General features: G+C 58.9%; 11 protein-coding genes across 16 annotated transcripts; 5 read left to right on the top strand and 6 right to left on the bottom strand.

The window, feature by feature from the left end:
• The first annotated feature begins 24,333 nt into the window (after positions 1–24,333).
• Positions 24,334–27,617, top strand: ARID5A (AT-rich interaction domain 5A). Its single transcript, XM_065747584.1, has 6 exons — positions 24,334–24,576; positions 25,258–25,402; positions 25,502–25,554; positions 25,643–25,740; positions 25,827–25,977; positions 26,177–27,617. The coding sequence occupies exons 1-6, from the start codon at positions 24,514–24,516 to the stop codon at positions 27,458–27,460; spliced, it is 1,794 nt and encodes a 597-aa protein (XP_065603656.1). The 5' UTR covers positions 24,334–24,513; the 3' UTR covers positions 27,461–27,617.
• Positions 27,618–31,265: 3,648 nt separating this feature from the next.
• Positions 31,266–52,658, bottom strand: KANSL3 (KAT8 regulatory NSL complex subunit 3). Of its 2 annotated transcripts, XM_065747593.1 has the most exons (22): positions 52,419–52,658; positions 50,648–50,818; positions 50,040–50,130; positions 49,548–49,733; positions 49,239–49,370; positions 48,638–48,754; positions 47,995–48,096; positions 47,841–47,912; positions 47,458–47,532; positions 46,995–47,152; positions 46,135–46,198; positions 45,452–45,652; positions 45,036–45,192; positions 43,883–43,960; positions 41,484–41,675; positions 39,950–40,034; positions 38,937–39,088; positions 38,490–38,602; positions 37,652–37,871; positions 37,302–37,435; positions 33,482–33,626; positions 31,266–31,603 (listed from the first exon to the last, which is right to left on the bottom strand). In XM_065747593.1, exons 1-22 carry the CDS (start codon positions 52,655–52,657, stop codon positions 31,278–31,280), a joined length of 3,210 nt encoding a protein of 1,069 aa, XP_065603665.1. In that variant the 5' UTR covers position 52,658; the 3' UTR covers positions 31,266–31,277. The 2 variants fall into 2 exon arrangements, with proteins under 2 accessions (XP_065603665.1, XP_065603666.1); XM_065747594.1 differs by lacking the exon at positions 33,482–33,626 and having other exon boundaries at positions 31,518–31,603.
• Positions 52,659–56,141: 3,483 nt separating this feature from the next.
• On the top strand, positions 56,142–68,890 carry FER1L5 (fer-1 like family member 5). Its single transcript, XM_065747591.1, has 35 exons — positions 56,142–56,195; positions 56,297–56,340; positions 56,408–56,475; positions 56,547–56,632; positions 56,727–56,840; positions 56,932–57,112; positions 57,184–57,308; positions 57,829–57,920; positions 58,572–58,761; positions 58,841–58,996; positions 59,758–59,871; positions 59,966–60,129; positions 60,200–60,725; positions 61,107–61,277; positions 61,642–61,729; positions 61,827–61,904; positions 61,976–62,157; positions 62,245–62,403; positions 63,065–63,226; positions 63,304–63,384; positions 64,047–64,280; positions 64,780–64,905; positions 64,988–65,143; positions 65,217–65,308; positions 65,918–66,088; positions 66,607–66,755; positions 66,825–66,964; positions 67,390–67,478; positions 67,544–67,639; positions 67,732–67,873; positions 67,968–68,067; positions 68,136–68,329; positions 68,414–68,523; positions 68,594–68,741; positions 68,819–68,890. The coding sequence occupies exons 1-35, from the start codon at positions 56,142–56,144 to the stop codon at positions 68,888–68,890; spliced, it is 4,854 nt and encodes a 1,617-aa protein (XP_065603663.1).
• Positions 68,891–70,021: 1,131 nt separating this feature from the next.
• On the bottom strand, positions 70,022–75,291 carry LMAN2L (lectin, mannose binding 2 like). Of its 4 annotated transcripts, none has more exons than XM_065747587.1 (9): positions 75,163–75,291; positions 74,962–75,080; positions 73,918–74,035; positions 73,675–73,757; positions 72,339–72,371; positions 71,791–71,952; positions 71,602–71,716; positions 70,450–70,569; positions 70,022–70,303 (listed from the first exon to the last, which is right to left on the bottom strand). In XM_065747587.1, the coding sequence occupies exons 1-9, from the start codon at positions 75,287–75,289 to the stop codon at positions 70,161–70,163; spliced, it is 1,020 nt and encodes a 339-aa protein (XP_065603659.1). In that variant the 5' UTR covers positions 75,290–75,291; the 3' UTR covers positions 70,022–70,160. The 4 variants fall into 4 exon arrangements, with proteins under 4 accessions (XP_065603659.1, XP_065603660.1, XP_065603662.1 ...); XM_065747589.1 differs by lacking the exon at positions 70,022–70,303 and adding an exon at positions 70,858–70,955 and having other exon boundaries at positions 70,481–70,569; XM_065747588.1 differs by lacking the exon at positions 72,339–72,371.
• Positions 75,292–76,147: 856 nt separating this feature from the next.
• On the top strand, positions 76,148–81,805 carry CNNM4 (cyclin and CBS domain divalent metal cation transport mediator 4). 2 transcript variants are annotated; one of them, XM_065747597.1, is made up of 7 exons: positions 76,148–77,585; positions 79,331–79,474; positions 79,554–79,697; positions 80,249–80,418; positions 80,553–80,652; positions 81,305–81,480; positions 81,564–81,805. In XM_065747597.1, exons 1-7 carry the CDS (start codon positions 76,163–76,165, stop codon positions 81,756–81,758), a joined length of 2,352 nt encoding a protein of 783 aa, XP_065603669.1. In that variant the 5' UTR covers positions 76,148–76,162; the 3' UTR covers positions 81,759–81,805. The 2 variants fall into 2 exon arrangements, with proteins under 2 accessions (XP_065603669.1, XP_065603670.1); XM_065747598.1 differs by having other exon boundaries at positions 79,557–79,697.
• A 1,805-nt stretch (positions 81,806–83,610) lies between these two features.
• Positions 83,611–84,784, bottom strand: ANKRD39 (ankyrin repeat domain 39). Its single transcript, XM_065747600.1, has 4 exons — positions 84,337–84,784; positions 84,159–84,262; positions 83,876–84,079; positions 83,611–83,778 (listed from the first exon to the last, which is right to left on the bottom strand). The coding sequence occupies exons 1-4, from the start codon at positions 84,737–84,739 to the stop codon at positions 83,641–83,643; spliced, it is 849 nt and encodes a 282-aa protein (XP_065603672.1). The 5' UTR covers positions 84,740–84,784; the 3' UTR covers positions 83,611–83,640.
• A 1,181-nt stretch (positions 84,785–85,965) lies between these two features.
• SEMA4C (semaphorin 4C) lies at positions 85,966–91,953 on the bottom strand. The gene is made up of 14 exons (XM_065747595.1): positions 91,848–91,953; positions 90,819–90,967; positions 90,661–90,723; positions 90,463–90,561; positions 89,821–89,917; positions 89,423–89,539; positions 89,180–89,331; positions 88,320–88,495; positions 88,103–88,247; positions 87,652–87,874; positions 87,466–87,581; positions 87,237–87,394; positions 87,095–87,165; positions 85,966–86,833 (listed from the first exon to the last, which is right to left on the bottom strand). Exons 1-14 carry the CDS (start codon positions 91,951–91,953, stop codon positions 86,013–86,015), a joined length of 2,493 nt encoding a protein of 830 aa, XP_065603667.1. The 3' UTR covers positions 85,966–86,012.
• A 69-nt stretch (positions 91,954–92,022) lies between these two features.
• FAM178B (family with sequence similarity 178 member B) lies at positions 92,023–98,311 on the bottom strand. The gene is given in 21 exon segments (XM_065747592.1): positions 92,023–92,123; positions 93,693–93,793; positions 94,230–94,360; positions 94,429–94,533; positions 94,585–94,677; positions 94,750–94,840; positions 94,891–95,024; positions 95,229–95,405; positions 95,523–95,589; positions 95,591–95,608; positions 96,137–96,257; positions 96,341–96,410; positions 96,484–96,523; positions 96,525–96,581; positions 96,650–96,799; positions 96,868–96,978; positions 97,061–97,122; positions 97,212–97,368; positions 97,370–97,442; positions 98,073–98,251; positions 98,253–98,311. Coding segments are annotated over 21 exon segments (2,097 nt in total).
• A 383-nt stretch (positions 98,312–98,694) lies between these two features.
• Positions 98,695–116,467, top strand: SNRNP200 (small nuclear ribonucleoprotein U5 subunit 200). Its single transcript, XM_065747601.1, has 45 exons — positions 98,695–98,763; positions 99,103–99,266; positions 100,510–100,681; positions 100,800–100,992; positions 101,227–101,282; positions 101,895–101,993; positions 102,249–102,401; positions 102,843–102,942; positions 103,124–103,260; positions 104,103–104,186; positions 104,388–104,561; positions 105,077–105,214; positions 105,348–105,503; positions 105,764–105,934; positions 106,104–106,297; positions 106,670–106,793; positions 107,169–107,318; positions 107,472–107,582; positions 108,058–108,189; positions 108,502–108,690; positions 108,799–108,996; positions 109,256–109,408; positions 109,510–109,590; positions 109,751–109,834; positions 110,227–110,333; positions 110,450–110,568; positions 110,792–110,946; positions 111,107–111,296; positions 111,379–111,552; positions 112,014–112,174; positions 112,403–112,630; positions 112,855–113,046; positions 113,138–113,316; positions 113,491–113,642; positions 113,898–114,006; positions 114,130–114,238; positions 114,389–114,578; positions 114,689–114,853; positions 115,047–115,168; positions 115,252–115,395; positions 115,474–115,650; positions 115,727–115,887; positions 115,962–116,043; positions 116,158–116,250; positions 116,324–116,467. The coding sequence occupies exons 1-45, from the start codon at positions 98,719–98,721 to the stop codon at positions 116,465–116,467; spliced, it is 6,411 nt and encodes a 2,136-aa protein (XP_065603673.1). The 5' UTR covers positions 98,695–98,718.
• A 762-nt stretch (positions 116,468–117,229) lies between these two features.
• On the bottom strand, positions 117,230–119,217 carry CIAO1 (cytosolic iron-sulfur assembly component 1). The gene is made up of 7 exons (XM_065747599.1): positions 119,072–119,217; positions 118,569–118,717; positions 118,380–118,491; positions 118,203–118,291; positions 117,807–118,008; positions 117,643–117,730; positions 117,230–117,467 (listed from the first exon to the last, which is right to left on the bottom strand). Exons 1-7 carry the CDS (start codon positions 119,208–119,210, stop codon positions 117,230–117,232), a joined length of 1,017 nt encoding a protein of 338 aa, XP_065603671.1. The 5' UTR covers positions 119,211–119,217.
• Positions 119,218–119,317: 100 nt separating this feature from the next.
• Positions 119,318–121,518, top strand: TMEM127 (transmembrane protein 127). Its single transcript, XM_065747586.1, has 3 exons — positions 119,318–119,570; positions 120,272–120,436; positions 121,182–121,518. The coding sequence occupies exons 1-3, from the start codon at positions 119,318–119,320 to the stop codon at positions 121,487–121,489; spliced, it is 726 nt and encodes a 241-aa protein (XP_065603658.1). The 3' UTR covers positions 121,490–121,518.
• Positions 121,519–125,361: the final 3,843 nt, after the last annotated feature.

Genomic DNA, 125,361 nt, shown 5'->3' on the forward strand with positions numbered 1-125,361 from the left:
ACAAAGCCAACTCTGGAGGTGCTTAATTCCCTCCCAGAGGCCTGTGACCAGCAGGTTGCCATAGGGGTCTGGTTGTTCATTTGTCGATACATTACTGTTGCTCTAGTTTCCATATTAGGAGGGGTGGGGGGGAAATGATATATATAAATATTATGCAAAAAAAGTATAGTTTTCTTTAGATCAGAAACTGATATTTTTATGTCAGCCATATGTATGTTGTAAAGTAAAATAAAATAAAATAAATCAGAGTTCTGCATCTCAGCAGCTCCTGAATGCAATGGCAATTCCCAGAGAAGGGTGTATTGCCATCAGTGCCAGCCAGCTTCCTTTTTGCTGAGCAGCCATCTGAAGCATTTACTGTGCATACATCTTTTATGTAAAGTACTTTTTTCCTATTTAGTTTCAGTGATATACTGGCAGCAGATGACTATTGGGTTGAGTTATTGTGGACATTATAAAAACAAGAAACAATGTTTGGGGGAGATGGGCGCTCTGTTGGAGAGGCATGGTCAGCAGCGTGGACTGTGGGGACTCTGCAACGTGCCTTTGAAGAAGGGGAGATGTTCTTTTATGCACTGTTTGAACCGCCACGTGTGCCATTGCCGGACAGGAACTGAAGTCATACCCTGTGATCCATGTGAACTTGTCTTGGAATGCTTTGTTATTAAAACACTCTGAACGTTCTTTTGCATCCAGTTCTTAATGACAGTAGGGTCCCTGGTGGTGGTGGTGGTTTTCTGTGAAATAAATGGGTAGATTGGTACCAAAGATATTGCATCACATCCTGTGTGCAGTGCTGAACAGGCATTCTTAGGCGTTTGCATTCTGTGATGAGGTTTTATTTGATTTGTGCGGGGCTGTACTTAATTTTCAAAGGTTTTTGTGCAATAAGTTTTGAGGAGAATTTTTAAAGAAAAAAACTAAACTAGATTTTAGCATGGGCAGCCTCTGGCTTCCCCTTACCAAGTGGTGGATGGCCTGCGGTGCTCAGCCCCTCTAGAACCACTTCTTGCTGTGACAGGGCTTGAGGGCCTCATCCCAGCCCCAGGGAGTGCACCTTCGATGCCATAGGCTGCATGGCTGCAGGGACTGAGCACCTCCATGGCACATCCCTGCAGGTGAAGGATGCTTGTACTGCCAGCAGCTGCTGCTCACTGCTGTGCCCAGATGCCATGCAGTCATCGCCCCCTGGAGAACGGGAGGCAACGTGGTTTGTGGCATGCAGCTCTTCCTGTCCAGCACTTCTTTGCCGAGGCTGTCCCCTGCCTCTCTCATCCTCCTGCTCAGTGAAAAGAAAACCAGTTTTTGTTCGAAGAAGCCCATGGCTAAAACTGCCTTTAGTTTATTTCCGACCCCTAATTATATATATATTTATATATGTATGTGTGTGTGTATATATATATTTATATATATATACAGCGTTAAACCAACATTTGTGTGTGTACATATATATTTAACCAGTGCTTTCACAACAAAATTTTCATTTGAAGAGAGCACTCATAGCCGAGTTTCTTTCTTTTCCAGTAACTAGTATAATAAGCACTGGTATTTTTGTATAAAAACAGAAAAATACAAAACAAAAGACTGAATATTATGTAGTAGTATGCATGACATAAAAAAAAAAAAAAGTGGTTTCAAAGCAATATGTACCCTGGTGTGTTTGCCATACCCTAGAGTCCAGCTTAAAGTGCATCTGGTCTGTATTGCATTTTGATATTAATCTCTATGTACATTGTTTTGCATGTAATTTATATGGTTCTTGGGAGAAAAAACAAAGTTGTCAGTTGGCTTCAAATCAGAAATCTAAGAGGGGCTAAGGGGTAGTAAAGGGCATATGCAGGCAAAAGAATAAAGTGGGGTGAGGTGGGGAGAAGGATAATGGTTTTGAATCAATACAGCTTTGGCTGTTGAGCAGAAACAGTGCAAACGGAGAATAAAATGTGCCCACATGTAATCATGATGTCCTCGGTGTGTCTGCCAGCTCATGACATCCACTTTGCTGTCTCTCCTGGCACTGAAACAGTGGCTGTACTTCCCTGTGGAGACAGTGGAGTGACAAAGGATGGGAACTGAGGAGCAACCCCACTGCTATGGAGTCAGCATGGATTTTCACTATGTCTAAGCCTTCTTATCCAGAAGCAGGGAGGCGTAGCTGCTTCCATCTCATGACAAGATCCAGAACAGCTGTCTAATGCCATCCAAAGCCAATGCCTCCTGGGGCCCCAGAACAAAGCATCCCCATCCCCTTCCCTGGCACCCCTTGATGGACGAATTCTTTATTGAGCTCTGCTGTGATAGGACAGAGGGAAATGGTGTCCAACTGAAAGAGCTGGACCAGATGCCCTGATTTAGGCTGGTTTAGTGAAAGGGATCAATAGCTTAATGTAAAACATGTGAATGTGACTGGTGTCAAAAGACAGAGTGTCAAGGATGCTGATACAGTAACTGTAAACTAGCCTTAACCACAATCGGCAGAGAAAATTGCTTAAAGGAGTAAAATTTCCTTATAAGGCATGAAAGGATAAACTGAGAGCAGAACTCTATCTGCATGTCAAACCTTACAAGATGGAGATCTCGGAGTGCACATTCCTCAAACCAAGGGGTGCCAGAGATAAGCATCTCAAACACAGACCTTGCAAGAGCGAGCCTGGAGTGCACCAAGAGATGAATCAGAGGGCACTGAGGGAGACAAACAGACTTCATCTCAAAGACCACCTGCAGGAATGTGCAACCCCCTGGTGACTAGCCATGCAAGTGTAGAAGAAAAAAATGGCTAATCGAAAGGAGGAGGGGACTTCGGGGAATTTTAAATAAGATACTATATAAAGGAAAAGGTGTGGGAATACAAAAAGTATATTTAGAGCTGCAGCTGTGGAACAGGATAAACAGCATGAGAAAGGAAGGCTGAGAACCAAGGACACTTCCAGAAGAAGAGGAAAACAAGTTCAAGTAAGCTGCGTGAAGGCAGGCCCTAATTGGAGGAAGAGTGCATGGCTTGGGAAGATTCACAGCCCTGATTGGATCATCGCCTGTATGCGCCATTAAGGACTGTTTGGGGAAGTTACATTGTTGATATGTAAAGGCGGGTGGGAAAGTTACAAGAGAGAACTTGTGAAAGTATATAAGGGATGTTAAAACCTGTAATAAACGATTTGGATCGTTCACATCTGAGTCCGTGCCCGAGACACTGCAAAAAGGGAAACATCTTCTGGTGTGCGCCACTGGTGGAGCGGAGACTCCCCGGTACACCCAGCGCTGCTTGCTTCTTGCTTTTTGCCTTTTGATGGAAATAAAATATTCCAAAAACTCCAATTGGACTCTGAGCGTTTATGAGGCTTAAGCATCTATCTCTCTCTACATATAGATATATTTATATATATTGATGTGGTCTACCTAGACTTCAGCGTAGCCTTCAACACTGTCTCCCACTGTATTCTGCAGAAGCTGGCAGCCTGTGGCTTGGACAGGTACACTCTTGGCCACACCCAGAGAGTGGTGGTGAATGGAGTTAAATGCAGCTGGCGACCAGTCATGAGTGCTGTTCCCCAGGGGTCGATACTGGGGCCTGTCCTCTTCAATATCTTTACTAATGACCCGGATGAGGGCTGTGAGTGCACCCTCAGTCAATTTGCAGATGACACCAAGTTGGCTGGAAGTGTCAATCTGCCTGGAGGTAGTGAGGTCCCACAGAGGGATCTGCACAGGCTGGATAGCTGGGCTGAAGCCAATGGGATGAGGTTCAGCAAGACCAAGTGCTGGGTCCTGCACTTTGGCCACAACAACCCCAGGCAATGCTACAGGCTTGGGGTAGAGTGGCTGGAAGACTGTGTAGAGGAAATGAACCTGAGGGTACTGGTCTTTACTGGGTCTGAGGCTTCACTGAACATGAGCCAGCAGTGTGCCCAGGTGGCCTAGAAGGCCACTGGCATCCCGGCTTCTATCAGAAGTAGCATTGCCAGCAGAAGCAGGGAAGAAATTGTCCCTCAGTAGCCAGCACAGGTAGGCTGCACCTCAAGTACTGTGTTCAGTTTTGACCCCTCACTACTACAAAGACATTTGAGGCTCTGGAGCGTGTCCAGAGAAGGGCAACGAAGCTGTGAGGGATCTGGAGCACAGGACTATGAGGAGTGGCTGAGTGCTGGGATTGTTCAGCCTGGAGAAGAGGCTCAGGGGAGACCTCACTGCTGTCTATAACTACCTGAAGGGAGGTTGCAATTAGCTGGGGGTCGGCCTCTTCTCTTGTGTAACTATGATAGGACAAGAGAGTATGGTTTCAAGTTGCAGCAGGGAGATTCAGGCCGGATGTTAGGAAATACCTCTTTTCCAAAAGAGTGGTCAGGCACTGGAATGGGCTGCCCAGGTAGAGTCACTGAACCTGGAGATGTTCAAGGAACATTTAGATGTAGTGTTGAGGGACATGGTTTAGTGAGAACTATTGGTGGTAGGTGGATGGTTGAACTGGATGATTTGTAGGTCTTTTCCAACCTCGGTGATTCCATGATATTAGTCTGGGAAAGGATTGATATGTGCTAGTTAAGTGAAATTTTCATGTTTAGCTTTTGCTTGGTATGTACAGACCTAGATGGTGCACAGTCTTGCTTCTCCTAACCCACTGATGCCAACAGAGCACTTCTGATCTGTTTGGTATGTACTGGGAGCTTTGTATCTATCACGTGCCATTTTGCATTCTGATGGCTGTGCAAGCTCTGCACCTCAGCAGACATCTACATCCCTTTAAACTGTAATGAGGCAGAGTTCGGCTTTTACCCTCTTGTAATATTTAAATCATAGTAACTATTTTCTACTTTCTTTTCTTTTCAGTCTTCTATCCCCTACCCCATCCTCCCTGATTCCAGCTCCCATCACTGCACGGGCAGAGACCAACACAGATCTCCAACACTTCCACACCTGCTACTGAAAGAGGAGGTCAACAATACAGTTCCTCAGATGAAGAAACAGTGCTGATCCAACCAAGAGATGAAGAAAAAAGGTACAGATGAGGTAATGCTGAGGACCCAGTAGAAGACAGCTAAATGGGAGAAAAAATAGAGCAAGATCACACCTGCTCTCTGCTCCACCAGGTGCCAGATCCAATGGAATGAGAAGGAAAGCTCTTGTGTGCTACTGTTCATGGTTGGTTTGTGTGCAGTGCTGGGAATTCTCATCCACCTGCTGGTGTCTGGAAGAGGGCTTAGGGAAGGTTCCACATCTATCCAGAAAATCAGGCATGAGATCAAATCCAACTTTGGAGTGGAAAACACAATTGTCTTGACGCATCATACACCTGTTTTGCCCAAGAATTCACTCAGTGGCAGAGCTATGAGAAGGTGCCTTTGGGTAAAGCTCCAGGCTGGGGATGGGCAGTATTTATGCACCCGTGTGAGTGATGCGGTTTCCAGGTGCTGGATGATGGCCGCAAGCCACCCCCCTAGGGGGGCTGCTCCCACTTCCTGAAGGATGGTGGAGGGGAGTAGGAGGATGGTACCCAAAGGCACTGGGGGCTGCTGCGCTGGTGACTTGTCCTCCAGGCAGCAATTGTCCATCTCTTGGACAATTCCCCCAGAACAGTACCCTGGGAGGGCCACTCCCTTCCTCTGAGGGATGGTGGAGGGGAAGAGGGAGGGGGCAGTGGGGATGCCTGAGGGGGCTGGGGGGGGCCAGGCCTGTCATTGTCAGGGGGCATTCCCAGTCCTAGTGCTCAAGGATCGTGGAGGGGAGTGGGAGGGTGGTGACAGTGGCTGGGGAGACGACGGGGTGGGGGGGGAGGGGGGGGGCTGGCTGCGCCGGTCCCGCCTCCCCTGGGCAGTGGCTGTCTGTCTGGTGTGCAGGGGTCGCCTCCATCCCGTGATGGATGGTGGAGTGGGAGGGCAGAGGTGGTGCTGGGAGGGGGCTGGGGGCTGCCGGGCCTGTTGTTTTCCAGATGTTGGCCTCTGGGCAGCCTGGGCCAGGGACTCGCTGCCTCTGGGTGAGGAATTTCCTCTACATCTACCTCAATTTCTGCTCTTTGAGTTTAAAGGCGTTCCCACTCGTCCTATCACTGTCTGCCAATGCTACGTGAAATGCAAGGTCTGGCAGTGGGTCAGGCAGCAACAGTAGACAAAAGTACAATGTGGACAGCTGTGCTACCAATTGCTGTTTATTAGTAGAGCAGAGCCTGGAAAGCCCCGGTTGATGTCAGCAGCAGTTCTCTGGCTGTCAGATGATGTCCCCAGACCCGCACACCAGGGGTGCTCCCACCTCGTGACGGTTGCTGGAGAGGAGTGGGAGGGCAGAGGTGGTGCTGGGGGGGGTGGAGGGTGGCCAGGCCTGTTGTTCCGTGGGGGGCCTTCCCAGTCCCTGAAGGATCATGGATTGGAGTGGGAGGGTGGTGACAGTGGCTAGGGAGATGGGGGTTTGCCGGGCCGGTCCAGCTTCTCCTGGGCAGTGGTTGTCTGTCTTTTTTTCACTATTCCTAAGTCTATACTGCGCGGGGTTGCTTCCATCCCCCGATGGATGATGAAGAAAAGTGGGAGGGCAGAGGCGGTGCTGGTGGGGGCTGGGGGCTGCTGGGCCTCTCAAGCTTCCAGATGTCAGTGCTTTTCTGGGTACTACAGGATCCATCTGAGGTGTCACTCTGAGGGGACCAGTCATGTCCCCTAAGGGAATGTGGTGGGGGACAGGGGGGTGGTGTTGGTGCCCGGGGAGGCTGGGGGCTGCTGGGCTTGTCATACTTCCCTAAGGCAGTGGATATCCGAGTACAAGAGGATGTATCTGAGCTCACACTCTGAGGGGACCACTCCTGTCCCCTGAGGGAATGTGGAGGACTGAGGGACGGTGTAGATGCCTGGATCTGTTGGGGGTTGTTGGGCCTGTCGCGCATTCCCTGGGTACCCATTGCCTGCCTGCTGGATACTGCAGTCAAACCTACAGCCTGGGGGAGCCACTCCTGTACCATGATGGATGGTGGAGGGGGACGGGGGGGCGGTGTCTTTTTCCAGGGAGGCTGGGGGCTGCTGGGCCTGTCGCTCACGTGCGATGGAGGCACATGAGTGGCCCCCGATACACACAAGTCTTCGCCCTCGGCAGGTATTTCCTGCCTCCTGAAAGAGGGTGGAGGAGGACGTGGGGGTGGCGTTGACTTCCGGGGGCGCTGGGGGCTTCTGGGCCCCCCATGGGATGCGGAGCCTGGGCTGGTGGGGGGCGGGGGCCGAGGTGGGGGCAGCTGAGCCCGGTAGCTGTCTGGCCTGGCCGGTGCCGCTCTAGTGGTGCTCTGGTACTGGCGGGCAGGTTTTCCATGCACAAACTGTTGGCGCTGTATCTGTCTGTTCAAGTGTGAGGTCCGGCCTTCAGCATCGGAGTGGGCTCCGGCAGCTGCAGCAAGGTGCCTGCAGAGAGAGGAACCTACTGAGGGCACAGGAGAGGCCCCTGCTCTCCTTCCTCACAGCACCTGGCAAAGAGCTGCTCTCAGCCCCCAGCCTGTCTCAGGCCCAACAGTAAGAACGGGCTGCGGGAATGGTGAGGCCAATCAAAACATCTGGCAGTGTAAATCTCCAACAGTGTCAGCTAGCAGCTACCTGGCCTCTCTACACTGCTTTACTAGAAATACTGCCTGGCTCACAGCAGCCCTGTGGGAAAGAGGTGGAGGCAGGATGGGGGGTGGGGGTGAACAACAACTCACTGTCTTTTCTGCCTCCACTTCCGGATAAGCAAGCCACATATAATGATCCCTAGCAGTATGGGAACCAGGACAGCTGCAGCCATTCCCAGGCAGTAGCTCTTTGTATTTTTAACTTGTTTGGCACTTGCACGTCCTTCACCAGCCACACCTGTAGGAAACAATGCAGTCATTTCTTTGTCTTGTGCCCCACTGGCAATCTTACAGAAGATCTGACATTGCCATGAAATGTTCTTTTTCATTTTGCTGGCCTGCTGAAGCAAGTGAAAATCCCTGCACCGCAATGCTTCCCTGATTGCAGGGGAAGCAAAGGCAGCTCCCAAAGGCACTTCACATCAAGGCACTCTGGAGCCTCTGTTTTGCCTTCCAGCTTTGTTTATACTCTGGCACTGCCACGGTCCAGATCTTTCAGAACCATGGATTTGCTTCTCCGTCGTGCTCTAAGATTCCTTTTGCACTTGCCCAGCCTCGCCTTGTGAAGCTTGCTAGTGCTGCTGCAGGCAGGCACACTGTGACCCTTTGGGACACGTCTGACTAAACGAAATTCATTAGAGCAGAAGGAGAATGTGTGGACCAATTTCTGCTTTGAGTGACATGGACAAGAACCATTGCTGCATTGGACAGGGAGTGCTGCCTCAGCTCCCCCCCTCACTCAGAACCCACTCCTCCGGCCCTCTCGGCAGACACCTGAACCTGCCTCTCCCCTTTTGCCTTTCCCCTGGCACGGGCACAACATGCATGCTCCTAGTTTTCAGGACGTTTCTCCTGCTGATGAACTCCTGCCAGATTGCTACTCACTTGGATTCTCCAGAAAAGGATCATTGATCCTGTTGTGCTGGGCTTCCCTGGGCAGCACTGTGAAGAATCAGAGAAAGGCAAAGTCTCAGCATGGTGCAGGCACAGATGAGGCAGGAGGATGGGGAGGCTCCATCGATGCCATTCCCCATCCATGAGTCAGTGCATCCCTCTGGACCTCAGTTCACAGGAGGGATCCTGCTCCGGGCTGCCGTTGTGCCTGGTGCCTCATGTGAGGCACAGCAAGCTCTGGAATGCAAGGACTGTGAGAAGTATGTTGGAGGGTCATATTTCCTCTGATCATCTGCTGAATATGGCTCCGGTGGCCTTGTTCCCCAAAGGGCAAAGTTCCTAAGTCCCTAGGAACTGGGTGCAGTGAGAAGGGAGCAACCTCTAACATTGGCCACAGAGCTCTATGAGCGGCCTTTACCCGGAGCGCCAGTTGTGTGCATGGCCTGTGCTTCTTCCAGAGGTCTGCCTTGCTGAAATGCATCCTTACGCAGCTCTCTGTCTGTCTCTTTAGAAAGGAGGTAAGAGTGGGACTGTAAGTAACCGCTCCTTATCAGGGAGGTGGTATCTTCAGGAAGCTTCACTGGCTCTCAAGAGACATCAGTAAAGTACAGGAACAAAGCCTGGCCTCTTTGCAGTGCACCTCATTACTAGTCTGAACAGCATGTCATTCTGTGAGACAAACTTCCCAGTTTGTGAGCGCGGAACTGAGACCTGGCCTGCTGGGAGATGAGCAGGTTGCAGGCAAGCTTCCTGTTCACGGCACACCTTGTGCATTTTTGGCAAGTTGCAAGATGATGCTAAATTCCTTCCTTCAAAGAGAACAGCAAAGCTCTGCAATCCAGTTCAGACACAGGGGCATCGCCACCACAGCAAGGCTCTGATCCGTCCTTTCCTGCTGTGCCTATGTCTGGAATATTGCCCAACAGATATTTTAGTTCACTGGTCCCTTCTCTTGGCACCTATATCAGGAACCTAAAGGCCCCTGACGGAAGAATGATCTTGGGAAGGAACAAAGTATTCTGATAGTTTTAAGGAAACTGATATTTGCAGCTAGAAGCATTTTGTTTTGTAGAGAGAGCTGACCTTAGTGGCTTATTTTATTTTGCAAGCAGGTGTTCCGCTTGGGCTCTGTGGCACTGGCCACATAGATGCAGTGTACAAATGGAAAAAACTCTGCAGACCCTGAGAAGAGGTTGCAGGAGAGAGTTTGTGATGGGTGAGAGAGGAAAAGCACACTTTGAAGCAGGGGACACCCGCCCTGCTGGCGCTGCCAATCACATCCACTGCCAGCACATTCCTTCTCTCTCTCCGTTCAGTTTGCCATTTCTCAAGGGTCAATAGCTAATAATGCACTTGCTCAGGGAGCTTCTGCTTCCCACTTAGACTTATCTAAAATGGATGCCTGTGTGTGTGAGTGTGCGTATGCTGACTAAAACTCTAACCCAACTCTGTATTGCTCTGAGTGCATAGTTTGCTTGCCCCTGCTCCTGAGACATCCTGCCTCTCAGATGCAAACATACCCTGAAAGAGCACGGCTCAAGCTTCGACCACGCTCACCAAGTCAGGATGTTAGCTGGCAAAGGAAAGCAATACCACATGTGAAACAATCCTCAGAGTCAGCATGGAAGAACATTTGTCCCCTCAAGGTTTTCTCACTGTGGAGGTCTCTGATGTACAAAGACAAAGCCAACAGGACACTGGGAGCATGTGGCACCCGAGAAGCGGTGAATACCCAAGCTTCTCATGGAGAAGAAATCAGCCAGCAGTGAAAAGCTGAACCCTTACTGAGCTATCACAGCCAAATATGAAGAAAGATCGTGAGATGAAGACTGGTGACTTACCTCTGGCATCCACCTCAGGCTCAGGGACATGACTCCACTTCGGTAATTCACCAAGAAGGCCTGCAGGCACAAGGGTGATCAGACCTATTAGGTGAGGAGAGCTTCCACTGCAGGTTGGGGCCTGCGTTTTCTGCAGTGACCTGTGAGGACTGGTGGCAGGTCAGCAAATGACATGGCCCAAACAGCAAAGGTATAGGTTTTCTTGTCCAAAGAGTGGCAAAGGTTGCCTTCCCACTGAAATGGGACAGCTCTCCAAGTAAGGAAATACTCATGACTGATCTGTGTACAGCCTTCTAGGCAGAAAGAGACTTGAAAGACCTTCTTAAGTACCTGAATAAACTATCACAGCATTCATTTTTCTGCCTTTGAGGAAATAGACACAACTTACCTCTGGATTTCCCCCGAGGCACAAAAGCAATCTCCATCTGATCATCAGGAGCATTAATGTCATCATCTAGAATCAAGAAGAGAAGAGGAATGCTCCCATTGCATGTTGTGATCTTCTTCTCCTTTAGTGACTCAGGATGGGTCAGGTAATGGGATAGGAGACTCAGGCTGTGATTGCCAAAGCTACAGAGTGACCTGGGCGGGGTGACCTGTAGCCTTGCACTCGGCAGCTTTTCAATTGCTCCCTCCAGACCACGTGCAACAGCCCTCAGGGACCACATGGAAAAGTATACAGCCTGTCGGGGCTCTCTTACTGGGAGATCCCTGCTGTAGCTCACATTAAAGCACTGGAAGAAAACGACGCCTATTTCTTCCTCTGGGATCCAGCTGGGGGTCTCTGTTGGGAGCCAGGATTTGTCTATGGGGTATACCAGGAAGCTGGAGCCCCCCATAGCTGGGGGGAAGCACAAGCTCACGCTTTTCCCAGCACACATTTTCTGAGCTCTTCCCTAGGACACCTGCAAGGTGAAGACCGTTCTCCACTCAGACAGCAGCAGAGCCATGGCCCAGCACGGCTGGAGCCTGCCTGGGGAGCAATGCTTCCTCCCGATCTTGTCCAGCTCCTCCTGTGGGGCTGCCTGCCCCCCCACCCAACACCCACCCCATGGAAGGCAGCCCCAGGGTGGTGTGGCACAGGGCCATGGGAACAACAGCCTGGATTTCTTGCCTTTCGGTGCCTCTTGGTTTTGGCTTTGTCTCTCCCAAGCTCCTGGTGCTTGCCAAGTAGCAGCACAAATCTCCTGGGAACACATGGCCATCAGTAGGAGGAAGAAGGCAAGGTGGGCAGGGACTGCGGCCCCCCACACTCGTGCCATGCTGCCACCACCGCTGCAGCAGTCGCTGTGAGTGCTGCTGTCAGGGCAGGCACAGAGTGGTGCCTGGAAACACAGCTGAGCTTTGTGACCTCACAGCACTAAGCAGCAACATGGCAGGACATTGTGACCTCACATCCCCATGACGCTGGCTGGGGCTCCCCACGGGCCACTCCTCCCATGCAGCAGGGCTGCACGGAGCGGGTGCTGGGGGCACCCCTTAGAGGGTGCTTGGACAGAACCACAAGGAGCACGTCCTGTTGGGCAGAGCTGTCCTGTCACAAGTGCAAGGCTCCCCCTGGGCTTGCTGCGTGCACTGTCACAGTGGGTGAGGATTCCCAGTCACCGAGAGCAGCAGGAGAGCATGGCTGAGATTTTCACATTTACATGATGGAAATGCAGAGTCGTGGAATGGCTTGAGTGGGAAGGGACATTAAAGACCCAGAGATGCTGCCCAAAGATCAAGAAAATCACTTCAGAGTTGTTTTTACTGCTTCATACAAATCAAGAGGTGTAGTTTTGTCTTTTAATGGCACCAAAGAAGCCATTTCTTCAGAAACATTACATATGTCATCTCAGTCTCTAACAAAAAATGGCCAGCTGAGCAGTACCTGTAGCGTATCAATACTTTGGTCAATTGCCAGAGCGTGACATCTGAAATTAGCAGTTTTACTCTCCAAATTTCATTTGATAGGTTTTCCTGTTTCTTCAGTTTGCTTGGCTTGGTTTGCCGAGACAGAATGATTTTAAAAAAATCAGTTGTTTTTTTTTTTCAGGACAAATTATATCTGCGTGGCATTTGGGTCAAAATATGTAATTAACACCATTCTGTAGTGTGAAAAGGTCAAAATTTTGGCCAGCCTATATCTATAATCCCAATTTTGGAATGTGGGAACATCACAGTTTGGGACAAAATATGTCATTAACCCAATTTCAGGGAGTTAGAACGTCAGAATTTGGGTTAAAGTATGTAATAAGCCCAATTTTTGAGAGGTAGAACATCACAATCTGAGTAAAATTATGTCATAAACCCGATTTTTGAGTGTGCAAAGTCCACAGTTTGGTCGTAATATGTCATTAATCCTTTTATTTGTGTGTGCAAACATCAGTTTGGGTCAAAATATGTTTATAAACCCAATTTCCAAGAGTGAGAACTTCCAATTCTGGAGTGTGTGAAGGCCACAATTTGGATCGAACTATGTCTCTAAACCCAATTCCAGAGGGTGAGAATGTCACAGTTTGGGTCAAAATATGTGTATAAACACAATTTCTGAATGTGTGGAGGTCACCATTTGTTTCAAAATACGCATGTAAACCCAGTTTTGGAGTGTGTGAAAGCCACAGTTTTGATCAAGAGATGTCATAAGCCCAGTTCTGGAGTGTGAGAACGTTATAGTTTGGGTCAAAATGTTCCTCTGAGCCCAATTTCTGAGAGCGAGAACATCACAGTTCAGGTCAAAGTATGCCATAAACCTCATTTCTGAATGTGAGTGCCTGGTGAGTGGGGACTGGGCCCTGTGCCCTACAGCAGGTCCTGGGGGGTCTCTGCAGCACTGAGGGAGCAGTGGGACTGCAGCGGTGCTGCCAGGGCACTGGGGATGGGGTTGGGGTGTGGGTCATGTTCAGCAAATGGCACGGCAGAGCAGCCCAATCTCAGCCCTGGGGTGGGCAGACATCGCTGGGTAGCCCCTGTAGTGACAGAGGCTGGAACCCCCCCCAACCAAGCCCTGTTCCAGACAGGGAGCAGCATCAGATGGAGCTGGAGGCAGCCCACGTTCCTGGGGCTGCGCTGCCGGCAGTGCTGGAGGCACAACTGGTAAGGGGCAGAGTCCACTGTACCCGCACCCCATCTGATGTGGGTCTCTCTGGGGACTGGCTCTCTGCAGGCAGCACCAGCTCCAGGCCGGGGCTGCGCTGCTGTGCTCCTGTGCTCCCACTGTCCTGTATGAGTCCCGGCTGTCCAGAGAGACTTGACCAGTGTCCCTTTTCCGTGGGGCGCAGGGAGAGGGTCTCTCACCGTGGAAGAGGCCTCTCCAGTGCTCCTGCTGCCAGGGGCACACAGGCACGGCTGTAGGTCAGTGGTGGCAGGTGGCAGAGTACCATGCGGCCCCTCTCTCACTGCCCTGCTCAGCAGGATGGGGAAGGCACAATGAACAGCAGAGTGGGCTCTCATCTTCAGCTCTTCCCAGTTCAGTTGGAGCTGGACTCAGCTGTTCCCATGCTTCCACGATGGAGCACTTGAGTGCTGCACTGTCTGATGTGTCTGATGTCCATCACAGGAACACAGATATCCCAGTGCTGCGGTGTCCTTCAGATGGGTACCTCCCTGCAGTTTTCAGCAGGCACCATTGCTGCCAGCCCTGCACAGCCGAGGCCACGGTACACACGGAACAGATCTGCTGTCTGGCTTGTCTGGGCAGCACGTCATGTAGCTTGGGCTGCATATAAAATATAGAGTCCATGTAGAGAACAAAACTTCTATGTATACGTATACGTATACGTATATGTATATGTATATGATGTGGCGATACAGCAGAGCAAGTTTTTGAGAAAGGAGAGCAAATAATCCAAATTCTTCTGGGTGCTGGTTTTGCTATTAAACGGAACAAAGTGAAGGGACCTGCCCAAGAAATTCAGTTCCTGGGAGTAAAATGGCCAGATGGACGCCGTCACATCCCAGGAGATGTGGTCGACAACATCACCAGTATGTCTCCACCCACTAGCAAGAGAGAGACACAGTCTCTTCTGGGTGTAGTAGGTTTTTGAAGAACGCACATCCCAAACTACAGCCTCATTGTGAGACCCCTCTATCCCTCTATCAGGTGACGCGAAGAAGAATAATTTTGAGTGGGGCCCTGAGCAGCAGCAGGCTTTTGTGCAAATTGAGCAGGAGAGAGCCTGTGCCGTGGCCCTGGGGCCAGTGCGGATGGGACAGGATGTAAAGAACATCCTCTGCACTGCTGCTGGAGAGAAAGGTCCCACTTGGAGCCTGTGTGGAATTTTTATTATTTTTTTACAGTGACACACCAGTAGCCACAACGTGTTTCTTCTTTGCTGTGCATCTTCTGTGCATGAAAGTGATGCAGATACTTTTCAAGGTAAGCACTCATTATGTAGAAATAAACATCCATGTTTTCACGTAGTATTTTTAGGTATGACTGAAAGAAAAGACTGGGGGACAGTAGTACTTTTACCTCCAAACCTGGGGGAAGAATTAGGCAGAAGCATCTTTGTTACTGTTTTAAAGAAGAAGGGGGCTGTGACTGCTTTATTTTAGAGTTCTAGTCATACCTGCAAGTGTAGGCCAACTGAGAGGCACCACATCTGAGACCTTCTGCTATTCAACAGCTGTCTTGGGATGGGGAGATTTATGTTGTTTTTAACCATTCAAGATGTACTTATATTTCCTCTAGGTGCATGGCCCTTTCATTGTGGATTTGGAACTAGCAGTAATTAAAAATCACATCTTCCCTGCACTTCCCTCACTCCATTCGATCCACTCTCATCCCCACTAAGTGCCCCAAAATGGGCACCTCCAGCTGCACCTGAATTTTGTTCTATTCTTCTTAGTTACTTAACCAAATTAAAGGCGGTGATCTGAAATAAAAACTGCCCACTGTGTCCTAGATTTGGTAAATGCATTCTTTGGTATTCTCACTGCTGAAGAATCCCAGGACCAATTGGCACTGACATGGGGAGGCAAGCAGTGGACCACGCAGATCCTGCCAAAGGGGTACGTGCATTCCCCAACTTATTGTCACAACCTGGTGGCGAGCGACCTGGCAATCTGGGAAAAACTTTGCAGTGTTAACTGATATCATTCTCTTGATGATCTCGTGTGCATGTCTGACTCACTGGAGGCATTAGGACAGGCAGTAGATTCACTGACCGCCTACCTGCAGAGAAAAGGATGGGCTATAGACCCTCGGAAAGTGAAGGGTCCGGACCTAGCTGTGAAATTCCTGGGGGTAGTATGGTCAGGAATGACCAAAGTACTACCCAGTGCTATCACAGATGTGGTTCAGGCATTCCCAATCCCTGTGACACCAAAGCAGCTCCCAGAGTTCTTAGGTATATTGGGATAGTGGTGATCCTTTAGACCTCATTTAGTGCAGCTGCTGAGGCCGATATGTAGACTCACAAAAAAGGGGCAACTATGGGACCAGGAAAGATGAAGCACCAGGCTGTCCAACAGGTAAAGCTGGCTGTTAAAAAAACCCAGATGTTGGCTGGATTTGATCCTACCCTCCCAGCCGAATTGGATGCTCATGCCACTCCGGACGGCTTTTGGCTGGGGCCTGTGGCAACGCCATATTTCCGTTCAAACCCCGATTGGGTTTTGGTCACAGGTTTGGCAAGGAGCAGAAGAGAGATACAGTATGGTTGAGAACCAGCTCTTGGCTACCTATTGTGCTTTGCAGGTGGTAGAGCAAATAACTGAAACACACAGGATTACAGTAGAGAAAACGTTGCCACTTCAGGGGTGGGTTGAAGATCTGACCCACCTTCCTAAGAAAGGGGCGGCTTGAGCTCAGACTGTGGCACCTTGGGTCACCTATCAGCCAAAGAAGCTGTCTATCTTCATTATGGTTGAAGGAAGAACTTCAGAAGCTCCTTGGCCCAGTGACATATCGAAGTGACATGCCAGAAGAGACAATGTTCGCTCTGCCAGAAAAGAGTTACGTACAGGAAGGGAAATATCCCATGGCACAGTAACTGAGGCATGACAAGGGCTCCTACCCTTGCTGACGAGTTGGCAGAAAATGCAGTAGATCAGTATAAACTATCAGTATAAACTATCAGTAGAAACTGATATTTGCAGCTAGAAGCATTTTGTTTTGTAGAGAGAGCTGACCTTAGTGGTTTATATTATCTTGCAAGCAGGTGTTCCGCTTGGGCTCTGTGGGCATGAATCATTAATACCCAAATTACCATTTGGTTTTCTCAGCAGCCTCTCTTGGAGGGCACCACAGAGCAGCACCGACCTTCCAGCAACTTGTGGTTATCAGCAGGAACATGAGATGGACAGGTGCCACAGCTCCCCACACCTGTCCCACGCTGCCACCACCAAGTGCAGCTGATGGGGCAGGCACAGAGCACAGCACCACAGCTGGGCCTTGTAAGCTTGGAGTGCACCAACACACGAGGCACTGTCACCTCCTGGACCCGTGACACTGGCTGGGGGATCCCTGTGGGCTGCTCCTCCTGTGCTGAGCTGCATTGCACCAGGGCTGTGTGGGGCCACTGCTCGAGGCAACCCCTTCAAAGCGAGCGCTGCGATGCTTGAGCAGAACCAAGGGGAGCACATCCCACCGGGCAGCTCTGTACTGCTGTGAAGGCCAGGGTCCTCCTGGGCCGGGCACAGAGCTCTGCTCCTCACTGCTGGCACTGCGGATCAGGATTCCAAGTCACCTAGATCAGCAGAAAACCACAGCTCAGATTTTCACATCACAGGAGCGTGCAAAGATTTGGCTTGGAAGCAATGTTAAAGAGGTTAGAGCTCCAACCCCACTGCCACATGCAGGGATAGCACCCACGGGGTCAGACTGCCACCACCCTCCTCCCCACCCTTCAACGCCTCCAGGGATCCACACGTTCCCCAGGCAGCACTGAGACTGTCACAACAACCCTGCGAGGGAACTCTTTCCAGCTCTGTGGGCCCACAACATCTCGGGCCTTTGGGGAAGAGACACAACACGGAGCTGAGATGAAGGGCCCTGCTGCACAGATCATCCATGAATCTGAAACACATGCTGCCATTATGCAAGCAGAAAGGGAAGAGAAGAAGAACAGAAGGAAAAGCTCAGAGGAAAGGAAGGAAAAAAGAGAGGGGTGTGGGGGGGTTGGGTCCCAGACAGTCTTTCTTTGCTGTGATTTACCTCTGGATTCCAAGTGAGATATAAAAGCTGAGTCCAACCAAGCCCAGATCAGCACAACCAGCATCATCATCGAGAATCACAAACAGATGAGGAGCACCCAAGGAATACTGCGATCTCTTTGTGAAGAATGCAACGTGCTCTACACAGTTTTTTTGGTTTTTTTTGATAGCATGAGCTTGACTGACACAGCTGGTCGCAGCAGCGGCTGTCCAGCTGTGGGCCGTGGTCTCCAGACCCTACCCCAGCAGGACTGCTGCCGTCTCCTGTGGGATGGGAGCGATGACGGCGGCAGTGCCCAGCGGGGCTTGGGGCAGCTCGCACTCTGAGTGGCGTTGGAGGAGCAGGTGAGACTGCAGGACCCCGGGGACTCCTGATCTGGGCTGCACTCTGTACTGGGGGGGCTCGATGTCTCGGGGCTCTGCAGCCCACGGACAGGTTGTCCTGGCCTGTATGGTGGCTTATGGTAGTGCAGCAGCCCGCCCACCACTTTGTACGTGCCCGCCTTTGTGTGCGGGCGTGGTGAGCGCTGGCGGGCAGCACACCGGGCTTTGGTGGAAAGAACGAGGCATCTGCGGAGAGAGGAACTGCTGAGGGCACGGGACAGCCCCCCGCTCTCCTTCCTCCCGGCACCGCACACGGCAGCGCAGCGAGGAAGAGCGCGGTCGGATGGGCGGAGGGGGAGGGGGAGCAACTCACAGCTGTTTCAGCCTCGGTTCCACCACGCAAAAGCAGCCCAGAATTCTGAGCAGCAGCACGGGAACCATCACAGCCACGGCGTTTTGGAAGCACACCCTGAGGACGTCCTTCACACGGCCGCCACTCGTGGGCTCTTCGCCACGCGCACCTGAACGAACAATCGCGGTCACTGCTGCGCCTCGTGCCCAAGTGGCAATCTCATCAGAGCTCCGACACTGCTCTCTGCACGGCCTTTACCTGCAGCTCCAGCTGCTGGCACGGCCCCTGCGTCTGCACCACTGGTCCACGCAGTGCTGCTGCTGCCCTCCTCAGGGGCTGACTCGTGCACACGATCCGCATCCATCTCTGTAGAAAGAAAGGAGCAGAGTGCGACTGTAAATGTCTGCCCTGGTCAGGAAGATGACATCCTCCAGAGGCACTGCTCCTCAGCGAGAAGACGGCGGTACAGGACAGAGCAGCCCCCGTCACACGGGTATCCATCTCCTGATGGGAACAACGGGGCATTACTCCACAGCGCTCTTCTGTCCCTTCTACGTAGCAGCATCTCACAAACAGGTGCCGGGTGCCTGCAGCGGCCCCGTGCCAATACTACACAACAAAGCGCGTGTGGAAGCGTCTGGGGACGGGCAGGGGAAGAGAGAAGGGAGGAAAAGAGAGGGGGAGGGGAGCCCCAAAGGCTCTGTCCTTGCACTGACTTACCCATGGGATCCACCTGGGTAGCAGACTCTGAGTCCGACCACACAATTGCGTCAACAGATCTGCTGTGATGATCTGGAATCGCAAACAGACAAGAGAAGTTCCCGTGAGATGCTGGGATCTCTTTCTCCATCAGGGACCGCAGCTGGGTCAGGTAATGGGATGGGAGAAAGATCCAGGTCGTCAGTTGCACAGCTACAGAGTGGCAGGGCGACCCGCTGGCTGCCATTGGCAGGTTGCAAAGGATTCTCCCCAGGCCGTGTGCAGCACCATCACGGAGCAACGTTTGGGGCCGTGGGGGCACAGCCTGACTTCTAGCCCCCCGTGCCATTCGGTTTTCCCCACCCACCTGCTCGCAGTGCTTGCCACCGAGGACCATGCAATTCAAAGCAAGTTATGGCCACGAAGGCGTGGAGGAGGAGTATGAGATGGGCAGGAGCCATAGCTCCCCACACTGCAAGTGCCGCAGCCGAGGCAGGCACAGAGCAAGGCTGTGACACGGGACAGCGTCACAGAGCGGCATTGTGAGCTCAGAGGAGAGGGGCTGAGGTTCCGTTGGGCACGGAACTCCCAACTGCCACTCTCGTGCCACCACAGCAGGTAAGGCAGCAGGCTCCTCCTGCTCCTCGCACTGCGGCCCTTCAGGCGATCGCAGCGCCCCACATCTCAGCCCAGCGCCCATTTGGGCATTTTCCCCACAGAGAGAATGTCATCGCGGCGGCTGACAGTCAAATACGTGGGACCTCAGGCCTCTGCCTGGACTGAGGTCCCCAGGGTCTGGAGACAGGCAGCGCAGCTCCCACCTGGGGGGCTGCAGTACCCTGTGGTGCAGCTCCCACCTGGGGGGCCGCACCCAGCTATGTCTGCCCCCTCTGTCCCTGCCCACTGCTGGGGACAGCCCCTGGAGGCACAGACGCCGCAGCCCCAGCAGCCCCTGGTGCTCTCAGAGGACCGGGGGCACCCAGCGCCCACCGCCGTGTTGCCCCATCCCACCACGGCTCCGCTCGCCTGCAGCGCCGCGGCGCTGGAATCAGGTGGTGAGTCTGGGGGCTGCAGAGCAGCAGGGGGATGTCTGCACCGAGTTGGTGTTGGAAAGCTGACATTGCCCCGTGGGGATCTTCTTCCTTTTGTCAGAAGCAAAATCCAGCGCAGACGTCCCGGAGGACACCCTGGACAGCGACGATGTGCTCTCGTGGTTGAACGGTGGTGAGTTCATGGTCTGCAAAGCTGGCAGGGGGTGTTCCCACCCAGTGGGTGTTGGAAAGCTGGCATTGCCCTGTGGGGATCTTCTTCCTTTTGTCAGAAGCAAAATCCAGCGCAGACGTCCCGGAGGACACCCTGGACATCGACGATCTGCTCTCGTGGTTGAACGGTGGTGAGTTCATGGTCTGCAAAGCTGTTCCCACCCAGTGGGTGTTGGAAAGCTGGCATTGCCCTGTGGGGATTTTCTTCTTTTTTCCAGAGGTGAAATCCAGCACCAAAATCTGGGAGGAGATCCTGGCGAGTGACACCAGCAGTGGTGAGTCTGGGGGCAGCAGAGCTGGATGGCGGGGGGGTGTTCCCACCCAGTGGGTGTTGGAAAGCTGGCATTGCCCTGTGGGGATTTTCTTCCTTTCTCCAGATGTGACCACAAGCAGTGACACTGCTGACGTCACTGCTGACGTCCACGACGAATTGGACGATTTGCTCTCGTGGATCTGTGGTGAGTGTGTGGTGTGCAGAGCTGGCGGGCAGTTGTGCGCACCGAGTGGGTGTGGGAAGGTTGCCATCGTCATTTTGGGGGATGTTGTTGCTGTTTCAGAAGTGGGGAGTCCTCTGGAGGTGCCCCAGCAGAGCCGGGACCTGCCTGCTGCCAACAGAGAGGGGGTCAATGTCGAAGAGAGCGTGGAAGAGCCAGAGGTGCCCGTGCCGGCCCCCCCCGCTCCCCCCCACGCCTCCTTCGCCCCGCACTGCGCATCTGATGGAAGAGGTGCTGCGGAGGCAGCCCCGGGTGGTCCTCACCCGCCTGGCACCCACTGGCAGCGTCCCGCACAGAAAGAGGAAGCTACAGCAGTGCCGGGACGCTCCAGTCAAGAAATGCCGGCGCCGGGCGGACCTGGGCCGTGTCGGCAAGGCGGCCAGCAGGACCACTCGGTGACCATCGAGCCCAGCAGCAGCCCGAGCGGGAGCGGAGCAAGAAAGCGGCCCACGCGGTGCAGCAGGAGACACGGCCAGAGCCAACAGATACGGCCCCCGCGGTGCCCAGAGAGCAGTGGCAGCGTTCCAGGGCGCCACCAGCGGCCCCAGCCCTACCCCTCCCAAACTGGGCTGTCCAAAATGGCACCTTGGACCGGGGCGATGTGACTCCGCAGTGATGGACTGCAGAAGAGCTGGAGGGTCACAGGTAGGGAACAGTTGTTAGGACAGGATACAGTTGAAATATTACTGTTTGTTCTTTGTTTTGTCTGTTAAATTATTAAAGGTTTGCATTCACTTTGCTCACGGCTCAGCCTGCACTCCTTCACGCGCACCACAGCCGCCCCAGACCCCCGTGCCCACCTCTACAGATGTTTGGGTGGTTGCCTGCAGGTGTTGGATGGTGGCTTTCGAGGGCTTCATCTCCTCCAGGTCCTCCTCACCGAAGACCTCAGACCTCAGACGTGGCTGCCGTCACACTCTCTGTTGAAGTGTTTTGTTTCTGGGGAAGGAGATGGTCACGTGTTGAGCACTGCTGTGCTGAACGGGGCACCGGAGAGCACTGGGATGGCATTAGGGCCGCAGACAGCACTGCGGTGGCTTCAGGCAGCGCTGGGGATGCGCAGATGGGCACCAGTCGATCCTAGACAGCGCTGGGAGGCAATGCGAGGGCACTGCGGAGCTGCGAAGAGCACCAGGGGGCACTGGAGTGCTTTGGGCAGCACTCGCAGGGCTGGGGAGGGGGCGGTGTTCAGGCGGTGCCCAGGTGACCTATTTTAACTTCCCCACTTTCCTCTTCTCCAGCATCTCGCCCAAGGCATTAAACAATCCACTTTTTCCATAGGGGAGACCTTCCCCTTGGGGCTGCCCTCCTCGCCCCCCCATTCTGCTGCTCGGCTCTCCCCTGGGTGCAGTGCTCGATGCATTCCCACCCTAACGCTGTCACTCAGTGACACATTTGTCACCAATGGACTCACCGTGGGTCCCGATGAGGGGCGGGGGGGTGGCACCAATGTGCATCACACGAGGGGAAACTGAGGCACGGGCCGGGCCAAGCACTGCAGGGCAGAATTTTTGGCAGAGCATCACGGCGGGAGGGATGGCTTTCGCTCTGAGTGCTGCTGAGTCAAAGCTGAGCGTTCCCTTCCTGGAACGAGAGGGTTAATGTCACCCTCAAAGTGTCCTCGTTCCCCTGTCCCCCCATCCATCCCCCGCTTCTCCCTCTCCTTTCATCCCTCTGCTTTTTTTTGGTTGCAGGATCTCAATCTCCCACTTTCTCCCACCCTGAGACCTCAGCCCTATCAGTCCCAAATGGGGATAGGTCCCCATATCCCCGATGCCTTCCCCCCCCACCCCCCTCCCAAGCTTCTGCTTTTTTTGCCTTTTTGGCCCAAAATGAATCACTGGGGATTTTTTTTCAGGGCTCTTTCTCCGCTGAGTGGGTACGGGGTATTCTGATGGGATGTTGAGGAGCCGGGCACCCATGGGTGCTGCAGCAATGCTGTCCCCGCTGTTCCCTATTTACAAGTGGTTCCAGATGCGGGGGTCCCCAGCCGAGTTGGGGACAGGGGACAGATGCTAAAAAGTGGTCCCCATCAGCAGAGTGATACGGGGTACTCGAAATGATCCCCACATCTACGAGGGGGAGCTGTCCCTATTTGTCCCAAAGAATCACTTGGAATGGCATGGGACACCAGGGCCAAGGCACCAAAATAGGGATAAAGTCTAGGGATGATGTGGGAGAGGGAGGGGGCAAAGGGGCAGAGACCCACCAGCATCCAGGGCACGGGGACACCACGGCAATGACGTTCCCAAAACCCGGGAGGGGTTCCAGAAAACCCGGCACAGTCATTCAGCACCGCGCCCCAAAACTCCCGTGCGTTCTGGTAAGGAAAGAGTCAGTGCACGAGAGCAGAAAGACACACACACACACACACACACACACACACGCCACTTCCCCGAGTGTGGATGAGTCATCCTCAGCCTTCATCCCCGGCCCAGTAACACCGCACAGCACCGCGCTCTTCCTCCCGGCGCCTCCTGAAGCGGTGAGTTTGGGGACGGCGGGGTCGTGGGAATCGTGCCCGCATCCCGGTGCCATCCCAAGGGACGGGCTCGGGGTGCGGTCCCAGGGACGCTGCCCCCAAGTCCGGAGCGAATCAGCACCGCGCTCCTTTTGGGGTGGGCTGAACGGGGAGCGGCCCCGCGCGCCTCTTTTTGGGGTCTTTTTTGGGTCTTTTTTCTTGTTTGGGGGGGGGGTTGGGGCGATGTCAGGCGGTTGGAGCGCGGCGGATGACTTCACGCCTTACTCAGCGCGGGGCTGGCAGCGCTCCCGTGCTATTCCCGGCCGTGACGCGGACGGGGACGGGTGGGAATTCGGGAATGGGCGAATTGAGGAATTTTGGGGCCGAGCGGCGGAGACGCGGCTGCCGTCCGTGTGTAGCGGTACGGGACGGGGACGCGAGGTCGCGCAGCCCCGAGCAGTCACACTGCCGCCCGATTCGGTGCTCCGCCGCTTTCTCGCACCCCTTCGGTTGTTTGCCTCCAAAGCAACCGCTTTTTTGCCCCGAAAAGCCCCGCGCTGCGTGCTGGTTTCCTGCTATTTTCGCAGAAGGGGAGGAAATCGCGTCAGCGCCGCGGCTTGCACAGTGCCGGGAACTGAGCGCGAGCCGGGGAATCACGGCCGGGCCGCACACGCGCGTGTGCACGCACCCGGACACGCAAACGCATACAAACCCGCGTGCACGTGGATGTACACGCGTACACACGACCCACGAATGCACCTACACGTGTGAGCACGCACGATGCCATACACGCAGGGGGGTGCCCACGTGTCCCAAACACCTCACACTCCTGCACGCCCATGCACACGCGTGTTCCCGCGTGCACGCACACACGGCACCGATCAAGCGCACGCTGGACTACAGCACCCAGCACGCTTTGCGCTGGGGCGGGACGAGCGTTGCCATTGCCCAGTAGGAACAGGGGGCGTGACGGCTCCGGCCAATAGGCGGCGGGGGGCGTGGCGGCGAGTGCATTGAGGCGGTCACATGGCGCGGTGGCGGCAGCAGAGGGTGAGCGGCACCAGACACGGGGGGCAAAGGCGGGGGGGGGGGGGAGGGGGAGGTGCGGGGGGAAAGAAGGTGAGAAAGGAAAACGCGATCCCCAGCGCTTTTTCCCCTCTTTCTAGGCTTTTCGGAGAGGGACGGCTTTTTTAGTATTTGTTAAATGAGCCGCTTTTCCCCCAAATGCTGGAATGGGCTGGGAGGGGCAAGTCGGAAGGGGGGGGTGGGGGGGGGGGGGGAGAATCCTAAAATCTGTTTTCTTTTTGAGGGGGGGAGGGTACTAACGTATTACTGGGGTGGGTCTGCACAACAGGGACCAGCAGGGCTCCAACGACGACGATTTCTCCTTATTTGGAAGGAAAGAGACGATTTGGGGCAATCTCCCCTTTTTCTTTTTCCCACTCGTAGGGCCCGTCCTAAAGGCGTGGGGGGGGGACACGCATGGAGGACAGCCAGGAGCAGCACGGGGGGGCCGAGGAGCCCCCCACCAGTGCCGAGCCCACCGTGAGTGCCTGGGGGAGGAGGGTGGGGAACCTCATTTTGGGGCGGCATAGCCCCAGTTTGAGGGGAGCACCCCCAATTTGGGGGAGGGCCCTGATGGCAGGCACGAGCCTCCCCCCTCCTTTCCAAAAGGGGCAGAACGCCTTGCCAGAGCAAATTTCGGGTGCCCACGTGGCTGCTGACAGCACTTTTGGGTTTCACACACTGTGTCCCTCCGTCCGTTCCCCCGCTTTTATTTCAGAGCCTCAAAATAGTTGAGCCGTTAACGCAGCGCGGCCGTCAGACGCGGTCAGAAAGAATAGAAAGAAGAAAAAAGCAGCGGGGAGGGGAGCAGCTGCTTTGCCCAAAAATAGCAGCAAGTTTTATAACTCCGGAAAACGTAGAACAAACAAATGAGAAACATTTTTAGCTGAGAAAGGAGGCTGAGGGGGGGGGGGGGGCAGAGCAAGAATTTCTGCCCTTCTGTTTTCCTGGAAGCCGTTCCTCGTGTTCTCGCACGGCTCCGGAGCTTTGACCAACTTGGCCGCCTGCCCGGGCTGCTGAATAGCGAAGGGAGAGCAGCAGAAATGCCTCCAGGGAAGCTGGTGGGGGGTGGGGGAGGGGGGCTCCTATGCTGCCTCGTTTTCCCTCCTCTGGGTCCTTTCTGCCCCTGGTGATGGCTGCACCTCCCCACCCCTCACCCAGGAGTCACCGAGTCCCGAGGAGACAAAGCCAGCAAATGCCAGTGGGGAGAAAGAGGAGGAGGAGGCCTTCCTCATCAGCCTCTACAAATTCATGAAGGAGAGGCACACACCCATCGAGAGGATCCCACACCTCGGCTTCAAGCAGAGTATGTACCTGGGAAGGGCTTCTGGGACGGAGGATGTTTTGGGATGGAGAGCCAGTGTGTACTGCGTCCCGCTGACTCCTCCTCCTCTCGTCTTCCCAGTTAACCTGTGGAAGATTTACAAAGCGGTGGAGAAGCTGGGAGCCTACGAGCTGGTAAGCAGGCAGCGTCCCCCATCCCCTACAGCTCCATGCACCAGATTTGGGATTTGGGGAGGGTTAACCCATCTTTGCCCCGCCGCAGGTCACGGGGAGACGGCTGTGGAAGAATGTGTACGATGAGCTGGGCGGCAGCCCCGGCAGCACCAGCGCGGCCACGTGCACCCGGCGGCACTACGAGAGGTATGGGGGGGGAAGAGGGGGCACTCTGTGCCTCAGTTTCCCCCCTCCAAGGGGTTTAATGGGGCACTGTGACTCACACCCCACAGGCTGGTCCTCCCCTACGTGCGGCACCTGAAGGGTGAGGACGACAAGCCACTGCCTCCCAGCAAACCCCGCAAGCAGTACAAGGTCTCCAAGGGCACCGAGATGGGCGAGAAGAGCAGGAGGAGCAAGAAGGAGAAGAAGGGCCAGGAACAGGTATGCAGCCAGGGGGTGAAGCTTAGGCTGAGCAGGGTGTGGGGTTGTTCCCTTCTCCATCCCTCCCCTGTCTTGGGCATGTGGAGGTCTGGGGAGCAAGAGGAGTGGAGGGCTTAGTTTCTGGAGGAGGAGGCAGTGGGATGGGGTGGGTGCGTGACACAGCCTGGCACTCACACCCCAAATCCACTTCTGGTTGCAGGTAGCACCAGAGAAGGCAAAGCCTGAGGTGGCAGCCAGCACCGGAGCCAGCAAGGAGGACCCAACAGAGACCCAGGAGCAAGGCCAGCTGGCAGAGGGATGCACCAGCCCCATGGCCCCAGCCCCAAACCCCACTGCAGGGTGTCCTGGCACCTACCGAGCCCACGCTGAAGCCCACAAGCGCCTCTTCTCCAGCTTTTACTCCAAAGGCAACCACCCCATCATGTCTCCACTGGCCAAGAAGAAGCTGCTGGCCCAGGTGAGCAAGGCAGAGTCCTTGCACTGCCACAAACGCCACTGCCTAGAGGGCAGGGGAGTGGCAAGCAGCACTCACCCCAACCCAGAGCCTGGCCAGCCAGCAGCCAGCCCCCACCTCAAGGAGCAAAGGAGCCCAGAGACAAAAGGATTGAAGGACACACCCCGGGGAGGCTGGAGCAAGGCAGGACCTGTCCCCAGCACATCTCCTGGGAGGACAGACAGACAGCCTTACCCAAGAGCTGAGGATGGGGGCCCTGTGCCCGCTATCTTCACCGGCTTCTTTCACGCGTACCGCAATGAGGTGCTGAAACCCATCAGCTGCCACCCCTGCGGGGGGTACTTATCCACTTTGAAGGATTTCTTGGAACCACAACCTGAGGACACAGAGGCAGAAGTCCAGGAGCAGCCCCAGGACCTGCGCAGCAAAGCACTGAGCAGAGAGAGCCCGCAGCCAGCTGCCCTTGCTGCTGTCAAAGCCTGCTGGGTGCCCCCCGGGGCTGGCTTCACCCCACTGACACAGAGCCCCACACTGCCCACGGCCAAACGGAGCCAGGACGAGGAGGTTTTGGGCCCCAGCAGGAAGCTGTGGGCTGTTTCTCCCTTTATCCACGAAGCTGAGGGCAGGGACAAGGGTGCTGGCTCACCCAGGGGCCAGCGAGGATTGGCCAAACCCAAAGCCATCATTCCTGGACCCGGCTACGCCGCTCCACTCACCCCAGCACCTCAAGGCCCAGACGTTTACAAGGGAGCAATGCTGCGCTTCCCAGTGAACTTCAGCAACCCTCTGGAGCACCTCAAAAACCAGGCAGCCCCACCGACGCCGTCTCTGTCCATCAACCCTTTCATCATCCCCGCTTTCCCCAGCCCTGTGGTAGCCACCTCCGTGCAGCCCTCCGACCCCAGGCACTACTCAGTGTCCTATGAGGGCTCACCGCAGCACCAGCTGTACCCCACAGCGACATGGCACAGCCAGCACACCTGCAGCACCCCACACTCATCCGCTTTCCACCGCAACACCAAGCTGTAGGGCTGCTGTGCTGCTCTGCATCAGCCCCGGCCCCACAGAGAGGCAGGGAGCGGGATGCCACAGCACCTGGATGCTGTCAGAGCTGCTGCGTCCCATGGCAAAGACGAGCTGGACTGTGCCATTTTTACTCTTGGTCTTAGAGTTGTTTGTATCTGACATCGTAACTACCAGTATCACAAGGTCATATATATATATATATATATATATATATATATATATAAGATACAAGTATATATACAAGTATAAAATATATATATTTATATATATAAAAAGAAAAAAAGGGAGCAAAATGAGTTGCAGAGGTTTTCTTGCTACAGATGCTGTGCCCCCATGCAGTTTCACACAGCGAGGCAGTGGATGTTCCCTCTCACCACGCTGTGCCCAGGACGCCATGCAGCTCCCTTTCACACGGGCCCTGCTCCTTCCTGCAGAACAGTGCCATTTTAGTTTTGAAGTATGTTGCCTTATAGCAGGCGCTCCTGAGGTTGGAAGAGGCTCAGGACAGCAGTGAGCATCTGTGGGGAGCACACTGGCCTCTCCAAAATGGGTGCTGGAGGGTGGCACCTAAAATAAACCTCACTGGATGGTCCCTGATGGTGCCCTGTGGTGTTTGGGATGTGCTTGAGTTCTGGGATTAGGGCTAGGTTGTCAGGGAAAACCAACCTCGCCCTAGCAGGTGTTTCCTGACCTGGGAACAAGCTGAGACCTACCTCTGTTATTTTTCTGCATCATTTTTGGCACCTTTTTCCCAGCCTCAAGGGTTCACAGCTGTTTCCTGGAGCATCCACACGTCCAATTGTGGGTGCCACTGGCTGAGAGCACAGCGCAGCGATGGCATGGAGAGGCCTCCTGGCCCTGGCACCCACCACAGAGAGACAGACGGCACCTGGGATGTGATCTGTGGAAAGAAGAGGAACTCCTGGTGGCAGCCAGGCGAGCCAGGACAACTCCTGAGGAACTTGCAAACCAGCACAGACACGCAGAGCACGTCTCCAGCTGCTTTTTGCCTCTGCTAGCTCCCATTGAGCCACTGCAAATGATCTGGAGTCTTTGCTGCACCCTCAGGTGCACCCCACAACCGGAGGTTGTCCTGGGCGCCCTGCTGTGAGCTGTCAAATGGGAGGGGCAAAGAGATGCTCATCCCTAAAGGGGCACTTCTCATCCCCAAAGAGCATGAAGAAACAGAACAGCAGTGGTAAACCCGCTCTAAAAGGATCACTTCTCCCATTTCCACAGAAAAGAAAGGACTTGGGATAGAAAGCAGAAAAAAAAAAAGAGTTCTCTCCAGACAGCACCGGTCACTGCGGTGCTTTAAGGGTTTGACTTGTTGAGAAGAGCAATCACTGCTGCTGAAATGGGTCAGATCAGCTTTATAAAGCATTACAGACCCAGCCAGTTCTGGATCCCCCAGTGTGGGCATCAGAAAGGGATTAAATGCTCTGCACTGTCCCGACACATTGTGCCCCCAGAGCCTTGCCACCAAAATGCACAGAAGTGACACCAGTTTGTGAGGATGCGGTCACAGGGCTCAAATCTTCCCTCAGAGATCGTGAATGAGGGTGTGGGAGCAAAATGGGAGATACCATGACCCTAAGGGTATCTCAGCCTTACAGAGAAATTGTAACTACGAGCCTAGGAGATAAATATAAATTGTAACTGAGAGCCTAGGAGCCTAAGAGCTGGGCTGCTTAAGAAAGCTGACCATCGACAGCTGACCCTCACCTGTATGGATCAGACATACCCTTATGTCCACAGCTAACTCATGCCAGAGTAAAGCTGAAGTTCACTCGGGCTGTGTCTGTCCCTAATCTGCTCCCTTCTGCAGTACAGGTTGGCAGAGCTGGGCCCCTGGCCACCTCTTACCTCCTGAGCAAGTCACAGTGTCCCCCAGGTGTAGGGCAGGAAGGAAGCTGAGACGTGGTCAGTTCCTTGCTGCTCACTCCCATCAGAAAGGTCCCACATGCTCCTTGGGAAGCACAAAGCCATCTGGGGAAAATAGAAAGCAGGTGGGTGTAGCTATCGCCCAGCAGAAATCCAGATCCTCAAGTCTGTTATCTGCTCCTCTTTTTAGTCCAAATGTGGCCCAGAGGATGCAGAAATATCACTGGTTAGCAGCAGCACTCAGGGAAGGATCAATATAAATTAGGAGGAGGACAGCTGATCCCACAGCTCTGAGGTGGTTCAGCTCTCCAGCCCAGCAAAGGAGCAGAGCCACAGGGCTGCCAAGGGCTGCAGGATCACCATGCTGTCATCTGGGTTGTGAAGCTGACACCAGATGGATGGCCAAGTCAAATCTTGTTAACTTTTCCACAGAACCCCAGGGAAAAAGAGACAGGCTCTGGGCTCAGCAGGGCTTGGGATACTGGTCCAGGAAAAGGGCAGAGCTCAAAAGCATCCTCAAAAGACCACTACTCACCATAGGATGGTGTGAAGCCCAGTGCACGAGGCAGTGGCAAGACTTCGAGGTCACAAGTCCCCCAAAAGCCGGGCAGCATCTGGAGCTGGCACATGTTCAGTCCAGGAAGGGTGGGAAGGGACGGATGGCATCTCTCGATGAACAAACAGCCAAAGGGGGAAATGGTTATCCCCCTGCTCTGTTTTCCAGGCTCCCCGTAACAATCACATTTCCTCTGCTGTGGTGTTGGCAGAGCTGACAATAGGATCTTCTCACGAGCCAGCAGGATGAGGAAGCGAGCGGAGATTTCGGAAACGTGCCTGCTGTCAGGGTAGGGAGTGCCCCAGCACCACAGACCTCCATCCAGAGATCTGCGCTCCCAGAATGAATGTTGGACAGCAAACACCACTTTGTGCCCCACATCCCTCCGCAAAAGCGGGTGTGGAGGGCTCAGAGTACAGCAGAGCCACAGCCTGGGACAGCAACATGCAGGGCATCAAGATTAGCCCCAACAATCACAGAAAAAAAACAAAACCAAACCAACAGCAAATGACAACTCTAAACTCTGTCCTGTGAAAGCAATGCCAGTGACAGCCCTGGTCCTGAACAGACACCGATTGTGGGAAACCACCTTTAACGCTGCCAAAATCAGCTTCATCTCACCACCTGGGTCTCCATTTTGGGGCTCTGTGGAAGCTAACTGTTCCCCCTGTTTCAAGCTGGTGCTACCCAGTGCTCGCTGATGATGCTTCATGCTCATGCATACACACCTGTAAAGATTAAATCTCTGCACCCTCAGATTTCTTTCAACAAGTTCAAATATTCTCCAAAGTAGAAAACCAAAGGGACATCCCAGAGGAACAGTACTAGGAGGAGCTTCCCTCCCTGCTGCTCCCAGCACTCATTCTTCCCTGCCTGCACAATGCTTCTTTGTCTGTCCACATGTTCACGGCGAGAGAAATCTGACCAACAGCACTCAACAAAACAGGTCTCTTCCAAACAGAGCATCTAAGGAGCTCACAGTGCGGAAGTTAGTAAGGAAAAAATTAAAAATAAAATTAAAAAAAAAAAAAAAGATTTTATTAAACAGCAACAAAACCAGAAAACATTCCCTCAGTTAGCTAGAACCCAAATCAGCCCCATCAGACAGGGCTGCCCCACCCTTCCCACCCTGCAGCCATGCTGAGGGTCCCCGAGGTCCCTATGGCTTCGGGCTGAGCGCGGGCCCTGCCGTGGCAATGATGGAGGAGCTGCTCAGCGCCAGGAACGCAGCACCAGCCCCTGTGGGCAGCACGCGTTGGGGAACCAGGTGTCTGTCTGCCAGGGCCTTCCTGGAGTGGAAGAGAGTGCTTCTGTCACCCACCACAGAGGGGGAGGGTCCCCATCATCCCCAGAGTGTGGCCGGGGCTGAGGTGCTCCTGGTCAGACTGAGCTTGTCCCCCCTGTGTCTGAGGGGCCCGTCGCCCTTCGTCGTGGCCAGCGTTGAGGTGAGGATGACTGTTTTGGAAGCAGCCTGCAGGACGGGTCCCACTTTGGAGTGCAACAGGCTGCTGGGAGGACTGGGAGTGCCAGCCAGCGGGGAGCGAAGGTGACGGCGCCAGCAGGAGAGCTGGTGGAGGAGGAGGAAGGTTGGATGCCTGTCAGCTTCAGGGGGACTGAGGTAGCCTCACCCATCACAGACTTGGTCAGTGCAGACAGCTTGGCATCTGACATGATGTACAGCGTCTTCATGGGGCTGGCCGTGGTCACTGCAGAGAAGGGAAGAGTGTGCTCAGCAGTTGTGGGGATGGGGTGCCCATCCTGTGCTGCAGTCTTAGCAGCAGAGCTGGAGGGGTTCAAGCTGTGCCTTTGGAAACCCCTTTGCCTCATTTTGTCTTCAGAATGACTCCAAAATGAACCCTGGCACTGTCGCAGCCTGGACAGAGCACAGCAAGGGAACCCTAAAACCACCAGCTCTCCTCCTAGACCCCTCAGATCACCCAAAGAATCCCTTCAGTGTCTCACCCTTTCCCCAGGAAACTTGGACCTTCAGGCTCTTCCTTGGCCACATACCCTCCATCTCCCCCTCCGAGCTCTTGCACAGCTCAGGCATCTCCAGCTCTGTCCCACCAGCAGTGAAGGCTGATGCCTCTGCAGGTGCTCAGATGCTCATCACACTCCACCCCAACAGCAGCAAAAAGCATCAGACTGTGAAGCTAAGCCCTTCTGCTCCAAGGCAATAGATGAAACAGCCACCATGTGCAAGCTCTGCTGAGTCTGCTCCTCAGTCACATCTCCTGTAGCCACAGCCCAGGGGAAGGAGTCTTCACTGAAACCTAATCACGGGGGTTAGATGTGCTCAAGATATTGGGAAAAGCCTGCAGACCTGCTGATGATCAAAGATCCCAACCTGGAGCAGCCCACAGTTCACCCCAGCTGATATCAAAGATGTGTAACTATGCCCTTCACTCTCACCAGGGATGAGAGCATGTCATCACCAGCAGAGAGTCAGCCTCTCCAAAGAAAACACCAGGCTCAAACACAGAACGCAGAGCAAAGGATGAGGAGAAGCTTTCTAATAAAGGCAGGACACCCCACCATCCTGGAGGGGACAGAGTGGCCAGAAGAACAGCAGGAATAGCTGACAAAGCACTCCTAAACAAGCTGGGGAAGCGACACAGCGATGCTGGCAGGCATCTGAAAAAACCACGGAACAGAGAGCTTGGTAGAGCCTTCCACACTAACACCCCACTTCTCTAGCAGCTTTCCTACAAACTGGTCCTCCCACTGCGTGCAGAGCCAACCTGAACCTTAAGAAGTTCTCCGCAGATCTGACTTCATCCACTAGCTATCACAAATAGCAAGGACAAAAAGAGCAAAACACAGGAAAAGAATTAAGCCCAGTGCTTCTGTATCTCCCTGTTCAGTCCTGGGGGAAAAACTGCAGAGATGGGCGGTGGGGGTGGGTCAGTGCTGGGTCTAAGGCCTACAAGGAATGCCAGCAGCACAGTGAAGTATACCACACATCAACACAGCCCAGAGCTACCTTGTCTGCCTGCTGGGAAGCTGGCACAGCTCTACCCATCCTCATTGCACCAGACCCGGCCTGAGTGTCACAGACCTGCTCATCCTCCCAGCAGGGTGGCAAAGCAGTTGGGCAGAGGGAATCAGAAGCACTGGCTTGGCAGGAGGGGGATTTTATTTCATTTTTAAGTCTGAGGCTGCTAGCTGGGTAGTGGTCCTGCAGTATTTATTTAGGTGTAAATGGATGGCTCTGCTCTCCCTAAGGAAGGGATTGAAGTGTAGGCAGCAGGGAGAATGCATGAGGTGGGAGTCCTAAACACAGCAATAATCTCTTCCACGTTTGGGCTGACATTTCACACACTGCTTTGTCAACTGCCAAATCAGAACCCTGTGCACCTGTGCACAGAAGCCACGAGGGACCTAACTTAAAGGAGGGGAGGAAAAAAAGAAAAAAATTAAAAATTATTATTAAAAAAATAAAGAAGTCAACAGTCATAAAAAGAAGGATTCGGGCAGCTCTTCCCCAGGGTGACTCCACACATGCTGCCCTGTAGGCCTGGCTCTGAGCGGGCCCCTGGCCCCCAGGCCGGCTGCACACACCCCGCCGCAGCCGAGCACCTCACCTAGGGGTACTGCCACTGCGGGGTCAGTGGGAGCCATCTCTGCACCAGCTTGGGGTTTGCTGAGATCCATCTGAGACAGCAGACTGCCAGGAGAGGTGGCACTGGAAGCTGGGGCAGCCAAGTTCCCAACTGCACCGTCCGGAGCCTGGAAGGGTTGAAGTAACTGAGAGCTATTGGAGAGCCAGGACCCCGGAGGGAGTGGGTCACACCACCTCTGTGGGGCTGCAACCGTTCCTTGGGACCTGTGCTGTCTCTCACCTCAACATCAGAGCACTCTCTCCCTGCTTCTTGGCCTCACTTCCATCAGTCACTTTTTCCTAAGCAAAATCCACACTGAGAGAAAATGCGTAGCACCAGTACCTCGAAGTGTGATGGTGGCACTCACAGTACCAACACCACTGACAGAACAAACCCATTCCCTTCTTCTGGAGCAGAACGGGATGGCTCTGTCCCCATCACTGGAGCTGTCAGCCCTGCTCTCATCTTCTCGGCAGCAATGGCAAAGCAACAGCCTGGAGCTCAAAACTAGTCCCCACATCACCTGCTTGCAGGAACTAAGTGCTAGTACCACCAGCACCGCTGAAAGCTCAGCAAAAATGGGACAGAAACAGCTCCACGCTCCACTCCCTGAGTCACAAGAGCTCCCCATTTGGAGAGGAAGATTTAGGAGCCCCTCCAACATCAACGTCTGCAGAGGGACAATGGGGTGGGGTTGGCTTTGTGTCCTGAGGCAGCATGCTGACCTGCAGGGACTGACCTGCTCCAGCCAATTCGCCTGCTTTCCTCCACTGCTGACAAACAAATGCTCATCTCCAGCCTGAGCCTTCCTCCCTGACACTCCCACAAGTCACAACCTGCTTTCCATGCCTTATGCAGCAATTAACAGTGCTCCATTAGCTGTAATGAGTATTTCTGCCCCTGGGGGACAAAAGGGGCAGACCTTACATAAGGAAGGTGCTGCCTGCACGCCCACCACCAGCAGGGCTGGCTCTGGGAGCAGCATTTTGCTCTCCTCCTGCCACCTGGGGGTGATTCCTGCCCAATGCTCAAACCATCTCCTCAGCTTTACAAAGCTGCTATCGGGAAATAACTACAATGCAGAGAGGAACTCACTCAGAAAAGTGATGCCGAGAAATCCGACGTAGTAACTTGACACAGCAATGCAATGTCAAGCAGGTATTCCTTTCATGACAGCGCTGGGTGCATGGGGGACCTCTCCACCAAACATGCACACTGAAGAGAGAAATGACTACATATTTAAAGGCATAACACATTCATGTTCATCACATTCCAAAGATGGACAGAAATTCCAAAGCGAGTGACATCTCTGGTGGTAAATTTCCAGATGTTAAAGGGATTACATTATGTGGCCAGCAAATCTGCCTCATCTTCACAGACTCCCCCACTGAGCTGCAAACAGCAATTCCACTCATCTTCTCTGGACCCTCCATTGTGTTGTAAACAACCACCCTACCCACCATTGTGTGGTCCTTATCTTCATGGGACCACCCTCGTACTGAGTTGCAAACAGCCGCTCTCCTCAGCAATACCTGTATCTCTATGGTCCCTGAGTTTCCTCCTGAAGTTTCCTGTTTGCTCAAGCTATGACGCCTGGTTTAGATTCAGTCCAATTCAATTCCTTGATTCAAAAGCAACATTCAAACCACACTGGAGCAGCTCCTTGAAATGGAGGCCTGCTCACGTTTTCACCTCAATGCCACCCAAACACTTTTTCTTACTCCCATGAAGATTCCTCATCTTTCCCACCCTCACACACACACACTTTTATTGCCCACAGGGGAAGGAAAGGTTCCCCCCTCCCGCTGCATCTCAGCAGCCTCCAGCACCATCCCAGCCCCCAGTCTGCACAGCGTGGCTGCGTGGGCTTCATGCTTCCTGCACAGCCACACTGAAGCTGTCAGCTGGAATTTCAAAAGAAACCCAACCAACAATGGGGTTTTGGCTGCTGCTGAAAACACAAGAGCTTAAGCTCTGGCATAATCCCCCAGAGCCTTTTGTAAATTTGCTCTTTTACAGGAAGCCCCGCAGGATTACATAATCCTATGTGCTAAAGGTACACACAAGCTGATGTCAAGGGCTATAATTAGTCACAAAAACATACAGCTCACTCCGTTTCCTGTAAGAGCCCACTTTCAGTTTGCTTTTGAAGCAGCTCTCACAGCCAGCAGCACCATTGAGCCATTACCTTGAACACACAAACTCAGCATTGTAGCCACAAGTCACAGCCTGCCACCAAACGCTGAGCTTCACGAGCTGCTGCCTGAGAACACTGACACGAACATGAACCCTCTAATCCCAGAGCCCACGTGTGCAAAAACCTCATGGCACTGCGCCACTGCTCTTCTGCCAGGTGTACTGCGTGTTTCAGGTAGCAAAGGGCTTAAAGGAAAGCACTCCAGCCTCGACTGCCTACAGCCTGGATGAAGAGATTTGGAGGGAGCTGTGACGGTGTGACACCCCCTGCTCAGGTGGGGTCTGCTCAGTGGGTAACTAAGTGTCACTGCCTCTGTGTCACCGTAGCTGGGTACAGCCTGGCTCTACCAGCAATTGCAGACTCTGTCACGCTAGCAAAGTGACTGAAAGAAACACAGGAGTCAGGGGAGGAAGGATGTGGGTGCTCAGAAATCTCAGCTTTAACCAGAAGCAAACCAGGACTCTGCATGGAAGCTACTACATGGAACTGTGGCTGCAGCACCAGCCCCAGAACAGCACGGGACAAACAAAGGACTCACGGCTGCAGATGTCAGTACTTACCCAGTTTCCATCCAAAGGTTTGACCTGTAGGACAACAGTTCCCCACACACCCCAGGCCTTTGAGCAACCCCAAAGGGCAGCAAGGAGCAGGAGCCTCCTGCCTCCACAACACTGCCCACAGTGCAGTTCACACCAGTACCAGGCACCAGAACCACAGAGCTTCATGTGCCAAGGCAAAGATTGTTCTGCACCTCCTGCACCAGTTCACCCACCTGCGCTAGTGATAATAAGAGGAGGAAAGTCAGAAGCAAGAGAAAAGATCCTCACCCAATCTGCAGTGATCCCAGCATCTTCTGATCCCCTGAGCTTTTAGTGCAGCTTGCTGGGAACTGGAGCTTAACACCCCCCGCCCCCAGTGCTCCACGCTCATCCAACTGCCTAAGATGTAGCATTTAGTGTTCTGGGAGTTTGTCTGCTTGTTTTTTAAACTCCTCTCAAATCACTACAGTCAGTTTCTATAGGACAGTCAGTTTCATCCCTAAGTCTGGGTTGTCTGTGTGGAGCCAGGAGTTGGACTTGATCCTTGTGGGTCATTTCCAAGCTGGGATGATTCTGTGATTGTGAAGGCAGAACCAGGCACACCCCTCATCCCCAGGCAACCAGCAGCCCTTGTTCAGCCTCCTTCAGACCCCTAAGGCAGATCACAGCACTGCCTGCATCTCCCTACTCCCCACCATCCAGGAGAACACTTCTAGACACCTGAGTGCTGCACAGTACTGGAGCTGAGATCAGGAGGAAGCCAACTGGAATTGAGGACAGCACACCACAATCAGCACCAACCCAAGATCCCACCTAGGGATCAGAACTGATCTTCCTACCCTCACATTTACACATCCACCTCAAAGCTGCACTGGCTTAGGACGTAACACAAAAGCAAATCTACAGCAAATGCACCCCAGGTACTATAGTAAAGACATCAGCATTACAGCACTCAAGACCTTCACCACAACAACAAAACAACTCTCTCCAACACTTTCCCCAGGGCAGCTGCCTCTACCTTCACAGCAGCACTAGATGCTTTCTCTGCAAAGTTGTCAACGATTACCTGTGGTGCCTGGGTCTGCATCGGCTGCTCCTCCACCTGGGGCTGCACAGTCCCCATCGCAGCCTGGCTGAGCGTTGTCACACGGCTGGGCTGCCCACGCAGCGTCACAGTAATGGTCGTGGGGGCCTTCAGGCCTAGGAAAATATGCACACAACATCCCTGAGACACAGGAACTGCAGAGGCCATGTTCACCAGCTGGGGCTGCATCACAAGTCTCTTCCTGCTCACAGATCACTACCAAAAGCACCTTTCCACAGCTTCAGCTCCAAGAAGATGAAATAAGCTCTGGAAAGAGCAGTTCTGGGGGATGATGGGGTGATCCACACACCTGCAGCGTGTGCTGGACTCACCTGCTGCCTGGCTGGAGATCTGCGCCAAGCCAGGGAGACTGCTGGCCAGCTTTGCCAGTCCTCCATTCGTCAGCAGCTGATGAATGGCCGTGGGCTTCCCACTTGCTGCAGCTCCCACCGACAAAGAGGTGGCGACCGGGATGGTGCGGACTATCGTGCCAGTGCCTGTGGTGATGGCACTCAGGTTCTGGATGGGTGTGGGTGTCTTCACAGCTGAGGTCTGGAAGGAGAAGCAGAAGCTCTGAGCATCTGGAAGAAAAAGGGCTGCTGGGGTAGCACAGCCTCTCCCTCCCACAGTAGCGAGTGGACAGGTGGAAAGTTTCTTCGTGTCATCCCTGTGGCCAAAAGCAAATCTAAATACAAGAGAAGTCATCCCTTCCAGCCTGCACAGACTCACTGCAACTTGAAACGTGACTGGGAAAAACTGACTACACTTGTAACGAAACCTCCTGTCCTGAACAGGGCCTTCTCAGACCAAAAGGATGGGGAGCACAGCCTGACAGAACCACAGATATTTTCTTCTGAGAAAATTCACAAGAAATATTACTACTCTCCCTCAGTCCATTCTGCAAGCTCTTCTCAGTATTTCCTAGTAGATGCAAAGCCTGATTTTGAGTAAAATTTCCCACAGCCCTGTTTCCTAGAACCCACACCACTTACAGGAACCCTTGCCCCCAGCACACAGCCAAACCTCAGCCATTATTTCAGCTGCAGTTCACACCTAGCAATGCTCCTCTGGTCCTGGGACAAACATGACTTATTCAGATTCCCTCCAGCTTCTACCACTTTACCCTCCACACAGCTTCCCTCCAGAGAGTAACATGTGCAGGCTGCATACTTGCACTGGTGTCCCAGCTGCAGCCACACTGGCAGGAAGAGCAGTTGACTTTGTCCCGATGTCTTGCAGGCTGAAGCTCAGCCCTTGCAGCAGGCTGCTGGCAGATGCTGCTCCTTACAAAGAAGAAAATAAAAGGAAACAAAAAATAAAGAACAAAGATATCAGGTTTGGACAATTAAGCACCTTAAAATCCCAGGTCTACCAACAGTAGCAAAACTGTTCTTCAAAGGTTGGTGGGGATCATCGTAGCCACCCTACAAACAAACAGACCAACCCTGTTGGGAGCTAAACAGGTTATCTATGAAAAACAGGAGGTGAGATATTGCTCCTGTCTGGGAGGAGGGAGATTCTGGCATCTCAAAATCAAGGTGTCAAGAAATCAAGATATACCTTTTCAATTACAAAAAAAAATAAAAAAAAAAAAGGGGGACAGAGAGAGGCAGGTACCTTGGAGGGCAGCAGCTGGCTGGGCCTGCATGCAGTGGGTGCTGCTGGCCACCAGTCTACTCTGCAGGGTGTGGAAAGCACTGGGCGTTGTGCTGCTGGGAATGGTGGCAGATGGAACAGGACTCACAGAGCTTTCTGCTGCCGAGCTCAGCCTGCAAAACAAGCAGAAGATGTTTCTTGGTGATAAACTACACGTGGCAATGCAAGATAGCTTCATCAGCACGCTGTTACAATGCTCAGAGTAGGGAAGTGATGAGATAAAAAACCCAAAACAAGAGAAGCTCCCGTGTCCACCACAGCAGCTACAGCAAGGAGTGATAACATTGTGTATTTCCCAATCAGAAGTGATCCTGCTATGTGTGTGTGCCTGCCTAGTTGCTGCAAGGGCTGTGCCATCCTACACAGGAGCGATTTATCTTGAAGTGAAACATTTCCCATTTAAAACCTACTTTCTATTTGAGAACAGCTCTATCTTCCTCTCCGCTCCCAGATCAGTCAGGGTCCAGTTCTCCAAAGCATGGTTTGAATTAAAAGGGAATACAGTGATATGAGACTGTCAACACCAGATTCATTCCCCAAAATAAATCCTTGTGGCCAGTTACTTTCAAAGCCAATACTGAGAATTCTTTATCTTAGGAAAGAATCGTTTTACCATCAGAGAATGAAGGGAAAGAATAAAGAGAGCACTACATTCTTGTCGAAGACAACAATGCAGTCACATTCAAGAGACAAAAACAAGCAGTCTAAAGCAAACTTGGGTTTGGAAAACCATACAGCAATAGGGCCCAACAGGAGAAATACCTTCTGCATCTGCCTATTTCCACCACTTGTAGATTGGACCACCAGTCCACAAATAGTTTCCAGCAGCCTAAAAGTCCCCCATACTTTGGAAACATACAGTCAGTAAGCAAGGTGCTGGGAAGCTCCGCAGGCAGAAATCACCACATCGTGGTGCTCTGCATCAGCAGCCTGCCAAAGCAGCCCACAGCTCGCAGAATGAAAGAGGCACTCACTTGGAGGTGGCAAGCAGTCCGAAGGGCTCCTTCCCACCCGACGCAGACTGGCTGACAGCCATGGGGAACGGCTTTCCTGTGACAACTGCAAGAGAAAAAGAAAATACCTAACTCTCTCCTCTGTGAGCCTCAGGAGATTCCTCTTCTCTCACACTACCCGGAGAGAGCCCAGTGCTGTAGGCCACAGGCTCATCCTGCTCACAGAACTTCTTCTCAAAGAAACCTCTGCTGCAGCCATAAACACCCTCTGCACAACAAGATCAGGAGCATCAGAGAGCAGGGTTGCAAATAAAAACAAGAACACTGTCATTGCCCACGTGTTACAGCAGACAGGACCAAAGGGAGCAGTGGGCACTCAGGTACTGGCCAACAAATGCAGTTCTCTCTCCTGTCATCACTCATCCCCTCCTCACAGCCCTCACAGCACAGGTCTACCACCTCGACTGGTTAGCTATGGTCTGCCTGCTCCGTTCTCTAAGCACTCTTTGCAGATACTTTACAAAATACACAGGGATGCCAGGAGTCGCAATATTTGTTTATTGTGTCACAATGTTGGTTTATTGCGGCCTTTGGGATACAACTGCATGTGTCTGCTGCATTCCTCCTGCTCACACACGGTAAGAGGGAAATCTTGTTTGGTTCATGTTTACTTCTGCAATTCATTTCCTTTCTGTGAAAAGAAGTAAAGTTTGGAAAATTAAAAAATTAAAATTAAAATTAAAAAATAGCCAGAAACCAGAGATCTTCAAAGCTGCCAGAAGATGAACTGTAACCTTGAGAAAGGATGTGTATTTATTAGTTAATTCTCATTTGCCAAGAAACACTTCAAAAGGAGTAGGTTTGTTTCTCTGCTTTTAAAACATCATTTCCTAACGCTTGGAATGGAGATGCTGACCCCTCAAGTCCTGCACTGCACCAACCTAATGCTGATAACGAGCAACTGCTTCATGCAAAGAGCAGGGATTTGCTAACACTTTATTGTAGCAGACCTCAGACTGCAGCACTGCCTGAGCGGGGTCAGCAGAGAGGGGCACTCAGACGAATCGTGAAGCCTGAACACGCAAAGGTCTTCCAGAGGGAGGAACATTGCTACTCTCCATAAAGCAGGAGCACATTCCAGGGGAGAGCTTCGCTCAGGAGCCACAAGCAGACAGAAGTACCAGAGACCCGCAAGCCCTACATGGAGCACACGTTTGCCATGACCTGCTGCTTCAGAGAAGGTACGAAATTCATCTCACAGCTCGCAAGATTGCATCAAGCACGTCACTGAAACACCCAATCTGAACTGCTATGAGAAATGAAGGCACCTGCCAAGTGCTGGCTACACAATGCCAGCCCCCATGTGCCCCCAGCTATCCCCAATGGCACCATGTCACTTTGTGCCTTTGAGCCACTGTCTGTTTTCTGCAGCCACCTCCTCAAAAAGAAAAAGGAAAAGCACAGCTCCCCTCCCCTCCCCGTGCCCCAGAGGAGCCGGTGTGGGTACAGCCCCAGCAGCACTCTGCTAACAAGCAGCTATGTGATGGCAACTCACTTTCTGCCTGGGTGCTGAGGGGTGCTCCATTCCCCACGCCAGCAGCATCTCCGTGAGAGACAATGGTCACCTTGATTTTGGCTCGTTTGGAAGTTTTGCTGCACTGGGTCGGGCTGGGAGTCTGATGCCTCTTCAGCTGCACGCGCACATCATCTTTCTCAGCCCCTTCCGAGTGCTCTGAGGAGACTGGAACTAGGGGACACAGAAGGAGCTTTTTGAAATGGCCGATTCCTGGAGGGTGGTGCCACTCAGCTGTGGGCACCAAGGTGTGGAGAAGGGTCACATGCCCATGCATACATCTACAGCTCCTTTCATGCCAGCCTTGCCCATCTCCCATGCACCAGGAACCCACGCTTCTTTTCACCACCTATGATGACTTCTGCACGGCCTAAGATGCAGCCTTAGGACTGGTACTTCGCTTAAGCCACTCGAAGGCTAAGGTAAGACAGCAGAGGAAGTCTATCCTGACCTCTGCAGCAAAGAAAAAAAAAAGGGATGCCTACAGCAATAACATCTTTATAGAAACACTTTTCACATCCACGTACGGTATAACCAGCCCTGGCATCATCCCTGACTTCCCGATGAGAAGGAAGTTGGTGCAGAGACTTGCACAGCTGATGCAGGCGTGCTGGGATCAGAACTCAGCCTCTCTGCTCCCCCAACACACCTGCCAAGCTGTGTGCCCTCCTAGCCCTCTGAGAGACAGACAGAAGCACAGACACAGCCACAAGGCACTGAGGGAAGCAGGCAGGAGCACAAGAGGTGCTCCAATGAAGCCAAGCTCTGCACTGCTTGGTACTGAGGAGAAAAGCAGCAAGCTGAGATTTCTCTTCCACACCAACTGTTCGTTCTGCTGTTATAACCTTGACCCATCCGCTTCATTCTGCTTAGAGCATAAGCTTGCTGTGAAAAAGATTAACCAGGAAGAACAGAGAGCCCATGACAAGCACCTCTGGGCAGGACAGGGCCAAGATGCAGTCACAAAATGCCACACCCCATCCTTTGTGCATCCCACTGCTGATGGATGGTCATCTGCCTCCTGATGTGGTGCTGGCAGCAATCTGCAGCAAGAGGGGGAAAGCTCCAGAGAGCCCTCTCAATCCAGAGAGCTGCGACCCAGCTAATTGCCTGTTTGCAATTCCTGGGTAACACAGTCAACAGTCTGGAAACCAAAATACATTGTCCCTCACTCAACTGCAAACGTGCTTGGTCAGAACTGCCCTTTAAGACCTCACCAGGTGTGCACCAAAGGCCCCCAAGTGCCACCAGCCAAGCAGGAAAAGCCACATGCACAGGCCATCAGTTTCCCTTCCCAGCCGATGCTGATTCAGAGCAATCGCAACACTGCTTTCAAACAATGCTCAAGAGAGAAAGTAATCTGTAAGACAATCAGCTTGGTCCAATACTGGGCCTCAATTTTGCTTCTGAGGTTGTATGCAGTTTGGAAAGTAACCTACATGTGCTCACCACATCAAAAATACTACAGGTCATGCTGCACCCAGTCTTACAAAGTCAAAAGCACCCACATTTGGAACACTGCACCTTAGCAGCTGTCACCTATGTCAATGTTCTCAGCTTCCTGGGGTCACCTGAGCAGAGAACTGACACTTCTGACAGTGCAGCCTCCCAGATCCCTGGATTTCAACCTCACTTCCTCCCCTAATCCCAGAGCTGCACAGTCACTGCCATTTGCAACATCAAAATGCATCTTCAGACACACTGTGAATCTTGCTCCTCAGTCCCCAGCCCTCAGAAAGCCTTGCATGCCAACCTCCACCTCTGTGTGCTCCAGCACCCAACAGATGAGACCCCAAGACTAAACACTGCTCCCCTCTGCATGCCTCCTGGTCAGGACAGCCATGGAGCCAGCTCCCACCAATCACCCCATGGTTATCCATCTCCTTGCCTTCTTCGCTCTTCACTGATTTTCTGGCCGAGAAATTCTATCCATGAGTCCACAGCTGCTCCTCCTGAGTCACTGGGCAGCTCCTCATCTCCCCATTCACTGGCAGCCGCTTTGCTGTGCCACGCACTACCGATGCTCCACCAACGTGCAGACACTCAGCCCCCTGACCCCAGCACGGGAAGGAGTTCAACTCCTGATACAAGTCGCCCACTGTCCAGCAAAGCAGGACAGCTGCCAGTCCACACCAGTATTTACCTGCTGCAGCAGGAAAAGGGCAGAGCTCAGGAGGTGTTAATGCTCTCCGCTTGCACACAAGCCATTTGCTTCAGTTTCAAACGCAGCAATGAGAAAGCAAAAAGCAGGGGGACAAGGGGAAACGTTGGGAAGCACCCCAAACCAGAGCAAAGGAAAAGGAAGATGGCAAAAGGAGGAAGAAGAGAGAAAGAGAGAGGGAGGTGGAGGAAGAGACAGTAGGAAGTGAGGAGATACTCACCAAAGAGACATGAAGAGGTGCCAGGAGGAAGAGCTTTCCTCACCAGCATGTTTTGTTTCAGAAAAGCAGCAAACTGAGCTGAAATGAATCAGAGAGAATTACAGTATCACAGCCCGGCTCTGGAGGGGGCAGAAAGCTCCAGGGACACCACTGTGACCCAGACACCTTGGAGCAGGCAGGCAAACAGCTCTGGACATGGCCACCTCATCCCTGATCACCTACTACCAAGAAACACACACGAGAAGCCACACAGCAGCAGCTCCCAGCAAAACAAGGCAGCACTCTGCAAACCATCACCTGCTTCCCATGTGCTACCTACAAACTTCCTCAACTACAACACAACAAAGAAGCAGATTTCTTTAGCTCATCCCTTGAGAAATGAGAGATGCAAGCCTGACTTTCCCTCTCTGGAGCCTATCCTGACTTACTGGAAAACTTCAAGGTGCACAGCGTCACACGCTTGCAGCAGACAGCAAGCAGCCTGTTTAAAAGCCACCTCGAGCTATCAAACTAGCAAAGAAGGGAAGATGAAGAACTATTTCTCACCTTCTGCTGCTGTTTGCCAAAAATGATCACCCCGCCAGCAAAACCATTACCTACATTCACAGCTTTTACAGTCAGACTGAAGCTGGACAATAAGGTTTTAATCAGCATCCAACAGGACCAAACCTCACAGCTCAGGTGGTTCAGAGCAGGTTTTCCTCTTGTTTGATATGAGATGACTCCAGTTACCAGAACCCTGCTGCTTCAGTCAGAATTCAACATCCTCAATCACCACCTGAACACCTTTACTCGCCCTCCCAAGAAGCCTCGGGGATATAAGACACCAGTCAAAGGGCTCACAGACAAAGTGCATTAGAGCTTGGCTATGTGGTGGTTTTGTCAGCTGTAACAAGTGAAAATCTTTTCCACATCTGCTGTAACAGCAACAAGGCTCTGCAAGCTGCACAAGCACTGCTTCCAACCTAATTTCACCTCCCCACAAACTGCTGCATTCTGAAGGCAGTAACAGGGAACTGAGCCGCAGAGCAAGTTGCCACAGGAAGCCTGGGATTCAAGACAGGACTCAGAAGACAAAACCTAAAGAAATCAGGGAAAAGAGCAAAAATCCAGGTGCTGGAGCAAAGAAGGTAAGAAAGGCACCTGCTGTTACCTTGGGCCTGCTTGTGTGTCAGGATAGTGTCCATCCTCTGCACCTGCCTCTTGAGCAGCTGCGCAGTGCTGATCGGGGTGGGCTTCTGGATGGAGGACACAGCAGCCATTTTAGTCTTGGGGCTTGAAGTGGGGCTGCTGGAGACGCTGGATAAGTCCTGGATAAGACAAGGAACACCTCTTAACCCACATTTCCCTGAGGAGAGGCAGTCCTAATGCTAAGCATGCACAGAACACGTGTCCCTCTGCTGAAAAAGGCAAAACTCCCAATGCTAGTTCACCCAGTCATGAGTCATTCACTCTTTCACATCCTCTTGCCTTTCTTACAACACCTAGTGTCTCTCATCGCACGTTCCAGCAGCACAAAACCATCTCCTCACACAACTTCAGCCCTCCGTACCCTGCAGGAGGCCCTACCTCAGAGCCTGAGGGTGAGGCAGGCACTCTGGACACCGGTGAGGCAGGCCTGCTGGTTCTTTCTGGCAAATCAAATGACAGATCCCTCCTGGTCGAGTCCCGCGGCTTCTTCTTCTTCTCAGCATCCAGGTCACGGGGATCAGAGCCCGAGTGGCTCTCTGCTCTAGTGAGGATGCCAGTCAGGAAGTCAGCTATTTCATCCTAAACAAGATGAAGCAAATAGTCAGGCTGCACGGTGCAAAATTCTCTAAAGTTATTCAACTTCAAAGCTTTAAATTAAAAAAAAGAACTAAATGGTCCCAAAGTGCACTGACAGGGCTCTCTAGATTTCAAACTCCTAAAATCTCGCAGATAAACCTCAGCTTTCTCATCAAAACTCATACTCCACTGAATTCTGGCAAATGGAAGAGAAACACGATGGTTTCTTCCAGAGTACTGTTTGCTTCCCCGGGCAGATGTACTGGAAGACTCAGAGAACTGTACTTTGTTTAATGCAGCCAAGCAGGAAGCTTACTGCTCTTCTCCTGCAAGGGCACAGCCACTTCAAAGCACCTCTTAAGAGAGAGATTGCTTTGTTCAACCAGTACTGGCAGCAAGGTTATAACCTGTGATCACTAAGCCACTCCAGCACCTTTTTCTTTTTAAATAGGTACAAAGTGTAAAAGGAAGATCTCTGCCTTTACCTGGATGCACCTGTCCACCATACTCTGGGTAAGGCCTTCTGACTTCTTTTTGGCTTTGCTTATCCTATTGAACAAAATAAAATAAAAAAGGAAATTAGCAAACATTCGTTTTCCCCCCTTCTACTAGAAGCTCACTACATCATTCTTCACTTGAAAGCAAAATTCACGACAGCACGTTTACTCCCTTGCAGTTTGGTCCTGCAGAGTGAGGGATGAGCTAGCTCTGTCAGTGCTAACCTCAAGAGCACCATCTACTGGAAAGACAAGGTCTGTCCCTCAGAAGTGCTGAGACAGGCTTTGGTAACTCAAGCCCAGCAGGGCTGAGCTCGCGACCAAAGCTTTCTGCAAAGCAAATATGACATTTCCTTTCCTTTGGAGCTTCATCTGTGTCACAGTTTGACATTTCTAAGTAATCCCACTACAGATTTCTGACTTACACAATGCTCCAGAATCGTATTTGCATCAGGCTAACCTCGTTCTCAGACAGCACCAAAACGTGGAGCAGGTTATGTATTACATCAGACACATAGAGGTGTGACTGGCTCCAAAGCATACTGACACCTTACGTGCTTCCTACAGGGCTCTGACAGCCTCCATAAGCTGCATATTCCACAGCTAAGGTGGAAAAAAAACCAAGCAGCTGCTTGCTCTACTGTCATACCATACCATGGATCTTCTTATCACTGACAGAAACAAGGCAAATTTATCACAGAAAAATCAACCAAACAACTCTCTATTCAGCTCAGCTTTGGAACAAGAGTGCTGACCCTGAGAGTGTATGAGGACATTTTTGATAGGCATTTCTTTTGATCTGCAGCACGCGCGGATGGGAAGGAAGTGCCCATCTCAGAGCACAGCACCTGAGATTGTCATCTGCCCCTCCCACCACCACCATGCTGTTATCAGCTCGGATCTTCTCCCGGAAATCTTCCATCGCTTCGATGTTGCACTGCAGGGAGTTCTGACCAATGACGAAGAGGACAGGGGTCTTCATCTCCAGGAGGGGGTCATCAACATCCTGCAAGAGAACAGGAAACTGTGACTCAGAAGAGCTGTGCTGGGACACTGTCTTGAGTCAAACACACGAGCACAAGCAGCACACATGTAAGAACCCTGGGAGGAGCTGCAAAGCCTTATCACGAGGCAACGTGTGACATGCAACACCTCAGCCTCAGGGCACAGCTCCTCCAAATTAAAACATCTCAGACATTCCTCAAACTTTCCAGTTATTTCTAGACTTCCAAACCAGACTCTACAAAACAGCTGGAGGTTAAAAAAGAAAACACAGACATTTAAATGACTCCCTGCCCTGTCGGTCCTTACCCCTCTGGGGCCATCAACTGTTAAAAGAGGGAATCCAAGGCACACAACTGCAGTGACATACTCCATCACTGAAACCTAGGTTAAAAAAAAAAAGGAGCAAGAGTCAGCACCAGCATCCCAACAGTCCAACACACAAGTGCTGTGAAGGATGCTTCGCTGGGTTCAGAAGCACCTTATCTATTTAGATTTCCATTTGCTGAACAGATGGCTTTGGGGAAAAGAACAGGGGATATAAAATTCCTCATGTCCTCAGGATTAAAAAGAATGAGTCTGAGCAAGAGAACTGGGAGGAGAATCACCCACCAGAGCCTTAAATGCAACGGTTGTTTCTATCTAACCCTGAAGTGAAGCTGCGAAGGGGCCTCCCTGCAGCAGGTACTTACGTGACAGGCCACCAAGGCACCCGTGTTCCACCCGATTAGGATGATTGGCTTGTGAGAGAAGTGGTTGTGAATCTATGGGAGGAAAAAGGACATCAGCACAGAGGGACAGTCAGTGAGACGACGCCTTCGGGCAGCACAGCACAGCTGCTCTCACCTCTGCCACTTTGCTTCTCACTGCCCCAATCATGTGTTCCAGGCACTGCAACACTCCCACCCCGCTGCCATTGTTCAGCAGATGGGTGGCGATGGGGATCACCTGTGGGTGAAATGAAAGAGGAATGAACAACAAAGGCACAACTGCAGGTGTGGGCTGGAACTCATGAATGTGGGCTTTGTCTCCCCCAACCCCCAGGATTTGTCTCCCCCAACCCCCAGCTCCAAGCTACTCAATCCAGTTGAAATAGAGAATTCCTCGCACAGAATCTCTGTTACTTGCTTTGCTCTCATACACCCACTAAGCCTAACACATTTAGAGGGCTGTGAGCAGCATTGTATCTGAGGTGATCCATACCCTCTCTACTCCAGTCTCTTTCTACTGGAGGACTCATAAATCTGTAATATGTGACACAACCAACGCTGCTGAAAACAGCTCTGTTCAGGCCCAAATGCATCAGACTTGGGCAACTCCATCCCACTTTGTGCCCTAACTGCCAAACGCTGCAGGTAGCAGATGTTCTCAGCAGAACAGTGCTCTGGGGCACCAAAGGATTATAACAACGTGCTCAGCAGCTGCGCTCTGCCACAGCTGTTAAGGGAAACTTCCCCTCCCCCCCACCCTCTAAACCAACTATACAAACCTTTCCCAAGCAGGAAAGCTGTGACTGCCAGAATCGGTGCCGTCGAGAAGTGGGGAACATGGAGTTGGAGGGTCCAGAGGAAGCGATCAGGATGAGGGGGGAACCAGGCAATTTGCTCTACAAAGTTCAACAAGAGGTGCATAAGCAAAAGCAACCTCCCAGCCCAAAGCCCCACCACCTGCAGTTTTGGGAAAATGGCAGGGCTGCTCCTCCAAGGAGCCCCATCCAAACAGCCCTGGGCACAGGGGTGAGAAAAGCCACCCAGTAACACTCTCAGCACAACCCTGATAATCCACAGAAGAACTGAAATGGCTGTTTATAACCCAAAGTCCAGCCTGGAGCGTACTACAAAGCAGGAAGGATCTTGCATAGTTCATTAAATGTGCACACTCCCAGCAAAAAACTACCTCAAAATTGTATGGTGGAGAAATGACTCCAATAGGAAGAGTCTCCTTGCTGACTTCAGCAAGTCTAAAGCAAAAGGAAAAGAGCCCAGAAAGCCAGAAAGACATGGAATGAAGACAGCAGAAGAAAAACAAAGCCAATTTGAGTACATTAGGCAGTGAGAACGGCTTCTCAGTCCTTGCGAGGAGGCACTCACTGGTTTATTATGGGACAAGACTCCCACTGCAGGGTCCCAAGGTCTCTTCAGCAGCAGAGACAGAGCCTCAGCTCCTGCTGCCCCCGTCTTGGTGGTGGAGGACAGCAGCATCCTGTCGATCAGAGTGGGGATCTAGAACCAGAGGAGGAAAGGACTGAGAAAATGCACACAGGCTTCCCAAGGGGATTTTAAACATCATCAGTGCTTCAGCAAAAAAAAGCCAAAACCTCCACCAGTTTCCCTTTCATGAGCTTTATAAGAGAAGAACGTCATAAGAAACAATAAGATCTCTTTCACCGCTCTCATCACCTTTCCTTTGAGCGTTTGCAGAGCATCCAAGTAAGCAGCCAGCACTGGCAAACTGAGGGTTTCCACTAACGTCGTGTGAAGCCACTGGATCAGTTTGGTGTCCCAGTTCACGCTAGCCAGTGCCTGGCGGACTCTCCGAGCACATTTGTCCACTGCTATCCTTCTCAGGACTGGCTCATTGCAAGCCTGAGAACCAGGAAATTAAAGGGGAAAAAAAAGTTATGGGAAAAGTCAAGCGTGTCCTGTGCATCCCAAGCCACAGGAAAGTATCAGCCCCAAGTTCTCTGGCAGCAAGCAAGGGCCAACATCCCTCAGTGAGGACAAAATCATGCCTCAGGCATGTCCACAGTTCCCAGTTCCCTAAAGCCATGGAACCCAAAGGCCAAGACTTTCACCTTTACTTAATCACTTTGCTAGGGAAGACTGAATAAAAACACACATGCAGCAACTCAGCTGGAAGGTGAAAGAGCAGCAGGGAATAAGAAATCCTACCCCTTCATTGGCCAAGCGAGCCAGCCTGTCAGACTGCAGTGCTTTGTGAATCTTGTTAAATAGTTTGTTCTGGGCCATTGTCCAGCCCGTCCTGGAAAAAGAAAACCAAGGAGTAACATCGCTCAGAAATGTATACTGGTCCTCAGTCCCCCACAGGCAGAGGCAACAGAAACCACAGGTAAGACCAAAACAATCACTCTTTTTAGCATAGGTTATCTTCATACTTCTTCAAACCACCATTCCTCCTCATGTCAAGACTGCAGGTTGACTGACCACGCTCACAGGGAGGGTCTGCAATGCTGGAATTGACTCACTCTCTTCTTTTTAATTTTACAGCACTGCATTATGGTTGAGCTGGGACTCACTCTCCCAGGCAACTGCATATGAAGGATGCAGCAGCTGGGGCAGCCTCTGCCATCTCATCTAACAGCTTTCACAGCAGGCAAACAAGGAATCTGGACAATTCCTTCCCTTTGACCATTCCCTAGCTCATGCATGTCACTGTGTATCAAGTCACACATAGGAAAGCGCCGAAAAACCCCCACTACACAACGCTCAGCTCTTTGGTGCCACAGCTTTCCTCAGCCCACCCTGGCACCGTGCTTTACCTGTTCACGTGTTCCTCCCAGTCATCTGGGGGTGGAGGGGCATCTGCATCCGTGCGAGCAAACATCACGTGCCGCTCGCACTCGTTCATCACACTGCGCGCCTTCTGATTGTCATAGAGCGGCACCGGTGTGGGCGTCACCGTCTCGACGTCAATGGGGACATCTGCTTCACTGTAAGGAAAAGAAAAATCACACTTCAGTAACTTCTCATAAATCCTCACTCTGGTTGCAACCTTAAATCGTGAACGCAAACACTAAAACATCCGGACGTTAATGCTTAATGATGGAGCTATAGTTCCTGGCAGGTGTTGGTAATAACCCACCAGCCCCTGAGCCTCACCACCAGCCCCTTATGCCACTCCCAACCGAACCCAGGCAGCCCCTGAGCACTGCTGGGATCTCAGACCCTGACACTGAGCCTCTGTGCTGCAACCCCAGGTGCACGCCTTCACCTCAGCCCCAGCCCCTTGCTCCTGTTGCAGCCCTCTGCCCATCTCCACAGACCTCACAACCTGCTCCTGCGTGCCCCCAGCCCATATCCCTCACACAGCACCATGGCTGTGCCTCGCATTCAGACCCACAGGCACCGGACACCCAAATAGCCTCCAGATACAACCAGACCTTTCCCAGTCTCTCCCCTTGCAGCTCCCACAGGCACCCTATTCCTTACTCTCTCCTCACAAAACTCCCTCTCCTCTTCACAATCCCCAACCCCACACACCCCTCCAGAACCCAAATCCCATAGGACACCCCCCCAGGCCTCCAACCCCCATCATTTCCCTCTCCACAACCCTACACTTGCCTCAGAATCCCCCTGGACCCCCTTTCCAGACCCCTACAGCCCTTCAGCCCCCAAAACCCACCACCTCTCCCTTAGAAAACCCAACCAGGACCCTCCACACAGACCTTTATAGTCCCTCAGCACCCAAAATCCCTCACTTTCACCTCAGAACCCTCCTTACAGACCCCTACAGACCGACACAGACCCCCACATTCCCCCAAATCCCCCACTCACCATTCAGAAACAACCCCAGGACCCTCCTCAGGGTCTCTCAGCCACACGGACCCCAAGCTTTCCCCTCACAGACACACCCCCACGACCTCTCAGCCCCCAAACCCCACACTTCCCCCCCTCGAAGAAACCACCCCCAATTCACCCCACAGCGGCCTACAATCCCTCACAGACCACTCAGACCCCAAACCTTCCCCTCACAAACCACCCCAGACTCCAACCTCAGTCCCCTACCCTCCTCAGACCCCAAATTCCTCACTTCTCCCTTACAAACACCCCAAGGACCCTCCACACAGACTCTCACAGTCCCTCAGCACACAAAATCCCTTTCACTTCAGAATCAGCCCCAAATGCTCCTTGCAGACCCCCACATTCCTCCAAATCCCCCACACACCATTCAGAAACAATCCCAGAGGCTCTCAGCCCCACAGACCCCAAACTTTCCCCTCACAGACACACCCCCACGACCTCTCAGCTCTCAATCCCCACACCTCCCCCCACAGAAACCACCCCCAACTCACCCCACAGTCCTACGATCCCTCACAGAGCCCTCAGACCCCAAACTTTCTCCTCACAAACCACCCCAGACCCCGCCTCACAGACCCTTACAAGTCACCAGCCCGCGAACCCCACACTTTCCCCTCAGAAACGACCTCCCCCCCCTCCAGAGGCCTCTCAGCCCCCCCCCCCCCCGAATACAATGTTTCTCCTCACAAACCACTCCCAGACCCCCTCCCCACAGCCCCCTCAGCCCCTCACAGGGCGGTGCCGGGCTGCTGCTGCTGCTGCTGCTGCCGCCGCGGGGTGAGGAACAGCATTCGGGCGGGGCGGGCGGCGCTGGCGTCGGGGTGAGCGCTCCAGGGCTTGGCGTAGCTGTGGTCCAGGCACACCAGGTCGAGCTCCCGCTCGTGAGCCGACAGTTGCAGCAGCAGCGAGGTCCCCATCCTCCGCGCCGACCACTGCAGCTCCCGCTCGCGCTCCCCGCCGCGCTGCGCCATGACACCGCCGTCCCCCACCCGCCCTCCGCGCTGCGCGCAGGGCGCATGCGCCGCGTGCGGGGAAGGGGAGCGGCGGGAGGGGGGGCGCATGCGCGGGACACGCGGAGGGAAGAGGTGGAGAGTGTGGATTCCTGCGGAGCGGGGTGGGGGGAGCGAAGAGGAGGAAAGTGGAGCGGAGAGTGGGGACATAGGGATGTGGGGACATAGGGATGTGGGGACGTACGGATGTGGGGACGTACGGATGTGGGGAGGCAGTGGACTGGAGACATGGGGCACATGGACGTGGGAACATGGGAGCAAATGGACTTGGGGACATAGGACACAGAATGACGTGGAATGCGTGGACATGGGACACGTGGGGGCAAATGGATTTGGGGACACAAAGCACAGCGTGACACAGGACATGTGGACATGAGAATATGGGGGCAAATGGATTTGGGGACACGGGGCACAGAGTGACGTGGGACACGTGGACATGGAACATGGGGGCAAACTGATATGGGGACATGGGGCATGTGGGACACAGGGACCTGGGAACGCAGGTGCATGGGGAAGTAGTGACATGGAACAGAAGGATGTGGGGTTATAAGAACACAGTGACATAAGACACACGGACATGGGGACATGGGACACATGGATATGGGAACACGGGGACACGGCGATGTGGGGCACATGGACATGGGGACAAGTGGAATGGTTTGGATTGAAAAGAGACCTTAAAGGTGGGCCATAAGGATGCCCACATGGACAGGGGACACAGACATACAGTGACACAGCTACTGGATGACACGTGAACACCCGTCCCACGGCAGCAGCAGTGTCCCCGCCTGAGCTCCATGCCAACGGATTCAGGAACGCGGCAGCGCCATGGTGACCGCGCCATGGTAACACAGGGACACAGCCATGCTGCGGCTGCTGGTGGCCAGTGCCCACCTCCCGGAGGCCACTGGTGCAGGACCTGGTGTGCACGTGTATGCTCGCTTCAGAGGTACTGCTGGGGACAGGGGGCACTGCAGGAGCTGTCCCTGCAGTGACATCAGTGCGGTTGGCATCAGCCATCTCTTCGTGCCACTGCCACGGAGGCACTGAGCAACCCCATGGGATGGGATGCTGTTGGATGTCCTTATGGGATGGGGTGGTGGGCGGCCATGTGTGGTAATGGCACATGGGGACAGTGCCACCCGCACCAACATCCCTGACCCGGTGTGCTGCCACCTGTCCCTCCAGGTGTCCCCAGGAGCACCCGGGTGGTCCCAGCAGGATGCAGCCCCACATGGAACGAGGTGAGGTGGCCCAGAGGTGGCTGACAGCAGCACATGGGAACTTGGCCCCCCAGCCAACCTCTGTCACCTACCCCACAGACGTTGGTGTGGCCACTGACCATGCGTCCCCTGCACCCCATGGACAGCCTGGCCCTGCGCCTGCAGCTCTGGAGAGAGCCAGAACCGCACAGGTGAGTGTCACCCATGGGTGAGTGCTGCAGGGTGCCATCCCCACGGTGGCTACACTCACTGTCTCCATCCTTGCAGGCTCCTGGGTGCCACCACAGTGTCGCTGGGCTGCCTGGCAGAGGACCCCGAGCTGCTGCTCGATCTCAGCCAGCTCCCATTGCAGGACTCCCAGGGGAATCCCATGGGGGCCACCATCTCGCTGCGCTGCTCCTACGTCCCCCCAGGGAAGGGGGCAGCAGGGAACACTGGGTCCCAGCAGTCAAAACAAGTGGCACCATGCCTGTCCCCTCCACGTCCCACCCCAGTGGTGGGGACAACCGTGGGGGTGGCACCACACCGCCAGGCGAAACCTGCAGCAGGGAAGAAGGAGGATTTCCAGGTAGGGCACCCAAGGGTAAGGTGACCCTCAGTGTGGTGTCCCCTGTCACTGTACTCCCGAGTCCCATAGGTGCGGGTGAGGATCCTCGAGGGCCACCAGCTGCAGGGCAATGCCATCAAACCGGTGGTGACCGTCCTCATCGGCGAGCAGCGCTTCAGGAGCAGAATACGTGCTGGGAACAACCCCTACTACAACGAGGTGGCCCTGGGGACAGGGACACACTGCTGTCCCTTTGCCCATTGCCACCATGCTCATGGCTTTGCCCATTTTTAGGTATTTTCTCAGCATTTCCACCTGACACCCACACAGCTGGCAGCAGTGCCCATCCATATCCAGGTTGGGGCCGGTGGCACCGTGGGGATGGTGACAGCAGGCTGTCCACTGACACTGTCCCCAACCCCATAGGTGCTCAACTCCAGGGCCATCCGTGCCGACGCCATCATTGGTGCCTTCAAGGTGAGGCAAACAACGGGGAAATGGGGGGAAAAAACTCACATTGGCTCTTTTCCTCCACTGTAAACTCCCAACAGCTGGACGTCGGCACCGTCTACAGCGCACCCGGTAGGCAACCCCGTGGGATGCTGCATGCCCTGCAGGGTCACCACACCGCACGGAGGTGACACGGGTGTCCCCACAACCACTGCAGGGCACAGGCTGAGCGGGACGTGGCTGAGCCTGCAGCACCCCCGGCACCCCGATGCTGGATGCTGTGGGTACCTCCGCATCAGCATGGCCGTGCTGCGCGCCGGCGAGCCTGTGCCGGTGAGCACCTTGAGCATCATTGTGTTAATGAAAAATGAAATAAAAATGAATCCTTTTTTATATGCATCTATGTTTGTTTGTTTTTTAAAGGAGCAGGAGGAGGTAGCAGGGAGACGGGAGGTGGAAACCAACCTCCTGCAGCCCGCATTGCTCACCCCGTGCATGGCCACGCTCCAGCTCTGCATCTACCGTGCCGAGGAGCTGCCCCAGGGTACGTGATGGGGGCGAGGGGACACGGGTGCCACCGAGAGTCCCCTAACAGTAAAACTAGCCCAAACACTAGCCCTAACCTAGCCCCAACCCCAATTTTAACCCTAACCCTAGCCCTAACCTAGCATTCACCTAATCTTAACCTAACTTAACCCTAATGCTAACCCAACTCTAAACCAACCTTAACACCTAACTCTAACACTAACCAAATCCTAACCCAACCCTAACCTAACCCCAAACTTAACTCTAACTGAACAACTCTAACTGAACTCTAACCCAACCCTAACCTAACCCCAAACTTAACTCTAACTGAACTCTAACCCAACCCTAACCTAACCCTAACTCTAGCTTAATCCTATCCGAACCCTAACCTAACCCTAAACCTAACGCTAACCTAAGATAACCCTAACCTAACCCCAACCCTAACCTAACCCTAACCCTGACCTTACTCTAACCCTAACCTAACCCTAACCAAACCCTAAGCTAACCTAACCCACCTCAAACATTCCCTGGCACAGAGGAACCATCACGTCCACTCCTTGCTGGCACCAAGAGGAGAGTGGTGGCGGTGGCGGTGCGTGCCAGCTTTGCAGGCAGAACGGTGGGTGACAGGGGCACAGTGGGTGCTGCTGGCAGGTGACAAGGGGTGACAGTGTCCTCAACACAGCTCTGCACTCGAGCGATGCCCCCCAGTGCCAAGCCCACGTGGAATGAAATGTTCTTCTTCCCTCTGCGGGTGAGCTGTCCCCTGTGTGACCCCAAAGCGGGCACCCCAATAAACCCCTGATTTATAGCCCCTATTTACTTCCTACTCTACCTCAATTTTGCCCCCCCCAGCTGCCCCCACTCTGTGATGATATCGAGCTGGACATCCTCAGCAGGTAATTGGGCGTCCCTCAGTTTGGGGGTCCCCTGGTGTTGCCCCCACCCATTGCCCTTCGCCCTCAGGTCCAAGGTGCTGGGCACTGCCACACTCCACCTCTCCCACATCTCCTCTGCTGGCGCTGAGCTTGAAGGTGAGTGCAGTCCCGCATCGGGGGGACCCCAGCTCGCAGACCCCCTGTCTCAACCCCATGGTTTGCTCTAGGAGGGGTGCCAGGTTTCTCACCCTGCTTCGGACCCAGCTTCCTCCCCTTCTACGGTGCCAGAAGAGATGCTGCTGCCGTGCCCAGCGTGAGTGCAATATGTGAAAGCATGGAGCATCACACACAGTCAGGGGACACAGCCCCCCAGTACCCCTCCCTCACCCCTCCCCCTCATGTCCCAGGACACTGCAGTGGCATACAGGGGCCGGGTGCTGCTGGAGATCAGCACCCACATGGGGGACTCCAACAGGCACCAGCAGGACACCATCACCCCTGAGGACATCACCCGTGTGCAGGTGGGGACACAGTGACACCTGGTCACATTTTATCCCTGGGTGGGGTGAGGGTTATTTGTTTTTTTGGGGGGGGGATTTTCTCCTCTTCCAGCGCCTCCTACCCCGCCGCCATCGCTTGGGGCTCTGCGCGGTGTTCTACTCGGCCACCATGCTGTCCCCCGTGTCCGAACCACTGCGCTTTGAGCTCAGCATTGGCAACCATGGGGACACGGGGGACACTTCGTGCCACCCTGCTGCCTCTGCCACCCCTCAAGGCCACCCGATCTATGATGGTAAGTGTGCTGGGGGGGCATCCCTGCCCCCATGGGGACATTGCGGGGCACTCATCCCATCGTGCGTGCAGGGAACCGCTACTACTACATGCCTTGGCATGACACCAAGCCCGTGGTGGCTGTCACCTGCACCTGGGAGGATGCTGAGCAGCGGTGGGACGCACAGAACCTTCTGCACCTTGTGGGAGAGCGGCTGGTGAGCAGCCAGGGGTGGGGGGGGTGCGTGGATGTAGGGACAAGGGGACACAGTGACATGGGGCACATGGAGGTGGGGACATGTGGAGGTGGGAATGCAGGGATGTGGGGATACGTGGTTGTGGGGATATGGGGCACATGGGGTTGGGGTCATGTGGATGTGGGGACATTCAGACATGGTGACGTGGGGCACATGGGTGTTGGGAGACACAGATGTGGGAAAGTAGTGACCTGGGGACATGGGGACATGATGATGTGGGACACATGGATGTGAGCATGCAGGGACATGAAGACACATGGACCTGGGGACACATGGAAGGGTTTGGATTGAAAAGGACCTTAAAGATGGGCCACAAAGATGCCCACACGGATGTCGGGACACAAACACATATGGATGGGGGAATATGGTGACCTACAGACATGGGGACACAGGGATGGATGGATGGGGGACATGGGGACACATGGACATGGGGATGAGTGGCTGGGGTGGGCGGGGGGTTGGTCATTGGTGAGATGTACAGGAGAGGAATGTGGCAATGCTGCGGAACGCGAAGATGGATGCCTGTGAGGACATCGGGAGGAAGCTGCTGCGCGAGCTGGCACGGGACTGCAGGTCAGCATGAGGGGGGAGGGCTATGGCTGCTCCCAAATCATTGACTTCCCTGGAAGTGGGGTGGAGAAGGGAGCCCAGCACCTGTGAGGATGCAGTGGGGCATTTTGGGGCATTAGAGGGGAAACATGGGTCAACTGGGGACAAAAATGGGTCATTTTTGGGGGTGGAAATGGGACATCTTAGAGGGAAATTGGGCATTTCTAGAGGGTAATGTGAAATTGTGGGTGAATATTGGGCATAAATAGGGGAAAATGGGACATTTGGGGGGGGAATAGAGCATTTGTGGGGGAAATGGGGTATTTGAGGGAAAAAAATAGGACTTGGGGGGATAAAAATGGGCATTTGAGTGGGAAATATGTCACTGGAGGGAAAAAGTGATCAAATTGGAGAAAAAAAAACAGGCATTTGAGGGCCAAACGTGGAGCATTTTATAGGAAATGGGGCATTTTAGGAGGAAAAGGGGTATTTCTGGGGAGATATGTATCATTTTGCTTGAAAAATTGGCATAACGGAGAGAAACGGCATTTTGTGGGGACATGGGGTATGTCAGAGGGGAATGGGACACTACGGGGGAGATACGGAGCGTTCAGAGTCGAAACGGGGTCATTTCTGAATCAGAAATGGGTCATTTTGGATGGGTCCTCTCCCCAGGACCGCCCTGCCCATGCTGCAGGCCCAGCACCCCAGCACACGTCTGGACATGGAGCTGCGTGCCGCCCGCCTGCTCCTGCTGCAGAACCTCGCCTCGGCCGCCGCTGCTGGGCCCCCACGCCAGGCCTGGGCCGCGCTGCTCCCCGAGGCCGAAGCCTGGCTAGGCCGTGTGGCCGCCTTGCAGGCTGAGGTGCGGAGAAAGCCCAGTTTTGAGGGTTTTTTTGGCTCCTGGGTGTGCCCCCCTCCATCCTGTCCCGCTCTGTCCACAGCCGCAGGCCGGCATCCCCGATGTGCTGCTGTGGTTGAGGAGTGGGACGCGGCGCTTGGCCTGCGCTCGTGTCCCCGCGCACCGCCTCGCCTGCTCGTCCCACGGCCCCGCTGCCTGCGGGCGGCTCTGTGGACGGACGCACACCCTGATGCTGGGGGTAGGGCAGCACGCGGCCCCCAGACCCTCCATGTCCCCTCAGTGCCTCTTCTGCATCCCCTCCATATCCAGTCCGTGTCCCACCTATATCTCCTCCATGTCCCCTCCACGTCTTCTCCGTATCCCCTCTGTGTTCCTTCAGTGTCCCAGCTATGTCCCCTCCATAGTCCCCTCTACATCCTCTCCATAAACCCTCTGCGTCTCCACTGTGCCCCACCTATGCCACCTCCCCATCCCTTCCACATCCCTTCCATGTCCCATCTATGCCACCTTCATATCCTCTCCACAGTCCCTTCACGTCCCCTCATATACCCTCCCCTTTTCTATCCATTCCACGTTCAAACTATGTCACCTCTGTGTCCCCTCCCTATGCTCTTCACATCCTTTCCATATCTGTTCCATGCCTCCTCTGTGTCACGTCCATGTCCTCCCCATGCCCTATGTCTTCTCCATGCTCTCTCCCATCCTATATGCACTCCATGTCCCAACTACATCACCTCCATGCCCCCTGAATGTCCCATCCACATCCCTTCTACAAATACTCTCCATCCCACCATGTCCCCTCTGTGTTCCCTCCATTTTCCCTGAACATCCCTCCTGTCCCCTGCTCACCTCCCCATGTCCCCTCTGTATCTCACATCCCCTTCCACATCTCCTCAATGTCCCTCCTCTCCCTCCATGCCTTCCCACGTCCCTTCTGTGTCCCTACCACGTTCCCTTTGTGCCCCCCTCATGTCCCCCTGTGTCCCGCTGTGTCCCCAGGCCCCAGGCCACCTTCATGTCCAGCTCCGTGTCCGGCTGTGGCTGGGCCGCGTGGCTGAGAGCCAGGAGCTGCCACGTTACCTGGAGGGACCCCTGCATGTCTACGCCGAGACGGTGAGCACTGGGCAGGGGACAGCGTGGGGGCATGGTGACACCGTGACATGGTGATGAGGTGACACTATGCCATGGTGACACTCCATCCCTACAGTATGAGAACCAGATGAAGATCCTGGGCAAATGGAGCGGACGGGCACTCCCACGTTGCTCTGGCTTCTCCGACATTACCGGCAGAGTGGGGCTGCCCCGCGAGCGCTTCCGTCCCCCCACGGGCTGGAGCTGGGATGGGCCCTGGACCGTGGAACCACCGCGGCGGTGAGACCCGAGGGGACACCCTTCCCTGTGCATGGGGACAGCAAGGGGACAGCAGCTGTCCCATCCCCAGGCTGATGCCGGACCCCGAGGTTGGCACGGATGAGGTGCTGGAGGAGGTCTATGAGAACCAGAGCCGGCAGCATGGAGGGGAATGGGAACCTGCAGCCGTACCCAGCACTGATGTGGTGAGAAGGGGGTGGCATGGGGATGCAGTTGGTTGGCATGAACAGCCTGGAGCTCAGCTCTGCCCGCTGCAGGCCGGCATGGCGGTGCCCCCCAAGGAGGAGGTGGCATGTCCCCAAGGCTGGCACGTCACCGCTGACTGGCAGGTGGAGGTGACAGGGGCCGTGGATGAGGCTGGTGAGCAATGTCCCCAAGAGGGTATGCTGGGCAGGGGTGGCAGAGGTGACAGTGACATTGTGGATGATGCAGGCTGGGAGTATGCGGTGAGCACGGCAGCCGGCAGCCCCTCACCCGCGTGGCACCCCAAAGAGGAGACGTACCACACGCAGCGACGGCGGCGATGGCTGCGCACTCGGCGTAGGGACAGTGGTGCCCAGGGACAGGAGCAGGACACCGGAGTCTTCCTCCAGCGGGTTGGGGTGGGGAGGGGGCAGTGAGAATGGGGTGGCGAGGGGGTGGTGAGGATGGGGTGAAAGGAACAGGGGGGCAGATATAAGGTGGCAGGGGATGGGGTGGCAAAAATGGAGTGGTAAAAACGGAGTGGTGAGGATGGGGTGGCAGGGTGACCAGAGTGCAGTGGTACAGGTGGGATGGGGTGTCGTGGAAGGGGGTGATAGGATGGGGTTGAACAGGAATGGGGGGACAGGGATAGAATGGTAAGGATGGGTGGGTGGGAAGGTGGGTGACGAGGGTGGGGTGGCAGGGACAGGTGTGTGGGCACCAACCCTCTGCTCTGAGAACCCTTCTCTCCCCGAACTGTGCCACTGTCACCTTTGTGCCACCCATCCCTGCAGGACAGCCCCAAGGCTCCGGATAAAGTGTGGGAATACGCGCCCCTGTGGGGCAGCCGCTTCCACCCACAGCGCCGAGTGGGTGACGTGTGCCGGCGGCGCTGCTGGCGTCGACCCATGGTGCCAGAGCAGTCCTCATCCGTGGCTGCCATATTCCTCCTCGAGAGCACCACGGTATGGACGGGGATGGATGGAGGGACAGAGGGATGCAGGGATCTGAGGATAGTGGACAGTGTAGAGGCAGAGGGATGGGCGGAGTAACGGAGGGACAGAGGAATAGATGGATGCAAAGACAAATGGAGGGAGGGAGAGATGGACGAAGGGACAGAGGGAGAGATGGGTGCAGGGATGGAGGGAGGAAGGGATGAAGGGACGGAGGGAAGGATGGACAAAGGCAGAGATGGAGGAACAGAGAGAGGGATGTAGGGATGTGGAGGTGCGGGGAGAGTGGGACACAGGTGCAATGGGATGGAGGGACGTGGCGACAGTGGGAGAGGGGTGTCAGGCTGACCACCCTGCCCCACATCCCAACTTGTAGGATGCAGAGGACAAGCAGATGGCAGCAGCACCCAAAGGCCGGGGACACTCTGAGCAGCCCAAGCCTGTCATCCTCTGCACTTTCCAGCGTGAGCCACAGGGTGCTGGGGAGGATTTGGGGGGTCCAGGGACTCCTCACACTAACACTAACCCAGGAGCCCATGACATCCCTCACTCCTCCCGCAGGACCCAGCTGCTTCCAGCTGCGCTGTTACCTCTTCCAAGCTCTGGAGCTGAAGCCCCACAGCACCAAGGCCACAGCAGGTGGGACCCCCCCAGCACCCTGACCCCCCAGCAGCACCCTTGGGTGCTGACAGTGGGTGCTGTTTCCACAGACCCCGTTGCCCACGTCTCCTTCATGCACGTCAGCCAGAGCACCCGTGTGCTGCCTGGCACTCTGGACCCAGTTTGGGATCAGACGCTGCTCTTCCACCGGGTGCTACTCTATGGGGACCCCCGAGGGGTGCGGGAAGAGCCCCCAGCCGTGGTGGTGGAGGTGTTCGACCAGGATGGAGGGGTACAGTGGGGGTATCCACGAGTGGGAAGCATCTATACAGTGTGCACCCAAGGGTGGGGGCACCCATGCCCTGCCACTGCCTTGTAGGGTGCTGGCAGGTTCCTCGGGAGAAGCATGTGCATCCCAAAAGTGTGGCTGGATGTGGGGCGCCGACAGCCCCCCCAGCTGCAGCGAATCCCACTGGAGGGGCTGGGGGGCCTGGCCGGAGAACTGCTGGCTGCCTTTGAGCTGCTGCACGAGGCTGAGGTGAGGGGTGGGCAGCAGGGGGTGCCAGGGGGCTCCCAGCGCCTGACCCCAGCATTCACGTCCCTGTCACCCCAATAAGGATGGGGCGCTGGCACAGCTCAACACCCCGCCGTGGAGGAAGGGCACCTTCAGCATCCCTCCTGGTATCCGACCGGTCCTGAGGCTGATGGCACTGGAGGTGATGCTGGGGATATGGGTGACAGGGAGGAGAGGGGGTGGGGACGAGGTTTGGGACAGGGAGGGGACAAGGACATGGATGAGGACAGGGATGGGGATGAAAAGAGGATGGGGACAGGGACAGTGGTGGAGATGAGGTGAGGTGGGGTGGAAAAAGACAGGATTGAGACGGATGGGGGTGGGGTGGGATGAGTGGCAAGGAGAGGGAGATGAATAGGAACAGGGAGGCTGGGGACAAGGACATGGACAAAGACAGGACAGCAGTGAGGGCAGGAATGGGGAGAGGGACAGCAACGGAAATGGGTTGGGCTTCATCCCAACAACGGAATGGGATGAAGATGGGAAGGGGACAAGGGCAGGGATGGAGACTGGGAGGCAACAAAGGCAGCGATGAAGGATATGGAAATGGAGATGAAAAGGACAGGGATGCAAGAAAGGATGGAGGTGGGCAATGGACGTGGCTGAATGGATGTGGGCCCCGCAGGTACTAGCGTGGGGGCTGCGAGGGCTCCGTGGCCGCTCCCTGCTGCCCGTGCGTGCCCCCAGCCTGGAGGTGCAGTGTGGGGGCCAGGTCCTGCACATCCCCCCCATCACCAACCTTGCTGTCAACCCCAATTTCCCCATCAACACCTTCCTGCTGACACTGGTGAGTGCACGGGGATGGGGAGCAGAGCCCACCTGTGGGTGCTGGCACCGTGGGCTGAAAGCATGGCTTGGTCCCAGCACCTGCCAGTGGAGGAGGAGTACATGCCCCCGATCCGGCTGCGGGTGCTGGACACACAGGGCTTTGGGTACCGGCCCCAGGTGGGCCAGGCATGTGTGCAGGGCCTGGCGTGTTTCTGCCGTGAGCCTGATGGAGAGGAGCAGCTGCCCAGACCTCGTGTCCCTGTGTCTGGTCCCAACCCCGGTACAACCTTGTCCCCTCCCCACCCTGCCCCTGTCCCATCTCTGCCCATCCATGCCCTCTCCCTAGTGCCCTCTACTCCATCCCTGTCCCTTCCCCACCCCTCATATATCCCTGCTCCATCCCTATCCCCATCCCTATGCCTGTACATGTCCCAGTCCATCCCACATACCTTCCTACTCCCTCCCTGCACTGTATGTTCCTGATCCTGGTACCTCCCTGCTTCATCCCTGTCCCATTCTTGTCCCATCCCTGCACCAACCCTGCCTCATCCCTGTCCTATCCCTGTCCCATTCCTGTTCCAGCCCTACTCCATCCCTAACCCATTCTTGTCCCATCCCTGCTCCATCCCTGTCCCACCCCTGCTCCATTCCTGCCCCATCCCTGCCTCTCTGTGGGACACTCACATTTGCTCCCTGCACGCACAGCTGCTGGTTGGGGCAGGATCGCTCAGGTGAGCCCCCCCTGTGCCCCCTACACCTGTCCCCACCCCCAGCAGCCCTGGCTGTGCCGCTGGGTCCCTCCACCTCCTGTCCCCAAAAGTCCCCTCTGCTTCTGACAGATGCTGCCCAGGATCACTGCTGAGAAGAAGGCTGCAGACAAGGTGGGCACAGGAACCAGGGGCCACCGGGGGGCCACCAGAACCACTGGGGTCATCCTGCCTCACCCTGCTGCCCTTCAGGACGTGGAGAAGGAGGAAGAGGATGAGGAAGAGGGTGACTGGTGGAGCAAATTCTACATGGCCATGGGGGACACGACAAAGAGCCACCGGGGGACACGCAGGGACAGCCTGAAGGTGACATGGGGCAGGGGGTGAGGAGGGGGTGGGAAGGACAAAGGTGGGGATGGAGGTGAGAATAGGATTGGACTGGGACAGGGGTGGGGTGGGGGTAAGGACAAATATGAGGATGGAGGCTGGGATGGTTGGTGATAAGGGAATGTGGGGACAGGGATAAAAATGGGATGGGGACACAGTCAGGGACGGAGATGGGGAGATATACAGAATGGGGATGAGGATAAGTGAAGAAAAGCAATGAAGAAATGGCTGGGATGAAGACAGGGATGGGGACCGTGATGAATACAGGATGAGGACAAGGACAGGGACAAGGCTGGGGACAGGGGACGAAGAGGAGATGAGGATGAGGACAAGAATGAAGACAAGATGGAGACAGGGACAGTGATGGGATGGGAACAGTGACGAAGAAGGGGACTGGAGGAAGAGAAGCGCCAAGCCAGGGATGGGCACAAGGCCGAGGACAGCACTGGGGACAGTGCCAGCCCCGCCGTGCCCACAGGTGTACAGCTGCGAGCTGGAGGCAGTACCCGAGTTCGAGGGGCTGCAGGATTTCTGCCAGACCTTCCCTCTCTACCAACCAGGGGGGCACCAGGGGGACGACCCCCTGACCGTGGGCGAGTTCAAGGTGAGACCCCCGTGTCCCCAGGAACCCCAGACCCAGTGTGGGGACATGTGGGGTGCACAGCCGGGCTCTCCCCCACTCCCAGGGGCTGTTCCATCTCTACCCCCTGCCCGAGGACCCCGGGGTGCCACCGCCGCCCCGCCACTTCCAGGAGCTGCCCCCCAGCCAACCCCAGCAGTGCCTGGTGCGCGTCTACATCGTCCGCGCCTTCGACCTGTCCCCTCGTGACCGCAACGGGCTGGTAAGGCCACCCCCGTGTCCCCCACCCCACATGTCACCCTCTGTCTCCCTAATGGCCCCCTCCCTGCTGCCAGTGTGACCCCTACATTCGCGTCTCACTGGGGATGAAGACGCTGGGCCAGCGTGACCAGTATGTGCCCAACACCGTGGAACCGGTCTTTGGCAGGTAGGACCCCCGTGGGCTGCTTGGCGGGGAGCGTGCCCAGGGAGGCTGGGGGGGCTCTGTGCTGGGGAGTCCCCATTCCCCATGCCACCAGGTCCCCAGTCTGCTAGCACGACCCTGTGCCAGCAGGCCTCTGCATTACTGTGTCCTCATTCTTCACGCTGGAGGGTCTCTGCACCATCACATCCCCATCCCTCATGCCAGCAGGTCCCCGTGCCACCAGAAATCCCCGGTGCCTGTAGGTCCCATGGCCTGCTCTGTGCCATGGTGTCACCATACCAGCACATCCCCACTTCTGGAGCACCATTTCACACCCCTCTTCCCATTCTGCTGTGTCTCCGTGCCTCCTTATGCCACCAGGCCCTCATTCCTCATGACACCAGGGCCCTATGCCACCAGCTATTCCCCATTAAGGTCCAAGAACACCAAATCCCCAAGCCACCGAGCCCCCATTCCTCACAGCAGTGGGTCCCATAATACCCCTCACAGCACCAGGATCCCGCTCCCCATGCCCCCAAGCCCCCATACCAGCACATCCCACACCTGTCAGCCCCCACCCTTGTGCCAGAGTATCCCCACGTGGGCTCACCCCAGGGCTGACCCCGCTGCCAGGATGTTTGAGATGACAGGCACCATCCCGCTGGAGAAGGACCTGCGGGTCTCGCTGCTGGACCACGACCTGCTGCCGCCCGATCAGGAGATCGGCAGCACCACCATCGACCTGGAGAACCGGCTGCTGTCCCGATTCCGTGCCCACTGCGGGCTGCCCCGCCTCTACCACACGTGGGTGACCCCCCACCCCGGAATGGGAGGGGGCTTTGGGACCGGGGCTGGGGCTGTGGGTATGGAGGGATGGGGACAAGGAGATGGGGGGAGCATGGGGGGGTGGGGACAGGGAGGTGCAGGAGAACGAGCACAAGGGCAGGGGGACAAGGGGATGGAGGAAGATGGGGAAAAGGAGGCGTGGGGAACACGGGGGGATGGGGATGAGGTGGGTACATGGGGATGGTCACAGGGCTGGGAATCGGAGGTGGGGACAGAGCGGGCATGGGGATGGGGACAAGGAGATGGGATGGGGACAAGGAGATGGGATGGGATAGGCATGGGGATGGGGAACATTTGCGTCCAAGGGGGTGGGCGCAGGGGAACTGGGAACAGGGAGGTGGGACAGGGTTGGCACAGGAGGCACAGGGAGCTGGGAATGGAATTCAGGGATGGGCAGAATGGGAAGAGGATGTGGAGATTGGGTGAGCACAGGGCTATGGGGTACCACAGCCCCCAGCCCCACACCATGCCCACAGGGCTGGCCCTGGGCGCTGGCGGGACCAGCTGAGCCCCAGCCAGGCACTGGAGCACCTGGCTCGCACCCGGGGGCTGCCCCCACCCGAATTCAGCACCGAGGGCACCGCCATCACCTTCGGGGGTTCCACCTTCCAGCTGAGCCATTTTGGTGCGTTGGGGTCCGGGGGGGTGGGGGGTGACATGGTCCCTCCAGAAGTGTGAGAGTTCGATGTTGCAGAGAGCGGTCCCCCCACATACTGCCACCCCGGGGCGCCCCGGGAGCGCCTGGCCCTACATGTGCTGCACTCGTGGCACCTCATCCCTGAGCACCTGGAGACCAGGACGCTGTACAACAGTGCCCAGCCTGGGCTGGAGCAGGTGGGGACAGGGTGATAGGGACATCAGGGGGTGATGGGGAAGGGGGGAGTGGGGGGGAGAGGGGCTCCCAGAGAGATGCTGGGGACTGTGGGGTGATGGGGGCAAAGCTGAGGGTGGTGGGGACCTTGGGCATGAAGGGAACGCAGTGGGGTGATGAAGAGGGATGCTGGTTTGGGGAACAATGGGGACATTAGGGTGACAGGGACACCCCAGTGGGGAGGGATGCTGGTCTGGGACACCACACCATAAAGGGATGCCTAGGGATGATGGGTACAGGGGGTGGCAGAGTTGGATGCTGGGGGGGGGGGAGTAAGAGGGGTCCTAGTGTGATGGGGACCCCATGACAAGGTGGGATGCTGGGGGGTGGGGAACAGAGACCTTGGGGACATGGGGACAAGAGGCAGAACATCAACCCCATGGCACAGGGCAAGGTGCAGATGTGGGTGGATATCTTCCCCGCCAGCCTCGGCCCCCCCGGGCCCCCTGTGGACATCACTCCCCGCAAACCCCAGAGGTGAGTGCTCACCATGGGATGGGAATGTCCCCCGGGCTGGAAGGTGACACATTTCCTCCCCTCAGGTACGAGCTGCGCTGTGTGGTGTGGAACACGCGTGATGTGGAACCGGGGGACATCAGCGCAACGGGGCAGAAGATGAGTGACATCTACATCACCGGGTGAGCACAGAACCACCCCATCTCAAAGGTGGGGTGGGGACAAGGTGGTGGGGCCGAGGGGACAGCCATGTCCCCCTCCCCCTGGTGTGCAGCTGGCTGGATGGGCTGGAGGAGCAGAAGCAGAGGACGGATGTGCACTACCGCGTGCTGCAGGGCGACGGCAGCTTCAATTGGCGCTTCATCTTCCCCTTCCAGTACCTGGTGGCCGAGAAGTGCTGCGTGCTGCCCCGCAAGGTGCTGTGCCCCATGCTGGGGGAGGGGGGTAGTGGTGGGATATGAGGTTTTGGGGGCTGAGCATGACCCCTTCTCCTTCCCTCGCTCCATGCAGGAGCATTTCTGGAGCCTGGATGAGACGGTGGTGAAGCTGCCCCCGAAGCTCATCCTCCAAGTGTGGGACAATGACAAGTTTTCAGCTGATGATTTTTTGGGTAAGAACCCATCTCCCTGCCCAAGGGGAGCGCGGTGGGACACCTTGGGGTGACATTTCTCCCTGCAGGAGTTCTGGAGCTGGAGCTCACACACCTGCCCCGTCCAGCCCAGAGGCCGCAGGACTGCACTCTAAAGCCACGGGTGAGCCCCTGGCCCTGGGGAAAAACACGGGGAACATCCCACTTCTCACTGTTCCGGCAGAAGCACGCGCGGGGATGGTGGCCCTGCACGGTACACGAGGGCGGCGCGCAGCGTCTGACGGTATGGGGTCGGAAGGGAACAGCAGCGGGACCAGGGGGAGGGAACGCATCCTGCCCCCACATCCAGCTGCTGTTCCTCCCTTAGGGCAAGCTGGAGCTGAGCCTGGAGCTGCTCAACGAGAAAGAGGCCAAAGAGAGACCAGCGGGGAAAGGCCGCGAGGAGCCCAACGCTTACCCAACCCTGCAGCCTCCCATGTGAGCCCCCAGACCCCAGAGGGCACAGAATGGGAGTCGAGGAGGGGTGACACGGCTGTGTGTCCCGCAGGCGGCCGGACTCATCCTTCCTATGGCTGCGGGCCCCGCTCCGTGCCCTGCACTACGCCGTGTGGCGGCGGCACCGCTGCCGCATCACCATCACCATGACCCTGCTGCTGCTGCTCCTCCTGTTCTTCACCTTCATCTACTCCGCACCGGTGAGTGCAGGAACCCCAAACCCCATCCCCTGCTGCTCCCAGAGCCCTGCTGACCCTCCCTCCGTGCCTCCCCGCAGGGCTACATGGCCATGAAGCTGGTGAACCCGCTGCAGGGGCTGCACTTCTTCGGTGCTGGGAGCAAACCCTGAGCAGCCGCAGCCGTCACCTCCTTCATTAAACCAGAGTTGAGATGGGCAAGGCAGCGTGCTCTGTGAGCAGTGTGACAGGAGGGGGCTCGGGACAAGGAGCGCGGCCGTGCCACACACACACCGACATTTATTCCAAGACACATTACAGCGCTGGGAAGAGGCGCACGCATTTCATTCCTGGCTCTGGCGAACGGACATCACAGAGCGGCCCTGCCAGGCCCCACAAATGCACGGGCACTTCCAACACGCTCCCAGCACCCCCAGTACGAGCGTCTCTCCACCAAGGCACCATTCCCCACACGCTGGGACCCGCCCTGGGTCGCTCCCAGCCCTGCCCCACAGCACCCACAAGTGGAGTGCTGCCATCCAGATGTGCTCAGAGCTGTTCCAGACACACTGACCTCCCGTCCTTGTGGGGACTCTGTGCCATCACCCCCCAAAATCCACCAGAGAGCGACTGCAGGAGCCCAGTGCAGTCCCAGGGGTGAAGGGAGTTGTGTTGTTCCTTCCCACAAAGAGAAACACAGCAAGGAGTCACTGACGGAAGCAGTCACTGAGGTAGGAATAAACCAGGACTCCCTGAAAGGCAGCGAGGGCTGCGGCTCTGAGGCCCCCGATGGGAGCACTGAGCCCTCACAAGTGGCAAAAGCAACAACATGCAGAGGGTCTGGGAGGCACAGCACGCAGGGAGGGATGGAGGCAAGCCCCAGGGCAGCAGCAAACAGAGATTGAAAAGGGAAAGTGCAGTATTAAACCCTGCCTAGGGGGGGGAAACAGTCTGCGTGTCCCCAAAACACTGAACACTGAGGGTTAATGGGATGGAGGGGTTGCATGGAGGTGGGGGGGACTCGAGGTGCGAAGACGAAGCAGGAGGGTCTCTAAAGAGGGCCTGAGGTGGGTGATGAAAGCAGCCTGAGTGGGAGAACAGTTTGGCAAAGCCCTCCTGGAAACAAAACCACTGCAAAGGGATTACTGCAGGAACCTGGCAAGGAAAGCACAGACTGCATTTCACAGCCCAAGTGGTGAGGAGCTCCACCACCGTGTGACGGCAGAGCCGGCCCAGTGCTGCCACGGCCCTGCGAGCTCCCAGCACTGAGCTCCAGCTCCCAGCAGGCCCGCAGGGGACAGCATCTCCATCCCCAGTACAGCACAGTCCCCTCTGGCACTGGGGGAGTCCTGGAGCCCAGTGACAAACAGCAGCTGTCCCCGCTGGGGACACGGGGTCCTGCCACGAGCGGCACCGCAGCCGTCAGGGGCCATCCCACACACGTCAATAGAAGTGCTTCCGGCTCTGCTCCTGCCACTTGTTGTACACAATGACTCCGATAACAATGGCGAAGACGATGGCCACGAGGGAGAAGAAGACGATTAAGAAGAGAGCCAGGCCGCTCATGGGCTCCAGCGGTGCCTCCACTGTGGGGGAGAGGAACAGCTGTGAGACCCCAGGGGCTGCAGGGCAACTCATTGCCATCCTCCTGACCAAAGCTGCGTGGCTTTGGATGGAGCTCAGCTATTTGGTGGAGAGATGCCACAGTTTCTGCCCCTTGAGCCCCACTCACTTCCTGGCAGCTTGAGGTTGTCCACCACGGGCAGGTACACCTCCTTGTCCCTCCTCTCCTCCTCCGGTGTCCGCTCCACTGTGAGCTGGTACAGCTTCAGCGAGATGATGTCGTGGTTGTCTGCAAGCAGAGCAGATGCACCCTGAGGTGTCACCCACCAAAACGGCCCCAGCCACGGATGGGAGTGCCACTGATGCACTGTGGGACGTCATTACTCGAGCAACAGCCCCAGGATGATGGCTGCCCCCTCCCAAGGGGAGAACTCACCTCTTCAGGGCAAGCTCTATGCTCCTCCACCACCAACCTTTATCTACTTCACCAGCAAACAACAGCCCAGACTGGGACATCATCTGACTCAAAAGCATTTCCCCCCCACACACAAAAGCAGCGTGTTAGAATCAGCCTCACATGACCCTATTTCCTCTGCTTGTGACCGCGGTGTTATTAGTGGGACAACGCGAGTGCTCCAGGCCAGCCTGCCAGCTCCCAGGGCATTAGGCAGAGATCTGAGAAAGAAAAGGAACTTTTGTTGGAGCCAACAACAGGCTCAGACACCAGTCAGCGTGCTTTCACAGGGCATAACTCAACATCAGGCTTGAAACCTGCCCGGCAGAGGCAGAGCAGGGTAACTCCGGGCCTCACCGCACCCCAAGCAGCGCTGCAAGAGAAGGGGAGAGCAAGGAAGAGAAAGGCAGAGGGCATCAGCTCCTGCAAAGCCCCACTTCCATCAGCCCACGCTGCACCTGGCTGCTCCCTTCCCCACCACTGCTGCCCTCTGGCTGGGAAAGACAAAGAGAGAGCAGAGCTGCAGCAGAGCTGTTTTCAGAGCTGCTTTAAACACCAGCGACAGCACAGCACTGCCCTCAGGCTCTGCCCGTCACTGCACGTTGAGCCATGAGGGTACAGAGGAGACCCTCTGCCTGGAGGTCACCGCCAGCCTCATCTGGTGGCAGAGAGAGCTCAAGGAAAGCTGCCTTGAGCTGCACAGCACGCCCACACCACGATCTGAGCTCCTCAAGATGAGCAAAGTTCCCTAAAGCAAGGAGAGGTGCCCAGGCGCTCCCGTAAGCCTCGCCACGGCGCCAGGCACACCTCCAGACACACGAAGCTGCAGAAAAGCTGCCAGAGCTGCTCAGGGCCACACAGCAGTACCTGAGAGGTCACCAGTGACAGAGGAGGTCCCAAAGTAGTACCCACGGGGCAGGCGCACACCGGGCACGTCTATGCAGTCCCTCCACTCCTGCTTGCCATCAATATCAATCAGCACCTGCAAGAAAAGAGGTTCTGGTAGCACCAGGTGCCAGCACGGCAGCCTGAAACACCCCGGCAAGCCGAGCTCACCGTCAGCCTCCTCTTGACATAGCGGATGACCAGGAAGGTGTCGTGGTTGAGGTTGCGCACCATGGCCGTGCAGCCCCCCAGCTCCGTGGGCCTGCCGTCCCGGTCGTGGTCGTAGCTGAGCGAGCCGTTGTTCACCATGGCTGAGATGTAGGGGAAAACGCGCTGCGGGGAGAAGGCCGAGCTCAGCCCTCAGCACACAGCTCTGCCCCAGCATCACAGCACGTGGGCAGGGCTGGGAAGTGCTGCCCGAGTTCTGAGTGGTCCCGGGTGGAGCTGGGCTCAGCGTGGGTCCTTTCTGGCTTGGGATACTCCAAAGTTGTGATTCTATCAGCCTATGACGTCCTACTGAGCCCGGGCTCCCTCACTCCTGCTACGCTTCCCCAGAAGCACAAATCCTTGTCATCCCCTAACCTGGGCTACCACGCATCTAGGGCGGAGAAGAAAGCTCCCACAGGGACATCTGGAGCTCCAGTGAGGGAACTCCTCTACCAAGAGGACAAAGTGAGACCAAGCAGCACAGAAACATGCAGGTCAGCAAGAGCAAGTACCTGATTTCCTGGGCTGTACCTCCTCTTCTGAGCCTGTGAGTCCAGGGTTATCGCAAAGCAAGAAAGAGCACAGAAGCAAAATGGTCACAGACAGAGTTCAGCATTAACTCACAACCTGGGAAGAGCCTCCATGCACAGCTCAGCGAGGGCTGAAGGCAGAGGAGGGCTTAACTGCAGGGAGCCAAACCTCAGCCAGGATGCAGCGGAGGGGCAAAAGCCACCCCACAAACAGCTCCTCCTCACCCCGAGCACACACTGACCACCAACAGCTCCCGTGCGTCCCACAAACCAACTGCTCGTCTCCTCCCTGGAACAGAACTCTCAGTTTAAACTTTCAAAGGAGGGGAAAAGCAGCTGTGAACTCACACACAGCACTGCTGGTCACGGAGCGCTCCGCCTCCTCCTCTCCTCACTGTGGGGGAAGGAGGGCAGCTCCCTCCTGGGAGGCCATAAACATTCCGCAGATCATTTTGGGCCACTGAAATTAAAGCTGTGGCACATTTCTTTAAGAGAAGCACAGCCACAGCCCTGCACACCCGCAGGACCTACCAGCACCACTCAACCCCTGCACAGCTCTGGGAACACCGCGGGCTTCGGTCAGGCCGTACCAAGGCACAGCTATGAGCACAAAGTCCACCCCAGGCCAGAGCAGGCTGCTGTTCATGCCTGAACAGAGCTGCTGGTTGCAGCAGCCCCGAGGTCAGGGCACATCACAGCAGTGCCCCGTGTGTCCTCTGGGGACTGCACAGAGCAATGAGGGCGGCCCTGGGGCCGTGGGGTTAGCACTGAGGCCGTGGGGGTAAAGCAGTGCCCAAAAAGGCGCTTTGTTCAGGGCGCAACAACACCACTCCAACACCAGGGAGGGTGAGCTCGGGTTCTCACGGCCTCGCAGAGCTCACAGAGCAGGAACCAACGGCAAGGAGCCCCAAAGAAAAAGCAGATGCAGCAGAAGCACAGAGCACACCATGCCCCCTCCAGAAAGCAGCCCCAGCACGCAGCAGGATGGCATGGCTGCTGCTCTCCTCGAGCTCTCTGAAGCCCAGGGTGCAGCTCAGATTCTCCCCGGCTGCTGCCTGCCAGCAGCCCTCCAGAAGCATAGCAGTGCTATGCCATTAGCTCTCTCCTACCCCGCTTTCTCTGGGTGAAGTTGACAACAAACCTGCTCACAGATTGTCTCACTGCAAAGAAACTAAACGCACGGAGAGAAGAACTCGAGCACAGCTGAGCACCCCCTGCTGGCCTCCAATTCTGGATCCACAAAGCTTACACCTCGCTGGCTGAGACGTGGGCTCAGCACCCAGCTGCCCAGCAGGGTGCACACCACCCCCCCGCTCACCTCCTGCTGCTTCTCCTCGTTGGGGTAGGTGTCCACAAACACCCCCAGCCCCAGGAAGTTATCCTTGCTTCCAAAGACAGGCCCTGCGTGGGAAGACAGACAGCGTGAACGACAATGGAGACACGGGGGCCCAGAGGGATCCAAGGGAGGGCACAGAGCAGGAGCTCCTCTGGCTAAGTGTCCCCAGAGAGGTGACGCCAACACCCCTCCCTGCAGGCACAGCCTTCCTCCAGTGAGGTTTACCTTGCTGCATGCGGTCCTTGGTGTACCATATGGCAAAGCCATCGCCATTCAGGTTCTTCTTGCCTTGCCCGTGGATTTTGAAGTGCACCTGCATCTCCCAGTCACGGAGGTAGCACGGCTGCGAGAAGGAACAAGCGCGTGAGACAGGGGCGTCCCACCTCAGTTCCCTCCACCCGCAGCTCAGAACCATCACGTCCAAGCTCTCCCAGCCCCAAACTTCCCACTGCTCTAATCTCACCCAGTCCTGTCCTCCCCCCACCTTCCATAAAGCCCCCCCCAGTGTTACCACCCCACAAAGCCTTCCCGCCCTCAGCCACTCCGCACCCCCAAGTTTCCAAGACACCCACAGCCACCCCAGGTCCTCAAACACACTGAGCTGAAACTCCCCACCTTCCCCCACTTCCCCTTTGCCCCCCACCCCAAACCTTCAATCCTGAGTCCTTTCACCCAACCCCCCCCTCTAACCCCTCAACCCCAAAATCTCTCCTTTGGAACCCATTCATCCACCCCCTTCCCAAGTGCACGCGCCCCACACCTCTAACCCATTCCCTACAGCCCCCCTCTCTCCCCTCCCAAAATCTGAATCTATTTCTCCAGCCCCTCTTTACTGACCCACCCGATCGCCCCCCACCCGACCCCCCCACATTCCCCTTCACTCTGAAGTCTCTTAACCTGAACCCATTTCTCCAGCCCACTATCCCTACCCTATGCGGGGTTCCAGTTGTAGGGATTTGGGGCTTGTAGGGAATTCCCTCTCTGAACCCTTTTCTCCAGCCACCCTCTTCCCCCCCTCCGCAAGCACGCACCCCAGTGTCCCCAGTCTCCCCTCCACATTCCCCCCCCACCCCAAAACCTCTTCTTTTGAACCCACGCCTCTTCCTCCTCCCCCAAGCACAGACGCTCCGCATCCCTAACACTCCCCTACGTCCCACAACCCGCAGACCCATCCTCTAACCCGTTTATCGCCCCCATAACTCCCCAACCCCCAAATCCCACCACCTCAACCCCACTGCCCCCTCCCCAAACCCCACACTCGGCGCTCACCACGCGGTTCCACACTGCTCCCCACTTGCTCTGCACGTCGGGCGTGAGGCGGATGTACTGCGCCATCACAATGGCGTTTCCCTGCAGCTCCCACAGCCCCGCGCTGGCCGAGCCCACTCCTGTCGGGCCCACACCGGCGGTCGGTACCGGGCCTCGAGGCACCGGCCCCGGGCTGCCCTCCACCCCCGCTCCCCGCCTCACCCTGGTACGGTTTGGACAGCGAGTGCTCCCGCTTCAGGTGCTCCTCCATCTGCTCGGCCCGCGGCCCGCCCAGCCCGAGCGCCACGGCCAGCAGCGCCAGCCCTGCCCGCCACCGGCCCGCCGCCATCTTGCCTCCTCCTTCCCCCGTCCCCGCACCCCCATTGGTCAGCCCGCTCCGCCCGCCTTCCAGCCCCGCACCCCCATTGGTCAGCCCGCTCCGCCTGCCGACGCGATGCTGACGGCTGGTTGGCTGCACGGCGTGTCTGTCACATGGAGGGCGGGGATAACGCGCGCAGGGAGGGATTGAATTCAAGGACACTTCCGGGGTAGAGGTGCGGCGGGGTCCTAGTGCGCGCCCGGAGCTCCCCGAGTCCGCCCGTGGGTCGTAATCTTCCCAACGTTTTAGGCCGTGCCTATGGGTCTTAACGGCCCCCAAGGGTCTTTTGGGTCCTGTCCGTGGGTTCTCGTGACCCCAAATGTGCGAACCCACAGGGTGATCCACCCCCGTCAAGTTTCTGGTGCCCTCAAAGGGCCTGGGACCTGCACCGCAGATCCTAGTGCCCCCCCTCCGAGGTCCTGCCCCGTAAGGCTCAGGACCTGCCCCCTCGTCGAAGCCCTGCCCCTTAGAGCCCAGTGATGTCACCACCGTGCCTCGTCCCAAAACGTTGGCTCGGATTGCAGGTCCTACTGCCCCCCATCCCGCATCCCGCTCTCCACTCGAGCCCTGTCCCCCGGGGTCGCAGCGCTCCCAACCGACCCCACCCGGGTTCCCAAGCCCCATTCTCTTCCACCAACCCTCCTCCCGTTCCCCTCCAACCACACCCACCACCGATCATCCCCACCGCGCCGCCTCCCCCGTTTAAACCTCACCATCCCCCTTTCAACACCGCCCCGCGCGCCGGTGGGCGTGGCCATCTGAAGAGGGCGTGGCCGCACCGAAAGGGGCGTGGCCTGGCGGCGGGCTGACGCCACGGGCGCGCGGCGGCCGCGAGCCACAAACATGGCGGCGGGCGGCGGGCGGCGGCGCGGCGGCACCGCGGGCATCGGGGCCACCCGCAGCACGGCAGCGTCGCCGCCTCCGCTCCTCCCCCCGCTCCTCCTGCTGCTCGCCCTCCCCGGCGGCACCGCGGCGAGCGGAGGGGAAAGCGTGATCCTGGGCATGCGGCTGGAGGAGAGCACCAAGCCGGCGGCCCCCACGCGAGGCCCGATCCGCGTGACCGAGGGCAGCGAGCTGCTGCTTCGCCTGTACGGCTTAGGGCTGGGGCCGGGCACCGGGAAGCGCGTGGCCTTCGCCGAGCTGCGCCCCGCCGGCAACGCCTCGACGCCCAACGGGACGTGCCCCGAGCGCTCGCAGGACCTGGTGGTGCAGGGCCTGGAGGCGGCACCGGGAGGAACCGCCGACACCTCGGCTCTGCTCCGCGTGTGGGTGCAGCCGCTGCGCAAGGACGAGCAGGCCAAGACCTACGTGCTGTGCACGCAGCAGCGGCCCGGCCTGCCCTGGGTGCCGCACCAAGGAGCGGACGGACGCATCGTGGTGGTGGAGGAGAAGAAGTCGCTGCTGCCGCTGTGGCTGCAGGTGATCCTGATCGCGGGGCTGCTGGTGCTGTCGGGGATTTTCAGCGGGCTCAACCTCGGTTTGATGGCGTTGGACCCCATGGAGCTGCGCATCGTGCAGAACTGCGGCACCGAGAAGGAGAAGCGTTACGCCAGGAAGATCGAACCCATCCGGAGGAAAGGCAACTACCTGCTGTGCTCGCTGCTGCTGGGCAACGTGCTGGTCAACACCACGCTCACCATCCTCCTGGACGACCTCATCGGTTCGGGCATCGGCACCGTGGTAGCCTCCACCATCGGGATTGTCATCTGCGGGGAGATCGTGCCCCAGGCGCTCTGCTCGCGGCACGGTTTGGCCGTGGGTGCCAACACCATCGTGGTCACCAAGTTCTTCATGCTGGTGACGTTTCCCCTGTCCTACCCCATCAGCAAGCTGCTGGATTACATCCTGGGCCAGGAGATCGGCACCGTGTACAACCGGGAGAAGCTGGTGGAGATGCTGAAGGTGACGGAGCCCTACAACGACCTGGTGCGGGAGGAGCTCAACATGATCCAGGGGGCCCTGGAGCTGCGCACCAAGACGGTGGAGGACGTGATGACCCCGCTGCAGAACTGCTTCATGATCAACAGCGACGCCATCCTGGACTTCAACACCATGTCGGAGATCATGGAGAGCGGCTTCACCCGCATCCCCGTCTACGAGGAGGAGCGCTCCAACATCATGGACATCCTCTACGTCAAGGACCTGGCCTTCGTCGACCCCGACGATTGCACGCCCCTCAAGACCATCACCAAGTTCTACAACCACCCCGTCCACGTCGTTTTCCACGACACCAAGCTGGACGCCATGCTGGAGGAGTTCAAGAAGGGTGAGCGAAGCGGGGGAACGCTCCCCGGGGCGCTGCTGTTCCCTATGGCTCCGGTGATGCCATGCCGGAAGCAAAACTCAGGTTCCCTGGCAGCTCTCCAGGGCCGGGGCTGCAGAGCTGGCGTGGGCTTCGGGGGGCTCGTGGGCATGGGGAGGACACGGAGTCCCCACTGGAGATGGGGGAGTGGCTCTGTTTCAGCGCCCATCGCTCGGTGGGATCTCTCTGTGGCGGTGTTGAGGTGGCAGAGCTGTCCCTGCAGAGCAACTTCAGCTCGACACTCGCCTCTGGAAACACTTGGAGAGTGTTTACACGCTCTTCTGTTTTAATTACTGGCCCCGGAGGCCCTTGAAATGCTGCTGGAGAGTTGCACGGCTTGCTTTGGCTCCCTCCTCTGGGCCCTGCCTCACTGCCCTGGCCTCCCTCTGGCCCCAGAAGCCTTTGGTGAGGGCTGTGCAGCAGCCTGGGACCCCACTGCACTCAGTGACCCCACTGCCTCCCCAGGTCCCATTAAGCTCGTGGCTGCATCCTGTCAGCATTGGGGACATGTAGGGGTGCGGGGCGGTCGCCTGCACTTCGTGCTGGGATTTAGGGGATCTGGTGATTCCTCCTGCAGCCAGAGCTGTGCTGCAGCTCGGGGCAGGATTTAGCAGATCCAAGCCAGGCTGATCCTCCAGGGTAAGAGTCCAGAGGCGGTGTGCTCAGTTCCTGCCTCCTTTCTGCACCCACACTCTCCCAGCACCCCAAGACATTGTCACACTTGATGGTGGCTCAGATTCCCCCTTCCCAAAACCCAAGAGAACAGGAGCGGGGCCGCATTCTGCCTCCCCAGTGCTGGAGCTGGAGCTGGCCCAGCTGCTGGCGCCAGCTTTCCCTCCTACGAATCCTTATTAAAGGATTTAAAGCACAATCTCTCTGATTACAAAGCCTCCGACGTCCCGCGCTGGTGTTCACTGCTGGGTCAGAAGTGGGGAGCTGGCTGCCCTGCTGCTGGCCGGGGTTTGGGAGCTGGGTCAGCCCCCAGGGCCCACTCCTCGGGGTTGGAGGTGTTGGAAATCCACTGAGCAAGAGGATGAAGAGCTGGAATCTGTTGGCCGTGCTCCTGATCACCCTAGCTGCAGGACTGGTGCCGTGGATGCGGCCCAGACGCTGGCACTGGGATGACAGATCCCACAGCCCCATCCTCCTGCTCCTCTTGGTGTGAGCACAGCGTGGGGCTCAGAGCTGGGACAGAATGCTTCGCCCCTCGGCAGCGCGGGGGCTTCACTGGGCATGAGGCGGTCCCCTCCTGTCCTCCCTTCCCACACCCCTCATTGAGGAAGGGGAAGATCAGGGTTTCACCTGTGTTTTTGGGGTGCACAGGGGGAGCGGTGGCCTGAACGGTGCGAGCAGGATCTGTACCCTTTGCTCCCGTCCCCGCTGCGCCCACGGGGAGGAACCACGACCTGACTCAGCGGGGCTGGTCCTGCGTGGGTGCAGGTGACAGGGGCCGTGTCCCTGCAGGTCATGTCCCCTTGCCTGTGTCCCCCTGGCCAAGCCCTTGCCTCAGGGCTGCGGTGAGGTGTCCCCAGTCCTGCGGGCGCCTCTACCCTTAATTGCTGTCATTAAACAGGGAAGGAGCGCCCAGCCCAGGGCTAGTTCAGATCCTAATGTCTTTATTGTCCCTGCTCAGGGAGTGTGGTAGGGCTGAGCACATGCTATGAGTTGGCTGGAGCGTGGCTGTGTGACGTCCGCCTGTCCGTCCGCAGGGAAGTCACACCTGGCCATCGTGCAGAAGGTGAACAATGAGGGCGAGGGGGACCCCTTTTACGAGGTGCTGGGGCTGGTGACGCTGGAGGACGTCATCGAGGAGATCATCAAGTCAGAGATCCTGGACGAGTCGGATGCTTTTGGTAGGTGTGGGGCTCGGCCCCGCGTCCCCGCGGCGTGCCGGGGAGCTGGGTGCCACCTGCTGCCCTGTCACTCCGCTAGCAGCCAATGAAAACCGCAGCAAGAAGCGGACGGGCAACCAGAAGGGCAAGCGGGACTTCTCGGCCTTCAAAGACCCCGTCAACGAGCAGAAGGTGAAGGTGTCCCCGCAGCTGCTGCTGGCTGCTCACCGCTTCCTCTCCACGGGTGAGTTTTTGGCAGCTCTCCGCGTGGCTCTGTCCATCCGTGTCTGCTTTGTGCTGCTGTGCCCGGAGCTGTGAGGGTTCTGTTCCCTTCTCGTTGCTGTGTAACTGCTGTCATCTTGCTTGCTGCTGGTCTGTCATGAGGAGCCCTGCCTGGCGCTGTGTCCCTGCAGAAGGGGCCCACTGGTGCCGTGACCTCACGCTGCCCGGAGGGTCCCTGGGGTGGGGATGTGGAAGCACCATGGCTGCTGCATTCCAGCAGGAGCCAGGATTGGGTGCCCCTGGAGGCAAGGGGCTGTGACCGTGGCACCCTGCTCCTCTCTCTGTGCCCAAAAATGAGGTCTGGGTTTGGCCAGCAGGAAGGTGCTGCCCACGTGCTGGCACGTGTCACCCTGCAGGGGACCTGAGTGCTCCCCCTTTGGGGCCCAACCTGATGCAAAGCACTTCCCCGAGGGGCAGAGTGTCCTCCTGCCTTCCTCAGCACCTTCATCTGCGGGGATGGGAGCAGGAGCAGGGAGGGCCCGCAGCTCTGAGCCCATCCTGTCTCACTCACAGAGGTGACACTCTTCACGCCCAACTTCATCTCTGAGAAGATCCTGCTGCGGCTGCTCAAGTACTCCGACGTCATCCAGGAGCTGAAGTTCGACGAGGAGAACAAGAAATCTCCGCACCACTTCCTCTACACCAAGAACAAAGCTGCTGACTACTTCATCCTCATCCTGCAGGTAGCGGGGGGTGGCAGTGCCCCTTGGGTGCCATCAGCATGACACCCAGGGTGCTGCCCATCACCAGGGCCGTGGGCAAGCTCCTTCCACCCACCGCAGGCATTACAGGGCCTGACACTGCCTCTCCCTTGCAGGGCAAGGTGGAGGTGGAGGCCGGTAAGGAGTGCATGAAGTTTGAAGCAGGAGCCTTCTCCTACTACGGGGTGATGGCCATCAGCCCGCCTCCTATATCAGGTAAGCCCCGCAGGGATCCCCAGCGCTCCTCCAGCCCCACCCCCGCTCCGCCCTGCCCTCTGCCATCGCTCTAGTGCTCTCTCTTAACGTGCCCTCTGCACGTGTCATGTTGTCCCTCTCTGCCCAGCCCCGGCACCAGTCCTCAGCTCCCAGGCTGTTGTTTGCCAACATGATGGGTTGAGGACCCAGGTGTCCCCAGCACTCCGGGCCACGTTAATCCAGCACCGGTTGTCATGCCCCTGGGGCTGCACAGGGGATCTGGCAGATCCCAGTGCTCCTGGAGGAGGAAAGGCAGTGCCTCAGCCCTTTAGGGGACAGAGCTGAGCTCCTGGTGTCACGAGGGTCCTGTGCTCCCCTCTCCCACCCCATTTTCTCCCACCTGCGGCTATGGAGGTAGCACTGGCAGAGCAGAGGATCCCACCTGCGTTGGGGCTGTCCCTGTGGTGTATGGGTGCTGTGGAGGTGCCACCCTCCCTGCGCTGTCTGTGGTCCATCCGTCACCCTCGTCTTGCTGACCACGCTGTCCCCATCAGCCCACCTATCCCCGATCCATCGGGGCAGGGAGCAGCACCCTCAGGTTGGGGCGCACACTGAGAGCCGGGGGGGCCCGAGCGATCCCTTAGGCGGTGCTGAGCCTGTCCGCACCCCACAGAGACCCGCTCCCCGTCCCACATCAGCGGCCTCAACCGCTCGGCCTCGCTCAGCTGCCACGAGCGCTCCGACTCCGTCTCGTCCCCCATTGGCGGCAGCAACAACCAGCTCAGCGCCGTCGCGCCCTACGTGGCCGACTTCAGCGTCCGCGCACTCAGCGACCTGCAGTTCGTCAAGGTGAGGCCGCATGGGGCCAGGGGACCTCTCCCACCCCACGGCCACGACCCCCACACCTCACTGCGGCTTCGCTTTCCGCACAGATCACGCGGCAGGAGTACCAGAACGGCCTCACCACGTCCCGCATGGACAGTTGTCCCCAGTCCCCGGACAGCGGCGCTCCCAAACCCGATCTCCCGGAGAAAGCGGAGCCGGCGGATGAGACCACCAGCCTGCTGAACGAGAGGAACTGCCTGGGCCGCCGCAGCACCCACGGCCCCATTGAGAACTCCATCTGAGCCGCCCGCAGGCCGGGGACGCGCTGGGAGCCGCGGGGATGCGCTCCGCACACGGTTCCAAAGGAGCGACTGCGGCGGAGGAGGAAGAGCCCGGCCCGGTGCTGCTGCTGCTGCTGCTCGGGGACGGCCGCGATGCGGAGGGCCCCGTGAGGCCGAGGCCTCCGCTCGGTGCAGCTCAGGGAGTTCGGGTCCCGCGGGCCGGGCCTCCTCCTGCGGCGGGGCCCACTGCCGCCATCTTCCCCTATGCCCCTTAACCCCCCCCCCAATATGAATGATGGAAGCGAAGCAGAGGAGGGGGTGATGTGACTCAGGGAGTGCCGTGGCCCCGGGGTGGGGGCTCTGGGGGGCACACAGCTAGCGACCAAAGGATGGTGGGGGGCAGCCCCCTCCCCAGGGGGTTCCTCCCAAAACGGACCCCCCCCCTTCCCCCACATCCCCCCCCAGCGCTGCCCCCAGCCCCACAAAGCACAATCCCCGGTGACCGCTGTTAAGTTATTGGGAGAAGGGGAATTAATTGTGTTAATCACATCGCGACGATCAGGGCCTCGTTCTGCTGCGGGGAGACGCTAGGAATAATAATAATTAATAATAATGAACCACGGTGAAAAACCATTTTTTTATTAAATCTTCCTCTATGCAAACCCCCCCCCCCACCTCCCGCTCAAGAATCTGTATTTATTTTCGCATCGGGTTTGATTTGTATATTCAGGGAGGGGACGCTGGGCCCTGCGCAGCCCACTGCAGCCCCACACCCCTCCCCTCCGGGTTGTGGAACGGATTATGGAACTTTATTTTATTTTTTGCCGATTGGTTAATAAAATTCTTTATCTTAGTGTCGGGTTTGATGAGGGCGGAATGGGGCGCGGCGCCTTTAAATCCCGCCTCACTGTTGTTTATAGCGCCGCGCTGGTGAGGGGGTGGCGGCCGCCGATTGGCTGAGAGGTCTGAGTTAGCGAGCCCGCTAATTGGTTGTGAGGAGGAGAGCTAGCAGGGCCGCTGATGATTGGTGGTAAAGGCGAGGGAAGAGGCGGGGCGGGCGCTGATTGGCCACGGGGAGAGGGGCGGGCGCCGGTTTCCGCTGTCTCCATGGCGACGTACGGCGGAAGCGGAAGTAGCGCCGCAGGGCGGTGCCGGGGCTCTGTGGGGTCGCGGTGCCGCTCTTCTCCCGCGGGTGCGGCTCTGTGGGCTCGGGACGCTGCGCGGGGGGGGCGGCACCGGGGAGGGCGTGAGGGACCGACGCGCTTAACGGCCGCGCCCCTTCGTTCCCGCAGGCGGGACCACGCCGCGCCCGGGATTGCGGGGAGGTGGGACCGGAGCCGAAGCGCGGCCCCCGCGGAGCGCTCCCCGCGGTGATCGTTCCGTCAGCGCTGCGCTCTCTGCCCCATTCTCTGTGGTTTGCGGTTGTTCTGCTCTTTCCGAGGCAGTAGGAGCTGCCCGAGGGGCGCAGCTCTGTCCCGGCTCGGAAGTGGAGGTGTCCCCACATGCGCTCCCCCCCCCCCCGTGCTCCCCCGTGGGGACACTGTGCCGCCTTTCTCCTGTCAGCACAGCACTGCGTACCCCATGCTTAATCTTTAGGGCTGTGTTGTGTTTTGATTTTTCTGGAGCAATGGGCAGCCGGAGGGGCAGCTCAAAAATGGACACTCTGTGTCTGTGCAGTGGCACCTCAGCTCACGGCCACGGCCCATCCCGGGGTGGGGGCAGTGCTGTCGTCTGCCCCGCGCACCATTCTCGTCTTCGTGCCACCACCTGCGGTGACCCTGCGTCCCCCCAGGCGCAGGGACAAAGAGGCGGACGCAGCATTCAGGGCCGGGCCGTTGTTTTTTTCTTTTCCACCAGGGCCGTGTCCCTCTGCCTCCATCCGCGCTGTCCTCGCTGCGGCCCTTCACCCCTCCAGCAGATCCCACACCGCGGGGTCGGCCGTGTCGCGGGGCCGCCGTCCTTTAGCGTCGCGAGCCGCCCGCAAAGCAGGGCCGTGCTGCAGCAGCAGGACGCACAGCTCCCGGTGACCGCGCTCCGCCGCCTGCGTGCGACCCACCATTGGAGTGCCACCACCACCACGGGAAGGGGGAACCATCCCCTAAGGGGGACGGGACCGTCCCCTCGCTGCCACCACACACCTTGTGCAGGCTGGTGCGGCCGTCCCCGTCGGCGGCAGCGGGGTCAGCACCGTGTGCCAGCAGGAGCCGCGCCACGGCCACGTGCCCGCAGTAGCTGGCGCGGTGCAGAGCGGTGGCCCCACCGGGCGTGCGGGCGTTGCAGTGCGCACCGTGCTGCAGCAGCAGGCGGCACACCCCCAGGTGCCCGTTGCGGCTGGCGTAGTGCTGCGGGGCGGTGGGCAGCGGTGAGCGCAGGGGGCTCGCGTTCTCCTGCTGCCCTCCCACCGCCCCGCGGGCCCCGTACCAGGGCGGTGTACCCCGCCAGGTCGGGCTGGCTGGGCTCCCCGCGCCGCTCCAGCAGATGCAGCACACGCGTCTCGTCCCCGTCCCGCGCCGCTGCCCAGATCCCTGCGGAGGTTAGGACGGGAATGGAGAACATTTCTCCCCGGTGTCCTCAGCTCCCCCGGCCCCGAAGCGCGCACCCCGCTCGAAGTCCATCTCGGGCAGGCTCTGGTGCACGCTGGGCACCGCCACGCGCGGCGGGCAGCACGGACCCTGCGGCGAGCGGCGGCCCGCCGCCATCAGCGGGGCAGGGAGAGCCGAGCGGGGACGAGAGGAGCCGAGATCAGCCGAAGCGGAACGAGCGCAGTTGAGGGGGAGCCGAGAGAGGACGAAGTAAGCCGAGGAGGAACGAAGGGCCGAGTGGGAACGAGTCGAGCAGCGGCGAAGGGAGCCGAGTAGGAACGAACGGAGTCGAGTGGGGCCGAGGGGAAACGAAAGGAGTCGAGGGGGTACGAAAGAAGCCGAAGGGAAACGAAACGAGTCGAGGGGCGGCCGAAGAGAGCCGAGGGGGAACGAGTGGAGCCGAAAAGAGCCGAGGGGCATCCGATCGGCACAGCGCAGGCGCACTGCTGCCCCTCCCCGCCCCGCGGCGCTGCCCACGCGGAGTTCCCCCCGCCCCCCCCGGCCCCGCTTCCCACGGCCCCACGCCGCCTCCTGGCGCCGCGCCCGCTCCCAGGCCCCGCCGGGACCCCGAGGCCGCTTCCGGCCTTCCCGTCACCCCCCACCCCCCCGAAAAAACCCACACAGCTCGAGGCCCCCCCTCCCCCTTCACGGGAACGGCGCCTCGAAGCCCTTTTATAGCCCCGAGCGCGGCCCTTTCCGTGAGCTCAGCGTTGGGGGGGGGGGGGGGGGGGAGTGCATTTTTTTCCTTTTTATTATGAATATAGAAATACCCCACGTGCTTACAGCAAATAAATATATTTCGGTAACAAATAAATTACACTGGGGGGGTGGAGGTGGGGGCAGGCATACAAAAGGGGCAGCGTGCAAGGGGCGGCGGGAGGGGTATGTACACGGAGGGGTGGGGGTGGTACAAAAGTTATCGAGGCGAAAAACGATGGGAACTGGCCCAAAAAGGGCACTTGCCGGGGGGGAGGGGGTGGAAGGAGGGACTTGAGCCACAATGGGGGGGCCGCAGAGGGGTCCCGGTGCCCGGGTCGCTGTCCCCGGGCTCAGTCCCAATGCCCGGGGCTGTGTCTCCATGGCCAGGCCCAGAGCCCGGGATGCGGAGCTGATGCTCGGTCACGGTGCCCAGGGCTGCAGCCCCAATGTCCGGCTCCGTGTCCCCGGGCACACCCCCAGCGGTGCCCAAGCTGGGACACGGCCCTGCTGCCCGCACCCGAGGTGCTGTCCCCACGGCGCTGTCCCCACGGCGGTGACATTCCCGGGCTCCGTCCCCACGGCAGTGACATTCCCGGGCTCATTCCCCATGGCAGTGACATTCCCGGGCTCATTCCCCACGGCGGTGACATTCCCGGGCTCATTCCCCACGGCGGTGACATTCCCGGGCTCATTCCCCATGGCAGTGACATTCCCGGGCTCATTCCCCACGGCAGTGACATTCCCAGGCTCCATCCCCACGGCAGTGACATTCCCGGGCTCAGTCCCCATGGCAGTGACCATTCTCGGACTCAGTCCCCACAGCAATGATATTCCCAGGCTCAGTCCCCACAGCAGTGACATTCCCAGGCTCAGTCCCCACAGCAGTGACATTCCCGGGCTCAGTCCCCACCCTCCATCCCGGCTCCCGGCGCAGTACCGGGGGTGTCCGCGGTGCCGTGTCCCTGAGGTAGGTGCAGCCGCGCGCTCGGGCGGCTCAGACCGAGGACTCCTCGGGGTTGGAGTCGGGCAGGGGCTGCCGCTGCTGCAGCTTTCGGCGCAGCTCCTCGGCCAGCTCGGCGCACGGCGGGCGCTCCTCGGCCCCCAGCGCCAGGCGGATGTACCCGTTGGAGGAGGACCCGCGCAGAGGGCTCAGGTGCATGCGTGTGGGCGAATGCAGCGGTTGCCCCGGGATGGTGGTGTGCGGCGACACGGCTCCGGGCGGTCCTCCGTTGTGGCACACGGCGTGACCCGGCACGATCTTGAGCGACCCGTCCGAGCAGTAATAGCTGGAGGGGTCCCACAGCTTCTCGTCCGAATCCGAAGCGGCGCTGGGGACGAAGCGCGGGCTGTGCGGCTCCTTGGGCAGCTCGATGGGGTACACCAGGGTGCTCTCGATGGCCTTGGCGCCTTTCTCCAGCTCCTTGCGCAACCGCCTCCACAGCGACAGCACGGCCAGCAGCAGCAGCAGGCACGCGGTGCCCAGGCACACGGCCACCACCCACGCCAGCCCCGTTCTCTCCAGCAGCGCCCGCGTCTCCTGCGGTGCCCCGGGCAGCACGACCACGTGGTACGCCTCACCTCCCAGCCGGGCACCGCGCTCCTCCGCCACGCAGCGGTACGTGCCACTGTGCTGAGCCCTGGCGCCCGGCACCACGAGGGCGTGGAGTTGGCTGTCGTGCAGCACCAGCGCCTGCTGCGCCGTCAGCGCGTGGCCCTCGAAGGTCCACAGCGCCTGAGCCAGGTTGGAGCCCAGGCGGCACGTCAGCACCAGGTCCGTGCCCGCTGCCACCGTCACGTTCTTGGGGGTGATGGCACCTGTGGGGCAGGGATGGAGTCAGGTGGCACCACCACGTTGACTACTGTGGACTTGGGTGTCCTCGCTGTGTCAACATCTCTCATGGGTGGCATTGGGTGACCCCGCTGTGCCACCTCCCACGGGTGGGGTTGGAATGTCCCCACCGCGTCGTCCCCCATGTGCCACCTCCCATCACGGAGCGGTTGTGTCCCCACCGTGCCACCTCCCATCACGGAGTTGGGTTTCCCCACTGTGCCACCCCCATGCCCCCTCTCTCTCACCTTGCGTGCCCACCAGCGGCATGGCACAGGTGCGCGTGTCAGAGCCCAGCACATCCTGCACCAGGTGGGACCTGCAGGACGAGGAGGAGGAGGTGAGGAAGGCCCCACAGTGCAGCACGGCCCCCCGTGGGTGCCCCCTTACCCATTGAGGCCATCGGAGCGCACGCAGCGGCTGCCGTTGCGGCTCCACGCGCAGTACGGATCCCGTGCCAGGACGCAGTCGGCGCAGGACTGGTAGCGGCCGCAGTCGGCCACGGGCAGCTGGGCCACCTGGAGCCGCGAGCCGGCGAACAGCAGCTTCTGCGGGCACAGGGACGGGCGCTGAGGGGACATCCCCGCACAGCAGAGCCCACCGGCTCCACCGCTCTCACCTTCCTCCCCGCCAGCACCAGGCTCTCCACGGGCTGCGCCGGCTCGAAGACCTGCAGCTCCTCCACCAGGTGGACGTGGGAGCCCAGATTCAGCGCCTTGTGCACCCAGCCGTCACCTGCGGGGCACGGCGTGCAGTGAGCGGCGGCCCCACCTCGCCACCCCACACCGCGGCCCTGCCGCCGTACCTGTGCCGATGAAGAGCACCTCGTAGACGGCGCCGTCCAGCCCGGCCACGCGGTCCACCACCAGCTGGGTGAAGTTGGAGTCCTTCTTGAGCAGCAGCGGGCGGCCGCGCTGCGGCAGGACGGGTTGGTCCATGAGCGGGTGCTTCCTGGCGAAGTTGAGCGTGTTGTCGGGCAGCGCCAGCGAGCTGCGGAAGCCGTTCTGCCGGTGCCAGTCGGTGATGCACTGCGGACAAGTGGCACTGTTAGGCAGCTGTGACCCACTCCTCCAGGTCCCCACTCCTCCGGGTCCCCACTCCTCCGGGTCCCCAGGAGGGCAGTGGGGTCATTGAACTGCGGAGTGTGGCACTGTGGGCATGGGGGGGCTGCGGATCTTCCGCATCCCTGTGTCCCACATCCCGTGTCCCAGTTACCCCCACATCCCACTACTGTCCCCGCGTCCCCTGGCACTCACCGCCCCAGGCCGTGGGCTCGGCACCTCGTCGGAGTAGCGGCCCCACTTCTGTGCCTGCTCCCGGTACTCCTTATAGGGGCCCTCGAACGCCTTCTTCACCTCCAGGATGTGGTAGCGGCACACGGCCGACACATCCACGTCCCCCCTGCACGGAGAGGACCGTCAGCGGCGCCCCGAGTGTGGGGACCCCAACCCGCCCCACGCGCCGTGCGCTCACCACCGCGCCTGGAAGACCCCGAAGAAGGCGGTGTCCTGCCAGCGCGCGCCGGGCAGCGTGAACACGGCCTGCAGGCGGTTGAAGTGCAGCTGCTGCTCCGGCGCAGAGCACAGCAGACGCGCCTTCAGGAACGTCGTCCACTTCTTCTGCAGAATGCGCGCGCCACCGACGTCCCCCTGGGTGGCGATGGCACTGAGACCCCACCAGCCCTGTGGGGCCATCCCGTACCTCGCAGACCCCCTCCCCTACAGGGCTGTCCCATATCTCAGACCCCCACCCCTACAGGGCTGTCCCATTTCTCAGACCCCCACCCCTATGGGGCTGTCCCATATCTCACAGACCCCCACCCCTATAGGGCTATCTCATACCTTGGAGACCCCCATCCCCAATAGGGCTGTCCTGTATCCTGTAGACCCCCACTCCTATAGAGCCATCCCATATCTCGCAGACCCCCACCCCTATATAGGGCTGTCCCATATCTCACAGACCCCCCCCCTATAGGGCTGTCCCATATCTCAGACCCCCCCCCTATAGGGCTGTCCCATATCTCAGACCCCCCCCCTATAGGGCTGTCCCATATCTCAGACCCCCCCCCTATAGGGCTGTCCCATATCTCAGACCCCCACCCCTATAGGGCTGTCCCATATCTCACAGACCCCCACCCCTATGGGGCCATCCCATATCTCACAGACCCCCACCCCTATAGGGCTGTCCCATATCTCAGACCCCCACCCCTATAGGGCTGTCCCATACCTCAGAGACCCACACCCCCTATAGGGCCATCCTGCACCCTGCAGGCCCCCATCCCTGTAGGGCCATCCCATATCTCAGACCCCCACCCCTATGGGGCCGCCCCATACCTTGCAGACCCGTGCCACGCGGGCCACCACCTGCTCGGCGTAGCAGTCGTACTCCACCGCCCTCTCGCTGAAGAAGAAGTACACTTTGTCATCGTCCCCGCTGCTGCTGCCCGCGCTCTCCTGCACGTACGCTGACGCCACGAAGTGGGGCTCTGCGGGGACAGAGGGGCACAGTAGCACCGTGCAGGGTGGCCCCACACCCTCGTGTCCCCGTGGCCCCATATCCCCGTGCCCCTGCAGCACCGTTGAGCCAGGACGTGAGGTACTCGGTCTTCATGGAGTAGTGCGACCCCAGGTTGCGCAGGATGACGGGCTCGGTGCCCAGGAAGTTGCTGAAGGTGGCGGAGTACAGCTGTCCATCTGCAGGGCCGGGGTGAGGGGTTCAGGGTTGGTTTTAGGGCCGGGGTGAGGGGTTCAGGGTTGGTTTTAGGGCCGGGGTGAGAGGTTCAGGGTTGGTTTTAGGGCCGGGGTGAGGGGTTCAGGGTTGGTTTTAGGGCCGGGGTGAGGGGTTCAGGGTTGGTTTTAGGGCCGGGGTGAGGGGTTCAGGGTTGGTTTTAGGGCCGGGGTGAGGGGTTCAGGGTTGGTTTTAGGGCCGGGGTGCCCAGCGCTGAGCGCACCGAGGGGCCAGCGGTGCCACCTACCCACGATGAGGCCGGTGTGGCCCTTGGTGGGGTCGTAGGGGCATTTGCCCTTCCCGTCCTCAAAAGCCACTTGGTCCAGGGTGAAACTGGACAGCTCCTGTGGGGCAGAAGCAGCATCCAGACCCCCAGCTCAGCTCACCCCACACCCAGCCAGCAGTGGGATGGGGACAAACTGGGGACAGGGGCAGCACTGTGGCTGGAGACCCTCCTGGGGACAGGGACAGCTGCACATAACCCTTCAGGGGCCGGGGCAGCACTGGGTGATGCTCCGGGGGACAAGGACACCTTCAAACGATGCTCCTGGGGATGGGGACACCCCCAGATGTCCCTCCTGGGCACAGGAACACCCACAAACCCTGGGACAGGGACACCTCTGGTTGATGTCCGTGGGACAGGGATACCCCCAGATGCTCTACGGGGACAGGGACACCCCCAAATGACGCTCCTCAAGAATAGGGACACCCCCAAATGATGCTGCAGAGGACATAAGACCCCTAGGTGTTGCTCCTGGGGACAGGGACACACCCAGATGGGGGCACGGACACCCCCAGATGTCCGTCCTGGGCGCAGGGCGGCTGTGTGTCACGTCCTGGGGAGCAGTGGTGGGCACAGGTGGGATTTTGGGGAGGGGGCTGCACTCACGATGTAGGCACACTTGGGCTGGAAGGCGTAGGTGCCACAGGCGTACAGGTGGGAGCTGTTGTAGCTCTGCAGGAAGCGCACGTAGTTGAAGCAGTCGGTCTTGGGTTGGGGGAAGAAAACACGTGGTCAATTGGGGGGGGGGCAGAATGGGGGCACCCCACGTCCCCTATAGCCCCCTCAGTGCCCCCAGACCCACACCTGGCTGTTTTTGCCCTTCTGGATGCACTCTGCCTTCTTCTTCATGGGGGCTTCCCAGGAGATCTGAGGGGAAAGGGTGGACAGAATGAGAGAAAAAAGGGGTGAGGCAATAAGGCCTGAGCCCCAAACATCCCCACCCCCCACAGCCCGGGCCTCACCGCCGCCTTCAGCTCCACGGTGCCGGCGCTGAGGGCGAAGACGGCCTCGCGGGCGCCCACGTAGAGCAGTGCCTCGGCCTCGTCCAGCGTCAGCGTCACGTAGTGAGAGACCCCCCCCCGCGAGAAGCGCCGTGCCGTGTCCCGCAGCTCTGCAGGGTGGGGACAGCGTGGGGACATCGGCGCCATGCCATCGCTGTGCCCACTCTGAGCCTCCCCTCCCACCCCCCTTCCCCCCCCCCGGGTGGGCGCTGCTGGGCCGTACCCCCTGGTCCCCCCCATCCCTCCCCCCCCCCAAAACAAAGGGCCCTTTGTGGCTGTGGCAGTGCTGGGAACACTGCGGCCTTTGGTGGGACCCTTACCACCCCCCCAGTGGTAAAATGGGTCCATTGAGAGCAGTGCCTGAGGAAAGGGACGGGGCACTGGGGTGGGAGTGGGGCGTGGGCACAGCAGAGGGATGGGGATGCAGTGGGGGGGGGTAGGGCATAGGGTCCAGGGCGTGGGGACACAGGGCATGGCGTGGGGACAGCAGTTTGGCATGGGGGGGGCATGGGAACATAGGGCACAGTGTGGGGTCAGGAGGCTGGGGCATGGGTATGGCACTGGGATGGGGGCTGTGATAGGGGGACACAGCACAGTGTGGGGACAGGGATGTGGGGCATGGGCAAGGCATGGGGGGGACATAGGGATATAGGGCACAGCGTGGGGACAGGGGTCATGGGGCACAGCGTGGCAACGCTGGCACCCAAGAAAGGGTCAAGGGGGTCTCAGGAAGAGGCACAGCACAGGAACAGGGGACACGGAGGGGGGGCACTGCCCCATGTGAGGATGGGGCGCAGCAAAAGGGACGTGGGGTGGTGGGTGCACGGGGATGCACGGCACAGTGGGGACGGGGGGGGTCTCGGGGTGGCGGCACAGCGCAGGGATGGGGACAGTGGTTGGGACAAAGGGACCTGGGGTGATGGCACAGACCGGGACAGGACGATGGGGACCCGGCATGGGGGGGGGGGGGAGGGGGGGCTCAGTACTCACCCGCATAGGGGACGGTTTTTCGGGGCACAGCGCTCCACGAGGACCCCGCGGCGGCACTGGGGGTGAGCAGCAGCCAGGAGACGGCCAGCAGCAGGAGGGGGGCCATGGTGCGGGCCGGGGGGTGGCCTGGGGACAATGGGGGGAGGCCACCCAACCCCGTCAGGGCTGTGGGGCGTCACCCACGGGCGGCATCACGCGGGAGGCGCAGGCACAAGGCGGGCATTGAGGGCTGGGTGTCACGAGGGGGGGGCACATCATTCCGAGCTTCCGTGAGCCCTATAGGGCTGCAGACCCACAGCAGCCCCCATAGCGGACACCCCGTGCTCATTTTGGGCTGACCCACACGTGGGACCCTGCGTCCAGGGCAGCTCTGGGTAGGGGGGAAGCCACAGCTGTGTAACCCCACCCCCCCCATACACAGTTCCGTCCCTGCGGTCACTCCCCCCCCACCCTGACGCATCCCGGTGGGTCCGGGGGGGCCATGTAAAAGGAAATGTGCCCTTCCTCTTCCTCCCCACCCCAGGAATGGCCTCGGTGCCCCCCCCGGGCCCGGTGCCCTGGGGGTGCCCTGCTGCCCCCGCCCAACGGGGCAGGATGCGGCTGGGAATTGTTCTGCCCACGGGTGGGGGGGGGGGAAGCAGGAAGCAGGGGGGCTGGGAAGGGTTTCCGGGAGGGTGGGGGGCCGGGAAGGGGCTCCCCACAGGCGTGGGAAACGGGGATGCCCCAGATGGGGCAATGTCACCACGGGGTGGGGGGCACAGGATGGTACAGATGTAGGGACAACAGTGGGGGGGGGTTCAAGGTGCCATGGGCACAGCTGGTGTGCAACAGGCATGGATAGGGAAACACAGGCACGACTGAGAGTGGGGTCAGGGTGCCACGGGCATGGATTCACGGCCACGAGTGGGGACAGGGTGCCACGGGCACAGATTCACGGCCACGAGTGGGGTCAGGGTGCCACGGGCACAGATTCACGGCCACGAGTGGGGTCAGGGTGCCACGGGCACAGATTCACGGCCACGAGTGGGGACAGGGTGCCACGGGCACGGATTCACGGCCACGAGTGGGGACAGGGTGCCACGGGCACGGATTCACGGCCACGAGTGGGGACAGGGTGCCACGGGCACGGATTCACGGCCACGAGTGGGGACAGGGTGCCACGGGCACGGATTCACAGCCACGAGTGGGGTCAGGGTGCCACGGGCACGGATTCACGGCCACGAGTGGGGTCAGGGTGCCAAACTGGGATGCACCAGGCTCAGTCAGGGTGCCAATGGGTAGGGAAGCGTCAGGGGGGCAGACAGGACCTCAGGGGGGTGCAAAGGGATGAGCAAAAGCCAAGCATGGGGCTGGGGTGCCACGGGCATGGTGGGGGTGCCACGGGCATAGCTGGGTGCTGTGGGCACACCCCGAGTGCCATGGCCATAGCCGGGGGGGGTCACAGCTACAGAGCCACGGTTGGGGATCCGTAGGCACAACCCGGGGTTGGGTGCCACGACCACCACCGCGGGGGAAGGACCCGGTACCACCGTGTAAAGGGGAGAGCCGGGGGGTGGGGGGGGGCAGGGCTGAGCCCCCCAACAGCTCATCCCCCCGGCACCGCGCCTCGGGGGACGTACCGGAGGATGGGGGGCAACGCCGCGGTGGGGGGACCCGGGAGCGACAGCACCGGGATGGCGGCGGGGAGCGGGGGGATGGGAGCGGGGGGGTCCGCGAGCAGAGCTGCCGTTACCGGGAGAACAAAGCGGCCGCCCTCGCCGTTCCGCCAAAACAATACCGGGCGGGGCGGGCGCCGGGGACGGGGAGGCCAGGAGCCGGCGGGGGGAAGGGGCGGGGGGTACTCACCTCGGGGCGCGGCGGGGCCGGAGTCGGGGGGAGGGAGGCGGTTGCGGAGGCTCTCGGGGCAGCAGTGGGCGCGCGTCGCGCGGTTACGCTCAGCCCCGCCCCTGACGTCACAGGAGGGTCGGACAAACCAGGGCGGGGACCCCCAGCGCGGGGGGGTCGGGGGGAGCCCGTACTGGGGTGTCCGAGCCCACTGTCCCGTCCCCGTAGATCGCCGTGTCCCACTGGGCTGCCCCATCCATCCCCGTTGGGCTCCCAATCGCTATTGGGGTTTCCCATCCCTATGGGGCTCTCTGCCCATCCCCATCAGGTTTCTTATCGATGTTGGGGTTCCCCATCCATCTCCATTGGGTTTCCTGTCACTATTGGGGCTCCCATTCCTATAGGGGTCTCCATCCACCCCCACCGGGTTTCCTAACACTATTGGGGCTCCCCATTCCTAAAAGGTTCTCCATCCCCACTGGGTTGTCCGACCCCACAGAATGAGGCCCAGGCAGTGGGGTGACGAGGGGCTGTATACTGAGGGGGTCCAGGGCACACCCCCTACCCCAGCAGCTCCTGATGTAGAGCACTACGGCCAGGTTCTTCAGCTGGGAGCAGAACTGCCCCATACCCTCGCGCAGCCCCGACCCGAAGCGCTCTAGCCGGGTGCACAGCTGCTGCAGGTGTCCCTGTGGGGCAAAGTGGGGGGTAAAGACCGTGTGGGGACCCCCTGGTACCTCCCAGGGTTGGCACGCACCCGCTGCTCGTCCTGTGGCCGCTCCGTGCCCACCACGATGTCGGCGAGGAAGAGGAGGCTGTGGTTCAGGTAGCAGGTCAGCGGGGTGAGCGATGGGTGGTGGATCTGGGGGGTGTCCCCGGTCACCCTGTTCTCCCCGGGGACGGCAGCACCCACCTGCTGGTCCAGGTCCTGCAGCGCATGGTGCTGCGTGGGGAGCTGCGGGCTGTCCGGCCAGGGCTGTGCCAGGAGCCGGGGCAGCACCAGCAGCTGTGGGAACGTGGGCTCAGGAAACACAGAGTGAGAGCGGGGTGGGCACCGGGGGGGGGAGGCTGCACCCACCTCCTCCTGCGCCCCGAGGGCCAGCACGGCGCACGGTGCCCTCCCCAGCACCTGGGCCATGGCACAAAGGCTCAGGTGCCCGCGGAGCTCCCTATGGAGAAGGAAAGAGCATTCGGCTGCGAGCCGTGTCCGAGCCAGCACCACGACTGCGGTGCCCTCCAGGTGCCCGTGGCAAGCGCCGTGCCACCAGCAGCCGTCCCTGCCCGCTTTGTGCCCGCCCAGCCAGCTGGAATAAAGGAATTAGAGCGAGGTGCATCCCGGCCCTGGCACCAATCCTGCGGGGCCACACCAGCTCACACGGCACTCGGCAGCAGGCAGGGCGGCACTGCCAGCCCCGCGGAGCCCAGCAGAGCCCAGCAGAGCCCAGCAGAGCCCAGCAGAGCCCAGCAGAGCCCAGCAGAGCCCAGCAGAGCCCAGCAGAGCAGGACGTGCCTCTCCCTGGGGGTGGTACCTGTACCGGTGTCCCCGTGCCCCCATACCTGCTCCTTCCAGCCCAGCACGCCCTCGAGGAGGCAGCGCAGCGGGTGCCACAGGTCGGGCAGCGGTTGGCAGCGCAGAGCACGGTCGATGCTGAGGAAGCAGAGCAGTGCCACCAGCTCCCGGCGGGCACGGTCGGAGTAGCGGTTCGGACAGGCGAGCACGCACACCGTCAGCGTCTGCGGGACGCGGCGTGAGCGCAGCGGGGCAGGGACAGGCCGGTGGCACCCGGTGTCCCCAGCACCGCCTGCTCAATTAGCAGGAAGAGATAACGAAGGCACGGGGCGTGCTCACACCCTGCAGGCGTCCCCCAGTTGTGTCGCCAGGGCCAGCGTGGCAGCGCTGCTGAGGTTTCCCTGTGCCGGAGTGCGACGGATCCACCCTGGGAGCAGAAGGGTCTCCTGAAGGGCTGAGCGCCCGCAGCCCTCCCACTGAGGCACGGGAGCTGGTGCACTGTCAGATCATAAACCTGTCGGCGTGTTTTATGACAAATATTCTGCTGTTACAGCCACAGAACAGGCGAGACTGACGTTAGCATCGCTCACGTTCCGGCTGGAACTCCAAATCTTGGAGTCAGAGTAATTATTACAAGCGTTTGAGGTCGTGCCTACCTGGGGGCTTCCAGGAAAGATGTCAGTGTTACTTAAAAGTTGCACTGCTTGGAGTAGAAAACTTAAATTAGGCTCCAGCAGTCCCAGAAACCAGGTTAGAATGGAACAGAATAAAACAAATACAAAGCATCACATTTCACTCACAGAAAACATCTCCTAAAAGCAGTGACTGAAGCTCATCTGATGGAGCTTACTCCCTAAGCATCAGCACTGGGAGAGACTAAGGACACTCTGAGGTACTAATGCTGCTAATTGTCCTAATTATCCCACTTTATGATCCCCACCCGCTCGGGGCTCACCTCGTATCCATAGGGCACAGCTCAGGGGGCAGCAGCCGCCGGCAGCACAGGGCCCCCAGGTTGGCACCCGTGTGGACGAAGGCCTGGCCAATGTCCCCCAGCATGGGGCACCAGGGCTCATCTGCGGGCACAGGGACAGCAGTGCCAGGGGGCAGCAGCCCTGCCCATGGGGTATGGAGGGCCCCAAGCCAGCCCTACGCTCACCATCGCGTCTCATCCACATCTCCCAGAGCGTCTGGAATGCGTCGGTCCCGTCCGGCCACGTGCTCGTCAGCTGCCAGAGCAAGGAAGGGGTGAGCGAGGTGGCAGTGCGTGGGGACGGGGACCTTCATGCCATGGTGGCTCACCTGGAAGAGCCAGCGCAGGACGGGCAGTGGGCAGGCAGACGTACAGCAGGTTCAGGCATCCATCGTGCACGAAGGTCACCTGGTCAGCAGGTGAGGCGCTGCAGAAACAGGCAGAGGGTCAGCGGCGCCATGCGCTGTGCCCCCCGGCCCTGGGCCAGCCCCTCACCGGAAGAAATTCTGCTCCAGGTTGCTGCTAGGCTGCAGCCCGTGGGTGTCAGGGGTGGGCAGTGGGAGAGGGCAGATGTTGAAGATGGGCTCCCAGGGGCGCGTGGTGGGGAAGGTGTGCAGCTTCATGTCGTAGAGTGACAGGAAGGCCCTGCAGGAGGGGATGCACCAAGGTGACACAGGGGACAGCGGGCAGAGTGCCCACCCACTGCCACATACCTCTGCTCCTCGAGGAGCTCCGTGTCATCATCTGATAACTCCTGGGGGCCACGGCTGTCCCTGTACACTCGCGTCAGGTTGGACTGCACTGCACCAGCTGGGCACTGCTCCCTGGCACAGCGGTGGTGAGGGCTGGGCTGGGGGCAGTGGGTGACCCCAGCTTCTCTTTAGGACACGGGGGTGCCAGCCTCACCTTCTCTCCAGCAGCAGAGCATTCGGGCTGTTGGTAAGTGGGTCAGGTTCTGGGCACACTACCTGGGCACAAAGCAAGACCTTGGCACCCAGGACTGGGTGAGCATCCCCGAGCACCGCTGATGCCATAGCACTGCTGGGCATGAACAGACCTCCCTGTGCTCAGCATGGCTCGAGTCCTTGTCGCACGCCAGCAGCTCCTTCAGAGGGGTCAGCTCCTCCTCGCTGTCGCTGGAGGACATCATTACTACATCCTCCACTTGCTGCAGCACTGTCCCACACTCAGTGGCACTGCTGGGCTGAACACTGTGGATCAGCACAAGACTGACGTGCCCTGCTTGGCCTCTGGCGGGTGCTGCGGGGCTCCGTGGGGCACTGGGGGGCTGTGGGGAGAGCACCAAGATCAGTATGGGGCTCTGTGGAGCACTCGGGACAGTGTGGAGGTCAGTGTGGGGCACTGGGGATGACGTGGGGGTCAGGAAGGGGCTCTATGGGGCACTAAGGACAAAGCCGGGGTCTGCATGGGGCACCATGGATGACAGCGGGGTCAGTGTGAAGCACCAGAGACAAGATGGGGGTCAGCATATGACATGGGGCAGAACACAAGGGTAAGTGTGAATCTCTATGGGGCACTGTGGATGTGGGGGTCAGCGTGGTGCTTTATGGGGCACTGGGGATGCAATAAGGACCAGAAGAGAGCTCTATGGGGGGCACAGGGGACAATGTCGGGGGCTCTATGGGGCACTGGGGACCGTGTAGGAGTCAGAAGGGGTTCTATGGGGCATTGGGGACACAATGGGGATCAGTGGGGGGACTCTATGGGGCGCTGGGAACCATGTAGCGATTGGGGGGGGCTTCTGTGGGGCACTGGGGACCACGTAGTTATCAGTGGGGGGCTCTATGGGGCACTGGGGACACAATGGGGATCAGCAGGAAGCCATACATGGGGACCATACGGAGGTCAGTATGGGGCACAGGGGCACCACTGATGCCCACCTCAGGACAGCCCTCACCTGTCTTTGCGGTGGTGGAGCTCTGGGGCTGTGGTGGAGCCAGGCAGGCCGGCAGACAGGGATCCACCGGGCCGAGGGGCGGCGGCAGGAAGGGGCGGCCCACCCGCAGGTGCTTGCTGGCACGGAGCTGCTGGCAGGAACAAAGGCTGTACTGGAAGGAAGGACTGAAGAGCCCCGGACTGGTACCAGCGCAGCTCTCCCACCCTCTGCCGTCGCCGCGCCGACGCCGCACACAACATGGCGGCGCTGTGAGGCGGCCCTCAGCGGGCGGAGCTGTGGGAAAAAGGCGGGCTTTGCTGCGGGCAGCGCCGACGCCAAGTAGGCGGGACGCGGCGCTCCCACTCCCGTCGGGATTGGCTGTTTAACTGCCGGCGAGCGCCGGGCGACCAACCACAGACCCAAGAGCGTGAAGCGGTTCGACCAATCAGCGCCGGCACTGAAGGGGGGGGAGGGGGAGGGGGGAAAGGAGAGGTCGGAGCGGAGGGATGGGCACGCCCCCTTGCGCTGTCAGCCAATCGGAAGGGGGGAGAGGGGGCCATGGCCCCGCCCCTCCGCGGTGCATGCTGGGAGTCCTTGTCGGGACCGCGCTCCTTCCGCTTCCGCCGGAAGTTCCGCTGCGGGGCCTGGGCCCGAGCTCGGCGGCGGCATGGCGGACGTGACCGCCCGCAGCCTGCAGTACGAGTACAAGGCGGTGAGTGCGGGGCGGGGTCACCGTCCTCTTTCCGCTCGTGCTTTCCCCGTCTGTGGGGCCGCTAACGCGGGGCCGGTAGAGCGGTTTTCTTATGGATGGAGGCCATTAAAATCTGGGATAGTGAGAACCGGGCCCGTTAAAATCCGGGATCGTTAAACCAGCGTCGCGGTTGGAGTTGGTGCTGATATACCTTGCGGGGGGGGGAGCGAGGCACAAACGGCGTGGTGGGAGCTCATTGGGAACGGAGGGGATGGAAATAACGGGTGAACACGAGGGGCGTGCCCAACTTGCTGTGAGCCCTCCTCACCGCCTCCCTTCCTTCTTTCCATCCCTCCGCAGAACTCCAACCTCGTGCTCCAAGCTGACCGCTCTCTCATTGACCGGACACGGCGCGATGAGCCGACGGGCGAAGTGCTGTCCCTGGTGGGCAAGCTGGAGGGCACCCGCATGGGCGACAAGGCGCAGCGCACCAAGCCACAGATGCAGGAGGAGCGCCGGGCCAAGTGAGCGGCAGCACAGGGCCCCGGGGTGTGAGTGGGGGGGGCTCTGGGGGGGTTTGTGGTGCTTCTGTGGCTTTGAGCAGCGTGTGGAGTCCCAGAGTTGTGTAGGATGGAAAAGGTGTGCAAGGTTATCAGGTGCAACTGGTACACCCACCGCTGGGTAATGTCAGTGAGCTGTGGCATCGCGGCGTGGTTGAGCTGGGAGGGTCCTTGAAGACCCCTGGGGTGTGGGCTGGGTGCCACCCTCCAGCTCAGGCTGCCCAGTGCCCCATCCATGGCCTTGGGCACCTCCGGGGTTGGGGCACATGCAGCTCCTCTGTTTCAGCACCTCACCGCCCTCGTGGTGAAGAGTTTCTCCCTAACACCAGCCCCGTCTCCCCTTTTTCATTGTGTTTATCCATCAGACCATCCCCAAGCATTGCATCTGCACTTCTTCTAGATCCCTCCAGGGGTGGAGACTCAACTCCTTCCCTGGACATCCTGTTCTAATGCTCAACAGCTCTTTCAGTAAAGAAATGTTCCCTAACATCCAACCTAAACCATCCCTAATACAACCTGGGGACAGGCTCTCTTGTCCTGTCGCTTGATGCTTGGGACAGAAGGCCAACACTCAGCTCACTATGTTCTCCTTTGAGGCAGATGTAGAGTTTCTCCTTTTCTCCAGGCCGAATAACCCCACTTCCCTCAGCTCCTCCCTGTAAAAGTGCTTCAGACCCTCTTGAGCTTCGTTGCTCTTCTCTGGACACACTTGGTGCCTTTCACATAGTGAGGAGGGCCCAAAGCTGAACACAGTGCTTGGGGTGCAGCCTCTTCCACATGCTTTAATTTGGTAGATGTAGTAGAGTGCTGTTTAGGGCGTTGTGTAGTACAGATGCTTTGGTGGTGTGAGCACAGTCTGAAAGCTTGGGCTGTGCAGAGTGAATGTTCATTTGAATATTCATTTGGAGTTTCTCACTTTGTGTCAGGAAACTGAAAGCAGAGTGAAAAAGATTGAAAGAGAAAAAGGAGAGAGAGTAGTGTTGTCCTTTGTTTTTCCCAAAACAGCCCTGTGGGAGCATGTCCATTGCACCGGATCCCAAGGGATGTAGAACTGGGGCAGCAGAGGTGGTCAGAGTGGTGCTTCTGTGAAGGGGTCAGGCCCTGAGGGGTGGAAACGCTCCTGGGTTTCCTTGTAGGGCAAACAAGGCCCGCACTTCGTCCTCCAGAATCGCACTCCTCAGGGCTGCCCTGGGCTCTCTCTTTTCAGGAGAAGGAAGCGCGACGAGGACAGGCACGACATCAACAAGATGAAGGGCTACACCCTGCTGTCCGAGGGCATCGATGAGATGGTGGGGATCATCTACAAGCCCAAGACCAAGGAGACCCGGGAGACCTACGAGGTGTTGCTGAGCTTCATCCAGGCCGCCCTTGGGGACCAGGTGAGGCCAGGATGCGTGTGGTCACGGCACACCCACGTCACGATGGGGGGGCTGCTGTGCGGCACAGCGTGTGCCCCCGAGCCCACCCCTCCGTGCCACGTGGCTGCTTGCTTCCCAGCCGCGAGACATTCTGTGCGGGGCTGCCGACGAGGTCCTGGCCGTGCTGAAGAACGAGAAGCTGCGCGACAAGGAGAGGCGCAAGGAGATCGATCTGCTGCTGGGCCAGACTGATGACACCCGCTACCACGTGCTGGTGAACCTGGGCAAGAAGATCACGGATTACGGTGGTGACAAGGAAATTCAGAACATGGGTACGGGCACACGTTGTCACAAGCTGCGGTTCTGGGGTGGGCAGAAAGCCACGGTGCAGCAGCTGGTGCCAGCTCCAGCCTGCTTCCAGGAATCGTGCTTTCGCTCAGAGGAGCTAGGGGAAGTTTGGACGGCGTTCAAGCCCCCAAACGACGCTCTTTTCATCTTCTGGAGGTGGGGGCGTGGGGTCCATATGGCCCGCAGGTCTGATTCCTTGGTTCCGCTCTCCCTCGCAGATGACAACATCGATGAGACGTACGGAGTGAACGTGCAGTTTGAGTCGGATGAGGAGGTGAGCGGGCACTGCAGCCCGGCCTGCGCCGTCCCCGCGCTTCGCTCTGCTCAGCAGGGACTGTGTGCGATGCGTTCTCGCTCACGCTGGGCTGTGGGCTCCGGCTCAGGCTGGGATCTCTCTGATCTGTGGGCTGTAGGCTGGGATCTCTCTGCCAGAAAGGAGAGGAGGGATTATTTCAGGTTCTGCTTCCTGGCTCAGGGAGGATGTGTTGATTATCTTGCTAATCCAAGGCTTATCATGAGTCAGTACGATGGGAAACAGATGGTGCTATTTAGATCTCTCGGGGAGAACTTGACAGAAGGAAGGGGTGAATTTGTATGCGCTGTTTGGAGGCGTCTCATAGAAGTGCTCCGTGGGATTGTTTCTGTAAGAGGCTGAGAGAGTAAGAGAGACACGTGTGAACCTCTTGGAGTCACTGTGTAGGATCCGTAGAGTAAAAATAGTGTTTCCACGCGGTCCCTGATCCAAACTGAAGGATGATGTTGATGTTAAAAGCATGAGCTGAGTTGTTTCCCCTCAGCAAGAGCCAGCAGATGGCTCGTTTCTGCTGAGGAGAAGCTCCTCTTTGATGTGTGCCAGAGCTGCTTGCTGGAACTGCTGTTCCTGCAGGAAGGTGACGAGGACATCTACGGCGAGGTGCGTGACGAGGCGTCCGATGATGACATGGAAGGAGACGAAGCCGTCGTCCGTTGCACTCTCTCAGCCAATGTGAGGAGGATGTGAAACGTGATTTGGGGTCATCTGGAGGAGGGCCAGGGATCCGTGTGGTTTGTGGGTGGGGTTAAGCTCCGTCACGGGTGCGGAGCCGCTGTGAAGGCCCAAAGCCACACGGGAGGGTCTGGATGTGTCGTGTGTGCGGGTTCCCTGTTCCTGTCCGTGGGCAGACAGCCCCACTGCTCGTCCCTCAGCACGAGTGTCGCGTGCCAGCTCAGAGGAAGGTGACATTATTGTTTTGTTTTCAAGCTTGTGGCATCAGGTGAATTGATGAGCTCGAAGAAGAAGGATCTGCATCCCCGAGACATCGACGCCTTTTGGCTCCAGCGGCAGCTGAGCCGCTTCTACGACGATGCCATCGTTTCCCAGAAGAAGGCAGACGAGGTGCTGGAGATCCTGAAGGTGAGCAGCCAGGAGACGTGCAGGCAGCGTCACAACGGCCGCTGGGGGGGATGTCACCTTGACACCTCCGTGCGTTTCAGACTGCTGCTGGCCCGTGTGTGCCAGCACAAACTGAAGCAGAGCTCAGAGGTAGTTTTAATACACAGAAATGCCCTTCTGAGGGCAAGGCCGTGGTTTCTGTGTTTGCTGGGAGGGCAGTGCAAGTCGGTTGTGTTTCCTGCACGCGTTGGTGCTGATGCTCGTGTGCTGCGACTCGCTGGGGAGGAGGGGGAATCGGAGGGGATGGGGTTTGTGTCAGCTCAGATCAGGCCCTGAGTCCCAGCTGGAGCTGCTGTTGGTTACTTCCGCTGGCGCTCAGTCCTTGTTTTCACTCGGGTTGGGCAGAGCAGGGATCAGCAGGTGCAGAAATACCTGCTTGTTCCTCGTGTCTCCTTATCCCAGACTGCCAGCGATGACCGGGAGTGTGAGAACCAGCTGGTGCTGCTCCTGGGCTTCAACACCTTCGACTTCATCAAAGTGCTGCGGCAGCACCGCATGATGAGTGAGTGGCGTTCCCTAACCTTCCCTCCGTTTCCCGGCCTCTGTTCTGAATGGTTCTGGAGCTCCCTAAGGCTTTTCTGTTGCCATCAGTGCTGCCCTGCGAAGCGTGGGGCTGCTTGTTTTGCCCCCTTCTCTGAGTCCTCACCTCGTGGCCATCTCCTTACTCTCTCTTCATCCATCAGTCCTGTACTGCACTTTGCTGGCCAGCGCCCAAAGTGAAGCCGAAAAAGAAAGGATAATGGGGAAGATGGAAGCAGATCCTGAGCTGTCCAAGTTCTTGTACCAGCTGCACGAGACGGAGAAGGAGGATCTCATCCGGGTAAGGGTGGAGAGGGGGGAGAAACCGTGGGATCCTTGCTGCTGTCAGAGGCGTTGTCATTCTGCCACGTGTGCTGTCTGCGTGCGAGGAGGCTGCTGACTCAGCAGGGATCTTGAAAACGTGGGAAATGTTGCTTAGCTGACCACTGAAACTCAGCTGAGGGGGCACTGTGTTTATCATCCGGTGTCTTTAGGTGTCCCCAGTGTCTGCTTTTCCACCCAAGCTGCCGATGTGTGCAAGTTTTGGGATTTAAATTAGATTTAGCTCTGTTGTAACAGTGCTGTTTGACCCCTGGGCTTCCGCAGCGCGGGGTTGACAGCAGTAAAACTGCTAAGCTCTGCTCAGCTCCTACCGGGCTCTGCATGCAGGCCAAGGAGCAGTGCACAGCAGTGCTCTGTAGTCTCAGCACCGGCTGCGTTCGCTCTGCTCGGCCTCTGGAGACCTGCAGCTCTGCGGCGCGCTGTGGGCTTTGTGTCTCACGGCAGTAACATCACAGTGCTGCTGTGGTGTTGTCTTAGGAAACAAAGCAAAAGGACACCCCAGCACTTGGCTGTGGGGGTGTGAAGGCTCAGTTTTGTGTCTGCAGAGCTCTGCTGGTGTGTTAGGGCTGGGCTCTTGCTGGCTTTGTCTTCGCTCTTTCCTTCTGCTGTTGTCTCCTGGAGGGCGAGCTCTTATCCTGGCCCCGGGGGCAGAAACGACAGGCTTTGGGTACACAAATGCCTGTGCTTGAGAGAGTTCCAGCACGTGGCACTGTGGCTGCGCGGGGCTGCCAGGAGAGCCGGGTAGGCTGTGGAAGAGGCCGAGCAGCTCCTGCACCAACGCTGCTTTGTCTCCTGCTGCAGGAGGAGCGCTCTCGCCGGGAGCGCGTTCGACAGTCCCGGATGGACACCGACTTGGAGACCATGGATCTCGACCAAGGAGGAGAGGTACGATTCTTCAGAGACGTCTCTTCCCAAGTGTGAAAGGGCTTTTTGGAGGGGCTCGGCAGGAGGGTACCGCAGATAACCCCGATGTGCTGCAGGGGCACTCACCAGTTGCATCCAGCCCCTTTTCCTTCGGTCCCAGTATCAGAGTGGCAGCAGAGCGTTGTCCTCTTCCCCCTCTCACCGTCCCTGTGCTGCTTGCAGGCGCTGGCTCCCCGGCAGGTGCTGGACTTGGAGGACCTGGTGTTTGCCCAGGGCAGTCACTTCATGGCCAACAAGCGATGCCAGCTGCCTGATGGCTCCTTCCGCAGGCAGCGCAAGGGCTACGAGGAGGTGCACGTGCCAGCCCTGAAGCCAAAGCCTTTTGGCTCTGAAGAGGTAGGCGAGCTGCCATGCAGCCACGCGTTCGGCACAGGCTTTGTTGGGCTGCTCTGAATGTGTCAGACGTTTCCTGACACTCAGCAGGGTCTGGTACAGCTGAGGCGCATCGTTCAGGTTCTTAAGAACCAGTGTTGAAAGGTAAGGAATGGCACATGGCTGGAGGACGCTAATTCCTGGCTATGGGGCGTCCTGTGCTGGAGCATCTGTCTCGGGGCTCCGCTGCCTCAGCTCCGCTGCTGCTGTGTGGTGTGAGGCAGCTGGGCCGGAGATGTGGCTGACTCCTCGTGTGCCTTGTGATAAATTGCCTCTTTTGATCAGCCCTGGGCAGCAGAAACTCATTAAAAGCACGTGGACCAATTAGCAAGGCTTGTTTGATCTCTCCCTGACCTGCGCCGTGATCTCTGGGCTCAGGGCTTGTCTCCTTTGTCCATCTGGAGGCAATGTGACTGCTGCTCACCCTGCAGGGGGGTGCTGGAGCAGGCGCTGAGTTGGATGCTTTGTTCCCCTTTCAGCAATTGGTTTCTGTGGAGAAGCTGCCCAAATATGCCCAGGCTGGATTTGAAGGGTTCAAAACACTGAACCGTATCCAGAGCAAGCTCTACCGCGCCGCGTTGGAGTCGGATGAGAACCTGCTGCTGTGTGCTCCCACGGTGAGGACGGTGCTGGTGGGGTCACCCTCCAGAAGGGCTGATCCTTTGAAGCAGGAAAGGCAGAGCTCTCTAGGAGCTCCTCCAACCTGGAGAGGGTGTGCGTCTGACGGGGCTGGGCCTGCTTGCTCTGTAGGGTGCCGGGAAGACGAACGTGGCGCTGATGTGCATGCTGCGAGAGATAGGGAAGCACATTAACATGGACGGGACCATCAATGTGGACGACTTCAAGATTATCTACATTGCACCCATGAGGTCTTTGGTGCAGGAGATGGTGGGCAGCTTCGGGAAGGTGAGGAGAGGTTTGGGGCTGCGGGGTGGGGAGGATGAGTTTCACGGGGGCAACGTGGTTATGTTGTGCTCGCAGGAGGGTGTTGTCTCGGGCAGGAGCTTGCTGGGAGGGAATCAGTTTGGGTTGCGCCTCTGCGGTGTGGGTTCTGTGGGCCGTAAGGGTGCTGATGGAGGTGCTGGCTGTCAGCGTGGGCTGTGGCATGGTGCTGCTCGAGCCTTGCCCTGGGGGACGCGTCCTTACCCCCCCAACCTGCATCCTAGCGCCTGGCGACGTATGGCATCAACGTGGCAGAGCTGACGGGGGATCACCAGCTGTGCAAGGAGGAAATCAGTGCCACCCAGATCATCGTCTGCACCCCGGAGAAGTGGGACATCATCACTCGCAAGGGGGGAGAGCGCACGTACACCCAGCTGGTGCGGCTTGTCATCCTGGTGAGCAGCACGGGGCGGCACGCCGCGCCCCAGCACAGCTCGGCTGGGGGGTCTCTGCTGTTCAGCTGGGGGGAGATTGGGTCTGCAAGCACTGCTGGGACTGAAGGACTAGGCTGGCAAAGCAGAGCCGGTGAGGAGCTGGGGTGAAACTCCTGTCATTCCTCTTTAGGATGAAATACACCTGCTGCACGACGACCGGGGGCCCGTCCTGGAGTCTTTGGTCGCCAGAGCCATCCGCAACATCGAGATGACTCAGGAGGATGTCAGGCTCGTTGGCTTGAGTGCCACCCTCCCCAACTACGAGGACGTGGCGACGTTCCTCCGAGTGGACCCCGCCAAAGGCTTGTTCTACTTCGATAACAGGTAAGGCTGGGGAGGTCTTAGCTCTGACTGTGGGGCACTGCCGGGGGTGGGAAAGGGCGGCCTGCTGAGCGCGCAGTGCTCTGTGGTGCTGCAGCAGCGGTTGGGTGGAAGCCAGGTGAGATGGCAGGCGTCGGTGCAGCGCTGTTTCTGTACACAGCAAACTGATTCCAGGAGGCAGGAGTGTGTTACTGCCCCTTGGTGTTTGGCTGGAGCCAGCCCGTTTCTCAGTGAGCTGAGGCACAAGGGAGGTGCATCGAGCTTGGCAACACGACATCCAGAGGGCATTCAGAGGGAGCGGAGTGCGGGCAAACGGCCTCTGAAGCTTTGTGTCACTGTGCTGCTCACCGGTGGTCGTGCTTGTCTCCCTTGCAGCTTCCGCCCGGTGCCCCTGGAGCAGACCTACGTGGGGATCACAGAGAAGAAAGCGATCAAACGCTTCCAGATAATGAACGAGATCGTTTATGAGAAGATTATGGAGCACGCGGGGAAGAACCAGGTCTGCTACTTCTGTCTCGTTGTGGCTGATGCTCTCCTGGTTCTGTTCTGTCGCTGCTGAGGCTTTCGAGTCGTGGTTGCTGCAGCTGCAGCAGCTGCAGGGAAGAGAGATTCATGCAGTCGTTGGCAGCTGAGGGAGGAAGGCGAGGTTCAGTTCTTGGTGCTCCCTGTCTGACGGGTGCGTGAGGTGCCCGTCTCTTTGTGATGCTGCTGTTAGTTCACAGACTCTTGGCTCTGTTTTAGCTGCATGGCGTGGATCGCCGTCAGGGATCTCAGTTAAACCTTGCCAGCCTCAGCGTGAGGAGCAGGTTGGGTCGGGAGTCCCCACCAGCTGCAGCCGTGACAGTGACAGTGGTACCATGTGCTTGTTTGCCAGGTGCTGGTGTTCGTTCACTCCAGGAAGGAGACTGGAAAGACAGCACGGGCCATCCGGGACATGTGTCTGGAGAAGGATACCCTGGGCCTCTTCCTGAGAGAGGGCTCTGCCTCCACCGAGGTGCTGAGGACAGAAGCTGAGCAGTGCAAGGTAATCACGCAGCTGGAGGTGGGGGAGTAGCAGTGCTGGCTGCTGCCCGCTGCAGGTTTGCAGCCCTGCGTTAGGATCTGCAGTGTTTCCTGTGGCTCCCGCTCTCCCCATGGCTCGGTGGGAAGCCTGGAGCTGGTGGTGTCTGTGCTGCAGAACCTGGAGCTGAAGGACCTTCTGCCTTACGGCTTTGCCATTCACCACGCGGGGATGACGCGAGTGGACCGGACGCTGGTGGAGGATCTGTTTGCTGACAAACACATCCAGGTGAGCCTCGCTTCCCGAGGGGAGCTGCTCTTCCATCCAGGTCTGTTTGCTTGAGGATCTGTCACCAGAGCTGTTGGGATTGCTTTGTTCAGCGCAGGGTGAGGCTTCCCACCAAAGCACGTGGCAGACTTGGGTGAACTGTGGGTGGCAGAGGTTGGAATGCTTCGCTTCTCAGCAGGGCAGGCTTGTTCAGGGCAGTGGCAGGTTCTGGTGGGAGGTACCAACGTGCTTTTCCACTGCCATCTTCTCTGAGTGTCTGCATGGCAGAGCATCTTCCCGGGGTCGTGCGTGAGCTGTTCTGTCCGGGTGAAGATCCCAGGCCTCGCGGTGCACCCTTCCTCTTCTGAGCTGTCGAGACCGCTGCAGTTTCCCCCCTCGTCCCTTCGGTGTCTGTCGGGAGCAGTGTTTTGGATCCTTCGCACCGTAGGAAGGGTTGCCTACCTGGCTTTGCTGATCCCTGTTTCTGTTCCCACAGGTTCTGGTGTCCACAGCAACGCTGGCCTGGGGCGTGAACCTCCCTGCCCACACCGTCATCATCAAGGGCACGCAGGTGTACAGCCCTGAGAAGGGGCGCTGGACCGAGCTGGGGGCTCTGGACATCCTGCAGGTGAACTTCTGCCAGCTGCTGTGCTGTGTGGCTGCTTTCTCGCTTCCTTAGCGCAGCGGCTGCCTGCTCTGTGCTGTCAGACTGCCTCAGTATCCTGGGAGCTGTCAGGGCGCAGCAGGATCGCTATGAGGGAAGACAAATGATTCCCATTATCTTGCCCAGGCACACGCGAGGTATTTTTGTGCCTCCTGCCAGCTGGAAGTAACAGCAGGCTGAGCAGGCTGACAGCGAAGCCCCAGGACACAGCAGCAAGGAGAATTGGCCGTGCTGAAAGCCGTTCCCTTTTGCTGACCTCACTTTCTCATTCCTTAGATGCTGGGGCGTGCTGGGAGGCCTCAGTACGACACCAAAGGTGAGGGGATCCTCATCACGTCCCACGGTGAGCTGCAGTATTACCTGTCCCTGCTCAACCAGCAGCTCCCCATCGAGAGTCAGATGGTGTCGAAGCTCCCGGACATGCTGAATGCAGAAACCGTGCTGGGGAACGTCCAGAACGCAAAGGTGAGCTCTTCTTTTCCCCGTGCTGCGCACCCAGAGAGCTGCTGGCAGCTTTGCTCCGCCGTGTCAGCCTTGCTCGGTGGGCTCTGATGCAGCGCTGCTGCCCCCCAGGACGCGGTGAATTGGCTCGGCTATACCTACCTGTACATCCGGATGCTGCGCTCCCCCACGCTCTATGGGATATCCCACGATGATCTGAAGGGGGATCCGCTGCTGGACCAGCGCCGCCTGGATCTGGTGCACACCGCCGCCCTCATGTTGGACAAGAACAACCTGGTGAAGTACGACAAGAAGACGGGCAACTTCCAGGTGAGGCAGGGAGAGGTGCTGCGGCCGAGCCGAGCCGGGCAGGAGCGTCCTCTGCCTGAGAGAAAGGGTGAAATCGCAGCACAAATCCCGGGCAGCGCTGAGAAGGGGAAAGGAGTGAGGCGTGGGGCAGAGCAGCTTTCCTGGGGGATTTGTGGCCTGGGGGATTACGCACAGCTTGTCTGGTGGCGTGGCCCAGCTGCGGCCTTCGTGCCTTATAGTGCCGTGAGCAGTCAGGTGGCATGGCTGCTGTCTGCTGCAGGTGACGGAGCTGGGCCGCATCGCCAGCCACTACTATATCACCAACGAGACGATGCAGACGTACAATCAGCTCCTGAAACCCACGCTGAGTGAAATCGAGCTGTTTCGGGTCTTCTCGCTGTCCTCAGAGTTCAGAAACATCACCGTGCGGGAGGTATGGACCGCCCCGGGAGATGCAGCCCTGGTGCTGCAGGGGATGGTGCTCCTGTGTCCCGGCTGGGACCGCTTCATCTCTTCTCCGTTGGGTTTCCACAGGAAGAGAAGCTTGAGCTTCAGAAGTTGCTGGAGCGGGTTCCAATCCCAGTGAAAGAGAGCATAGAGGAGCCCAGTGCCAAGGTGAGCCCTGTGTGCCCCTGCCGGGGGTCTCCTCTGCCCACCCCGGGAGAGCAGCGATCCCTGCGGGGCCCGCAGCCCTGGGAGAGCTTTCTGCTCTCTGTGGGGTGTGCTGCTCACGCAGCAGAGGTGTTGCTGAGAGCTCTCTGCTCCGCTTCCCCAGATCAACGTGCTCCTCCAGGCCTTCATCTCCCAGCTGAAGCTGGAAGGATTTGCTCTCATGGCAGACATGGTGTATGTCACCCAGGTGGGTGAGGAAGCGTGGCCCATCTCCTCGGGCTCTGCGCACCGCTGCCTCTGTCTCTGCTGCTGGGAGGGGCAGCTGTTTGCGAGCCAGGGGTTGAGCTGCTGTTTGAAATGGCTTGGAAAGTAACTACAGCTGAGCAGTGAGGTCCAGCGTGAAAGTTAGATCTTCACTGGGTCTTCAGTTTCTAATCAGAATCCCTGAAGATAACATAGGGGACTGCGGCCTAGCCTTGTTCTGCCAGAAAGGCCGAGCTCCCGAGGCTGGGAGTTGAGTCACCGCTCCTCCTGGGAGCGTTTGGGGGGTGAAGAGCATGAGCTCAAAGCAGAGGATGGGGGCGGGGAGGGGGGAGGTGTGGGAGCTGGCGATCGCAGCCGGGATGTGTGCTCCCGCAGTCCGCGGGGCGGCTGATGCGTGCCATCTTCGAGATCGTCCTGAACCGCGGCTGGGCGCAGCTCACCGACAAGACCCTCAACCTGTGCAAGATGATTGACAAACGGATGTGAGTGACGGCGCCTGCGAGGGGCTTCGTGCTTCGGGGTGCCCGGCTGCAGCGGGGGGAGCCCGGCGCCCTGAAGGGCTTCGCTGCTGTGTCAGCCGGCTGTGCGGTCCCTGCAGGTGGCAGTCCATGTGCCCTTTGCGCCAGTTCAAGAAGCTGCCCGAAGAAGTGGTGAAGAAAATCGAGAAGAAGAATTTCCCCTTTGAACGCCTCTATGACCTGAACCACAACGAAATAGGTACGGAGACGCAGGGGCTGAGAGCTGAGAATGCTGAGAGCTTGGGGAGCTCGCTGAAGGAGCAGAGCTGCAAGGTGCAGCCTGAGGAGGGCTGCGGCTCCCCCTGGCACTCCTCCCTCTCCAGCTGTGCTTATTTTGCAGATGTGGCTCTGGGTGAAGTCCTGGAGCTGTTGCTCACTCTGCTGTCCCCCCCCCCCCCAATGTCAGCGCCTTTCTCTTGCAGGGGAACTGATCCGGATGCCCAAGATGGGCAAAACAATCCACAAATACGTCCATCTGTTTCCAAAGCTGGAGCTCTCTGTCCACCTGCAGCCCATTACCCGCTCTACCCTCAAAGTGGAGCTCACGATTGCCCCCGACTTCCAGTGGGACGAGAAGGTGAGCTGTGCACGCCTGCAGGAGCCCCACGACACGGCTGAGCTCAGCACGGCGCTGCGGGAGGGTGGTGCTTGTGGGGCAGGGTTGCTGTGCAGCACCGCAGTTTGGGTCCCGGAGGCCTGCGAGGGGATCCGTGCTCCGATGGGTTGCTCTTGCTCAGGTGCACGGTTCTTCGGAGGCTTTCTGGATCCTGGTGGAGGATGTGGACAGCGAAGTGATCCTGCACCACGAGTACTTCCTGCTGAAGGCCAAGTACGCGCAGGACGAGCACCTCGTCACCTTCTTCGTGCCCGTGTTTGAGCCGCTGCCCCCGCAGTACTTCATCCGGGTGGTATCCGACCGCTGGCTCTGTACGTGGCCGCGCCTGCGCGGGGTCTGGGGTGGCCCCGGGGGATGGGAGCCCCGCGGTGCGAGCGCTCTGTGTCCCCGCAGCCTGTGAGACCCAGCTGCCCGTTTCCTTCCGCCACCTGATCCTCCCTGAGAAGTACCCCCCTCCCACGGAGCTGCTGGACCTGCAGCCGCTGCCCGTGTCCGCTCTGCGAAACAGCGCCTTCGAGAGCCTCTACCAGGACAAGTTCCCCTTCTTCAACCCCATCCAGACCCAGGGTGGGTCCTGGCCCCGCCTGCCTCCTGCAGGCCGCTTCTCCGTGGGTTCTTTCGGCATTCACAGCCGCGCACCCCCACTTTTGTGGGGCTCAGACGTGAGGAATGCTTGCAGCAAATGACGTGTGCCCCCAACCCCCCCGAGCCACAGAGCGTCTCCAAGTCTTTGTGGGTCAGGGTGCCTTTGTGCGTCCAGCAGCTTGGAAGCTGCGCCTCTGCTGCTCACGGTCCACACTTTGCATCTGTGCTGCTCGTGGGGGTGGGGCTGGGGCTTCATCCTCGTGGGCACGGCCGCAGCAGGGAGCTCACGCCTGCGCCGCACTGCGCTGGGCCGTCCTGCTGTGTGGGTCCGGAGCTAAACTCTTTTAAAACAGCTTTCCCTCAGCGCCTCGTGTGGGCCGGGCCCAGGGCGCGTTGTGCCCGCCTGATGTGAGCTGCTTTCTTTCTTGTCCGTCTGTCCCCAGTGTTTAACACCGTCTACAACAGCGACGACAACGTCTTCGTGGGTGCCCCCACGGGAAGTGGGAAGACCATCTGCGCTGAGTTTGCCATCCTCAGGATGTTGCTCCAGAACTCGGAGGGCCGCTGTGTGTACATCACCCCCATGGAGGCCCTGGCAGAGCAGGTGAGCCCCGGAGCTTTGCTTCGGTTTCGCTCTTCGTCCTCCCCAGTTTGGCCTTCCCCGCCCTGCGCTGCCCCATCCCTCGGAGTGCTTTTGTCTTTGGATTAACTGCTTTCCCGATGGCTCTGGGGTCCTGCTGGCCCTCCGCTGCTGCTGTGTGTGCATCCCCAGGGCTTCGGCAGGATTTATTCCTACAGGAAACTGACGGCAGCGCCCACTGCTCTTCGGCAGGTCTTCATGGACTGGTACGAGAAGTTCCAGGAGCGTCTCAACAAGAAGGTGGTGCTGCTGACGGGAGAGACCAGCACCGACCTGAAGCTGCTGGGCAAAGGGAACATCATCATCAGCACCCCTGAGAAATGGGACATCCTGTCCCGGCGCTGGAAGCAGCGCAAGAACGTCCAGAACGTCAACCTGTTCATCGTGGATGAAGTGCACCTCATCGGGGGCGAGAATGGGGTACGTGGGGCGATGTTCGTCACCGCGTTGGTCCTGGAGCTGCGGAGCAGAGTGGCTGTGGGGGTGGGGGGGTTGGTTCTCCTGTCCCTGGGCTGTGGGATGGGCTGGGCCAGGAGGACCTTGGGAAGCCGAGGAGCTCAGGAGCGGTGCCTGGGCCCTGCAGGGCTGTAGCTGGGCCCGGCACTGCCCCAGCCCTGCTCCCAGCTGCCCTGTCCCCCCCGCAGCCCGTGCTGGAGGTCATCTGCTCCCGGATGCGCTACATCTCCTCGCAGATCGAGCGGCCCATCCGCATCGTGGCCCTCAGCTCGTCCCTGTCCAACGCCAAGGACGTGGCACACTGGTTGGGCTGCAGTGCCACCTCCACCTTCAACTTCCACCCCAACGTCCGCCCCGTGCCCCTGGAGCTGCACATCCAGGTGGGGTGTGGGCAGTCACCGCCCGCTCCCTCTCCCTTTCCTTTCTGCCTTTTCTCCAGCCAGCATCGCTGCCCGTCCCTCTCTCCCGCAGGGCTTCAACATCAGCCACACTCAGACCCGCCTGCTCTCCATGGCCAAACCCGTCTACCACGCCATCATGAAGCACTCTCCCAAGAAGCCCATCATCGTCTTCGTGCCGTCCCGCAAGCAGACGCGGCTCACGGCCATCAACATCCTCACCACGTGCGCCTCGGACGTCCAGAGGCACAGGTAACGGCTGTGGCCACGCGGGATTCAGGACGTGGCCTTTTTCCTCCAAACATGGCAAGGATGAGTGCCTGGGCTGCCCCAGTGGGCTGGGGGCGAGCTCGTGTCGCTTGGCCTCCATTCGGTGTCGTTTTGGGGGGGATGGGCAGCGGTCCCCTCACTCTGTGTCCCCCGCAGGTTCCTGCACTGCGCCGAGAAGGACCTGGTGCCCTACCTGGACAAGCTGAACGACAGCACCCTGAAGGAGACGCTGGTGAACGGGGTGGGCTACCTGCACGAGGGGCTGACGGCCATGGAGCGGCGCGTGGTGGAGCAGCTTTTCAGCTCCGGTGAGGGTGGGGGCACAGCACTCAGAGCAACTGCAGACCCTTCTCACCACTCCTACAGTGTGATCATCCTTCATTCTTCTGGGCCAGGGGCGATCGCTCACCTGAGCCTGTCCGGTCCTCAAAGACCGTGATCTGAAGCTTCACCATCGCCACTTCCCCAAGCGCTGAATGTCCGGTGCTTTGACCTTTGTCCCCGCTGTCTGTGTGCCCCGGGACGCCTCCTGCCCGTGCTGACGCCCTCCCCGTGCCTTCCAGGTGCAGTGCAGGTGATGGTTGCCTCCCGCAGTCTCTGCTGGGGTATGAACATCGCCGCACACCTGGTGATCATCATGGACACGCAGTACTACAATGGCAAGATCCACGCGTGAGTTGTGCCCGAATCCCAGAGGCCCCCATCGCTGCTCGGGCAGCGCCTGAGGGTCTGAGGAGGCGTGGAGAGCTTTCCACGGAGCCTCAGTCCATGAAAGCCGTCCTCCGTGTGTCCCAGGTACGTGGATTACCCCATCTACGACGTGCTGCAGATGGTGGGCCACGCCAACCGCCCGCTGCAGGACGACGAGGGCCGCTGTGTCATCATGTGCCAGGGCTCCAAGAAGGTGCGTGAGGGGCAGGGCACCAGTTCTGGCCTGCACATACCCCGTCTGGGATGGGCAGCCCCATGCGGTCCCCGCTCGCTGCTGCCTGGGAGGCGCTCTGGGGTGTTGGAGGTGTGCTGTTATTCACCCCTTCCCTCCCCCTCGCTTTAGGATTTCTTCAAGAAGTTCCTGTACGAGCCCCTGCCGGTGGAGTCGCACTTGGACCACTGCATGCACGACCACTTCAACGCTGAGATTGTCACCAAGACCATTGAGAACAAGCAGGATGCAGTGGACTACCTCACCTGGACGTTCCTGTACCGCAGGATGACGCAGAATCCAAACTACTACAACCTGCAAGGTGAGCAGAGGGCTCTGCGCAGTGGCTGTGGGGTGGGGGCTTCCTCGAGGGCAGCTTCATCCCCACGCCGGGCTGTTTCTGAGCCCCCCTGCCACGCTGCGTGCCCGCAGGCGTGTCCCACAGGCATCTCTCCGACCACCTCTCGGAGCTGGTGGAGCAGACCCTCAGCGACCTGGAGCAGTCCAAGTGCATCAGCATTGAGGACGAGATGGACGTGGCTCCCCTGAACCTGGGGATGATCGCAGCCTATTACTACATCAACTACACCACCATCGGTGAGGGGGGCGTGGGGGATGGGCAGCTCACGCTGTCCTCTCTGCATCGCTCGTGGTGCTGTGTGTGGAGGGGAGGAAGCACAGTGTGCGTTCACCACCGCCATTCGGCGTCATGCTGCCCGTCATCTCTTGCATCGCCGGGCATAATGCTGCTTGCTTTTTCCTGACCCTTTTCCCTTTGTGTCTCCCCCAGAGCTCTTCAGCATGTCCCTCAACGCCAAAACCAAAGTGCGAGGGCTGATCGAAATCATCTCCAACGCTGCTGAGTACGAGAACATCCCCATCCGGCACCACGAGGACAACCTGCTGCGCCAGGTGCGGGGCTGCGGCGCGGGGGCTGCCCGTGCTCGCTCTCTGCGGGGCCCACGCGCTCACCTCTCTCTCATTTCTCCCCATAGCTGGCCCAGAAAGTTCCCCACAAGCTGACCAACCCCAAATTCAACGACCCCCACGTCAAGACCAACCTCCTGCTGCAGGCGCACTTGTCGCGCATGCAGCTGAGCGCCGAGCTGCAGTCGGACACGGAGGAGATCCTCAGCAAGGTGGGTGGGGTGGGTGGGGGAGCACTGCTGTGCCCCCCAGCCTCTGCTTTCTAACCCATCCCTGTGCCCCACATGCAGGCGATCCGGCTCATCCAGGCGTGCGTGGACGTCCTGTCCAGCAATGGTTGGCTGAGCCCCGCGCTGGCCGCCATGGAGCTGGCGCAGATGGTGACACAGGCCATGTGGTCCAAGGACTCCTACCTCAAGCAGCTGCCTCACTTCACCTCCGAGCACATCAAGCGCTGCACCGACAAGGTGAGCCCCGAAGCCCCGCCTGGGGGGAGGGCGACGGTCCCCATGCGGCGTGAGGCTCAGAGCTGCGCTGTTGCAGGGGGTGGAGAGCGTCTTCGACATCATGGAGATGGAGGACGAGGACCGCAACGCGCTGCTGCAGCTCTCGGACGCGCAGATCGCCGACGTCGCCCGATTCTGCAACCGCTACCCCAACATCGAGCTGTCCTACGAGGTGGTGGAGAAGGAGAGCATCCGCAGGTGAGGAGGGGGAGGGCAGTGCCGTGCGGTGCTGCGAACGCGGCTCTGCCCCGAGCTCAGCGCTGTCCCCGCAGCGGAGGGCCCGTGGTGGTGCTGGTGCAGCTGGAGCGCGAGGAGGAGGTCACTGGCCCCGTCATCGCTCCCCTCTTCCCGCAGGTATGTGCGTGGACCCGGGGAGGGCTTATGGGGCGGCGGGGGGGGGAAGGCGGTGTCCGGTGCGAGATGGGCGCCGTCCCCGGTGCTGCACGCCCGCTCTTTTTCCCCTGGCAGAAACGCGAGGAGGGCTGGTGGGTGGTGATCGGCGACTCCAAGTCCAACAGCCTCATCTCCATCAAGCGGCTGACGCTGCAGCAGAAGGCCAAGGTGCGTGGGGCTGCGTGGGTTTGCCGTCCCCCCCCATCCCACGGCCCTGACGCCGTTCCTTCCCCGCTGCCAGGTGAAGCTGGATTTCGTGGCCCCGGCCACGGGGACGCACAACTACACGCTGTACTTCATGAGCGACGCCTACATGGGCTGTGACCAGGAGTACAAGTTCAGCGTGGACGTGAAGGAGGCCGAGAGCGACAGCGAGTCCGATTAGTGGGGGCTGTGCTGCTGCGGGGAGGAGCCGCGCCGTGCTGCTCTGCGTTGTTCCCTGTTCTTCAGGATGCTGTACAGTGTTTCTTAGGGGCAGCTGCGTGCACAGCGGCGGTAAATAAAGGCCGAGCCCCCTCCTGCTCTCTGCGCTGCTGAGTGTTGGGGGCTGAAGGCAGAAGTGTTCTGGGGGTCGTTTCCTCCCAGCACAGCGGTCCTGACCCACTCCGCCTTCTGCCTGAAAGGATTCAGCTGAGGCTGAGAGTTCTGGCACCTCACCGAGTGCTTTGTGCCCGCAGCTTTTCTGCTCTGAGTTCGTTAGCAGAACTAATTAAGGCTGCCAGCAGCAGAAGTGGCGGTGCTGGGGTTGGGCAGGAGGAGCAGAGGATGCCTCCGGCCCCGGAGCAGCACCTCCTCCCCGGGGCTGTGCTTTCCTGGGAGGAGTACAGCCCTCCCAAAAGCCGTTCCCTGTTGGGCTGTGCTCCCCATCGCCCTCCAGCCCCGGGGGTAGCACCCACAGCCCGCCCTGCTCGCCCTGGGCGGTGGCAGCACCGAAAAGAAGAGCCACAAGCGTTGTCCTGACAGCATTTATTGAGAGGCAGCATCCCCCCTCTCAAATCCCCCCCTACTCCTGGCAGAGGAGCTGCAGCTTTAGGGACAGACAAAACCCACCATCCCCGGGCTGCAGGAGGGCTGCAGTCCAAGGGCAGAGGGCGGGGGGACGCGGGTTCACCACCCCCACCCCGTCCCCGTGAGCGGCGTGTGCCCCTCAGCACACGTCGGGCCGCTGGTACCTCCAGAAGGCGATGCCACCGTCGTCGCTGCAGGACGCCAGCAGCCCCGGCTCCTTCGGGTTCCACGCCACGCAGTTGACGTCCTGCGAGTGCGCGCGAGCCACGTGGGCCGTGAGGCTGAAGGTGGGCGGCTGCGGGGCGGCCGTGCTCTCCTCAAACACGCGGATGGCGTCGTCACCACACGCCGTGGCCAACGCTCCAGTGAGGCGGCACCTGCACAGCGGGGACAGCGTGATGGGGGGGCAGTGAGACAGTGGGGACAGCGTGATGGGGGGGCAGCGTGACAGTGGGGGGCAGCGTGACATCGGGGACAGCGTGACATGGGGGGCAGCGTAACGTGCTGCCCGGGCTGACAGAGCCGGGCCGTTCCCCACTGCCGCGCGCTCACCACGACACGTCGTAGATGGTTCTGCTGTGGAAGCCGGAGAGGTTGCAGACGCATTTCCAGGTGGGGTCGGTGCCGCTGCACGCCACCCCTGAGGGACGGGAGGATGAGCTGAGCACGGCGCCGGGCCGGGGGAGGACAGGCACACGAGGGCCGGGGCAGCTCACCCTCCTCGTTGCCGGGCTGGTAGCACTGCCAGATGCGCACGGTCTTGTCGTCGCTGCACGACGCCAGGCGATCGCCGCTGCCGTCGAAGGCCACGCTCCACACGGTGGACTCGTGGCCCTCCAGCGTGGCGCAGCACACCCAGTCGTCCTCCTCCTCGTGGTACAGCTTCACCGTGTCGTCGTAGCTGGCCGAGGCCAGCAGCTGGGGCAGGGATCGGGATCAGCACAGCACAAGCTGAACGGGGTGCGGAGGGAGCGTGGAGCCCAGAAAGGACCACTGGAAGCCCGCAGGGTCCTGACGCCCCTTAGGGCCGCGTCCCCGCACCGAGGGATGCCCGCAGCTCTCAGTGCTGCTCCCCACGGGGGCTGGAGGGGAGAGCTGGGGTGGGCTCTCACCTCCCGGGTGGGGTGCCAGACCACGTGCTTGACGTCCTGAGTGTGCGAGTTGAGGACGCTGACGCACTCATACTCCTCCTCTTCATCCACTGCGGGGAAAAGCCCACGGTGAGGGAACGGGGGCAGAGCCGAGAGGCGGGGACGGCGCGCTCGGTGCCACGCAGGACCAGCACTCACCCTCCCAGACCCAGACGCTCTTGTCGCGGCTGCAGGTGGCCAGCAGGCTGCCCGAGGGCGCCCACGCCACCGACTTCACCTCGTTCTCGTGGCCCTCGAGCGTGGTGACGCACTGCGGGGGGGACAGGGAGCGCTGCGGGACTCCGCTAGGGGGGCGGGGTGGGGCGGGGGCGGGGGTGGGGGTCTCACCTCGAAGCCGTCCTCGCACCGCTTCCAGATGCACGTGGTGGCGTCGAAGCTGGCGGAGGCCAGGTAGGAGCCGCAGGGCGACCATGCCACCCTCCGCACCGTGCGCTGGTGGCCGTCCGACAGCACCGCCCGGCACGCCCAGCCCGGCCCTGAGTGAGGGGGGCAGAGTGGGGATGATGGGGGGCACTGCCCCTCCCAAACCCGCCTGGGCTCACCCCCCCCTCCCCACGAAAGACCCCACCCAAACAGCTTCCCTGGCCCCGCCCCCACATATTAGGCCCCGCCCTCCCACCGCCCCCACCCCTGACCCCGCCCCCTCGTAGCCCCGCCCCCGATTGGCCGCACCCTCTCAGCCCCGCCCTCAAACCTTGAGTCCCCGCCCCTTCCCACAGACATACTCGCCCTTCCCCATCTAGACTCCGCCCCCCGCGCCGCGGCCTCGCCCCTATTGGCTGCGCCCCCTCTTAGCCCCGCCCCGCCGCGGTATCCCCGCCCCGCCGTACCCTCGCGGCCCCACACGCGCACGGCGCGGTCCCCGCCGCAGGACGCGAGTAGCGTTCCGCCGGGGCTCCAGGCCACGAACCAGCACCGCGCCTCGGGGTGCGCGGCCACGCGGCTCTGCAGCACCAACGCCTCCTTCATCGCGCCGCCGCCGGAAGCGGAAGCGCGTCGTTCTCAGTGACGTCACCGCCGCGGGCGGAAGCGGAAGGGAACCGGAGCCTGAGGCGGAGCGGGCGCGGCGCGGAGCGATGTACACCGCGGGCGGGCCCGGGCTGCCCGGCGGGCGGCGGCGGCGCGGGGCGGCGGGCGGCGGAGGGCCGGGGCTGCCCAAACAGCCGGAGCGCAGCCTGGCCTCGGCGCTGCCCGGAGCGCTGTCCATCACCGCGCTGTGCACGGCGCTGGCCGAGCCCGCCTGGCTCCGCATCCACGGCGGCACCTGCGGGCGGCAGGAGCTGGGCGTGGCCGACGTGCTGGGCGCCGTGCGGGCCGAGCTGCTGCGGGGTGAGGGCGGGAAGGCGGCGGGGGGAGCGGGGCGGTCGGGGCTGGGGGGGCACCGATTGTGAGCGGCTCCGGGTCGGAGCCGCGGCCGCTCCGCTTCGCGCCGGGCGGGGTTGAGCTCGGAGGAGGTTCGGCTTCGCGTCCCCGCGCTGTGGCCGAAGGAGGAAAACCCCTTCCGTGCGGCTTCCCTGCGCTTTGCCGCTCCCTGGCACGAACCGCGGCCCTTCGTGCGTGCGGGGGGGGCGGCGGAGCCCCCAGGAGGAGCGCTCCATCTCCGGGCCGCGTCCCCGCGCTGATTGCCCCTAATTAAAGGCTCTGTTGGGGCGGGCGGGGGCTGTGAGCGGTGACTCCTTGCTGAGCCCTTCCTGGTGCTCAGCCCGCGCCTTCCGGCAGCAGCGAAGGGATCGCGGCTTTGGAGGGGTCCCCGCGCGTGGGATCTCCCCCGCCGCAGCCTCCCGTGGGCCGTGCCGCCGGCAGAGCGGCTTTCCAGCAGTGGCAGTGAGCGGCCCGTGCCCCCGCTGTGACATCGGTGCTGTTTGTGGGGTGCACGGCGGGGCCAAGTGCTCCAGAACGAAGGTGTTTTATTGAGGTCAGTGGAAGGTGCGCAGCGCTGCTGCTGCCGTCCTCACATTGAGGGTCAGGGCAGTGCCCGTGTCACTGCGCTGAGGGTTCGGGGCTCTCAGCGCGTCCCTCTGTCCCCGCAGATTACTGCATGAACCCGCAGACCGTTCTGCTGCTCCGCGTCATCGCCGCCTTCTGCTTCCTGGGCATCATCTGCAGCCTCTCCGCTTTCCTCCTGGACGTCTTCGGCCCCAAGCACCCGGCGCTGAAGATCACACGCCGTTACGCTTTCGCTCACATCCTCACAGGTAATTCCTGCGGAGCTCAGCGCCGTTCCCGGAGCTCTGCCCGCGTTCGTCCGGGGCTGCGTTGCTTTCCCTGCGCGCAGAGCTTTCCCCTCGCTCTGTTCTCCCTGTTGGGGTCCTGAAGGGCGCTGGCTGTTGTTGCTGTGTGCGGTTCGGACTTGCAAAGCAGAGCTAAATCCGGGGAGGGGGAGGGGAGAGCGGTGCAGGGCTGTGCCCTCCTGGGAAGGTCGTGGGCTTTGGCTCATCCTTGTGAGGCTGAAGGAGGTTTATGCCGCTGATCCGTGCCGGCAATAAGCTGCTGGGGCTGTAAGCCTCAAGCACAGCGTGCTGCTGCGTCCACCCCGCGCTCTGTGGGTCACAGGAGCCCTTCAGCCTCCCCGTGCAGCCCTCCTCCTCCTCCCCCCCTTCCCTGGGAAGCAGTGAGTCCGTCCCCTGCCCACGGTCACAGCGGATCTCTGTGTGGCCGCTGCCTGCTCCACCTCAAAGCCACAGCGGGGCAGCTCCGCGGTGTCACTGCTGCTTTCCCCTTTTCGGGGGAGCAGGACAGTCCCCAGATAAAGAGTTCAGTCTCCAGATCTGAAGGAGAGCGCGGAGCACCCAGCTCCGTTTCCTCCCCCTCGTGCCAGGTTTCGGGCCTCCCTACCTCTGCCCTGACGTTTCTCTCTCTGCCTGCTTCGTGCTCGTGGCCGCGGTGCTTTAAGCACGGCTTTAAGTCGCTCCTTTCCTTCCCCCCGCCCCGTGCCCTCAGTCCTGCAGTGTGCCACCGTCATCGGGTTCTGCTATTGGGCCTCGGAGCTGATCCTCGCGCAGCAGCAGCAGCACAAGAAGTACCACGGCTCCCAGGTCTACGTCACCTTCGCCGTCAGCTTCTACCTGGTGGCGGGGGCCGGGGGGGCGTCCATCCTCGCCACCGCCGCCAACCTGCTGCGCCATTACCCCACCGAGGAGGAGGAGCAGGCCCTGGAGCTGCTGTCGGAGATGGAGGAGAACGAGCCTTACCCCGCCGAGTACGAGGTGATCAACCAGTTCCAGCCTCCACCGGCTTACACCCCCTGACGCTGCCGGGGCGCGGGGACGGCTTCCTGCCCCCCGAAACTCTCCTTGGATGGGGACGCACCGTCCCCAGCGCTCCGCTCTCGGGGCTCTGGGGTGAGAGCACTCCTTGCCTCCCTGAACCCCCCTCGGGTGGGGGTGCTGTCCCCAGCGCTTCGCAGCCCAGGCGCCTCGGGCTCCCCCCGTCCCCCCCGTCCCCGGGAAGAACTGCTTTCAGGACGGGGTTTCTTCCTCCGAAGCCTCCCCTTATTTTATCGACTCCGTGTTGTGATTCTTTTAACCCCGCTCTCCTGAGATAACAGTGCTCCCGAGGGCTGAGCTCTCCTTCCCCATCCCGAGGACATCGGGGACGTCACGCTGCGCTGGAGGAGGATTCCCACCCGTGGGGGGGCGGCCCCACTCCGTGTTTATCCATGTGCATAAGAAGTGCGCTGGTGGGAGAGCTGGGGGATGGGCACAGCCCTTCTCCCGCCCCGACCCGCACCGAGCACGCGCGTTTTGCACTTTAACTCGCGAGGCAGCCCGGGGGGGCCGCCCCCAGCTCCTGTTCCCCCCCCCCCCAGTGCAGATGGTTTTTAATGGAGATGAACGGGGACTTTGGTCCAGCGCCCGCTGCAGGATGCAGGATGCAGGATGCAGGTCGGGCGCGTGGCCGTCGCTTTTATGCAACTCCCCCACGCCCCCCCCCCGAGGGGAACCCCCTCCTGTTCGTTCCCTTCCCGTGGTTTTGTGTCCGGGTCGGCTGCCCCCGGGAAAGCAGCGGGGACGGCGGAGCAGAGCACGCGGCGCTCCCGGAGGACACTGCGGGCAGGACCGCTGCGCGACGCGGCTCCCTCTCCTCCCCCCTCCTCTGCACCATCGGAGCCCCGGAGGCGGCGGGGCTGTGCTCGGGGGGCTCCCCCCACGCTCCCCCCATCCCTCTGCCCCACCGCCCATCCCCGGGTTCCTCCCGTCCCCACCCCGCGACGATATGCAAAGAGGGCTGGAGTGTAAATAATTGTGCATAAGCGTTGTATTTCTGTACAAACACACACACTAAAAAAGAAAAAAGGAGAATGAGATCATTTCCTGCGACCTCTGCTAACCCGCGTGGCTTGAAGAGCTCGGGGTGAGATCTGGGGGGGATCCCGGGGCTTTGGGGCGCCCCTCGGTCCCCGCAGCGCATCCCACGTCCTGACTTCTAGGGACAATAGACGCGGTGTGCAGAGCTGTAAATGCGCGCTGTGAGCTGCGGCGTTGTCCGCTTCGTTCCGAGCCGCGGCCGCTCGGGTGGGGGGGGGTGGAGGGGGGGCGATCCACTGCGTCCCACGGCCCCGTACCCCGATCGACGGCGGCGGACCCCAATGCGGAGCGCCGGGAGCTACCCCGCCCCCGGGGGCTGTCCCGGCGCTTAGCCACGCCCCTTTCCCCCAAACCACGCCCCTTCCGCCACGGGGCGGGCTCCGCCCTCCCTCACCCAATCAGCGCGCGGGGCGGTGGCGGCATCCCCCCAATGGGCGCGGCGGAGGCCGCGACGTCCAATCAGCGTCGCGTCGCCGAGCGTTGACGCACAAGGGGCGCGACGCGGCCCGCGCAGAGCGGCGGCATGTTGCAGCCGCGGCGGCCGCTGCTCGCAGTGCTCTCCCGGTGCGCCCGGGCCGCCCCCCCCGGACCCCGCCCGCCTCCCTCCGCCTCTCCCAGTGGCGGCGAGGCGGGGCGGCGCGGCCTGCTGGGGCTGCTGGCGCGCCAGTGCGGCTGCGTGAGCGGGCAGCGGTTGCGGAGGGCGCGGCGGGCCTGGCAGCGCGGCGGCGGCGGCGGCGGCGGAGGAGGAGCGGAGGGAGCGCGGCGCGGAGGAGGAGGAGGAGGAGGAGGAGGAGCGGGGGGGGGGTGGGGTGAGTGGTGGTGCTGGCGGGGGGGGGGCGTTCCGCGGCCGCCCCGCCCTCGCCGCCGGCCGCCTCATGGCCGCCCTGGCCGGGGTCTTCGTGTGGGACGGGCAGCGCATTGAGGAGGAGGAGCTGCAGCGGTGAGTGCCGCCCTCCCCCACCCCGCGCGTGGGTCCCCCCGAACCTCGCGGCGTCCCCTCCTCCCCCACACGGGGCCCTGAGGGCGCTCGCGCGTGACCCGAGGCGCCCACGGGTGTGCCCCGTAGCTCCGGGTCTGAGCGCGACCCCGAGGACTGCTCAGGGTTACCCCCAAACCGCCGTTGCGGGGGGCGACCCCCGGAGCTGTGGGGAAGCGCCCCCCCCTTCCAGACCCCCTCAGTTCAGAGTGCTGCCAGAAGCGCCTGCCCTCCCCCGCAGCCCCGGGTCTGGGGGTTCCCCCAATGCACCCCCAAACTCCTTAGGGTGATCCCCACCCCCCACTGAGGGTCACCAAACCTCAGGGCATCCCCCTCCCTCCCTCCTAAGCCCCCTCATTTAATGGTGCCCCCCAAACCCTCGGGGTGCTCCCTGCCCCCCCCACAGCCCCAGGTCCTCCAATCCCTCCTGGACACCCCCAGATCTCCAATGCATGTCCCCAGACCCTTTGGGGCAGCCCCTCCCCCCGCAGTGTGGGCGCACCCTCAAAGCAGTGGGGCTGCCCCATTGCTGTGGGGCTGTACCCACACCCCAACTCTCGGGGATACCCCCCCCGTGTCCTCCCCCAGGTATGGGACCAACCCCACGCCCTCAGGGGTTGCTGGCACGCAGAAGGGCTGAGCCTTCACCCCCCAAATCCAGCACCTCTGTGGCATCAGTGGGGCCATGGAGTGCCCCCCCAGCCCCAAATCCTCCGGGTTGAATGGGGGGGTGAGGAAATGGGGGTTCAGTGCCCCCAGAGCCGCGCGGTGGGATGGGAACGGACGGCAGCTGTGGGGCTGCAGACATCGAGGTGTCATTTAGGCCTTAATTGGGGAGAGACGAGTCAGGGCGGGTAATTAAAGTCTAATTGGGCGCCGTGGGGCAGCGCTGCGCCGCCCGTCCCTGCGCTCCCGGGTCCCGCGTGGTATCGCCATAAGGAGCTTAGCTGATATTCAATTAACCCCCTGGCTTAACGAAGCCCGCCCGGTGACGCCATCGTCGGCTGCTTCGGGAGCAGTGCCTCCCCCCAAACAGATCCCGGGGTGTGGGGTGGGGGATTAGTGAGGGCTCTGAGCAGCTCAGTCTGTCCCTTCCGCCCTTGTGCTTTGGGGGTGGGGCTCTGTCGGCCCCCTCCCCACGTCCCACGGTGGCGGTGCCCCACGGCTGCTGGCGGCCGCCCCACGCGGGCGCAGCTCTGCGCTGACAGACCCCAAACCCCAAACCCACCGCGGCGTTGGAGCTCCTCCGCACGGTCTGCCCGGTATTCTGGGGCAGCGTGCGGCCGTGGTGAGGGCAGGCTCCTCTCGTGCAGAATGGGAGGGCCGTGCCCGGGGGGGTGAGTGAGTTACGTCCGGCTGGCGTCCCGCTACGAGTGGTGTCCCCCAGGGGTCGGTATTGGGGCCCATCTTGTTTAATATCTTTATTGATGACCTAGACGAGGGAATTGAGTGTATGCTCAGTAAGTTTGCAGATGACACCAAGTTGGGAGGATGTGTCAAACTGCCTGAGGGTAGGGAGGCCCTTCAGAGGGATTTGGATAGGCTGAACAGCTGGGCTGAGCTCAATGGGATGAGGTTCAATAAGACCAAGTGCCGGGTCCTGCACTTTGGCCACAATAACCCCATGCAATGCTATAGGCTTGGGGCAGAATGGCTTGAAGAATGTAGAGAGGAAAAGGACCTGGGGGTGTTGGTTGATGCTCGGCTCAACATGAGCCGGCAGTGTGCCCAGGTGGCCAAGAAGGCCAACGGCATCCTGGCCTGGATTAGAAATAGTGCAGCCAGCAGGAGCAGGGAGGTGATCATCCCCCTGTACTCAGCTCTGGTACGGCCGCAC

The sequence above is a fragment of the Cyrtonyx montezumae genome, unplaced genomic scaffold, assembly GCF_038088225.1.
Source record: "Cyrtonyx montezumae isolate F1298 unplaced genomic scaffold, pur_monq_1.0 scaffold_47, whole genome shotgun sequence".
NCBI classification, from domain to species: Eukaryota; Metazoa; Chordata; class Aves; order Galliformes; family Odontophoridae; genus Cyrtonyx; species Cyrtonyx montezumae.

Bases quoted from the DNA above. Each gene is read 5' to 3' on its own strand.
- SEMA4C (XM_065747595.1), bottom strand. From the start codon at position 91,953: ATGGCCCCCCTCCTGCTGCTGGCCGTCTCCTGGCTGCTGCTCACCCCC. The intron at 89,918-90,462 runs GTGAGTGCAGCC...TCTGCCCCACAG, and splicing joins AGCCCAAGTGTGCCTACATC to GAGCTGTCCAGTTTCACCCT. The intron at 87,582-87,651 runs GTACGGCGGCAG...CGTGCCCCGCAG, and splicing joins GGTGCTCTTCATCGGCACAG to GTGACGGCTGGGTGCACAAG.
- ANKRD39 (XM_065747600.1), bottom strand. From the start codon at position 84,739: ATGCCCCTCGGCTCTTTTCGGCTCCACTCGTTCCCCCTCGGCTCTCTT. The intron at 84,263-84,336 runs GTGCGCGCTTCG...TAACCTCCGCAG, and splicing joins CGAGATGGACTTCGAGCGGG to GGATCTGGGCAGCGGCGCGG. The intron at 84,080-84,158 runs GTACGGGGCCCG...ACCGCCCCGCAG, and splicing joins TGGCGGGGTACACCGCCCTG to CACTACGCCAGCCGCAACGG.
- TMEM127 (XM_065747586.1), top strand. From the start codon at position 119,318: ATGTACACCGCGGGCGGGCCCGGGCTGCCCGGCGGGCGGCGGCGGCGC. The intron at 119,571-120,271 runs GTGAGGGCGGGA...CTGTCCCCGCAG, and splicing joins GCGGGCCGAGCTGCTGCGGG to ATTACTGCATGAACCCGCAG. The intron at 120,437-121,181 runs GTAATTCCTGCG...CCGTGCCCTCAG, and splicing joins TTTCGCTCACATCCTCACAG to TCCTGCAGTGTGCCACCGTC.
- FER1L5 (XM_065747591.1), top strand. From the start codon at position 56,142: ATGCCCCCCAGTGCCAAGCCCACGTGGAATGAAATGTTCTTCTTCCCT. The intron at 61,905-61,975 runs GTGGGACCCCCC...CTGTTTCCACAG, and splicing joins CAGCACCAAGGCCACAGCAG to ACCCCGTTGCCCACGTCTCC. The intron at 64,906-64,987 runs GTGAGACCCCCG...CCCCACTCCCAG, and splicing joins TGACCGTGGGCGAGTTCAAG to GGGCTGTTCCATCTCTACCC.
- CNNM4 (XM_065747597.1), top strand. From the start codon at position 76,163: ATGGCGGCGGGCGGCGGGCGGCGGCGCGGCGGCACCGCGGGCATCGGG. The intron at 77,586-79,330 runs GTGAGCGAAGCG...GTCCGTCCGCAG, and splicing joins GCTGGAGGAGTTCAAGAAGG to GGAAGTCACACCTGGCCATC. The intron at 81,481-81,563 runs GTGAGGCCGCAT...CTTTCCGCACAG, and splicing joins GCGACCTGCAGTTCGTCAAG to ATCACGCGGCAGGAGTACCA.
- ARID5A (XM_065747584.1), top strand. From the start codon at position 24,514: ATGGAGGACAGCCAGGAGCAGCACGGGGGGGCCGAGGAGCCCCCCACC. The intron at 24,577-25,257 runs GTGAGTGCCTGG...CCCCTCACCCAG, and splicing joins CCACCAGTGCCGAGCCCACC to GAGTCACCGAGTCCCGAGGA. The intron at 25,978-26,176 runs GTATGCAGCCAG...TTCTGGTTGCAG, and splicing joins AGAAGAAGGGCCAGGAACAG to GTAGCACCAGAGAAGGCAAA.
- CIAO1 (XM_065747599.1), bottom strand. From the start codon at position 119,210: ATGAAGGAGGCGTTGGTGCTGCAGAGCCGCGTGGCCGCGCACCCCGAG. The intron at 118,009-118,202 runs GTGAGAGCCCAC...TCCCTGCCCCAG, and splicing joins TCTGGCACCCCACCCGGGAG to CTGCTGGCCTCGGCCAGCTA. The intron at 117,468-117,642 runs GTGAGCGCGCGG...CCCGCTGTGCAG, and splicing joins ACCATCTACGACGTGTCGTG to GTGCCGCCTCACTGGAGCGT.
- KANSL3 (XM_065747593.1), bottom strand. From the start codon at position 52,657: ATGGCGCAGCGCGGCGGGGAGCGCGAGCGGGAGCTGCAGTGGTCGGCG. The intron at 45,653-46,134 runs GTAAAGGCAGAG...CATCTTGTTTAG, and splicing joins TGGTGGACAGGTGCATCCAG to GATGAAATAGCTGACTTCCT. The intron at 31,604-33,481 runs GTGAGGTGCTCG...CCTTCTCTGCAG, and splicing joins CGCAGTGGCAGTACCCCTAG to TGACCACGGCCAGCCCCATG.
- SNRNP200 (XM_065747601.1), top strand. From the start codon at position 98,719: ATGGCGGACGTGACCGCCCGCAGCCTGCAGTACGAGTACAAGGCG. The intron at 107,319-107,471 runs GTAATCACGCAG...TCTGTGCTGCAG, and splicing joins CAGAAGCTGAGCAGTGCAAG to AACCTGGAGCTGAAGGACCT. The intron at 115,651-115,726 runs GTGAGCCCCGAA...GCGCTGTTGCAG, and splicing joins TCAAGCGCTGCACCGACAAG to GGGGTGGAGAGCGTCTTCGA.
- LMAN2L (XM_065747587.1), bottom strand. From the start codon at position 75,289: ATGGCGGCGGGCCGGTGGCGGGCAGGGCTGGCGCTGCTGGCCGTGGCG. The intron at 75,081-75,162 runs GTGAGGCGGGGA...TGGGCCCGACAG, and splicing joins GCTGTCCAAACCGTACCAGG to GAGTGGGCTCGGCCAGCGCG. The intron at 74,036-74,961 runs GTGAGCGCCGAG...TCCTTCTCGCAG, and splicing joins GAGCAGTGTGGAACCGCGTG to CCGTGCTACCTCCGTGACTG.